Raw genomic sequence first — 144,179 nt, 5'->3', positions numbered from 1 at the left:
CAGATTTATTGTCTTAGGGGTTTTGTACTACTTGTATTTTCATAGTCTCTAGTTTGATAGCCTAAGTGTTCCAAGCAGCTTCTCCTGATCATGCTGCACACATTGGTTACCTTCAGGTCTACAAACAAGTTCCTGAGAAGAAATAACCCAATCCTTCATCCTTTATTTTCTTATTTTTCTTTTTATGGTGAGGTTAAAACACTCAAAGGATTAATATCTTTTCCGTATTTATTGCTACAAGGAATAAATTAACTTCATAATTATTTAGAAAAAGTTGCAGTAGATGCCATGTACACAAGAGGGCAGATCTGCTTCTCCTTTCACCATCGGCAGTCCCTTGTTGTACCTGGTTCCTCAGTAACTTCTGCTTTCAGCTGGGTATCTGGGGCTGGATGTCACGGGATCAGCATGGCTGCAAGGCAGGCTTTCAGTCTGAACAGACAACACCATCCGGGGATGCTCTAAAGGCCTTTTATACTGCCAGAGCAATGCCTGCGGGGGTAACAAATACACATTACAAATGTTACTTTATAAGATTGTCACTGTGGTCACTAAACCCGACTTTTTGGCTTGCAATTGATTTTTAAACCCCATCCTACCCTGTCCATCACACTCTTTACTCCATTTTCCCCTGTACAATGTTGGAAGCTCAGGTACGGCTTCCACCCCTCTGTGCTGGCTGACTATGATGATTTCATTTAAAAGCCTTTTGACAGGGAGGAAATATCCCTGACCTGAAGGCAGGCTGGGGGCTGTGTGGCTCCATCATGTTGCATGACATGGATCAGAACCCCCAGCATGGGTGGCTTGCTGTCCTCTCTGCTCTGCTACCTTGGAATATCACTTGATGCTGGCAAGATTGATTGTGGTTTAACCCCCCGAATTTAACCCCCCTGAGAGGAAAGGACAGTGTGTGTGAACCCAGAGTGTTTGCTATTCCCTGCCCAGGCTTGCTCTAGGTACCAAAATGGGGAGCAGCCACCCCAGGAGGCCCAGGGCGTAGGTCTCACTCACAGAGAAGTTTTCAAACCCCACAGAGGACAAGCGACTTCCCTAAATTCCCATAATTAATCCATGGCCAGCACTCTGCTTCCCAGGAGAGCTGGCTGCTGCCTGTTAATTCCCTGGGGGCAGACTGCACCCCTTCCTTTGGCTCATAAACCACTGCTGGCTTCTCTGGTCACCACACAGCCAGAGAAGTCCAGGCAACTTCTTCAAAACTCTCCTGAGGAATGTAAGGAACTCAGCCCAGGTGAAGGAATTATGCTCTTCTCCCATAAAGTTTTGATAACTTAATGAAACAAAAAAGCATTGTTTTATACAATGACATGAAGACACACACTGTGTGCATCAAGCGGTCTAAACCCAAAAGGAACTTAGAAATCCTAAAGAGCACCAAAAGACTTAATTTTTAGAAGAGAAAAGACACTTTCTTTCAAACATTTTTCTTTCAGCATCTAGAATCTTTTGGGGAGGGCAGAAAAGAATACAGTGTTTACCTTCCAAATGCCCTTGGAGAAAGGTGGAAGCAAGCAAGTGAACTAGCAAACCCAGGCTTTTTAAAGAGCAAAGGTCAGGACAGCTCATCTTTAAACAGGGAAACAAGGAGGGGAAAAAAGAGAACTGGCCACAGTTTATCTGGAAGCTTTCCTCTTGTGCTTTATGATATCTCCTGACATTGTCACATCCCTTCTATTTTATGTATGGGACAGAATATTGTTGTCACCAGTGTCACTTGGTAACCATCCAGCTAAAGGCCACCTGTTGGAGAACATCTTGGAGCTGAATGTCAGCTCTGAAAAATACAGGGATATAGTTAAAGCCACTCATGTCAGACAGAATTAGAGGCTTACTGGGACATTGCTGGAGGAGACCGGAACTTTCCAAGATGTTGGGTGGCTGATGATAAAATATATTTACTTTTCCATTTTAACAATCTACAAATTTTCACTTGTGGAAGGGCTGTTCCAGAATATCTCACATCAATCACAATTAGAGAAGCGCTAATCATGTTCAGGAGTTGTTAATCATGCATTAAATTAAATGAGTGACGCATGCTCTTGTACAGTGTGCTCACCAAATGGCCAGCCCATCTCAGACCCTCTTGCATGCTCTCTTTGGTATGTATGTTTAGTCTACAAATATATAATAACTTATGCTTTAATTAGATTATTGAAATGCATAAAATAAGTACCATACTTATCATCTATTAGTCATCTTGTTCCTTTTAAGAGACCTCTGCACAATCAAGACATTAATGGGGGGTACTTTAATAGTATATTCCACAGTGCTGTTGCAAAATTGTTCTAAGGACTCTCACCATTCAACAGGAAAGGAAAAAGGGGGACTGACTGTGTGAATGTGACCCTTAAAGAAGCCAGCAACAGGAGGCAATTCATCATTTATGTTAAACTTGGGTTTGCAGTACCTAGCTAGGTCAGTACAGGGAAGATCCATCAACAGATAAAGAAGTTGCATATCCAGAGGTTTTTTTAGACTACCTTAAAAATATCTCTTTTGCAATCAAGACAGCTTTGATCAAAGTGTCACTTCTTAATATTGAAGGTGGGAACATATATATATATGTGAGAGCATATATCCCTGTGCATATATAGAGAGGTGAACATAGGGAATGTAGAGACAAGTAATACAAATGAGAATATATGCAGTGTAGACAAACAAGAGAAAATACAAGTACACTGGGTGGCTGCTGGAAGAGTACCTAGGGCTATTTATCTGTCCTTCTCATCTCTCCTCAGCATTTGCTTATGTGTGCAGCTAGTGCTGTGCTAGCTGCCTCTCTGATCAGTGGTATAGCCTATCTTCTACCTGAGTCACAGACTGTCAGAGGAATTTTAATTCTACCAGGAGCAAAATATTGGCTGTGATATCAGCCAATTGCTACAGAGAGATGTCAAACTGTTTAAGATGTTAATTTATTGAGAATTTCTATTAATGCTAGCAAAAAAAGCAAGATGGCCCATTTTGACACTAATTTTGTAGAGGTCTTAAAGCCCCAAGCAAACCCCAAAAGTGTGAGAACATGCTGATTCTGTGCCAGCAGCAAACTTGCTCTGGCTATTAAGCTTGATATTAGTCATTAGCAAATTCAAAATAATGAAAGACCTTGAAAATTAAAAAAGAAACAAAGGTAGAGAATTAAATTAATACTGATCAACATGGCCTTATGGAAAATCAATCTGTTTATAAAGAAAGTCTGATTACCTTTTTTGATGAAATTACAAGTTTGTGACTTAAAGGGGCTTGACAGCATATGAAGTACTCTTAGAGTCTCCTTAACAATATCCTACCTGACACATGGGCTAGTGCTATGAATATAACACACTAAATGCCCTAAACTGTCTGTATGACAGACACCAAAAATTGTTTGCCCATGGGTACTCATAAATGGTCATTTCTAGTCAAGTCCCACAGACATTTGTATTAGAATTTGACTCTGTTTATCACTTCAAATTGAGAAGCATGCATAAGATTATTTCTAAATAATAGTAATAATAGTAATAGTAATAGTAATAGTAATAATAATAATAATAATAATAATAATAGTAATATATTCAGGTGTAGATTATTAAGCAGGACATAATGGTGAGGGAAGGATGGTGATACTGAGTGACCTCGATCACTCAAGGAAGATGGGGTCTGACATCTACCTCCAGCCTAGGGCATCCATGAGCACTTGTGGATGTATCCTCCCTCACCAAGGTGAGGTGTCACAGCCAAAACATGCTTTGATGCTGGTGCCAAGTGGTGATCAGACCTGGAAGAGCCACAGCTGGAAAAGAGCCAGCCCATCCTCTCAGACTGGGGAGCTGTATCCTCAGAAACATCAGCCCCTAACAGCAGCCTGAGAGGTGACGGCATAGAAGGAGCACCACAGTCACCCAGGGCATGTGGGATCCTGAGCATAAAATCAGAGGAGTTGTGAGATAAATTTAGCTCTGTTGTCAACCCAGATACCAGCACGTAATTCTGGTGTGCCCCTTTTTAAAGGGACTTGAAAGGCTACTGAGACTGCAGCAAAGAGCTGCCAGAATGAATTAAATGTTGGAAAAACTGCCGTGTGCTCTGATACAGGAAGAATCTGTTAATTCTTCAAAAACAAGCTGGAGGGGTGTTGAGTGCCTGGGTGTAATTTCCTGTGAGGGGCCGGAGGGAATGCTTTAATACCTGGAAGTTAAATCCAAGTGCATTCAAACCAGAAACAGGAATAGACGTTTCTGGCTGTGAGATTGTTCATTGCTGGAATAAGTTACAAAAGTAAATGCTGCATTTTCCATCATGAGCTGCCTCCGAGCTGGGGCAAGTATTTTAGTGGGAACACTTTCTTTTTTCCTTTCCTTTCTTTTTCCTTTTCTCCTTTCTCCTTTCTCCTGCCCTGCCCTCCTCACATCAGGATGGAGTGGAAGATCTGGTCCTACAAAGATTGAGCAACTCATGGCCATGCAGTCAATATCACTGCAGTATCTCCTGCTGAGTCTCTGAGACTGATGGCTAATTTAAAAAATGGACTGCATTTCTTCCTGAGTGGTGACTGCTACAGCAGCTGGAACAAGGCTGCTCACACGAGTGTTTTAGACCTGAGCACGGATGTGAGAGACAGGTGCTGCCTGGAAGAGCACCAGGAATGTGTTCAGATATCCTGGATAGCAGTTTCCAGTGCGTAACAGAGGCACATCCTATCCAGCCTCCCACTCTTACCTGTTTACTTTAGTGCTGCTGGAAGCTAAACACCCTCCTGCTTTTCTTTAGTTGCCACGTAACAGGCCCATCTATTGTCACAATCCAGCCTTGTACTAGACCAGGACATCTCCTTGGCTGTTGTTCCCTCCCCTCTATTAAATGTTAAGTTTCAAGTGACTTAGTAGACACTTTCAGGAAAAGGCAGACTTGCTTAAATACACCAAGTTCTCTGAGTAATTTTACCTATAAGTTGCAAATGTCACTCAACCCGAAGTGATTATTTTGTGTTTGCACAGTAGATTTCATGCACACCAGGGTGCATTTCAGACCTGTTGTGTTTAACTGCTAATAGGATTTGCAGCTATGTTTGTGAATTCCAGCTAACCCATTTCTTTCACTGAGCTTCAAGTTTATACACTGTGAAGGACTAAAATGAAATATTAACACCATACAGCTAAACAGAGAAAGTTTTTACATTGTCCTGGACTACATTTTTCTCCATTTTCCGTTGGAAAAATGACAAAGGCACGAGGCTAAAAAAAAACCAAACCCTTTAGCAATATGTGGGCTTTTGAAAACATTTTCTTTATTTCCAAAATACCCCAGCTCTCATATAATTTATGTGGATTATGCAATAGATTTAGAGAAGACCTTAAAATGACCCATTAATCCAAATTCAATTGGAAACTGGAATAGCTGCAGCTAATCTGTTGTCACAACAGCAGTACACAACAGTCATAGGAACAGACTGAGAAGATAATGCTGCTAGAATGTACATGTTGTCCCAGAGGATCTTCAGCCAGCTACAAACACTTTCACAGTTTTTAAAGAAATATTACAAAGATAAAAATTACACTTGAACTATTTTCTGTACCTACTTTATGTGAACCAAACCATTGCTTTTTTTTAGCATTTAAATAATAATTTCCTGCTGTATTCCTCCCCTGTTATTTTATTCCCTTAAGTGCATTTATATTTTTAGCATATCCCTTCATTCCCACATCACCTACACGTTAGGATTTGTAGCACAGAGTTTGTTTAAACCAGGAAAGGTCTGAACCCTAATTGGATCAGTTCTAAAGCAGAAAACAGGGATAAAGCTCTTATGAATTAGAAGTCTGTAGGCCTTTACCAAAGCTAATGAAGAAATATTTCTTTCTGTACTACAATAAGTTTTTTTTAATCCCTTGAATATTTGTTTGGCTCCAGAAGTATCTTCAGGTGGGAGACTACTGGAGCTTCTCCTTATGCAAAAACTGGGGGAGGAAAGTTGGGAAGCAGTCCCTCAAGCTATCCAGAACATATACAGAGCTATGTCTTTGTCCTTTCCTGGAGGATCTGTACAGCCTGCATGGCATATTTTTGGGAACACATGCAGTGGTGGCAAGAAACATGATCCGTAGTGGCCAAGAGGAGCACGTCTCTGTGCAGATGACACATGACCAGCTGAGCAATGAGCGGTGCTTGGACCAAGACAGTCTGACTGACGGACATGAAATGATGGCAACCCACAAATTATCTCTGGATGTTGGGTATGCCAGCTGGGAAAAGTGAATCTGTCTCAATACATGGATAATCCTGTGCCTGCACCAACTGCCAACTAGTCTGTTGCTGATACTTTTCCAAAGGAATTTGTTCTTAGACTCGGGCCACCTTCATCTCACTGCTCCAGGTGGGGAATATGCCTGAATGCCCTACAAACCTTCATGAGCTCCTTGCTGTCATGCTGAAGGCCTCATGTGTCTTTCTCTTTACAACTTGTGTGACCTTCTTACTGAGGCAGGGATTTCCTTGGTGCCTGAGAAAGCCCACCATGAAAAGTGCAGGGCAGCACACGAACCACCACTGTGATGGGCATGCAAACTTTGCAGCCATTACCAGGACTTTTAATGGTCATTTTCAGTGTGAGAGGATCCACTTCCCACCACATTATTTACTTGGATACAAAAGGCTAGTCTTTCTAGTCTGGTCACATGAATGCTTCTGTATTTGTTTGCTGTGTTTTTTTCTTGTTATTCATGATTTATTTAGAACCAACCCCATTCAAAGTCATAACAAAGACAGTATGTTCACTAACTCAGATTATGGGCCATTCTCCAGGGCAATAACCCAAGACTACAAAAATTCATACAATGCCTTCAAATAAGAGAAGGAAAAAACAGCAACCTCATTATCTGGCAAGCAAGATCTATGATTTTGTTGAGACTTGCTTAAAAGAAACATTATCAGATTTTGTTTTGTCTTCTCACTAAGGAATCTGTGCACAAGCATAAATTATTCAAGCTTTCAGGATTTAGGATATGACAGAGTAAAAATGTCTCTCACTGTACTCTCCATTTTCCCTTGTTCCTCCAAACAATCCTCCTGTGCTGGGGTGCCTAATGATCCACGAAATGTTGTCCTATTGATTTAATGAAGTGACTTTCTATCCCATGAAGAGATGGCTCATGTCAGAATTATGAACTGCAGAAGAGCAAGGAAGGAAAACTGCTCAGGAAACTCTCTCAGTAGAGATGAGAGACATCTGGATGCTCACAGCTCTTGAAAGCAATGAACTTCAAAAAAGAGGCCAAGGGACAGTGGCCACACTGAAAAAATAAAGATGTTTTTCCTGGAGATGTGCTGGCTGACTTGGAATTGGCCTCTCTGCAGGCCCAGGGGGATGATGCTCTCTGTTGACTGTCCAGCAGGAGCTTGGGTATGGCCTTCTGATTGTTGAAATGAGCTGTAAGATGAGGGGGAGATAAGGGAGATGTGCCTTTTGGAATGCTATAAATGTTATAAATATCTAATCCAAATCAGGTTTCTTCCAATACACTTTTTTCCTTCTCATCATCTGTAGTCAGGAATACATAAAATTGCAACTCACGGGGGTATTTCCTGCTAAATTGTCATTCTTGCTGCTACTCCTACAGTGCAACATTTCTAAACTTAACTAACTGCAGCATCTTACTTTTTTTTTTTTTTTAATATTGTTTAGATTTGTTATACTGGGGTTTTTTAAGATCAATGTAATAATCGTTTGTAGTAATTTATGGATACTGGAAGAATACTATGGGAGAGGATTGCAGTTCTTGTACTCACATGTTTATATCTCTTTTCAGACACCTTAGGAGGCAGATTATGTCATTGTAGTTTCCTCCCCCCAAAAGAAAGCTCTTTTCTAAATAATGGCAAGGATGGACAGACCCTGATTATAAGTATTTGTGGAACATTCTTCTCTAAAGCAGCTGTAGTTTTACATCAGTAACATGTAAGCCTTATTCCACATTTCCCAGGTGGATATCCTGATGTAGTGGTGTGTGTGGATGAAACAGGTTTTATTTCACAATGAGCAGCCATGGTATGGCAGGAATTTTTATGACCTCCACTCGGTTTAAAATCTTCAATCAGCTACCGTTCCTTAAATGAAATTACTGTCTAAAATTCAGTCCTACAGACCACCTGACAATCTTAAATGTATTATTGACTTATTGCTTTAGTTCTGGATTTCATGTTGACCTTTGAGTGTATTCCCTCTACTTTGTTAATTAAGGTATTAAAATGGGTATCAGAAATAGATAAGCAGAATGCCCTAATAGTACTTTTTGCTCCTCATCAGAAGACTTGGACATTCTCATCTAATTAGGTGAGGTGGTGCAGATGACTGACTGCTATGTAAACTTTGAGGAAGAAGCAAGAAGGAAAAGATAAATCAGTAAAACTAGAACAACAACAAAATAATTCAGTTGCCATGCTTTGTAACCTGAAATAAAACCTGTTAAAAGCAGGAGAAGATTAATCATATGATCTAGTAGTATAGTGAAAACATCTCTATACAGAATTTTTTCCTGATATAACATTTAAGTTACTTGCGTAGATGAAGGAAAAATTTCTGTCTCCTCCTTTATGAATTTAAAGAGAAAAGGCCAACAGCCATTTCCTCATTCTGTCCCATGACACAGCAAAGCTCTGTAGAATGATCAAAGTTTAACCATATATTGGAGTCCATGTGACCTTTTATTTTTTTTATTTTAAAAGGCTGTCAAAACCAGAGGTGACCTTTATGCTATTATCTAAAAGGTCAATGAGTAAGGGTCAAGCCATCCTTTTTCTGAAGTCAAACAGGCTGGGAATGGCACTGGTGGAAGAGAACTGCCCTTCTCCCTGGCCATGGAAGAGACTTGGGATCTGTTGACGACTGAAGAGTTCTTGACCAACACTGCCCGTTCTTCTGCCTCACCCATCTCTACCTGCACTGGAACTGCTGAGCCTTCCTTACTCAAGGACCACAAACAACCATATCAGATGAAGTACTACTCTTCTTCTTATCTCTCTTTCTCTCAACAATTGAATGACATTCCTGTCCCTGTCTGTACTTGTCTTAACCTTTGCCAGAGACAGGGAAGTCTCCCACTTCATTTTCTCTTCTGCCTGAAGACTTCCCTCCTTTCTCTCCTCACCTCACCTCTCTCCTGCACACTGTCAGAGGGATGACAGCCTTTCCTCTGGTGTGGCTGGGGCTCTCTGGGGTACCCAGCAGGGAGACACCCCTAGACAATACAGCGGGTCAGCCACAGCACAGGTGTGAACGTGGCAGAGGTGTGATCTGACCTACCCACACTCCTCTTTTTCCTCTGGACACCAGCATGCTGTCTTTTCAGATGCAACATCTAAGTGACAACACCAAAAAGGCTGTGGACATAAAACAGAGAATTACTGAGCAAATGAAGGCTGAGAAAATCCAAGGATGAAATGGAAAAGTGGGCAAGAAAAATACAGAGCTGAGAAGCCAGCAGAAAAAGTAGAAGTAAAATCCCATATCTTTACTTAGATGTGTGAAAATATTCTACTTTTATATCTGTGAAAGTGACTCAGGACTCCCTCAGAGCTGAATTTGAGGATGATGAGGCAAAATCTGGCAGACAGCCTTCCCATGCTGTTCATGGTCTTGCTCAGCACTATTTCTCTCCTCCCACACAAGAGTTTCTTTAACACATGAGATGATTCTGGGGAAAGTTTTGAAATGCCATCATAAAGGCATAAATAGGAACTTAGCTTTCAAATGCTTTTCCTATTTAAACTGAAAGAGAGGAGCCTGATAGGAAAGGTTTTTAGGCTTCTGGATGCCACAAAACTCTGGAAGAGGGAAAGCATCCTGTTGGGCACACTGTTGCAGATGTCCTTCTGTCCAGTCACACTGTGTGTGTATCACCCAACAACCTTTGAAGACTCTGATAATTTCAATATACATTGTTAGAAGGGTTAAATACAGCTCTTCTTTTTTTTTATTTTTTCCTCCATGGGAGTCATGCAAATAAGCAATTAACTAGAGCAACAAAACCCTAGAGGGATGTAGGGTTGAGGTTATCTCCTCATTAGACATCAGAGAATTGACACCAAACAAAGGAGAAGGTTTGGGTTTAGCTTAGGTATCATTTGATAATGCTGAATCTAACACAAATCCATAAACAACTACTTTTCAACTTTTTATTTGCATAGAACAGTAAGACCCTGCTCTTGTATTTAATTACTAAAAAGTCTCTGCTTCTAATAGTGTCTGGTGTACATGTTGCACCTAAACTGGCAATTTTTCAAATTTATCATCTTATAGACAGAAATCTCAATACACCTCTATTTTAGTTTGTCTGTATTTTAAATTCTCATTGTGGTCTGAAAGATATCAAGAATTTTTTCAAACAAATTTTAAAAAATCTTTATTTTTAAAAGATATTCTTTAAAAAAATTCTTGAAATTCTTTATTTTTTAAATTTTCTATTTGTCAGCTCGAAATCTGCTACCTCAGCTTTAAGAAAGAAATGTTTTGGTTTCTCTGAAGTTCTGGTCTCTGTCAGGGTTCTCAGGCACTATGGCAATACAGAAACATAACTATGAATCGAGTGCCAAAATACACAGGTGCAAAAATTGTTTGTACCAGCTGAGAGAAAACAAATGCTTCCTCCTCACTTTGCAAGCAAAATCTGATTGTATAAAAAAAAAAAAAAAAAAAAAAAAAAAAAAAAAAAAACCACAAAAAAAAAAAAAAAAAAACCAGAAACATCTATGTTATTTTTTTAAATTTTTAAAAATCTCTCCACCAAGAACCAAGGTACTTTAGAAATGTCTCTGCAATGACTGTTGAGATCTGTTTATCAGCTCTCTCACGTCCACATCCTTTCCACACACAGCAGGCTTGCTGGGCAAGTGATGCCTGTGACCTTGCAATTCTGCTGCTGCAGAGTTGTGTTCCCTGGGGAAGCAGTGGAACACGGTAGGAATCAAGCTGATGCAGGAGAACCACTGAACCACAGCTTTCATAAGGTCCTAGGGTCAAGGTTTCAATTAATTAAATTTATTGCCTCAATAAATTAAATATTCATCTTGGAACACAAATACTTATTTGGGAAAATGAATGTTACATTGGTTTTCACCAAAAACAGTTTTGAAGGAAGATTCTGGACAATTGTTGTGGTTTAGGAATGGTACTCTCCAGTTTAGTGTTCCCACTGAGACTCTCCAAACCACACTGCTGCTTGCTTGGTAACCTCCTCCTTATCCCTCTCCCCCTTTCCCTGAGATGTGCTGGAGAGGAAAATTGGAAGCACAAAAATAAAGATCATTGATTAAGGTAAGAACAATTTACTGGAAACAGCAATGAGATAAGAAAACAATGCTGATGACAGCGGGTAGAAGAAAACAGACATTATTGCTCACCACAGTAGACAAAACCCAGCTGCCCCCTCCTCCATGCCATCCCCACTGCCCCTCTGGCTCAGAGCCAGTGCTACCCCTCTGCTCCTTCTGCCATGCTGGCTTCACCAGAAGGAAACCCTTCTCCCTGGAAGACAAAGTTTCTTCTTCCCACACCTGGCAATGGTGAGGTGGCATAGAGCAACCTCCAGCTACTGGCCATGGCTCATTCCAGTTACTGCAAAAATTGAACCTGTCCTGATGGAGTCAGGAGACTAATTTAAACAAAAGCAGAGTATTGGTCTCTACAAAAGTAGAGTTTGTGGTGAAACAAGAGTCTACACAGCCACAAGATCTAAAATTGAGACAATTACTGCATGCTGCTCCCAGGTCTTAGTTGTGGTAGAGGATTACTCTGATACTTTGAGCAGAAATACCTAGAAAGAGAAAAAGGCCACATGTGGCACATGATGACCATTTATAATTTTGTTCAATGATTTGATCTTTTACATCAAACCTCACATTCTGAAAACAGAAGGCTGAGTAAGAATCCCAGATTTAATTTTTTAAAAAGACATCTTCATGTGATAGATAAAGCCAACCTGTAAGGTTAACAGCTAATCTTTCCTATCCCACACATATACAGCCTCTCCTTAACACCACAAGCCCGAGTATCAGGAGGCCATTAACACAAGCCAGAGGCACTGCTTTTAATCTCATGTTTGTTGAAATCTGCCTCATTGTTTGTCTTTTTCTTAACACTTGGCACTGGCAATGATTAACACTGCCAATATTTCCCTTGCCAGAAAAGAAGGGGTTTTTTTTTTTGTTTTTTTTCCAGTGATGCCTGGAGATACCTCCCACTCTGAGGCTGCCTTTCCTCCCTTGTCTATGGAGAGAGCAGCTAAGGAGGACAGAAATCTCATGCCCCTTTTAAGAGAGGTGTTTTCAAGATGGAAGGAAGGAAAAGTGGAAGTTTATAAATTTCTTGTGGATCTAGGGCAGTGATAAAAGAATCTCTTCTCTTTTTCACTGCTGAAACATTACTCAGAAGCTGCTGATAGCATCTCTCTGCCCCTGTTCAGACAGAGCACTGTACCACCACGGATTACCCCAAGAAATGCTGCTTGGCAAAAAGCTGTGGTCAGTTGCTTGGCTGACCTACAGTCTAATCTACGTTGGTTCAGAAAGTGAGAGCTACCAGGACAAGTCCAGTTGTGTTTTCTCAACAGTCTGTACCTGTGGGGTAAGACACCTCACACTGATGCAGTGACCTGGTTAAGTTTAGCTTTGCATGGGGAACATCTCTACCTGCTTCTCCTCCATTTTTGCTCTTCTTGTGATTTGGGGAGACCAGGAGAGGCATTTCTAGCTGGTCATTTGAGGTTGGATGTTTGCCAGCTCCTGTTCATCTTGTGAACACCACAGAAGCACCAGATCAGATTTGATAATCTGGCCTATTAATTTTTTGTTATTTTACCAGGGATAGAAGAGCACCTTCTTCACTTGTCAGCAGCTAATAGGTCATAAGTCGGCTGGTTTACCAAACATGAAAACAATTTGCTGATAGCAGGGACTAGACCCTAAAAGGAGAGAACACACACTTGGCTGGTAGCCACCTCACCAGCCCAACAAAGGAGAGATATTGGGTATCTGTAGCTCCTTTTAAGCTGTCCCAGGCATGAACTTGTTTCTGATTTTTAGGCTGTCTGTCTGCTAAGACTTTCTTGTGTATTGATAACAACTGCTCAGTGAGCCAATACTTTTAAAGAGCTGCCATCATTCACCCACACTGCCCTGCCTGAAAAATAGACATGAGGTTTTGGTAGCTCACTCCTTACCTGACTGCATCAGTGGGATCCTTCCACCAAAGACAAAGGGTGAATGATGAAAGCCAAGTAATTCTGTTGTCAACTGTCAGGCTTTAACTGTCTTAAATATGCTGCAAAGGCTTAGATTTATTCAATTTCAAATGATTGCAGTGCCAGATGCAAAAATTCCTATGTGTCCCTAATGATGTATATTCTAATTGCATATTCTTCCTTCCTTTGTATTCAGCAGCTACAAAACTTGGAAAAAAAGCCAGTAGTAGATGAAGAGAGTGTGAAAGCTATAAAGAGGTATGGAGGAGGGGTGAGAAGGCTTAGGGTGGACCAAAGGTCATTGCAACCCCTTCCTTGCTCACTGTCAGTCCTCCCCACTCTCCAACCTCACGTTTCTGCAGCCATTCCCTTGGATTTCCCTGCCACCTTTCAAGAATCTTCCTCTACTAGGATGATGCTTAAGGTGAGAAGGTAACTTGTAATGCACTGAAATGTGGCCCTCAGCTGTGATTCCCACTGGGAGCAGCCCTTGGACCTCACACTCTACAGAGCACTTTGGCAGAGGAACAGGGGTGGGGCTTGATTCTCTGAAGTTCATGGAGTTATAACAGGCACAATTATTGTCCTTATTAAGACAATGGGCTGAGTGTGGCTATTGGTGGTATTGTATTTGTGTGAAGATACATCAGACCTGCTGTAAGAACCTGAAGGTTAGGGAGTTCATTCCACTGCCCACACCTTGGCTCGTGCCCTGTGTGGTGCCCTGGGCTCCTTCATGCAGCCAAAGCAGCACAGGCCACCTTCAGCTCCTGTGCCCTCCCTCCTGCCCCACACAGGTGTCTCAGAGACCACAGGATATATTCAGTAGCTGGAAACAGCTCCCTGTGAGCAACTGACTGGAGCCCTCAAGGGCTAAGAATAATAGAATTTCTTCTAGGAATGAATAGGCTGCTCCAGAGGACAAGCAACCTAAGAGAGGTCAGATGAATTACTCTCTGGAGGTTCATGTTCTACTTCTTCGGTCACGCTCACAGGACTTAGAACTTTCTTGTATCTTGTATGAAGTGAGACAAACCCCAATTATGCTGCAGCAGTTGCAGGTTTCTTTAAGAACTTTCTTTTAGGATCAAGTCACAGAGCAAAGCTATTTACAAACCTCCATTTATTCTTTTTTTCCATACATACATTACCATTCTATTTTTGTGCTTATCTCTCACGTTACCTTTTCAAAGGCTGCCGAAATGACAGCTACTGCTGTGCCACGGCTCCTTGCCGGCACCCCACGTTTAGCCCCAGGTGGGTTTCCAGGAGCTGAAGAGGGAGCAGGCGTTGGTGTTCAGGCAAGCATATGCTTTATAGCAATGCTGAGATGCTGAGAAGCAGTAGCTGCAGTGTTGATCATATCAAGGCAGCGTTACCAGGAGACACCTCACAGCACCGCAAGCGTGCGCAGTTGGAGGCTCTTTGCCCTCTGGAAGGTGGTGGGTGTAACATTTTTCTGCTCTCTCTCACTCAGACATGAAGGATGAGCAGCTTAACAAGGTCACATTTGTTAGAGGCACGCATATTTCCATCTGCTCAGGCGGATAGCAAAGTGCCTGGCACAGAGCAAGGAGACACTCTAAAAAGGAATTGTTTCAGAGGGGAGTGTCTAGGCACAGCTAGGAAAACAGTGGTGGGTAGATACCATATGTTGAGACAGGCACACATACATTAGATCAAAGGTTCGCGTACTTACCAAGCAAAACAATAAATGCTACATTTTTTTTTCAAAATCCTTCTAGCTGTATTGCTTTCCAGGGCACCACTAGCAAAGTGGCAGAGAAGATGCATAGCCTTGGCAGTAATGAACCCCCAAAGCTGAAAGTTCACTCCTTCACTTCTAAGGCAGAACCTGCCTGCAAAACGGTTCATGGCTACTGCTGAGACTTTGCTAGACTTGAGCAAGCACTGCTTCATCTGGTGAGCCTTAGCCAGGAGATCCACAAAGATATAAAGCTAGTTTAGGTGGCAGCTTAAATTCTTTTCATGGTGGATGAATATAGAAAAAAATCTATGAGGTGAAAGGCTGAGAAAAAACTCTGAACATAATTTTTGCTAAACTCCTTTGAGATGAAAGCTATAGCTTCATTTCTTTCACACCCAGGACTCAAGGATATTCAGAGCATGGATCTTTCAAAATCTAGTATCTTACAAATATGGTATCTTGAGTCTGCCAAGATAATAGAAATGAAGATGTCCTTTAGGTTCAATTTTATAAATATTTTCTTTCTATTTGCTAAACATATTAAACAACTGACTGTAAACATATTAAACAACTGACTGTACATGCTGAAATAAGGCATGGGGGTTGCAAAGGAATAAAGAAGAGAGCAATTTCTAAAGAATAAAATTATTCTTTGCATTTTTGTCTTCAGACTTGTAGGAATATTTAGTAATTAGTAGGGAAAGGACATGAGAGTAGAGAATAAGACACAGAATTTTTCCTTTGAGGCATCACTAGGATGACTTTTATGATGACATACATCACCAATTAAAGCTTATCTTTGTATCCTCTTTTAGGTTCATTTAGGTTTAAGGCAATGGCATTATCCTCTGTTGACTTCTCAAAAATGTAGCCCTTATTTGAATACATACAATAATTTTTAACCTGCAACTATTTCTTTTCCATAGAAAGCTTCCTGCAAATTTTGCAATTTTGGAATTTTCCAAGAATTTCTGTATCAAAAATACAGACTAAGCTTACACTAACTGAGACTGCTGTCTAAATAGCAGACAACAGGGGATATTCCTGCTTTTTGGGCCAAGGTCCGTCTCTTCCCTATCTGACTCTGATGTTGATGTCTCAATGAAGAAAACCACATAGCACAAAAAGAGATGCTTGATTTTAAGACTTTGGAATTATGGCCTGTGTTACCAGAAGGGAGCCAAAGCCCACTGACATAGCCGCAGAAAGCCAGGCCCTTGGCTGAGTTCTGACTAGGAATACACCTCCACGGCTGGATGCAAGCAGAGGGGTCATGTGGTTACCTGCTAAAACTCCCCAGCCACCCTCTAGCTCCTGGGATGGATGAACAGGAGCACACTAACTGAGGGCTGAGTGAGATCCAGGTAGATAAGCAAGTCCGTCTGGTGCTAGCACTGCCACCCACACATCCTCCTGAGCCTCTGCTTCCGTGGGCACACCTGTGTTTGGGGATGGATCAGAGGATGTGAGGATCAGAGTAGTAGGCAGCTGGGCTGGAAGGTTCTCATGGGGGTGTGCATGTGTCCAGCCTGTTCCCAACAGGCTAGGGACTGCTAGGAGCCAACATATGTGCTGCAGAAGGGGTGAGAAGCAGCAACTGTGGGGGAAGCCCCATATCAGCCAAAATATTCATTTGGCTTCAGAGCCAAGAAGATAGGCCAGCACCAACTTGAATAATGCACTGTATCATCTTATCAAGGGTTTTCCTGGAAATCCTTCTCAGGCTCCCTGACAGATTTAGTTGCTGTCATTGACAGTAGGCAGGTTGCTAAAAATTGAACATTACATAAAGTTTCAGCCATTCCAAAAGCAGGATGACATTTCTAAAATTAAGAGTAAATACTGTGTGAAACATATAGCCAAAGAATTTAAGAGCTACTTAACTTGCCTTTGGCAGGTGCTAGGGTATGGATATACAGTGAGGGCACACCCTTAATACCTGGAAATGGTTCCTAAAGACAATGTTTATGTTTTACTTAGTTTAATTAATAGCTAATGACAGACACATGATGATGGATAACCACTACCTGCCTTAATCTAAGTCAGGCTTCACAGGGCTCCTCCTGGTGTGTTTGGCTCACTTGAAGAGGGCTATCAACAGCAATTCATCACCTCTGAAGCAGGGCTGATAGGAAGCAGAGAGTGTTCTCAGAAACTCAGCTCCTGAGGAGGGATGGCAAAAGTTGGCTCTGCAGGAGCAGCCCCAAGCTCTGCAGCAGCAGTCAGGAGGCATTTCAGGAGCCACAGTCCCTGCTCTCCTGGTGAGGGGCTGCTGTAAGATACAGGGCTATAGCACAGCAGAGCCTGTCTCCAGGATGAGCACGGTGAAAAGGGACCACTTTACTCTCCTGTCTTCTGAATGGGCCTGCAGGCACTTTGGGAGAACCTTCACTGTTCTGGACTCATTCTTTTGCTTCACATTTAGCATCCAGAGGTCTTGACTTTTTGACTCTTTGTAGGGCTTCTAAGGACTCAACCACAAGAACATAACTGTTCTTGTGGTCTTGATAGCCAGCTGTGCAGAAACCATGATGCCAAGCTGAATAATAATCTGGGTCCAAAATGGTGTACTTCCCTAAAATGAACTTGTCAGGATGTGAAAAGGGATAGCAATCCACTGATACCAGAAGTCCTGAAAGGCACAAAGCTGCTTCACAGCTTAATGCAGCCCTCTCATTGTTGATGCATGAAAGCATGAGATATTGAAGGAACAAATGAGGAGTACTGGAATTCATAAATTAGCTAACATAGAAATTTTTAAGGTGATAACCAATGTTCATTTATAGAGGTAGAGGCATCTCTCAATAATCAGATCATAACACTCCTTAGTAACCCTGTGTTTGCATTTGTTTAAAAAATATCTCCTGTTATATGCCTCTGTTAAAATGATGAGGGAAAGAGGAAAGACTGCATTTTTTTCTTTGGTATTCTTTATTGTCACAGTCTTCATGGTGAATATTTTTGCATGTGAATTGTTGTCTCTGTATAAGTTTATTATTAATATTGTTGCTGTTTATTTTTCCTATCTCATTGCTGTTTCCAGTAAATTGTTCTTACCTCAGGCTGTTGTCTTCAACTTTTGTGCCTCCAGTTCTCAATTCTATCCCACCACAGTGAGAAGCAGGAGGGGAAGCAGGAAGAGAGAGCATTTGTTTGAGAGAGTCTTGGTGGGGGTACTGGTTTGGGAAGTACCATTCCCAAACCATGGCACTGAACAAGAACTCTCCCAAACTGTGCTCAAAATAGTACTACTCCCCATGCACAAACTGGTTCCAATACTTTCTGTCCCTTAATCATGAGACTGAACTCTTGCTGTTACTTGAGTCTTTCAGGCAGATTTCATGCCCTCTTGTAAAGTGAAAATACACAAAGTAAAGATCATTTTAGGCCCCAAATGTAGCAGAAGGCTTCTGTTGAGCTGTCCTGTTTATTTGAGTGATTTCTCCGCCTTCCCACACTAAATAATGCTGCTCTATAGTGGAAGTTTTGGTCTCTCTGTGGTGTTAGACAAGATCTTTTTGTGGAAAAAACCACAGATATGCACCATGCTCTCTGGCCACCTCTGTTAACTCCTGTACTGGTTTTTCTCACCATCTCTTGTAAGTAGATACTTGGAAACACAGAGACTTAGCCTGAAACCTTCTGACCATGGCATCTTCCAGTGGTGAAGGAACTTTCTGTGATACCACAGACTCTCCTTCTGTGGTTACTCCAGCTAGAAGATCCTCTGCCAACCTTCCCACTTTCCCTCATAGTTTCCAATGCCGCATTCCCACTTTACTTGCACTGCTACATTTTTGGGGGGGGGAAGCACATGCTAAACCAAGCAGGGGAACAAGCTGGATTATATTATGGTTTTTTAAAGAGCATTTTGAAGTGGCTCAGTTGTCTCAGTGCAGAGCCAGGCAGAGCTGTACTCTGTAGGAGGACATAATATAAGAAAATAAAGGAAGTATAGCAATTTTACCCCTTAAGGAGTTGCAGCTGAGCCAATTACTAAAGATTAGGAGCAGGCCTGATTTTAACAGGCCACACCTGTAGCCAATAAGAAGATTGGTGGGTTGAGGGAACTGGAGTCAGTTGACTGCTGTGAGGACAAGGAAGAGTCAGTGCCCATAGGAGCTGCCTACAAGAAACATCAAGGAGGTACGAAACTCCAGCAATATGGAACCTTTGCAATGCAATGACAATAGAACTCTTGTACTATGATAACAATTAGTGACCCCGACATGATTTGGGAGAAAGGACTCAATTACTAAACTATATGACCCCTGTGGATTTGGGAAACAGGACTTGACTATATGACCCCATGGATTTGGGAATGGAAAAAGAATTAAGTATCGACCAACATGATCCTGTGGTGATTCAGCAAAGAAGACTTAAACATTAAGCAATGTGGTCCCATGGTGAGCTGGGTAGAGAACTGAAAGAGGAAAAGCAACAAAACTGAAAGAGGAAGGGGAGAATTTGCTAAAGCAACTGTAGGAACTAGAAAAAAAATAGTTCTATTATTTGGTACAATGTGTTTATTGATTGGTAAAATATATCAATTGCAGCTATTAATGTTTGTTAAATATGAGTATAAAAGATTTTGAAGATAAGTACTTTGTAAACTGAGAAAAGCTGCAAAACTGAATTAACACTCAGAAATATATATGTTCGTACTATAATATATTGTTTGAACATTTGTATAACTCTTAGTTCTAAATGAAATATATGAATGTGTCATAATGTTAATTTATTTGACCATGTCCTTCTAGAAATGCTGCATCTCTGTAATTAAAAGAAAAAGGGGGAATTGGAGGAGGATAGAGTATAAGAAAATAAAGGTAGTAGAGCAAGTAATTTTACCCCTTAAGGAGTTGTAGCTGAGCCAATTACTAGAGATTAGGAGCAGGTCTGATTTTAATGGGCCACAGCTGTAGCCAATCAGAAGAGTGTTATAAAAGAGTGGGTTGGTTGGCTGAGGGGAACTGGAGTCAGTTGGCTGCTGTGGGGATAAGGAAGAGTCAGTGCCTAGAGGAGTGGCCTACAGGAAACACCAAGGAGGTATGAAACTCTAGCAATATAGAACCCTTGCAGTATAATGACAATAGAACTCACTCAGCTGAGCCAGCTCTGTCCTGTGCTGTGGTAGCAGAGGTGGGCATCTGGGGGCCCGTGCAGGAGGAGAGTTTTGGAGAGATGGAGTGGGTTTTGCTGACAGTGGTGGAGCCATGAGGAGAGTTATCCATGGAACATGCACCACACACTGAAAAGACCAGCTAGATTTGCCACCTATGAATGCTGCTTTGTGAAGGGAAATGAACCTGTCAGTGAGCAAAAGAATGACTTTAGGAGACTGGAAAAAGGCATATTAATTGCTTCAGGAAAAAATTTCTCAAAGCCTTCCTTTCTTTTAGAAATCAAGATACATCAAATAGGAGGTGTGGCACTTGGCAATATGGTTTAGGGTTGGTTATAGTGACGTTAGGCTGATGGTTGGACTGGCTGATCTTGGAGGTCCCTTCCAGCCTTGATGATTCTGTGATTCTGCCTAATCTTGCACGAGTAAGATATGCAAGCTTTCAGGCAGCACTCTGCAGTAGTACATCATGCAAGGAGAAGGTATGAGGTTTGCCTGAGCCTGCCTATCTGAGCTGGCTTAACCCAGACATCTTTTCACACATTGGCAAGAGAGATTGTGATGTACAGCTTCGTCTAGAGCACACCCCTCTAGAAATTAGCACTGGCAGTCCATCTAACCTTCAGACTTGTCTCCGCACAAGAGGCTGAACTGACAAATGACAAAATCACATTTTTGCTGCAATTTTTAAGAGACAATTTAACCCCATCCCTTTTTCTTTGTCTGATAGTTGTGGAAAGTGACTGATCCTTCAGGAATGTTGTGGTCACTGGGAGTGCTCAGGGCTGCATTCTGCATGCAGAAAGCAGGGAAACTGAGGCAGCTAGAGTATGACAGATTTCTGTAGCCTAGGTTACAGCTACCACCTTAAGAGGCAGTATCTGTGTGCCCAAAATAAGACAGCTGTAGCCTGGTAGGTTAGACACAGGTAGCGTGTCCTGCTAGTTCTTTCATTTGTCTGTGGGGGTGAAGTTGCTCTATCATAATTTACAAATGTCATGTGTGACCTGCTATACATCTCAGGTCATCTACGCTTTGGCTCCCCATCATGTGCCTGTAGCTATTAACTCCAGTTCTAAAGTGCTGAAGAGCTGTAACAGGCATTTCTGTGACACATATGAGTGTCTGAAAGCCTGGGCCCCAAAGTTGTTCATTTTTAGGATAGACATGTTTGGCTCCTGTTCCTGAAGCGGGCACTCCTCCATCATGGTTGTGGCCATTGCAACCCAGGCTCAACTCACGCAGTTTATGTTCTCTGCTCTCCTGTACCATCCTTTAATAGAAGGCTTAAGGTGATGGAACAAGAATCATCTTCTCCAGTAGAGGAGAACTGCAAAAATATGCTGTTTATCGTACAGGAGAAGAAATTGTGAAGGCAGACCCAGCAGGGATGGCCCAGCCATAACACTTGTCCCCTGCTGGCCATGCCTTAACAGGGTTACAGAAGAGAGGCATGCAGATGGCTCCCACTGCAAGAGCCAGACCTTCACCTTGCTGTGTTGCTACAAAATGGTCTCAAGAGCTCTGGGGAGTTGGTCATTGCAGGGCTGATGGCTGGTGAAGAATGCAGACTTTTGTCCAGGATATGAAGTCTTGCATAGTATTAACTGACCATTCAGATAATGTAAAATCATATTTTAAAATCATTGAAGCATTTAGATAGAAGTGGTTTAATTTACTTCAGAATAAAATATACTGAAAAGTGACAAGAATCCCCAGTGAAACACTAAACCCTCCAGCAGAGGCCTGAGGGTTGTTAAATCATGCCCACAGCTGAAGAGGTGCTAAAGCTCCTGCTGGGGTTATAGCTTCACTCTGGAGAGCCACCTGCCTCTGGCCTGAAAGGAAAAGAGCTTTGACTGAATGTTGACAACTCAGTGGTTCCCTTCCAAATTCATCTTTCAGACCACCCTAAACTTTTACCTGAGAGTCCTCAGGCTGAATGTCAATAGCTCAAGGACAGCAAATGCCCGAGTTCTGCTGGGCAGTGGCTTCTAAATTATGAAATTGTTTTCCCTGGAACCAATTAGGTGCCTAAGGCCCTGGGTCAGAAAAATATTTAAATGTGTGGAATGCCCATTGGCTGAAACATGCCATGAGTATGCACAGTTCTTAGTGCTGAGAACAGGTTTTTTGTCTTTTCCTGGGACTGTTGGATCATGGGCTCAAAATCCAAGGTAGGGAGCTGATCCCAGAGGGGCAGTGGGATAGATAAGGATCCAGGTACTAAAAATAAAGTGGACTCCTTGACCTGTAGATAGAAAACATTTCTTCCCACACACTTGGTACTGCTTTGTTGCTGGGTGAGCCTTATGTGGGGAAAGAGGACACCACTGTCTGCAGGGACAGCAGTGAGAAGGATGCAGACGGAGGGCATCCTTGCAGAGAGCCATGGCTGCCAGTCTGGTGAGTGTGTGGCATTGTTTTCCCATTAAATCCCTATTAACTCAGTTTAAAAGGATGAGCCCAGGCAAGTGTGTGTTGTAGAGAGACTCCTCGAGATAGTTCAGGTAAGCTGTATGCTTTATAAATTCTGCTTTTAGTGTCTTTTTTTTTTAAGATTTTCCTAACTTAGCAAATAAATCACATTATTTAATATAAGTGAGATTGAGATTTGTTCAAACTAGATAATGCTTGGAAAATCTGGTTTTGATTATTATTTTTCCTCTGTACTTCAAATTATACCTGGGCTATTAATGGCAACATGGAAGTTCCTGCATAATGCAGTTTAAGCTGGGTGCTTTAAACCATTGAAACATAGAGGATCATATTCACCTTTATAGAAAGGCACTAAAGTGATAGGAAATAATATTTAAATCCTTTTTCAGACCTAAACATTTTCATTAAAATTATTATAGTATGTGTCTAAGCCAAACTAATCTTGCAAAAACTGGTTTCATGTATTCAGTACAGAGTATTTACATGGTAACAGATGAAATGAATGCATCATTTTGCTAGCTATTAAAAATACTTAATAATTCTAGTCGGAGCACTCAGCTGTAAGAGTTGTTTTCCATTTCAGTGAACTTTATTCTGTGGAGAGGAAAGAAATGATTTCTCCACATGGCTGAGCATCAGGTTTCTTTGAGCATGGAAGCAGGCTTGTAAAGGGTAGGTGTTTATGCTTGCTTGTTTCCATCTGGAGTGTTCTCTGACATGCAAATGACCTGCCAGCCGCTAGCAGGCTTTAAGCAGATCTCCTTTAAAACTCCTGCTGCAATCCCATGTCAGCTCAGACCAGCATGTGCATGGATTAGCTCTGCTTTAGCAGGCAGAGCTGTAGTTTCTTTAGTGCTGTGCTGCCACAGCTGGGTGAAAAGCACTGAGTGGCAAAACAGGAAAACTATAAGTTATTTGTGGATCATAGGCTCTTTTGCCCTTTTCCCTCTCTGAATTCAGCTCCACCAGGGATAATTTCCACTTGAAAGTTGACTTGGAGCAACACTTTCTGAAGTAGTCTTTAGAGTTTATATCTGGGAGGTTATGTCTTGTTTTCTTTAGCAGTGCTCACTGTCTAAAATAGTGAGGATGTTTAAAAAGTGAGGATGTCCCTGAACTTTCAGGTAAGCTGGATGGTGCTTTGGGCTCCATGGGCCTAAGGTGATTCACTCAGCCAAAACAGCAGACACATTTCATTTTTAAGAATTATTTCATCCCAGCAGGAGAGGTAGTTTGTGGGTAAGAACGAGCAGCCAAGAGACCAGGACAAGGCAGTATTTATCTAAGCCATCTGATAATAGTTAGCTAAAAGATGGCTGGCAGATGTCATGTTAAAACTGACCAGAGTATAATGTGGAGTGAAGAGAGAAAAGCCAAAAGGAAGAGCAGGAGGGAGAAGATTTGTGCCCATCTGGAGTTTCAGCCAGGATGGCGGAAAGACTCATTTTTGGGCAGCTACACATGTTCCTGCTTTATGGAATCTCTGAGGTACAACATGATGTACCTGGGGAGCACAGGGAGCCACTCTCAAGTACCTACACTCCAGTCACACCTGCACAGCAAATAGCACTCCTGTCGTGTCACCATTCATCTCTGCAAAAATGACTGAGTGGATGTTTTGAGGGGCAGCATTTCAGCATTTCTGAAAGGAAATATATCCATGACAGCATTGCATAGTTGAACACCAGTTTCCATAAATAATTAGGAAGGCAAATCTTTGCCTTTTATCTTTGTCACAGTGACTGGAATGCAGCTCACTGCCTTCAGTGGTTACAATTCATGCAGCACTAAAACCACAAGGTATGCTTTTTACATGCCTGATGCACACCCCTCCACCCACCAGCATTGCTCATAAATATCCTTTTTTTTCCCCCAAAGATGCCAGGACCCACTGGCAAAACCTGGACACTCACCAAGTATTTGCTTGAAATAGCAATCTGAAGTTAAAGAGAGGAGCTCTTCACAAAAGACACATCTGACATTTCCAAGGAGTGACTGGTGAACTAAAATATTTGGAAAGTGTCTGTTGTGAGCATGATGGAAGAAGGGGTTAAGAATAATATTTTGTAGGCAGGAAGAAGTTTCAGCAAGGACCTTACTCCACCAAAAAGGGAGATGCTGATAGAAGCCAATCTAAACCAGGTGCTAACATTACCATTGTTAGTAGTTTTTATAATAATACCAATAATCATAACAATAATAATAGCAATAATTAATCAATGTGAGATGGGCTGCCCACAGCAGGGAAGTGAAGATGTAATGTCATTGAGGATAAGCCCTAGACCACTCTCATTGTCTTATGTATGTATGTGAAACTTCCAAAATAACTGGTACCAACAAGAGGAATTTTGGCAATGGCCGCCAGTTTTAATGGAAAAAAAAGAAATCTTTCTTATCTTTGCATGTCTCCACCTATGGTGCCACCACTGGTTGTTCTGAGTACCTACAACACAGCTGGCCAGATGTTCTTCACCCCTTTAGCATTTACCATTACACAGGGGTTGAGAGGAAAACCTTGCAAGAGTTTTATTCCAAATCAGCCTGGCACACCATGGAAATGCACACAGCAGGGTGTTCATGGTGTCTAACCTAACCTGCCCAGGGCACCTGTGCCCCTACTTGAGCTGCCTCTGGCCACCTTCTGGAGGCCTCCACAACTGCAGAAGGACTCATGAAGTTTTATTCATGGATTGAGCTAAAGATCTGAGTCAGGAATGAGCAGAAAAGGCTGACACAGTTCAGAAAGGCTGCTGAATAAGAACAAGATAACATTTGGTCAGGACATGTGTCAGAAATTGTACGTCTGCAGCTGATCTTGCCCGGGGCAGAACATCCAGCTTTGTTTTCCTGTGAATCTGTGCTGTTCAGTGAGTCCCATGGTCAGGAGGAGGAAAGCTGGATTACTCAGAAACTGAATTTCTCAGGGAGGTGTAACAGCTTAGGGAAAAAAGATAGCGTTGGGAAAATGTGAAGAGCAGCAGAAATTTAAATTTTGAAACTTGCCTGAGGCATCACTTCTGGTAAAACCAAGCTGATACAGCAAGTAGTGGCTTGATGTGGGGTTATTCTTACATCTCTGTGATGTTCATTTTCACTAGAAGATGGTGCTAAATGAGGAGGGGAGTGTGTATTTTTTGCTACAAAATTCAATGCCTTTATGATATGACCCTCATGTGAGGCTTTGCAAACCTTGTCCTTGTGCCTGGCACAAACTGCACTGAGCAGAGCTTATGAAGTCACAGGTAAGTTTTTTGCATTCATCTCAGCTATTTGCAAGCAGAGTTGGTCTAATATTGTAAATGTAGGGCTACCAACAAGGGGAGAGATGATGAATCTGACTCCATCTTATCAGAAGGCTAATTTATTACTTTTTTATACTATATTATAATAAAGAATACTATACTAAAGAATACAGAAAGGATACTTACTGAATGTTAAAAAGATAATAATGAAAACTCATGATTCTTTCCAAAGTCCCGACACAGCTTGGCCCCGATTGGCCAAAGAGTCAAAACAACTCACACCAGAGTCCAATCAGGCAATCACCTGTGGGTAAACCACCTCCAAACATTCCACATGAGCACAACACAGGAGAAGCAAATGAGATAAGAATGTTTTCCTTTTCTCTGAGGCCTCTCTTACTGCCTTTCAGCGTCCCAAGAGAAAAACCTGAGCAAAGGAATTTTTTCAGAGAATGTGAAAGCCACACTCTAGCACAGAGCAATTTGAATGAATTAGAGGATTTATATTGCCTCTCATCACCTTATCCTCTACTGCTGTCTCTATGCCTGTGGAACTATTTTTATGGCCAGATCCTTACCTGTCCTCTTTAAAAACCTTGATGCAAGGGGTCAGATCAGTAGGCACTTCAGTCTGCAGAAGTTTATCTGCTTGTGGCATCAGTCAGTGTCTCATCTCTTAGGCTGCCACTGAAGTTGTGCCATCTAAGGTTGTTTGCTGATTGGAGAATGTAACTTAAAGGTTGGCTGTTTAAAACATGGATGGCCTGGGCCATATGGGCAGTTTGGTGACTGTTCAGAGCTTGTGCACAATTCTGCAGCCTGACCAGAAGCAGAGGGTTACTATTCAGAGACCTGCAGCATTACCAGGTAAAGTGTCTCGTATCAAAATCACTGAAACAGGGCTTTGTGTGAAACTATGCGGTGAAGGACCACTCCTGTGATGTGCAGCTCCACTGCCAATTGCAATTTCACTGCTAGAAGGGAGACAGTCCTGTCCTCCTTTCGGAGAAGAGGTTCATCTACTGTATCAGAGACATTTGCTTATGCACTGGAGAAACAGGAAAAGGGAAAGAACTATTTACTGAGCTCTGATGTTTGGCACCTGGAGAATGTGTGTATTTTCACCTGGAGTATAAGGCAGGATACTCACGCTTTTTACCACCTTACATCTGGGGCTTGATTCAGAGGCCTTGGAAAATTTTCACTGACTTCAGGGGACTTTGGATCATGTCTGAAAGCTACCCAACAGCCTGGAAGGGCAAAAAGATAAACTGACTCTTTCTGCTGGAGAGATCAAGGAAAACAGTTCAACAGAGATAATTGGGATACTGTGGCATTTAGAGAATTTTGGGGTTTTTTGTTGTTTGGTCAGATTTCAATTCCCCATAGCAACTTACAGTCTAATGCCTGGATTATTTTTGCTGTTACATTTCTCTTCCTGCTTTGCTTTGTAAGGAGGCCAGCCCTCCTTTGGCTGCAGGGCCCATCAGGCAGCTGAAATGGAGCAGCAGGAGCTCCTGCAGAGAAATAAGGTCCATGACCCGGCTGTGAGCCAGGGCTCCTAAGGGCCAGGGCAAGCAGGGAGCACTGGGGCAGGATGAGGTTGCAGAGCTGTCTCAGATGTCCCCAGAGCCACGCTGGGCACATGCTGCCATGAGGGGCAGGAGGGCGCCAGCACTGGGGCAGCAGCACGAGGCAATGGGGTGACCCCTGAGCCCACGGACTCACAGGGGAGTTACAAACCCATGGCAGACCTTGTGGCTGCCCCAGGAGCTTGTGAGCAAATCCCAGGAAAGGCAGAGCTTTGATTTGTTTTAGTCTGGGCCTGGTCCAAAGTTAGTCTTTTATAATCTGGGTTGTGTTCAAGCTGAACTGAGCTTTGCTTTTCCATTTTTGAGAAAGCCCAAAGAGCAGCCTCCCACTGTGAAAGCCCTATGAGCCAAGCTGCTGATGTGAAACAAGTCTCACATTTGTTTCCTTTCACATCTTTTCATTTAGAAGAAACACACTCTAAAAATTCTCAGAAGAGTAGGAAAATCAAGACTTTTACTTTTTAATGATTGCCTCTAGCAGCCTGCTTTATGATCTTGCTTTAGAACTGACAACACACAACTGATCTGCCTTAAAAACAAAAATGAGTTTTCACACCTTGCTACTTTTAAGATAAAATGCCTTTTAATGGCTTTTCTACTAATTAGCTGCCATGATTTCCCAATCTCTTGGTAGAGGCTCTTTTTAATGTATGTCAATATAATCAACAAGGATTACAGTCTTTTATTCAAAGTGTGTTGATAAGGGATAAGCAAACATAGTGGTGCTGCTTTCTCCCCACAAAGAGCCACCTCCAGCTGTGCCACTTCAAATATCAGATCTGCTGTGTCACCTGCCTGGGCACTGAGGATGAGGAGAGCACTTGGTAGGGCTGAAGTAGCCTGGGGGATGGAGCAGAAGGTTATTGCTAGAGCCCTGTCACAGAATTCTCTGCTGCTAAAGCACAGTGGAAAGCTCAGTGAAAATCACACAGCTCAATACAGGGGATTGATAAATCTTTCTCAGAGGTGGAGAGTATTGTCCAACTCCCACCACCTCCCTTAGAGCTCTTCAGCTTGAGTGAGGTGAAAATAAACACAATGCTGTAAAGAAAAAAGCCATCTGAGTATAAATTAAAGGGTCCAAAGCCTCCCTAGCTGTGGTTAGTCTCTAAGCACCTCTGTGATCTAGATGTTGCCAATAGTAACCCCAGGTTTTGTGCTTTCCCCCTGAGAAATGTCTTTGCTCATGCAGTATCAAGCACTGGCTGGGCTAACATCTTTACTGGTTATTGAGGGAATACACACAACATCCATAAGGAGTAACAAATCCTCTGGAACACACCCTTGGATGCCCATTTTAAAATAAACATTTACAGCCTCAGTTCTTCAGCAGTCCACAAGAGGACCAGCCTAATGCCATAGCCTCAGGATATGTCAGCTTGGATAACACTTAATGTCAGCCCCTTCTTACTCTGCAAGCTGTCTGATTATTCCTAGCTAACACAATTACCTGCATCCATATTTTCTATGCAATCTCAATAGAACACTCAGACATTTCAAACTGATAGTTTAATTAAATTATGGCAATTAGGGTTATTTAAGTTCCAGGAGTATGTGAGGCAAAGATTCTGAGGACAAACACAGCACTTGTGCTTCCAGGGAAGTGGAGAGATTCTGTTCTGTAATAATATGAAGCTTTCAGAGGATTGAATTTCATCAGCATTTGAATTCTCTAGAAATCATGCTTCTTTTTCATATTTCAAGTTGGACATTCCAAGATGGAATCCATCAAGATTACTTGTGGAAACCTGGTCTTACACATGCAAGCAGAACTGGAGATCCAGCTATTCCTCTGTGCTTAAGAAGTATTTTTTGTTTAGGTATCCTCTGTGGAGCCAGCAGTGCCAAGGCAGCATGCAGCCTGGCTGCTTTTGTGCTGCTCCATGTAACCAGCAATGCACATTTTGTGTACATGTGTATGTTTGCCCATCAGGAACATTGCTCAGCCTCACTATGGGCTGGACCCATGCACCCAGAGCTGCAGCAGCCTCACCTGCATCCTAAAGGTCATGTAATTCAGCCAAGTCTAGCACCCTGACCTTGATGGAGATCCTTGCTGAGGCACTTTTCCAGCTTTCCAGAGATAAAGACTGTGTCCCAGGAAGACTTCCTTTACAAGCCTCATTACCGACTTTCACAATGTCTCATGCAACTTGTGAAGAAGCATCAGGCTACCTCTGTCTTGTATGTTTCATAGGAGAACAGTCCACCCCTTCACTGAATTGTGGCTTATATGGAAATGGAATTATGGTGTCTTGCCAGTTACACTTAAATCACCCCTACCGCCAGACAAGCTTGAAGATAAAGTAAGGAATGAATTTATTCAGGAATCCAAAGATCAGCATTACAATCTCCTTATTTAGAGGCAGCTGTGCATAAAGAAATACAAACTTAGAGCTGCAGACAGATTATTCTGTTATCTGTTTTGTGCTGTTGAAATGCTCTCAGCATGCTTACATACCTTTCAGCTTGAAACTTGTCTTTAAGCAAGACCTGGTCCGCAGCATGTATTTCATTGAAGGGATGATTATTAAGGGGTGTGCATGTCCTTGCACACATCTTTTCTCCCCTGGGCTATTTCACTCCCACACATGCCATTGCCTGAGCTGGGAAGCATTTGTGCCTCCTGGATAGGTGGGCTATTCTACCCAGACAAAATATCTTGGTGCTTACTTTCATGCATGCTGATTGTGAAGGAGAGCTTCTCCTGAAAGGCAGAGCGAGATTCAGGCCTCCTTGTATTAATTTTTATGTAATAAAACACCAGCTAGTACATGTGAATCATCTAAAAATCATAGTAGATATACACATGTAGTTAATTAGATCTTGACTGTATTGAGACAGGAATTAATGGTAATCTAATTATTTTGGGGTGAAAATGAAATGAACGTGCTTGGCATGAACCAGGCCCATGCAATACCCCAAGATGGCATCCTCTTCCTTCAAAGGTGTCGATGTGCTGGATGAGAGACTTCTGGAAAACATTAAAACCAAAAGTAATTTATATTCCATATATCCATGTTGTGTTAACACAATTTTAGTTTTCATCTGGTCACCAAAATCCTGGATTCACATTAGCCAATGCATCAAGCAGTCCCTGTGTTTAATTTTCACATGGGACAGTGATGAAAATCCTCATTTGCAAAGTTTCAAAACTGATCTCTGATGGCAAAAGCTTTCACTTCTTTAGTGAGTACTGTAGATACCCTTGCAATGGTCACATGAACAGGTGGAATAATCTTGGGTTACTTGATGTTAACATGATCACATCTCTGTGAAAAATGGTTTTGACTTAGAAAATAACTTTTTCTTTTTTTTTTTTGCACAAGCAATGCTGGCTCAACAATGTTATACAGAATATTTGTCCTCAATATGATCCTGGCATTCCTATTTACAGAGCCACCAAGAAAATGGTGGGCAATTTGAGCTGCTGACATGTTTCAAAAGGAGCAGAACTGCTCTAGTCACACTGAAAGATGATGGAAGTCATTTTTCATCATGGCAGCAAAGGTCCCACATGAGAGAGTCTTTTCAATTCAGTCATCTAACACAACTGTGCCAGAAAGGATACTTTTAGAGCTGTATTTCTGGGGTCCCCTGGCCTTTCTCTACCACACTTTCTTCTCCTTCTCCTCTTACTCTTCATCCTGCTTCTCCTCGTCATCATCATCAATGTCGTCATCAATATCTGTCAGTATTTGATATCTGTTTTTCTTAAAATTTGATTTCCAGAAGGCAAAATTGTCTCCAGCACCCTTCCTGACACAAAAGATCAAGACCAGAGCAGGATCAGAGTCAGAGTCCTCAGGTCTGGGATCCAGTCTTACTTTAGGGTTTGTTGAAATGATATGCAGAACTGAATGATCTAAATGCATTTCAGCGTGCAAGGCAGAGAAAACAACTTCTCTTTCTTTGTACTTGTTAATCTCTCTTAGTTCTAGACTCCTCAATGCCAGGAGGTCTTTCTTTTCATATTTCTTTAGATTTGGCAACTATTGAATCTGTTCAGGCCCAAGTTAAATTTCAAATGAGAGGTGATGCCCATGGCTCATGCAGAGACTCAGAAAAACACCTTCTCAATACGGTCTAGCAAAAGAGCAGATTCTTCCTAAAACACAGAAAGTAGCATTGCTGTCTGCTGAGTAGGAGCCAAGTTTAGCATGATCACAGAACAAAGAGAGCTATGAACCTCTCATCTCTCTCTCTGCAAGGTTCTGCCCAGAATGTTTAACATTTGTGCCCAACAATTCAACGGCAGATTTGTTTACAGAAGAGTTTTCCAAGGAGTGCTTGGGTTGTGCTCAGCAGCTGCCCTTGCTGCCGTGGCTGGGCATACCTGGCGTGTCTGGGTGATTTATGGATTTCAACTGCTCCCTGCAGCCCTCCTGCCTGAGAGACTGGGGCTGCTCCAGCACGGCAAGGAGCCATGAAACAACAGCTGCCACAGATGGTCACAGCTCCTGCCCTGGTTTGTGTGGCCACAGCTCCTGCCCTGGTTTGGATGGATGCAGATCCTGCCCTGGTTTGGGTGGCCACAGCTCCTGCCCTGGTTTGTGTGGGCACAGATCCTGCCCTGGTTTGTGTGGACACAGATCCTGCCCTGGTTTGTGTGGGCACAGATCCTGCCCTGGTTTGGCACACTCTGCCAAAAGTGACGTGACACTTGTGCAGGGCTGGATAGGTGAGGAATACCACAAGGACATTTGTCAATGGCAAACAAAGAGTAATCAAGTGCTCTAGGGAAATAAGGTTAAATGGGGAGGTGAGGGGGATGAGGGGAAGGTGATAAATGACAGATGTTTTGAGGAAACATCGGTTAATCCTTGAGGGGAAAGAAGTGGTGGCAAGGAGGCAACAATTCAAAAGATTACTTTGTAGTTTTCATGGCTTGAGTGGAGAGGAGATGTTGGAAGACCACACTGCTGATACTGCAGATGTCTGGGGCAGAAGGGAAGCAGGGGAGACATGTGGTGTGCCAGCCATAACATGTAAGAGGAAAAGAGGTGGTGGAACATGGAATGAAATGCACAGAAAATTATGGTAACACTAAGGTGGTCTAGTATTACATTGGATGATGGTTTTCTGAGGTATGCATACAGGCAGCATCAAAAAAAGGTCAGCAAATTCATAGTCAGGATATGTGCAAAAAAAGAATGCAGATTTTGTATGATAAAGACTGTAATTTCACTGTCCTTCAGTCATACTGAATGTAAATGTATCTTTTTAAAGCATAAAAAGAGAGACACTGTGGGGGTTTTCCCCAAAAATTTAATATCAGAGAGCTAATTGTGCATTTTGATCAGTGTGTAAAAATGTAGCTGGTCTTGGCTGAAAAGGCCTATGTAGCAGAGACACATCATGTTTTTGCTCAGCATGATATGGTTTTGATTTCTGTGCTCCAATAACTTAATAGCTGAACATGTCTGTTAAGTCTTTCAAATTAATGCATGTCCATAGAGCTGATAATTCATCTTTGAATTGTTTTTGAAAATTCTGATCAGCCCAAATTATGTCAGAAGTAGCTAATGTTTAACTCAGGTGCCATAAAGAGCTGTCTTCCTGCTAAATGTCATGTTCTCTGTTAAATTCAACCATAAAATTAATGGCAGTTATAGAATATGTAACTTTTTCAATCCACCAGTGAAATCACTATGAGCTCTCACAAAAGACATCACTGAGACAGATGAAGCATTAATTCAATCATCTTCGGAGGTTTTGATGTCACGGAGGAGGAAATGAGTGACCGAACATAAAGAGAAAAGAAGCATTTGAGCTTTGCTGTAGTCACGTACAGGATCAGGGTAAGGGGCAGTGGCAGGTGGCAGGTTGGACATTAATCTGAGCACTTGCATCCAGGCTAATCTGGGCTCTACCCTGAAATTCTTCCCATTGTGCTAAATACCCTCAGAAGTACAGGGCAGCCCTAGGCTGCACTTCTGTCAGCAAACTCTGGCAAAGATTGAGTTACCTGTTGGTTATGTGGCCAGGGGAAGGATACATTCTGTAACAACAGCAGCTGCTCTTTGTAAACACAACTTTTTAATATCGCTGTGCTTGTTTTAAATGGCACATGATGGCCTTCAGCAGGCTAACCTGAGCTACCAGGCTCACATTTGGGCATTATCAAAAAAGGGGATTACTGCCCTACTCCACAATGTGCAGACACAATACAAGGCTTAAATGGTTTTGTGCAAGATTTTGGATTTAACATCATTTCCAGCTGCATTAAACTAGTTTTTATTTGCATGCTGCTTTGGGAAGTGCCTTTGAAGGTAGTAGAATGTCACAGAATTTTACATCTGAAGTCCTACTTTATATAGCCTAAGAACAGCTTATTGGTTGCAATGTAGTAATGGGTGCAGACAGGATGATTGTGAGGTGAAGCACCTCTATTCAATACCTTGTACCCCTCACTCAGCATGAAACTTGAGTCAGATGTGAGGAAAGAGCTATAGCGGCTAGTCTTGGGAGATTTTGTTGGGAAATGGGCTCCTGACAGAAAGATCCTTTTACTGGCTGTGGAGGTGTGGAAAAGTCTCAGTCTGCTGGGGGCTGGGGTTTTTTATGATCTCTGTGTATTTTTCAGATCTTGTTCTTGAGCAATGATCTCTCTCATAGTTTCCCCTACAAGTGGGAAACCTGAGCCCTAGGGAGCTTAATTTGATTTTTTTTCAAAGTGCCTGGCACTTGCACCATCTCTGTCTGACACTGGGACTTGCATTTACTTGCCAGGTTGGATAGCATGGATGTGGGTGTCACGTCCAAGGTCACACCATGAATTAATGCCAGACCTGGGATTATTATTATTTATTATGGGCAGGCTGGTGATTACACCTATGCTTAAGGCAATCTACAGTTTCTATTGCAAAAGTCTGCTTTTGTGTTTGTGCAGGCCAAAATAAAACTGCTTAGTGTAAAATTCCTGATCTATACAAGCAGCCTCATACTTGGAGGCAGGCAAAGCAGGCTGGGCTCTTGATTTCTTCATTTTGCTAGTGACAGTTCTGACTCCTGCTGCTGGGGTCACAGCACTGTACTTCTCTGAGATAAGAGTTACCTCAGGAGAAAATTCCTCTCTTCTAAAAGAAGTCATGAAAGAATTTTTTGCACATATACTCACTGGTGGAGTTAGGTAGAGTGGGGTAAAGGCATTAGGCACAGGGCACCAAAATTCAGGGTTACCGGGTTTGCGTATCTTGTCTGCTTCAAACTCAGGCAATCACTTGGATCCTTTTGTCACTGCAAACCACAAAAGGTTTTATTGTTGTTAAGTGAAGCCTGCTTAGCTTTTTAAGGACTTAACTGTGGTGGATTATGAGGGTAGATTTAGTTTTGGACTGAAGAAGCCTTAGCATGATCCAAAACCAGCAGCTAAAGCACACTGAACGAGTATTTCAGCCAAAATGGGAAAGGGCAGAAATGGGGCCATGAAACAGCTGCTGAGAGCAGTGGCCTTTTGTGTGCTGTGATATTTGCTTGGCATATAAGTGAAGGAGTGAAGAAGAAATTATTTCTGCTTTTCCAGCTTTGTTTGTACTCTGAAAATACATCCAGCTCTCCCTCTGGCTTAAGAGTCACCACTCAGTTTCTCTTCACTCAGGGCACTTCATTTGTCAGTGCTGTGTCATCAGGTCTGCAAAGTGAACCCTAAGACATGGGGCCATTTAGTAGGCACAGAAAGGCAGCCTGGGGACTGGGTACATCTCCCTCAGTGTGAGTGGGACACAGGATGGAGAGGGAGAGAAATGGAAACTCTTCCTAGGTTTTCCATGTAAAATTTGGTTTTAGAGATTTTGGAGAGAGTTGAGTGTCTGAATTTTCAAACTCAGGCTCATCTGCATCATTTACCCAAATGTGGCATTGTTTGCTAGGGGAAGAACTCCTGCCTGTGCTCTGAGCTCTGACAGCCACCAGGCCCAAGGGGTACAAGCTGTGGAGACTGGGTATGGGACAGAGCACACACCTCAAGCACTTGGGATCAGAAACAGCAGGAAATTCACAGAAAGAAAAGAGAAAGAAATGCATCAAGGTCATTAAATATAATTTGCTTCTGTCTCAGAGACTTCCCAACCCAAAACCTGTGGGAATTCAGAAAACTGTTCTGGGATATATATATTCACAAGCACAAACTACTGGCTAGGAGCAAGAAAAGAGGCTAGGTCAACTTAATCTCACCCAACAGAGTGAGTCAGCAGCAAGAGATAGGCACCTCCAGTCCCCATAGAAAGCACACAGACAACTGGCTTACACCAGATGCCAGCTTTTGATGGCAAAACCTGTGAGAGGTGAAATGCTGATGAGTTCATCTGTGTAAAACACACAGGTCATAGGGCTCTGAGTGCTTCAACCTGCTCTCAAGCCTGAGTATATCTTTGCAGCAATGACATCTTCTTGGAGCTTCAGCTCAAAACACAGAGCAGAAGGGGAAATCATGCAGAGAGGAGGCCCTTGGAAATCATCCTGCTTTGCTCTTCATACAAAAGCACCTACATCTCACCTGTGCTCCACAGTCTGGGCACAACAGTGGCAATGAGGACAGCTGCCCACCAGGAGGGAGGTGGGGCTGGGATCCTCCAGGTATTCCCCAGGTGTGGGGAGGGCTGAGTGTGGAGTTTTATGTGCAGGTGTCTAATTTGGAGGGCACTGGTGTGACCTGTGGCTGTGAAGGGCTAGAAGAAGCCAGCAGGCTGATGTCTTGCTAGCACAGCCAAATCCCCTGCTCATACCAGCAAATGCTAATCCCATCTTTCTCTCTGTGAGAACCTAACTTTGAAGGGTTGGCAAAATATTGACTACCAGCACAATGTCCACAGGTGCCCTCTTTCCCTCTGGCTCTGCTGCTAAGTTTCTGGCAGTCAATATCACATGTACAGAGCTCACATTTAAATCCCCCAAATTAGATTAAAGGCTCAACAACATCATAACACAGTTTTAATCACTGTACTACCTACCATGAACACAAATGTCAGAACAGCAAGGACAGATTCCCATGAATATCTGTTAGTAGAGTTCTTTTAGTAAACACACTACCAGTGCAAGCTGGTTAGATTTTGGTTTGTTTAACCTATCCTGAAAATTTATGTTCTTCTTGGATGCCCACATTTCTGGCATCTTCTGTGACTTGCAGAGAATGGCAGGGCAAATCCTGATTGCAAGGGATTAGCGGCAAAACCTCTAACCTCACTGCAATGGATAGCTAGTGGCACCTTGGTATGGTTTCCAAGGGAGCTGTGCTTTACAGCTTGCAGCATTTCCTTTCCATTTCTGAATCACATTTGGACTCAATGATCTTAAAGATCTTTTCCAACCTAAATGATTCTGTGATTGTAAAGCAGCTCTTATTGTACATACACATCTCATTGCCTTGGATTAGGACTGGTTGAAATTTTTTCTTTGTTTCCTGCCTGTGCCTCAGTCATGGAAGCAGCAGGGCTGGCTCTGGGGAAATGACAAGGGGATCTGTGCCAAGCAAAGCCACCACTGCTGTGGGGTAGAGAGCCTCAGCCCCCATCCCTTTTCAAAAAGGCTATGTCTCTGCTTCTGACAGCATCCACAGGAATACCTCTCCTGTGAGCCTGCCACCCTTCTGTGCCTTGGAAATGCTGGTTCCCGAAATGTGGGGGCATTCCCCTCCCTGCCTGTCTGAAGGAAGTGGCTCAGCCCTTACCTGCTGCCAGGAGCACAAGATCAAGGCCTGACACAATGATGATGATTTAGCTTTCTGGCAGCATCTTTTTCAAGGAGTCCTTTCCCTGCTGAGGGTCCTTGAGAGTAAAGTGACACCCAAAATGAAACTGGGACAGTTTAACCAGCAGGACAATGTGGGATAACCAGATTTAGAGAACATTTGTTCTTATCAGAGAGAAAACCAGTAAAGTTTGCACTAGCAGATCTGTAGTCCACCTTCTCAAATTTTTAGATTAAAGTGTTCTGGAAGGCAACATTTACCCTAAGCTGTCCCTGGTTGCTGGATGTGAATACCAGATCCAAAAATATTCTCCAGTCAGACTGACACCTGGGGATTAGAGATGTCATTAGTGCCCAGAACATCCTGGACTGGGGCAGGGGACAACCATCATTTACCCAGGTTGTTTCTTCGACATCGGCCACACCTTTGAATCATGCAAACAAAAAATTTGGCTAACATGAAAAGGTTGAGGCTTTCCAGAGCTGTCAAAACATATGTCTTAACTTTCCCCTTTTTGCTGCTTAAACAGCTTTTCATAACTGTTTACTGTTCTGGGAAATGTGAAAGGGCTGTTTACATGGTAGCTAAAGAAATATGAGGCAAAAGGCCACTAGATCTAGGATGAACAATACTTTCCCCGGGAGTTCTGTGGTATATTTCTCTTATCTCCCTAACCCAAGTCTCCAGGCCATGATCCTCACCCATGGTGCTTGGAAGCTAGGCATTTCTGCAGGGATAAAAGGAGATGTGTGAAAGTTATTTTCTGCCAGAGGCTTGAATCAGGCTTTCAAATCATATTGCTTGGCAGAGGGTGAGGACATGCTGTTGCGAGCTTTTTAATGGTAGGATGAATGCCTCAAATGCCCACTTCTCATTGGTTTGGAGTTAAAACCATAAAACTTGACTGGGCTCCATGTCAAGCCATAAATCAGTTTGTCATGCCAAAAAGCCTGGCACACAGTTTGTGTCAGCATCCAGCCTCTGCAGCTTGACCTACACTTGTTGTCCAAACTGCTCAGAGACGAGCTGGGAGGTGACACTCTCTCCTAAGGACTATTGCTCAATCAGGGCTCTGAAGGCAAGAGGGAGAAGCAGGAGATGAAGGGAATGAAGTGTTCTTCAGGACTGTGGAAGTAATAAATAAATCAGCAAAGGAGTTGAATCCCTCATCAAGTACTGCTGCTTCAGCTAGGGGAAGGAACAACCTGCAACCTCAGTTCAACAGCACAGCACTTCTTCAGACGAGTATGTTGCTGTAGAGAGTCTTTTGCCTGCACAAAGAGTCTGCCTGATGTGATTTCTTCACCACACCATCTTACAGAGGGCTTTTCCTTTTCCTCCCCTTGAAACAGTTCAACTCTGTACCAAGGACCATGTCTCTGCTACACCCTTCTCTGTAGAAGTACATTGAAATGCAGAGATGGATCCAATATTGGCAAGGAGGTAAGCAGGCTATAACCCCACCTCTACACTGAGCCTTGCTTGGATAGGCTTTCCTCCCCAGCCAACAAGATTGTCCCCATGGGAGTTACTAGAAGAGCTTTTTCCCACCTCAAATATCTTTTTTTTTTTTTTATGTACCAGTGTTCCCTTCACCCAGCACCACACTTACCTTGCAGCAGGAAGGGTACAACAAGCCCTGAGCAGAAATTTCACCCCTGAGCTACAGTCCTGTTGCCAGCACAGACTTACTTTGTGATCTCAGGCTCATCTCTAAAGCTGCTGTCCTTTGTAGTGAGGTGGCACTTCCTGAACGAGGAGGTGCAGGGCAAAACTAAGGCAGGACACAAGATACAAACTACCCTGCAACAGGGCTGCACACCTGGGGTGGACAGACGGATGGATGAAGGAGTGTTGGAGTTTGTAACATCCACAGAGCAGTCAGCACTTCTTAAGCTGTTTCTGTCAATCCCAAAGGCCTGACAAATAATCTGATTGATAAATTAGGGTTGCTCATATCTCAGACAAAATACTGAGCCCTGAAATATCACCATCTCCTCAGGGTGCCTTGCAGCACCTCCTGAAGGCACTCCCAAATGCAGCAAAGCGATGGGCTGGCACTGCTCAAGAGCACAACAGCCCTCTCCATCAGGGCCTCATGCAGCTCTAGCTGTGATGCCTTAAAAGGCTGGTGAGCACAGAGATGCTGCAGTCCTTATCTCCTGCCCATGGCTGCTGCTTTGGAGATTTATATTTATAGCTCACCCGCAGCACGGATGCCCAACTGTCTAATTATGAAACACACAGTTTGGGCAATCCAATAAAGAGGCAAGGCTGTCCTGTCCTCTCTCCTTCACAGACTCATGAGCAGAGGCAGCACTGGGCTGCAGCAAGGTAAGATAGTGCCTGGTTTTGATTTTCACCGTCTTTTGAGCCCTTTTCTCCTTTCCACCTGTAATTTTCCATCACTTCTCACTCAGGGCTCTGTGTTGACCTCTTGAGGGAGCACTGCTTTCTCAGGGGAAGAGTGGGCTTTAAGCTGTTTGTTCCTCTCTTGCTGCCAGGGCACACAGAGTCTCTCTTTGTATTCCCAGCCTGCTGTTGGGAACCAGGTGCTAACTAACAGCTGCTCTTTAGTTTCTTCTCTAATAATACACTGCCATGTTTTCATGTTCTCAAGGAACACAACTATATCTAACTATAGACACTTCCCTGGTTTGTATAGCAAACTGAATTGCTTCAGGCAGAAAGCTTTTCATTAGTTTTTGGAGGCTTTTCCCCCTCTATCAGCATTTTCTTCTTTATGTTGCATGTTTGGAAAATGAATAGATAGCGGGGGAAAAAAAGTGGCCAGGCAGAAGGAACATTTTACTTCTTTTTCCCCTTTCAGACCATTTTCTAGTGGCCATGAAAGAAAAAAAGGAAAATTGCAGATGATGCTTGCTGATTTCATGTTTTAAACAATTACTTGCTATGGATTACAGCAGCTGAGGGAAAAGGAAAAAGAAAGCAAAACACTGAATCATAACTGTGTGTCAAAGAGGAATTCATCAAAACTAGCCTGTAAAATAGTAGTAGCAATAACTGCCAAATGCCAATTATCAGGATATTGTTGTATTAAATTACTTATAACCTCATCTCACGAGAGCATTAATTTTCAAATGAAGCCAATAAAAGAACGCCTCTTAGGAAAAATAAGATTATTTGTGCATGGCCATACATTTGTTTGCATGCATTTACAGATACATTTTTATTATAAATATTTTTATAACCTTATAAGCTTTTAAATCCAAGGATCACAAAATATGACACAAAGGTAAGAAATACTAATTTACTTTTAGCCTAAGAGCTAAAGCTGTCACACATTGCACTAGAGTTTGTTTACTATTCCATTATTCAAGAAGTTAAATGAAAGAAAGGTTTTTTTCAGATGCTGAGTGCTTCATGGGCTTTGACAGGATCTCAGGTCCATGTACCCTGAGGAGCAGGACTCCTTACACCTGAGCCAAAGCCAGTGCTTGTAGGAAAGGACAGCCCACTTCAAAGTGCTTGGGGTTGAGGTCAGAGCCTAGGTGAGGATTTCAAAGGCAGGAGATCAGATGATTACTTGGTCTAAAGCTGCTGTACATGCACTGACTGAAGATGAGAGGTGGTGCTCACATTGGTGCGGCACTTTGGTCCGGTCCCAGGGCTGTCCTGGGCGAAACGCAGCCCTGGGGCTGTGCCCAGGCCATTACACACCCATGGCCTCTGAAATCAAGTGAATACATCCAAACACATCCGAGGGATAGGATTTGCTCTTAGGCCTTGCCCAGGAGGGAGAGCCCTCTGTGTCTGGTCAGCAGACCAGTGCAGGCAAGTGAATCTCAGTGCCTGGAAGCACCCTGGTGTCCTATTTGATTTATGAGTAAATCATACATGCCCCCGTGTATCCACCCTCACCTGTGACAGGCACTCACTGCCATGGTTGATGTCCTCAGGTAATGTCACGTCTGGCTTAGCTTTCCAGGTTGTGCTGGTGTGGGCTGTGACAGTCAGTGTAGATAGTGCTGAGACAACATGCTTAGGGAGAAGTTTTCTCTAACTTTCATGTCAAGAACAGCACATAACTTAAGTGGAAGAATAAAATAATGTAAAATACCAAATTATCTGCACATGCACTTTTCTTGGAGCTTACTCTCCCCATGTGGATGCCTTGGAAGGCTCCAGACACTGCAGCCAGCACCTCACATGTTTCCCTGTTCCCAGCCATAACCATCTGCCCATGGTCTGGTCAGATCTGCACAGAGCTCCATCTTCTGCTCCCCAGCACTGGGGAGATGAGCTTCCTGTTACCTGGAGCCCAAAGGCAGCATGTCCCACCAGAGATTGCAGTGTTTTAGAGGGACACCAGTGGGACATGACAGCTGCCTTCGCTCATCTGGTTACTGCAAGATCTTGCTATTAAGCTAAACAGATGTGCTTCCACGGTAAATTGTGCAGTAAAGAAATCGTGTACAAAACTAATATTTTTTAATAGTCTCACTTCTCACATGCTAGAAACTCTCATGTCCTCAAATTCTTTGCCTATCTTCTTAACCTCAGGCTAAAACAATAAAAATGAGAAAATCGTCCTGGCTGGGCACTAAGTGTTAAAATATTGCAGCCACTGGTATATTGACAGTGTTCCCTTTCAAAAACAAGAAACAGAAGCAGCATTCCAATCATGTACAGCAAAGCATTAGCTTTTTAAAAAAACTCTGTTGGCCAAAAGTCTTTAGCTAGAACAAAATACAGGAGCATACATACTAATGCTGTGATCTTTCACAGGATTTGAATGTAAAAGTGAAATTAAAAAAAAAGGCCCAAAGCCTGTTTCCAAAGTGAGGCCATTCTAAAGGCAATCTCCAACAATAATACTTTGTTCTTACCTAGCATTTAAAAATATGATTAATGGATGAATAACTTTACTTTTTCCCTTGCAAACAGCAAGCCATCAGAACAAGGCAGATCATTGACTGCAGCTGGCAAGAGGCTGAGAGGGGGCAGCCTCATTCAAACACTTCTTTAATACAGAAAATGTAAAAGGCTATTTTACAAAGAAGAAAACCAGAGAAGGAAGTGGATGTGAATACTGACTTGGGGGTGAAATCCTGGCCCCACAGATGTCAATGGGAGTTCTCTCAGATGCATCCACAGATTATTTGAACAAAACCCAGATCTCTTTTTTTCTTTTCATTCTGATTTTAAGAGTACCTAACTTGTGTACAAAATTGCATTTGCATGTTTTTCCTCACCATTTTTCCTTTTTTGTATGTTATCTAACCAAACCACAGACACTCTGACACAGTTGTTTTTCAGTGAGATGAATTATTACTGACTGCAATATTTTATCTTTGGCTTTATATCACAGTGAGTACAGTTTCGTGCTAATAAATCTCAGGCTGTTTCAGCAATATTCATCATCTAACACTGATCAGCTTTGAGAAGCATAGGTCATATTGCACAGTCCTAGCTTTTCCAAAAGCAGATGGAGAAATTTTGCCTGGTTTTGCTCAACTCCCTCTGACAAACAGAGGGAGGACTACCACAGATATTTCAAAGGGATCCATCACCTTCAGAAAACTCAAAAAGTTTCTGCTGCAGGTTGGTTTACTGGCTACTGTTAAAACATGCTTACCAAGAATTAGTGACACTGAAAGAGCTAGAAGAAAAAATATTTTCCCCTCAAATTCACTTCATATTTTCAATAATATTATTTATGAACCCATTTGTGCAGGTTCTCTTTTATAATATTCTTTCTTTTTCCTACAGTGTCTGTGGAACTCCCATATCACAACAAATTGGTGTAAAACTCTCCTTTAAAAAGGGAAATAAGTGCTTTGTCATGAGAATAAAATGGGCACAGAAGTGGGGACAGAAGCTGTCTCACACACTACATAAACAGAGCTAGTGGGCTTTCAGGTCAGCATATTCCCTGTCAAGCTGAACAGATTTTCACCAAGGTCTTCCTAGAAATTTGCATGCTTTCTGTAAGAGGGAAGCACTGACAGCATTGACTAGTGCTCCTTTTGGTAGTCTGTGCTAGGGAAGCAAAGCCCAACATACCTAGAAATTACCATATGAAAACAGAAATACCTGCAAGCCATAGATGCCATCACACAGAAGCCCACTATTCTGTTATTTATCTCATTTTTTAAATGCTTGGTATCCTAATTCCCCATGCATGGTTTCCATTGCAACGCACCTCCCTGCCTCCAGCACTGAGTATAGAAGGCAGCAGGCCACTCAGGGGCTTAGAACACTAATTATAATACAGAGAGAGATACAGCATGGCACTTTTGGTACAGAACAACGACAGAGGGGAAGTTCTCAGAGCAAACTCTGTTGTACTTTTCAGCTCCAGCGCATGAGCCCCAGACAGGAATTTGTGTGAGCATAGGTTAAATGTTGCCATTATATTGCAAGAGTTCTGTACCTTCTCAGTGCTTCTTGTAGGCATCCCCTCCAGGCACTGACTCTTCCTTGTCCTCACAGGAGCCAACTGACTCCAGTTCCCACCAATCCACTCTTTTATAACACTCTTCTTATTATCGGCTACAGCTGTGGCCTGTTAAAGTCAGGCCTGCTCCTAATCTTTAATATTTAACCCAGGTGCAACTCTTTAAGGGGTAAGATTACTTTCTATACTACCTTTATTTACTCATATTCTATCCCCCTACAGACAGGTTCTTCAGGGACACACAGATGGGCAGTGCTCAGTCATGCATTTACATTGCAGCAACCCAGCCAGGACTCACTGGACTTTATGGTTAGACATTAAGGATAAGCAAAAAGACAAGCATTAGGGATAATGACTGCTTCATAATGTGAGTTCTGACTCCTCTCTAATGATTCATAGAAATTGCTTATCTTCCAGCAAGAGACACTTCATCTTCAAGACAAGCCATTGGTACAAGTTTTTCTTTCGTTTTACTCACAACATTTGAATTTCACTCACATTAAGACAGCAACTCCACTAGACAGCCATGGGAATATAAACTTGGTATAAACTTGGCAGGAACAAACACAATCCATATTGCTATCAGGCTCACAATGGATGGTATATTTTTTCAGCTCTGTGTGAAGTGGTAGACATGAAATTCACATCAGCAACCAAAGGTTTACTTTAATCCTATTATTTAAAGGGCCTGAGCACTTATAGGGTTCAAAGCAAGCAGAGGCCTAAGAAGATCAACAGCAAGGACTCTACTTCAAAGTGCACAATCTAAGCTCATGTACTCAATCATAATATATGTCTGAGCCTACAAATCAGACCCTCTCAGTTTATCTGTAGTATATACAAACAGTAGCTGAGAGGAAAAATAATTGTTGCCATACAGAAGGATCTTTCTACAAAACAAGACGTCCCCAGTCATGGTCAGAATGGAGAGAGTGACTGTTTCTACTTACATCAAAATATTATGAGTCTGAAGTAATTTGGGAAGTGATTTGCAACTGTATGCTTCTTTTGAATATTAGGCAAGCTGAAGGGTTTGAGGAATGATAGGGCAACAGATAACCAGTCCTTGAGCAAGACATGACTGTAACAAAAGAGGCAAAATGATCTCTTTTTTTTTTTGCTCCTGTGTAAGGAACTTGTAAGTTCCATTGTAAGGAACTTGGAGAGCTTCCTGCAGCAGAATGCTTCCTTATGGGCATCGTCAGAGGATCTATTTCAAGCTGAAGTGTCTGTAGAAGAGGTATGGAGCAAATAAGCAAAATTAATAGGAAGAAAATTTTAGAACCAGATGGTGTTCATCCAACAGATTTAAAGGGACTGAAGGATGAATTAGCTGAAATAAAAATAATAGTCTGTGGCCTCTTATTTAAAACAGATGTAGAACTGAGCACCTGAATGTATCCAGTACAGCATCAGCCTTTTCAAATTCTTCCAAGAGAAAATGGGAGAAATAGAGCCTGGTAAGGCTGACAAATTTAGTAGAAATCACTACTAGGGTAGAGAAGATGGGTAAATATGATACATTAGGAGAAATTCAATATACCTTGGTAAGGAGAAATCATGTTCTTCAAATCCATCAGGTTCCCGTAAGATGATAAACAGCATGGAGATAGAGGAGATCTTTGGTTAACAGCATCTGCCTATTTGTCATTTTCCATGTATTCAATAAGGGCTCTGACCACAAAACCTTAAAAATACCTAAGCAGTAATAGGATAAGAGGGGAGATATTTGCATGTATGGCATAAAATGAATTGAAAGATAGGTTTTACAGTAAAGAGATTAATAGGACATTATTAGTGGGAATTCTTCTAAGACTGAGAAACCAGATGAGAAAAAAGGATCTTAGGCAAAAAGATGAGTGGCCACTAGAACAGCATCTCATACTGAATGTAGATGAGCATAAAACAGAGAACATGGTGGGGAAATAGAACTTTAGCTATAAAGTAATGGTTCTGAAATGTTTAGCTGGGTGTGAAATGTAGAGATTATATAGGTTTACAAAAAAACTCCAAAAATAACAGAACACATGCAGCCAAAAAGCAAACTGAATGTTAAAGTTTTGGCCACATCACCTGAAAAACTAAATTGTCATGTTGAAAAAGTTTGAGGGGGAATGATAAAACACGAGAAGTGCCTTTTATACAGACTGAACAGGAAGACTGGGGCTCCCTGTCCTAGGAGACATGGCTGAGGGGAGATATGATAAAGATTGACAAAGACATGAACAGCCTGTAGCATATGAATAAAGATAAAGTTTCTCATTATATTTCCAAAGGTAAGACCTAGGAGGCCTCTGATGAAACTAGTAGGTAATATGTTCAAAATTAACACAAGGAAGATGGTTCTTCAGCTACACAGAGTAGAGCTACCTACTCATCAACTTTGATCTTAGCCTGCTGGAAACTGTGAATTTCCTTTCAGGCAATCAGGAGGGAACTGCAAGTTCATGAAAGTGATATTCAGTATGAACACTGCCTCCAGGTTAAGAAATCCCCAAGCCAAAAGTTGCTGGAGGCTGGCAGAGTATTATGAAGAGATATCATTACATTCTTTTCTCACTTTCTTCCCAAGATATTTCCCAAGAGCAGCATAACAAATTGGAGGAACCCTTCTTTCAGTGATTCTCATATTGCTATGGTGTGATCTGAATAACTACAAATGACAAGTTCTCCTGACACTATTCATCCTCTACAGGCACGAATGTTAGACTGAAAACTTCAGTCTAAACCTTCCTTCCTTTCCTTCCTTTCCTTCCTTTCCTTCCTTCCTCCCTCCCTCCCTCCCTCCCTCCCTCCCTCCCTCCCTCTTTGGAGCTTGTGGCTCCCTACTGTTAATCCTTAAAGGCAAATTAGGCAGAGATCTGCCAGGGATGACTTGGGCATTGTCACTTCTGCCTTGGAAATTAGTTAGGTAAGCTCTTAAGGTGTCTGCCAGCTGCTCAGTTTTTCAAACCTGTCTTTGCTCAGAAGTTCCTGAGGCCTCTGGCTGTCTGATAAAGGGAAATGGTAGTCTCAAATGTTGCTGTTGGTTATTTCCAGAGGGTGATAACAGTGTAGGGTGATCAGGAGTGCAGGCAGAAAAAGTGCTAAGGGGAGCAGAAGCAGATTAGACAGAAGTAAGGTTTTGGAGCAGAAGCCATGAGCAGCGGAGCAGTGGGGGGAGAAAGACTTTGAAGGGGGATTTTGCCTAAAAATGCTGAGGTGTGCTGCTGGGAGCACCACAGGTAATGGGAGCTATTTTTTACAGAATAGCAGGTCTCTGGTGCTCTCAGACACACAGAGTCATTAATTTCTTGGAACAACCACAGTGTGTTTTTTTCATGCATCTAGAATTGGGAAAGATAAATCATGATGATATGAAAATTAATAAATCCTAAATTAAAGGGTAGTATTTGCCAGCTCAGAAGACCAGCAATTACTGCAACCTCTGTAGTAATTTGACATCCCAGATTCCATCTGCAGGGAAACCCAAAAGGCTCTTCCCATCAGTCATATTCAGGCCCCACATGGCAGTCAAGTTGAATCCAAAGGAAAGAAGCAAGAGCTCCTCTGCACAGGTCCCTGCACTATTATCATTTAGAGTCATATGAAGACCCCTCACCTGTTGTTGAAGTGATCTCTCTATCCCAAAGCACTTCTGCAAACATGCCACCAAGGTCTCTACCCTTGGCTACAGATGAACAAACTGCGGAGCTGAGGGGTTTAGTGAACACTTAGAAGCCAAAGAAATGTGAAGATAGCAAAGACCAAAATGTTTCACTATAGTTTCCTTAAAAGTAAAGGCACCATCTGTCCCTTTGTGAGGGAAGAGAATGAGAAAGAATGCTAGAGAAAGTAGGGAAAAGACTGAATTCCATAAGAATTCTTGTCTTCCACTCGCTTTGTTGCAGATCTTCGTTATTTCTTCATGCAGTTCACAGCCTGGTGAGGGCAGCTCAGCGTGGCTGCCCCACATGGTACAGGCAGCTACTGCCTGGGGAGTTGTTTGATGGGCTGCCCTTATCCTGCAAGGGCCTGTGTGGCTTCTTTTTAATCCACGAGGTCCTGGGATGGATTTTCTGACAATGCTGTTTGTCCAGTGAATGATCTGTCAGTCCTGTAACACGGTGCCTCAGCTTTCCAAGCTTTTGGAAACTCATCTGTCAACAAGGGGGATTTTCCTTAGCGGATACCATTCCTTTAAGCCCTGGGTTGATTCTTGAAGCTTTCTCTGGTGTTCTGTCTGCTTCTTCAAGCACCACTACACTTCTCCTCTGTGATCAAGTTATGTTCCTCTGCATATCAGTGATAAAAGCTGTTTGTACTCAGCTGGGAGAGAGGAAAGCAGCAGAAAAAGGGACACAGCTGTCTTTCTGTTTGGGTCATCCATTGAAAGCCTTCTCCTACATCTCAATTTTCCACAGAGAGAAGGGTATGGGAGCAATTACAGAAAGTGACAGAACACAGGTGCCTCACTGCCATATTTACTTTGGGACATCTCTTTCAGGAGTTAGATTTTTCTGAATGAAACCGGGTCTAACTGGCTCAAAAGTCCTGTCTAACTTAAAAAAAATTAATGAAATCTTTGTCAAAACTGACCATAATAGTCTAAAATGCTTTCGTCTCTACGTCAGACCCTGCAATCACAGAGACACACTTGTATTTGAGTCTCATAGCATCTTATCATCCTTCTAAAGATAACTTTTCCTATGAAAAACAGAAGTTCTTTGATGCTATTGAACCACGGCACCTTTCTCTAAATTACTGAAGAAAATTGTTTAACTCTGCATGTGAAAACTATAAAGTATTAAGAAAGTAAACATGAAACTTTTTGGGTTTTTTTACATATTAGATTGGAGTTTCTAATCACTAAAGTTTCCTCATTGATTTAGGCTAAACATCAATAGTAGAAGTCTTACATCACCCAAAAGCAGACAGACTTTCTCTATCTGCCTTGGCTGGGGTGGTTTTAATGGGTTGTCCAAACATGTCTGTAATTCCCTCATGAGAATCTGTGAAACTCTGATACTTCTTACCTGATGTGTCTTTCTACTTGAGGTTCGAGTCTCCTAGGGGAACAAAGGAAGATCAGAATATTGCACAAAATCTTGACTTGGAAACTGAATTGGGAAAGAAAATACGTGCTGAAAATATCTTTTTATCCTTTGCAAATTCCTCATGTTCTTAGAGAAAATACATATCTGTGAGCATTTTATGAGTATGAAATTTCAGGAAGATTTAATATTGCCTAGCTGTTATTTTAGGTTTAATGAACTAAAATGCAGCCTCTGCACTAGTCTGCACTCCTTCCTAAGTCTTAGTGCCAAAAATAGCAGCTCTCCTAAATGCACCCTCTCATATTCAATTGAAGCTTGTGTTACACAGATTCAAGCATCAAAAAGGGGATTAGTTGAATTCTGATAAAGGATCTTAACAGTTTCCAGGATAAATTGGTGGAGTAAAGAATCAGCCAGTAGCTTAGCCATTTTCAAACCTAAAAGTGTGTATTTTCCCCTCCCCTGCTCTCTCAGAGACATTATACTTCTCATGTCTCAAACTGGGGGAAATAAAAATATTCCACTTCCAGCCGTCTCTTTCCACTACTTTTCTTTGATCATTCTTTTCAGCCAGAAAAGGAGATAAGTGCTGAAATTATAGTTATTCCAGCATCAATAATAACAACCAGTAGCTGAAGTGTGACTTACGAAAGCTTAGTAAAATCATTGAGAAATCCTGCTATGAAAATGGTACTATTTCCACCTTTTTTACCTATATGGAAGTACAGCATTCTACATGTAGAATTAACCTGTTAAACACACAAACCACTGAAGAACAAACAATATATGCTATGCAAATGCTATACCCATGAGGAAAATATAAACCATAGGATAAATTTCTAAATCACTCTGCAGTATTTGCATTTCCACTCTTGGTTTAGGACCCCTATTGGAAGCACTGCCCCTGTTTTCATTGCCATGACTCCTCTGAAGCCTTGAAGATGTCTGATCTCTGCTGAGTTCTTCAGAGAACCAATGAACTAAAAATAAAATATAAAATATACCTATTGAAAAAGAAGAAGTGGGTTACATAATAAATTTGTTAGTGAAAGGGCCTGTGCCCTCTCCTCCCCATCTCTCTGAAAATTAATGAAATTTGTGGCTCTCCCACCCACTCATACCTGCTGAATTTGAGTCTGGTGGGAAAGAGGCTGGGAAGGGCTACCGATCACTGATGGATATTTACTTGCCAGATAAATGTGGAGTGAGTGGTCCTGAAAGGGGGTAAGGGGTCTGAATTCCCTGTACCTTCCCTAGTAGTGTGTGATGGAGTGCATACACCTCATCCTGGGATAAGGGGAGGTGCTGCCTGATCACCTTCCCCATCCCTTTCACAGCCCCACACAGTCGTGATGTGGCTGCTGAGTGTCCAGTCCCATAGTGAGCCCACAAACCAATGGGTTTTAAATCAGCAGAGGCTCTTCTGCCTTCAAGGAGTCAGAGGTGTTATATTAAAATATGCAAAAATTCCCCAATCTTCCTTAAGTCAACCCAGACCTGCAACAGATAAACTAAATCATTTCAGCTGGAGCCAGTATTTTTTAAACTTATAATGGTGAGAAACACTTGTCTTGTATGACCACAGGGATCATCGAAAAATCTCTGTCAGACTTGCTGCAGTAGCTGTCAATGGACAGATGGGGAACAAAGAATATCATGGAAATTGAAAAAATCAACACATTCAGAATATTTCATTTGTTTTGAAAAGTTTGCAATCAAATAGCCCAATTCTAATTACCTTGAAGGCCTTTTTCCTTTTTTATGTACACTACTAAATCAGAGCTGAGGTAAGAACAGTAAGTAAGGTGGAAATAAATTATTATTGTTACCACTGTGCAATAGTTTAAACTAAAAGAGAGAAACTATTACTCCTATTATATTTATGCTCTAGCTAGTCCTTGGTAAATTTCCTAGCAACTTACACATGAGTTTGGCTGTCCTGAGCTTTATATTTACAGACAGTGAAGCTAACAAACAGAGAGATGAAATGTCTCCAAGGACATCCAGGAACTCACTGATGGGGCTGGAAACCCAACAAGGAGCTCTCCCAAGATAGAGGTGCAGCTCATGGGTTCAATGAAAAATTTTCACTCCCTGGTTTAATTCATTTTACACCGCCACTGCAAATTCAAGGGAAGAGCCAGGGACTCCCCATGTGGCTGGGGAGTGCAGCAGCTTTGATTTAAATCAGATTTAATTGCCATGGCATCCTTAATCCTGTATGCCCGTTTTCAGCCCTCCAGGGCATGATGCCTCAATGGCAAAGGGTGAATCAACTGACAAACAGATCATTGCTGGTCATCAAAATAACTCACATCTTTTGATAGAAGAGCTAGGAATGGCCCTTTCCCACCATTTTAAAACCATTGCTTTCCTAGATTTGGAGTAACACTGAGGCCAACGAACACATTTCACCCCCATTCCAAATCTGACTACATCTGGGTGCATAAGAGGACTGCAAGTACAGGGCAGGGTTCTGGCACAAGTTTCTTTAGCAGGAGAAACTGTGATCTAACCCATGTACACATCTACACCACTGCTCAGGCAAAAGCCAGAACCCGGTACCCAAAACTGGACTGCCTGGCATCTTCTGCATGCAAAACAACAGCAAGGCTCGCTCGGGACAATGGGCTTTACATATTTATCCTCCTGGTTTCCCTTAAGGTTGAAAGCATTCATATTAAAGCACCTCTATTTGGCAAGCACCTGTCACTACTGAAGAATTACCCTGCAATTCCTCCCCAGCCTACCCCTCAAGCTGCAGAGAGCAGCTCTCCCATGTGCTTCTGATCCAAATTCTTCCCTCTGGGAGGTTTCCCAGGACCCTCATTGTTTTGATTGGCAGAATGTGTCTCTGCTAGAGTGGTTGGTAAATGAAATTGGATTTTGTAGCAGAAAAAGTAGTTCCTGATATAGTAGGATTAATAGTTCCCCCTCTTCTTACCATGTGCACGCTGGCAAGGCTCTCGACTGGGTACTGAGCATGTGCTGAGACAATCTGTTCCTTTGGCTTTCTCTTAGAAAAAGATGGTTGGTTCTGCTTTCACTGATTTCCCCTGCTTTTGTTAGTTTTCCTCCTGATTATGGGGAAGCTTGGCAAGAAAGAAGGGTGGAGAGAAATTAGACTGGGGTCTGAATGCTCATAAAGAAATGCCTGCACACGTGGTCTTTGTAGAGATGTGCACCTCTCCACAAAGAAGAGAGACAGGTTGTTTCATTCTTCTTGGGCAAGACACTCAGCAGGCAAAATGACCAAAGCAAACAAAGCCTCATACCAGTTTTAACCAAGGACTTTATTATCTCGGCCAGGTGAAGAGCCTTGCAAATATTGGGGCTTGAGTTGCTGTAAAACCTCTCCTTGTGCAAAGAGCGAGCTCTCGGATTTAGCAAAGCCACGTTATTAATAAGCATCAGGGTTTTAGAGAAACAAAGGCTGGAGGAGGGGAGAGGGAGCCTTATTTTAGGAAGGGGGCCAAGAAAGACAAGATGTTTAGGAGGGGGAACTATTGACACCCTTGGAATAGAGAAAGTGTCGAATGCCAGCTGCAGAGCGCCTCAAAGAATGAGAGTCTCCGATGCTTTTGTCTCCTTATATGGTAAAATGATAGCGAGGGGTTTCACTGGGCTGGGGAAGGCAGCAGCCTCCTTCCACACTGGCTGACTGCAGAGCTGCGCTCGGCGGAGCCGCTCTTTGCAGGCAGTGGAGCCCCAGCTGGCTGCACAGCTCCGGCTGCGGGCAGGCCAGGGCGCGCTTGGCGCTCTCGTTAATGGATGTGACCCCCTGTCCCCGGTCCAGGAGGTGGCATTAACTGCCCGCTGCTGCTCTGTAAGTAAATATCCCTTTTTTCCCCTTCCCCCCCACTACCCACAGAACACATCTTTGGAGGTGTCGCTTTAAACAAAGGGTGCAGAGAGGAGTAGAGGGTTGTTTGGTATCCCCGTGGGTTATTGGGGAAGGATGCGAGGAGAGAGATTGCCGGTCCCCCTTTCTCCCGAGTGCACGGGCAGGGGTGTGAAGAGGACAAAAAGACAAATTTCTTATCGCAGCAATTACTGCTGCACGTCCGTCAGCAAAGTGACACATCAGCGAGCTGATGAGGCACCGGGTCTTTTCATGTGTAACTATTTTTAATGACTGCATTGTGCTGCGTGTGTAACCCGCCGGGGAGGTGATAAAAAGTCGAAGATGGGGTCTTAGATTCCTTACACCTCCGTGCGCTCCTGCTGCCGGCTCAACAAAGGAGCATTTTGGTACTGTAGCAAGAGCAGATGCACATGAAACAAGGGTAGCCTCTCCTCTTTGCAGGCAAAGAGCGTGGATAGATTGTGTAGGGGAAAAACAGGGAGTCATCAGCATTATATTTCTTCTTTTTATGTGGACAGAATAAATCAGAATACAAATCCCAATTATTAGCTCTGCATTCCTTCTTTTTGTGCTTCTTTCTGTGTGCATGTATGTGCAGCAACAATAACCCAGTCCTTACTGTATGCTAACGTGGATTTCTCTGTGTATGTAATAAAGGAAATACTAACTTTTGTCTGCATTGATGGCTGTTCCAAACTTTTTACTTCCCCCAAGGGATAGGGCTTTTATTTAGTTGACCAAATACATGCATATTCCAGCTTTGCTCTGTATGGAGACACACAGCTTTGCTGAGTACAGCAAATGTCATAAAAAGATAGATACCAGCAAGTCAGTCTGTAATTGCCACTCCCCTGACTCCAATCTAGAGGTATATTAACTAAGATTGCTAACTGACATTGAGATTGCCAGGGTCAGTAGCTGTAACATTTATTGATGGTTATGTGTATTTATATGTTGTCTTGAATAGGAATTGTTCTAAAAGGGACCAACATCTATCTGTTGGTCCCATCTATGTTATTAGATAGACAAATTCATTAAATGCGAAAGAATGCTTCAATTATGGTTGTCTCTGGGTTTCTGCTGTGAACCCTGTTTTCATCAGTTCATAAATTTATTGGACTCCCAGCTTTCTGGACAAAACCTTCTGTGTCTTTTATCAGCCAGATGGTAAACTTGAACATGATTGCTTCAGGCATTTGGATATGGAAGGCAAAAAAAACCAAAAACCACCAAAAAACCCTGTGTGTTTATTTATTTTACAAAATTTAGGTCTGTTTTGTGCACTTGTAGACATAAATGGGCAAGGATGGATTCTAAAGGATTCTATTGCTTTTTTCAATAAAACCTCACCCATTCCTGGTGACATATGGAGAAATTTTTTTAAAAGGATATAAGTTGCTGTATTGAAAACTCAGTTCCTGACACAGGATTACTATCAAAAATTTACTATCTGTAATTTTTCTATCAAAATCTGATCAGAGAACCAATAAAACTGTCTTTTACCCCAGCCATAGGGTAAAATGATCTCCGGCTTGTGAACCATCATGTGGTTGAGGTGAGTGGGGCAGCTGAAAAGACATAAAATGATGTTGTTGAGGAATCAAATTTGTAAAAGTTACCTTAGGTTCCCACCTGACATCTACATCTAACTAGCACACCTGAGGCTAGGGGGTGAACCACTTCTTGTGGTCTTTTGAAAAAGCCCAAGATGGCAAAAGTCCTGGGATAAAATATAGATAATTTTGGTTCTCGCCATTTTGCCAAATGTGCTCCCACAGAAAGTGCTACATATACAAGCATCAAATAGTCACTTCCATGTGGTTTGGATTTACAGGAAAATACTATTAGTTTTTCTGAAATCACTGTTATCTCCCAGCAGTGGCTATATTGTGTCAGATATTGTTTGTCCATGCGAAGTTCCTACCACACAGAGCATGTAATGGTGATTCCCAGCTGAAGAACTCGGGAACAAATAATGATCTGTTTCCCACTCCTTAGAAAAGTCCAGGGACAGCACTTTCCCTGAAATCACATCCTTCCTGTCCATACAGGAATCAGCTCTAACAGATGGCACACCTTGCATTAGAAAAGAGATCAGATAACTCCTTTGATCACACACAACACAGTCTGCCAGGATTCCATCATGCTTTGAATCCAAAAAAAAGAAAACAACCTCAAAACATTGGGGACAAAGTACAACTCCTATAGTTGTAAGGGTTAATGACAATTTCTGCTGTACTGCACTGCAAATTCAAGCTTTCATTCCAAAAGAAAGGGATGAGGCGGGCTGCAATGACCTATATTCACCAGAGACCCCTGGCTTGGTTCTCCAGGGCATTGAGCTCTGAGCCTCAGCAATGTGTTACCTTCTGGTGTCCTCACCTCCCTGCCTTGCCTCATCTCACAGGGGCCAGGATATTCAGAGTTAAGGGAAGATCAGGTAAGTGTTAACACCACCAGCCACAAGCAATTCCTGTTGCTGCTGGCCAGCATCCTTGCAGCCTTTCAGGGTCCTCAGGGACCAGGAACATTCAGGTTCTAAGTCTCATCCATGTTTCTCTGATGGGTAAATCTGTCCTGATCATCTCTGGACAAACTCTGAATGGTGTAGTGTTGTAGGCAATCATCTTCCCTCACTTGGGTACTGCTTCAGAGACTGGGGGAATCTCATCATTTGCATTTTTAGACTGATTAATTCTAATGGTGTAGTTGTAATATTTAATTTACATATGCACAGTTATTTGTGATGCAGATTCACCACAAGTGAGAGTGTGAAATGGCAGGGTAATGACAGGTTTCATGAAAATAAATCTTGGATACATTGACAGCCACTGAAGCATTAACATTTCAACAATATTAATTAGCTATATATAGATAGAATTTGATTATAAACCAGTAGAGCCTTCTCCTAAGGATGAACATCAATATACTCATGCCAAGTGATAAAGTTAATTTTGCTCCTTTTCACATACCCTTCCATATTATACTGGATTATATCAACTAGGATGCTGAATGGTTACTGTACATATAATAATATGCCATAAGAGGAAGGCAGGCAAGGTCTGCTTTTTCAGTGTTATGCTCACTGACATAAGCACATTCACCATTCCCTTTCACAAAAAAATTCTGAATTTAAAGTTTCAAACATATCAACCACTGCAGAGAAAGTTCTACGGTATTGCTCTGATGGTGTGAGTTAGTTCTAGACCTTCAGCAAGCATAAGTGTAAGGGCTCAAAACCCACCACTGTTTCTTCACTTCATCTTGCATAATAAAAGTAGCAAATTGCATAAAGCCATGAAATACCTGCAATCATTCACACAGATGTGTTTGTCATTGCTCTGAAGCACCCTTGAGATTTAGAGCAGAAGTGTCTTCAGAGACCAGGATCTTGCCTTTGATGAATTCCACCTTTCCCTACTATCCCATGCTACATGAATCTACTCCATAGTGGATTCAACATCTTCCTTCTTCAGCTGGAAATAATCCTGCCCACAAAAACATTGCCTATGTCCATATCATCAGGCTCTCTATGTCTTTGTGCTTTCTTCTGTGCCTCTCACACACCACAGGTGCTTTGGTTCAACCTTAGTAGATGTTCTCTCTGCTCTCTATGTCCAGTTTTGCTCTCAATGTCCAGGCTGGACTGGACTGGACACAGTCTTCAGCCACAACCCCCCCAAACTGGGGAGTTTTCACACAGGTGCAATCGGTCTGGTTTGCTAGGATGTGCCCAGCTGCAGGGGTGCCCCAAGGTTTATGTAGCCTCCTTTGTCACATTTTGGAAGGCCAGGGGCATTCTGGCTGGGCAGGGAAGTGTGGGTACCTCACAGCCCCGAGGCATTCCGTGCCACAGCAGATTTATCCAGCAGCTGTAAGATGTGCATTGACTGATCCCCCAAACCAGACACGAGGGGGCTTTTTGGTCTTACCTCAGTAAACAGAACCCGAGCCGTGCTGATAGAGGACAGGACAAAAACCAAAGCATTCTTCTTCCGCGGAATTATCCCAATTTTTCTTCTATCCTTTCTTTAAAGAGGGAAACAGAGGCCATTTGGGACATTGTTCTGGTTTTGTGTCTTGGGTAGTAGTAAGGAGGATTTAAAAAACACAGAAAAATTTTGCAACAAGAGTGCATGGTAGCACATGGCATTTCTGGGTATTTTTGTCTTGAAGTCTAATTTCTCTGAGATTAGCAGTGCTCCTGACAGTAAGAGAAAGCAATCCTTTTCTGGAAAAACAAACCTTTGTTGGAGTTTAGTGTCTGCAGACATTTAGCTTATACACTATTTTTGCAGCATAGTGCCAGAAATAATAAAAAGGTTTATTAATCTTTTACTGTTTTTCTCCACTATAATTTTCTGTTATCTGCTTAAATGCTGTTATTAGAAATATATTTTTTATGCTTAAGCAGGATCAAGTACTTGACCTTTCCTCTGAACAAGCATTTGCTTATTTTGCAAGAGAAAGAAGGAGGACAGCAATTTCAAAAGGCTTTAAAATAGAAAATAAAAGCAAGCCTTTCCACTTGAACTGTGCCCCTCCTTGCTGTGGCAGATTTAAGTCATGTTCCATGTTATTTCAACATTCTTCTTTTGTAACTGAATTATGTGCAGGAATATGGGTGAGAGCATGAACCCTCCAGTCATTTCAATATCAGCCTGAGATAACCACAGAGCAAACTCTGTGGGGTACAATTTCAAAGTGTCAGTGCTCAGTTCTTCTGTGGCATTTGTAGATATTACTACTGGCTCTTGCTCTACCACTGCTGGAGTGGCTCTAGACTGGAACAGATCTTTGTTGATTGCCAAATACAATAAACCACACAGGAACCACAAGCGGAGAGTTCCTTCTCCACTGCTGTAACTGGGATTACTTTAGCCAGATGCATGAGGAGCCTTGCCACACAAGAAACATTTTCTATTTCATTTTTTAAAACTTATTATTTATGTTCTGCTAAGGAATACAACCTTACCCAGCACACTATCCACTTTCCAGTTCATGGCAGGCTGACTGTGCAATCCAGACAGGAACCAGGTATGCTTTGGTTATCTGCATATGCTAATGCAGTCTGTCTGGTCAGAAAATTGCACTACAGAGATTTTAAAAAACTCTAAAAAAGAGATCAGAATGTTATACCAAACACAAAATAAGTCAGCCATTTCCAAGAAAGGTGAATCCTTGGAAAACTCCAAATGTAATTTTGAAGAATATTGCAAGGTAACTTTATTAAAAATGAAACTTTTTTTTCTTTAGATAGCTTTTAAAATTTAGCATCTAAAGGCATGACTGGGATATTTTACTTGGGGTCATTTTTTTTTATTATTACTATTATTTTCAAATATTAAACCAATTTTCCTGGGTTTTGATGAAGAGAAAATGGTCATTCCTTATTTTTCTAAAGTAAGTTAAAAAAAATAAAATTAGGTGTCCCTCTTTTCCCCTTGCATGGCCTTATGGTCTGGCTTGGAAAGATGTTTAGGTGTTCCAAGAGTGTTTTCCTGTTGCTGCAACAAGATGATAGATAATGAATGTGGTAAGAGCAGCTAAGTTGCAAGGAAAAAAATCACCTCTTGCCAGAAAGACCAGCATAGTTTGAACTGTCAGTTCATGGTTGTAAATAAATCTTTTCATTTTAGCCTTTGGAGCATTAACATAAATTGTTTCCAAATGCTCCAAACCTGCATGTCTCATGTCACTGGAGTTGCCAGACACAAATCTTCTTTCCTCAGGGGAAGAGAAATAAACAGATAGAAAATTATCCATGTGTACTGTTCTTCTGGAAAAATAGTCAGGTGGGAGAGATGCCTGCACATCTTGGAGGAAGAGCTTTTGTTTCCTGTGCAGGTGTCTAACACAGCATACTGATCCAGGGGCACGGGGAGAGAAAGCCCCAGCACTGCTCAGCTAATTCAGCCAGCAGCAAGCCCCCCTTTGGCATCCACAGGGGCTTCATTCTCTGTCTCCAGATGCTGTTACAGAAAGAGATCAGAACTTCACTGAATAAACTAAACAACTCCTACATGGTTTAGATAGTTCCCCTTGGCCTCTTTCTTGTGTGTGTGCAAATGCATCTCTCAGTGCTCATCACCTCCTAGGAAAAGTTGAAATAAGAGATAGAACAGCATTTATTAGGTTTGCAGACATAGCTGAAGAGGCAGGCAAGGTCTGTTTTTTCAGTAGTCAGTAGTGTCATGGGATGGGGGAACACTGGATAATTTCTTAATGACATGATGAGCCCTAATATTTATGCAGTAATATGACAACTTCAGGAATTGCTGCCAGTAAAATGAGACTGAGCCAACAGGGAAAGAAGAGGAAAGAAGCATAGATTTTGAATCAGTCTACTAACTTTTTGTTAATTTTTCTGCCAATTCTTTCTTCCTGTGAGACAGAGTGTGGGTAGTACTAACATTTGGCATAAGCTGTAGCTTCTCTTTTGGGCAGGCAACAGAAAGCTCTTTTTCTTTTGGAGATGTGCTTGCTATGTCTGATGCTGTGGGAGGGAGACTGAATGGCAGAAAAAATCAATTTCTTCATCATGATTATGTTGAGAGCAATCTGAAGAAGCATAAGTATAGAATGACTACAGTAATAAAATCTAAATATCTTTAACCACAAGGAGCTGTAATAATGATGAGCCTCTGTCCCACAAGTCTTTATGGTATCAAACACAAGAAAAATAGATCAATGGCAAGGAGGTTGAATTGCAATTTGTGTCCATCCACAGCTGTGCAAGTCTCCTGTTTTGGTTTTTTCCCCTTAAAGTCTAAAACAGTGCATAAAGCCTGCACTAAGCTAAACATGAAGGGATTTTATATAACAGGAATTAATGGACTGGCAATGTAAAGGACCATGTGTACAAAGTGACAGGCAAAATACTGCTCAGTATGATTTCACATTCCTTGATTGTAAGACAACAGTGAAATTATTTGTTTGAAATTCCTTCTAGTATTTAGTAGATAGGACCCATTATTTCCTCACACTTAATTCTCTCTGGAGCAGAAAAAACTCTGTAAAATATGCTCAAAATAGCACATAGTAGATCATGAGATTCAGTCCAAGACCTGGATTTAAAAAGCCTGGAATTTTGGGATGCTTCAACCTTAATTCCAGTTTACTGAATGAAAGCACATGAACCTGAATTCCTAACTTTGAGAGATATTGGATCCAAAAATGGTCCCAGATGCAATAAAAGATTCACATAACTAAAGTCAAAATGCAGATCTCGTCTTTCAGTTTCCAAAATCTCTAGAGTTGTTCCTCAAATCTCATCCAGATCTGTCCCTGCATTGTCTTCATAGAGCAGAGTTCATCCCTAAATCTGTTTGAGATGTAGAAATGAGGACTGCCTCTCCCTGCTCAGGGTGAGGGTGACAATCCCCTGGAACAATCTTGGAGCACATTTAACAAAACTAGATCTCTTTCAGGATTGCAGGCTATGCCCAGGTATTTTCTGAAATAGTGGCAGCAACTATTAAATAATTGCTGAATTATTTTGAATTGTTGAATTATTACATTATTATATGAATTATTAAATATATCTATTACATTATGCTTACCTCTGCTCCAGTGAAATGCACCCAGAAGAAAATACAGCACTCAAGAGGGAAAGTCCTGTGACCAAGAGACAGGAATGCCCACTTCTAAGGGAACAGTCCTTCTTCCAGTCACAAAGCACTTCTATATTTTACATTTAGCAGCTTTGGATGAAATGGTATAAACCTGTAAAGGAATTACACTTTATAGTTTTTGTTTTTACACATCAAGACTGCAGAGAAATGTTTCACTCTGCAGTATCACACTTCTACTTTTAAATCTGGGTTAGAAAGAAATAATTCTGAAGAAGGGTGACAAATGCAAGTTCATAAGTGGTTTCTGCTCACATTTTAATTTAGCAATAATGCGCATTAAATGGGCAACAAAATCCTATCATTTGGAAAAAAATACCTAATATAGTCAGGTGAAAAGTACAGATTTCTGTCCTAAATACAGACCATTTTAACAAAAGCTATCACTCCTCTCAGACTTAGTCATACATCTACACATATAACTCTGTGTACATTGGCCCAACTGCATTTTGCTGAGGTTACTCCAGAAGGAAATTAAGTCCTGACTAGTTCTTTCCTGGGAAAGTCCAAACCTGTTATGTAGGTTAGGGGTGTAAACAGGCTCAAAACAAAGACGAAAATCCATTATCATCTATTAAATGTTCCAGTAAAGACTGCAGGTGTACTTAACTTGCTGGAAGTAATGGGAATGTTCCTATGTATTGTCCCTGTGTATTGTCCCTATTCTCCTGCATTATACTTCCATTGCTAGCTGCTGCTGCTGGAAATGGGCTGCAGGGGAGCTTTGGTGGTCATTGCACTTCTCTCTCCAGCACATCTTCTTACTTTCTGTCTTCTTATCAGTCCTATGAGCCTCTCTGCTCCTTAAGGACAAAGAGCACCCTACATACTCCCAGTTCCCCTCCGGGATAAGAAAGTTAATTAGTTCCTAGATCATTTTGAAGGCCAAAGCAGTTGCCCTGCTAGTCTTGCAGTGTCAGAAGCACAGAAGACCAGCTTCCAGGATTTGTGCTTCCTCCAGGCACATTTTGGGGCTTGCTAGTTTGTCTCTCTTCTTTAGTAGTTACTTGGAATTCATAAGACTTTCCAGCAGTGGAGACATCACTTACCTACTTCACACATGTAAAAGCACTCACCCATCAGTCTGGGGTAGTCACTACAAAATTCAGCAGTGGATTGGCCATTTAAAAAAAAAAAACATTGTCCATTCAGACAGTCCTAAAACCTTAATCATATCCCAGCTAGACAGAATGAAAGATAATAGTAAAAACTGAAATCCTTGGGGAGAACTCAGGATTTCAAAATGCCCTATGGGTGGCTCCCACTGCCAGAGGGAGAGGACAAACTCCAGAAATCAGCAACCTGTGCCAAGAACACTAAGCAAGTAACATTTTGTTTAAAACTGAGAGCTGAAGTTGGCAAAAGGACTGCAGATGCTGTAAATGTCACTTGTGCATGAAAGACAGAGGTAGCCACTTAAGCTATTAGTACTCAAAACATTTAAGGATTTATGGATCAGATGTGCCTTAAAGAGGAGGTGCAGCCTGTCAGGCAGTTAAGATCATGCAGTCCAGGTGGCATGTGCTTTCTGCTTGGGAAATTCCCTTTCCTAAGCTGACAGCTATGCCTCGCTCCAGCTGTACCCTCCAGATTTCAGGTGCAACACATGCTGCAAGCCTCAGGTTAAGAAAGAAGGTGATGACTAATGAAACCCAAAATAAATTGTCCCAGATAATAAATATTCATCAAAGGTACTTGTGTCATCTTTGCTTGTATGTGCATCCAGAAAATGATAGAGACATAACAAGACTTGAGGAGCAAACACCAATTGTGCCTAATTCAGACAAGCTGAAACATCATATACAGTTTCTTCTACTTGATTTTTCCCTTCCATAATATTTTTTTACATTTGTCTGAGCCACAACACCCGGGAGCCAGCTCCCATTTGTGTCCCAATACACTTCAGCTATTGGATAACTTCTTCAGGTGCATCAGAGGAGAATCAGATACACAGTCACTGATCGTACACCTTCCACCCCCATAGTCCCATGCACGAGCAGAGATGGAGGGTTGGTGTCTGCCTTGAGATGGAGGGAGGGTGGGAGAATGATTGCCAGACACTGGCCTAGTGAGAATGCAGAGAAGGAAGGTGCAGAAGCACATAGCTGTGGTGCCTGATAGTCTGTGCATGACTCAAGCCTACTAGCAATGTAAACCTTTCTCTTGCCTTATGTAGGAGATGTTGCTTCTAAAGGAAGATTAGCTGGCTCATCCCCTTAATGGACTTGACTCCCTCCATCCCCTAGAGAAACACCTTCTTATTGCAGACCTATACGTCAAATTCCATTCACAAATCCCACAAGAATTCTTCACACTCAGGGTTTAATCCTTCCTCTCATGTCTAGCCCTAGGTCTGGCCAAAGATGGATCAACAGATGGCTAACTTAGATGGGCTGCACTGCCAAATTTATAGCCCAGTTTTTTCCTATTGTGTTCATTTATTTGACTGAAAGTCAGACTAAAATTGAGGTACAATGTGAAAAACAAGAATTGATAAACCTTTCTTGGGGGATGGGGTCAAGTGTAGCTCAGTCTGACGTGTGCCTGTTCCTGTCTTTGTGGCAGGATAGCTGGACTCCAGACACCAACATGACTGAACGCTTTGATTGCCACTACTGCAAAGAGTCTCTGTTTGGTAAGAAGTACATCCTGAAGGAGGACAGCCCCTTCTGTGTGAAATGTTATGAAAATCTTTATTCCAACACCTGTGAGGAATGCAAAAAACCTATTGGCGCTGACTGCAAGGTATGTCAGATTTGTGTCTTGTTACAGAAACCTTGACAGAGCAGCCTGGGTACAGAGCTCTGAGATCTGGAAGGATCCAGCCTAACAGCTACACAGGGGCTTCTTTTGGTGGGAGAGCATGTTTTCTGGACCCCTTTATCTGTTTTGTATCATTTCACTTGGCAAACCCTTCTTTAGCCAGCATGGTAATAGAAATGCACTCCTGTAAAGCACAGAATGGTCTGATGCTCTGATGTAAGAAATTCTCTTTAATTTATTGGGTGACCCTTTCCTCAGAACCTCAGCTGGGTTCTGAAAGGGTGACAGAAGCTGGTTGTGCCTACTTTTGGGTCAGAGGGAGCTAAGGCACTGCTGGCTTTGCTGTGACCACACTCCTGTGGTCATCAAGAGACACACTCTCAAGCAAAGGTGCTAACTTGGAGGTCACAGAAATCCAGCTAATGCTGACACAAGTAATAAATCAGATAGACTTAGAAAAATTAACCTTTTAAACACAGAATGATGATAGTGGAGTCTAATTAAAGAATGGGATGGACAGAGCAGAGGCCTTGCTTGCTTGAGTTATGCACTGCTACAAGACATGGAAACACCTGCCTGGTACAGATCAGTTATGACCGCTTGTATTTCTTTTAAATTAATTTAAAAAACTGGAGTTCATGCCAGTTTCAGCCTGCCTGCATGAGGACAGAGGAGCCATCCAGTGAAGTGCCTGTTACACAGCTACCAACAGACTTCATCTGATGTGCCTCCTCCTTGCATAAAACTGGCCTGTTCAAAGTTGGGCAAGATTTTCACTGACAGAGCAAGATTGCAGTAGAAATGCAATTTGTATTGCATGCCCATAGAATTTTTCACTGACCCAAGGAGATCTGATTTTTGACTTCCCATTGCTGATGATCCATGCCTCTACAAAGATAAACTAATTCCCATTAGTGATACTACCACCCAATCACTAGTTCAGAGATATAAAAATATGTGCTTACTCAGATTGGAAAAAATAAATGTCTCATACCTTCCAAATTGATCTACAACACCCTATTGGCAAATCAGTAGGAAAGTCCCTTTCAGAAGCCTTAAAAAGGTAAAAATTTTTCACCACCAAGACAGGGAACTGGCAATAATCTGTAAGAAGGTATAAAATTGCCAGCTTTCCTACAGCTCATAAATATTCAAGTTAGAGATGAGATACAGCTGGCCTGGCCTGACCTGAAAAAGCAAAATATTCCTGCCCCATTCCAGAATGTGCTTTTGTTTTAAGGTCTCTATCTAATCCCCTGAGAAGATATTTCCATGTGTTGATAGTCAAAAATTTAAAAACTTGGACCAGCTTCAACAAATCTTGGTCAAAGTATTCAGGAATTAATCAGGCTGAACTTTTCAACCCAGATTTATGTATTTAGGGAGTGTGGGTGTTATCCGATATACTGCTTTTCTTTACTTTTAAGTGAAGCACACTCTAATAACAGATAGAAAAAAAAAAAAGCCCCAACTGTCTGCAATCTAAGAACATTTTAACTATGTAAAAACTATGTGGAAAACACAACTAAGAGATAGTAAATAAAGATTTCTTAAAGAGCTATAAAATGTGTCAGAAGCAAACATGTCCTTTTGTTGTTTCCATGACTGCTGTTTGTGCCTGTTCATGCTGTAGTTTTTGAAGCTGTTGAGCAATTTTAGCAGATTCTGATAGATGGATAAAAGTTGAAACGTAAATTCCTGCAAGTTTTCTGAAAAAACTTGTGTTTGGGTAGAAAAAGGGATCCTATGAATGTTCTCACTGAGAAGCAAACTAAAGTTGTTTTTCAGTGACAGTAATAGACACTAGAGAACACATTTGAGAGAGCCCTTAAAAGTGCCTCAGCCACAAGGTAAGTTTCAGATGAAGTGTGTGCACTGTGAGCATAATTCAGCCATTAAACAGTCACAAAAAATCAGGTTTCTCCTCATTAAACTGTATGAATATGTAGGTATATAAATAAAAAAATACACATACACACACCTATATATATGCAATTTTACATAAATCTTTTTACACATACTTTTTCATCTGAACAAGGAAGATAAATTGCACTATCTTTGGGAATGAAACCAGTGTGTTTACTACATGGACGAAATTGACTCCAATTTGTTTGTATGCTCGACATAACCTAAAACTGTAAAATTTGGAATAAAAAATATAATGGAGTGACAGTGTCATGAGAAAAGTTCACATCCAGGCCTCTGCATCTGGCAGCCGTGTCCACACCTACAACCACATTACAACCTGCAAAGTACCACAAAGTTCTCACGTCAGATTTTCCTTCAGAAGTCCCTTCTTGGCCACCATTATTTCTTTTCACTAAGAAAAGCTACACTGAGAACCAGATACTCTTAACTTCCTTCTTCCCCATCCTCCCAATTACAATCAAGCCTCCTATAACTGACAGGGTTACACCAAAGAGAAAGCACAGGTGCTGAAAAGAGGACACAGTACTCAAATTCTGACAGCACTGGACTCTGAGAGGATGAAATTGATGCTGAACTTTCACATTGTGTATTGGCTATAGCACAGAGAGGCCACAAGACAACAATGCTGTAGAGAAACTTTCCTTGAATTCAAGTCAGGGGAGAAATTTCTTCACTATCTTTCTAGTTTTTCAGGTAGTTTATGGGTAACTGAGTAATAACTAATTTGTTCCTTGTTTTAAAAGAACAAGTCTTTGCCACCAGAAAATCCCAGAATGACAACATATGTCTGAATGCCACCTTTGGGCATAAGCCATTTCATTAACTGTAAACACTTGTAGCTGATGCTTACAAAACTTCCACAGGCAAATTAAAAGCTTCATGTACTGACTGGTAGGAGGCACCAGCAGGCAGCATGAAAATACAGGGTCGTTTCTCTCACACCTATTACACATTATCCATATGCCAACAGGTTACAGGAGAAATTTACTTTCCTAGGAAAAAATTGTCATTTTAATGGCTAAGTCCCTGGTGAATGCTCACCACACCTACAGTTTCATGCTTATTTCTGGAAATCCACACATCTTGCACCCATTTGCTTAACTGCTGAAGGGTTACTTTTGGTTGACTTTGGCTTTTTTAATACTTTCCTTGCAGATCCTATGATATGGAGACCTTGCAAATACAGGAAATACCTTCAGTAATCCTGTGTTTAATGCAGTCCACAAGCTGGCCTTGCCAAGCAGAAGGGGGTGAAAACTCTCTCTGTGAAACGTGCAAATTAAATTATGAGTGGATTGTGAGATACAGCTACTGTGTCAGCACACGGGCCAAAAATGCCTCAAAAGGGTCATCCTCACACATAAACCAAACAAGAAATAAGACCTCCAGTAATGAGAATCAGAAAAGAGAAAAAATAATTTTTCTTGTTTTTAATATTTAAACCCTGTTCCAACATGCCACACTTTTTCAGCTCATTATTGAATCTCAGGCTAGTTTTTGTGAGGTGAAATGGTAAAAGAGGTGGATACCTTAATATCTTCTCACACATGTAAGGGGCTGAGTACAGCACAATATCACTTGTTTTTTACCTTTTCTCAACATACTTTTATAGATATGTGCCAGTCTAACATACTTAAGTGTTTTACAGGGTATGTGTAGCTAAAATCTGCACAGCATTTAGTTGGCATAGCCCATTTCCTACATTCAGCCTTCTGAAAAGACCATTGAGGTAAAAAAAGCCATGAACAACATATACAGTTACTGTTCTGGCAATAAACTCTCTAATCTCCTTCTTCCTACTGGGTCCCTGTTGACACCCAGAGAAGCTGAAACCCTGTTGTTCAAGAGAAATGGTGCTGAATAATGGCTTCAGTTTGCTTAGACTTAAAAAGCCTGAGGAGAAGACAATAAAAATGCAGGGTATGAGGAGCCCAAGCTTAACCCAGTTAACTGGTAACCCTAGTCTAAGGAGATCTTCTGGGTTTTTTTTAAAAAAATACATTTTCCTAAGTCAAATGCAGTCCCACCCTAGAGGCCAAATAAACCATGCTGGAGCAAAACTATACAGATCTGTGGAGAAGCTGTAAAACTTGATCTTGCCAATGTTAACAGTTACCTTGTCAAAGTTTTCTTTGTTGTTGTCATAATGAAAATAAGTGAAAATACAACAGAAATTAGTTCTATATCACTTGCACCTTCTGCTGGAACAGATTTATTTGGGTTACAATCAGCTAGCATAAACTAGAATTCATATGCCTAAACTAAATCTGATGTTCTTTCAGCTTAACAGAGGAGCAGCCTGACAGTCAGAAAGCTTTCAGTCAGTTTTTGCACATGCTTTTCCAGTGTAGAATTTGCTCCAGATCAATACATCCACAGCTTATGAACAAGTCAAAGGCTCCAGTAAAATATACAACATGCTGAAATAGACCAAACCTCCTTTTCAGTGACCTAAGAACACTCATGATGCATAAATGGTTTCATCAGTACCTTGGACTTGCTTGCTTTCAGATGTGACAGATTCTGAGAGAGAAAGGAATATCCATTTCATCAGTCTAATATTCTACTGTCAAAGTCAGACATCTTAGACTCTCTCTACATTCAATGTGGAGTTATAGTAATCCAGAGAAGGTAAAGATTATTCAATCCACTTTTTATCTGGAGTACTTTTTGTTTAGTTTTTCTTCATTACTTCATGATGATGAAATACCTGCTACTGTCACCCACCCAGCTACTGCCTATAAAATCTTGCCATCATAACTGACTCAGGGATCAAATCTTTCATCTTTGACACCTAATCTTTGTTTTCATCACTCCTCTTCTAAAAGGCATGCATCATCTGCAGGGTATCATTTCACTGACAAAATAAGCATACGTCACCGCATGAATTTTGGATATTAAAAAATTGCTTGCTGAAAATTGCAAAACCAGGAAATGACAAGTAACAAGGAAAAATAATTGAATACATCACATTACAAGAGAGAGAGAAGATCAGATCTCTTGTTCTACTTTCTAAAAGTCAAATTTCGTTATTTTGGAAAGCACTGCATATTGTATTTTTCTGTTAAAATATAATATGAGACCAGATTTAGGCTATTGGACATCTCCCAAAGAGAAGAAAAAAATGTAAGTAACTTCCAAAGAAAATTTGTTTTCATTTGCTATTAGAAAAGATTAAAATATTACAGTCAGAAATTTGTATTGTTTCAAAAGGATTTAGCTGAAATGAATAGATGAGCTGAATAAACAACTCTCTGAAAGATGTAAAGTGGAAGTCTAAGACATTCTACCACAGAGTGCAATCTCAGAGATGAAAATTGTTACTCACAATGATCCAAAAAAATTAGGTGAGTGGCACAGATGTCCATACAGAAATGTTTAATTGCATAGTCAAATTTTGACACAAATTACTAAAGTTTAACAAGCTACCACATATCACCTGAGCTAGATGAAATTGTTTCAGCGTTTCCAGCTAGATGTTTATGAGAACAAGGCTCCCAAAGACAAACTGTTATTTGAGGTTAATCTAAATCTGTGGTATCTTGCTCTGGTTTAAGATTGCATGTTTGGAGTTACTGTGACTGTACTGACTGACATGGTACAGCTTATGCCAGATAAGTATGAACCCTTTGTGATGCTTCACACAACTGCAAAATTGGAATTCATTATTCTACCACTCGCTCTTCTTCTTCAGTTAATCTAACTAGTTTAGTGTCTGCAATAAATACAGAGTAGATCTTGGGCTAGAACTTGAGAATTCATTTCAGCTGAACTTCAGCTGAACTCCCTATTCATGGCAATTCTATCCTTTCACAATCCCAACCCAAACCAGAGCCTCTATATTTTGGGGCAGACACCATTTCTTGTATTCAAGCTCTATTTTGTTTGAAGTCCAAAGACACTCTTCAAGTGTTACATGTACAGGCCACCTTAATTTAAATTTTAAAAAAGCACAATCCACTGGTTTAGGTCACAATTTTGAGAAGTACTGTTTCTTTTAAATAATCAAAGGAACCACTGTGAAGAGTATTTTAAATACTAACATGCCCACACTAATCCCTTGGCCAGTACTCTGGATCACGGGATGCAGGTACAATGTGGTCTTGTATCTTTCAGTACAATCCACATCTGAAATATAGGTAAACCAAATCACAAGAGCCAGTAAAAATTTGTGGTAGCAGAAAAAACCCCAGACAGATCAGACTCATTCACTCTTGGTGTAAATCTGCCAAAAAATACCAGAATGCAATTGGGAAAAAATACTTCTGTTCAGGAGTAAATATCTATGAAATTAACTAGAAATCAGCAATAGATAAGGGAAATAGGGGAAGTCTATCATACCTATTGGATAACAAGTTTTAATCCAACTCAAAAGCTGGGCTTTATTCTCAAAGGAAATACCTAAGTGAAATTAGCTGCTCCTCTGTCACAAACCAAAAGGGTTACCTTGAACTGAGAAAGGGTTGATAGTTGTCATGAGCTGCTCTTGGTTATCACAGCAAAATAAGTTCACCTTTGTCAGAACATTTTGTTTTCCTCAAAGCAGCCCCAGGTCCTGGCTGGAGTTCAGATTTGGATATGTTTGCATTCTCTGAGCTTCCAGTTGTGCAAACCATTCATTCCACTTACTCTGTGGTTTTGGATTTCTGCAGGATCTGTCTTATAAGGACCGCCACTGGCATGAAACCTGCTTCCACTGCTTCCAGTGCAAGAATTCCTTGGTGGACAAACCTTTTGCTGCAAAAGAGGAACATCTACTTTGTACTGACTGCTACTCCAATGAGTACTCTTCCAAATGTAATGAGTGCAAGAAGACTATTATGCCAGGTTAGGATGCTCACTTTTTGGACTAAATAGCAAGCCCAAACTCAGCAATATTTGTGAGAAATGTCTCTCCTTGACTATCTCTACTAGGTCATGCTGAACTCTGTAAAAACCTGGTGATGGTGCATTCTAGTCCACTTCCATGACCAGAACATGCAATGTACATAGTGGCTCATGGAAGAACTTTCATTCACGTGAAAATTTTGTCTAATTACTCAAAATTTAGCTTCTCTCAGACAGATGAAAAATTGATCAAAGTGCCTCTGAGGTCTTTCTTGAGCACAAAGATATGAAGGAACAGGAAAGAGCTATTTTTATTTTGACCTGAAGCATGAGGTTATAGTATTAGATTGCTAAAACCTGTTGTTCTTACAAAAATACTATAGCATTCTGTGATGATTTGAGGGCCTTAATGTTGAAGTGCTATCAGTGCAGGATTAAAATATTAAAAGGCAGTTTGAAGAATCCTTGTACAGACTCCATAATGATTACTAGTTACTTTGTCAGCTGGTTCTGACATTGGTAATCTCAGATACAAAAGAGAAAACCACAATATTTTGCTCCTCAGGAGTAAAAATGAAGACTTGATGATGAAATAGAACAATATTTAAAAGGAGACAACCCTATCTATTCCAAGTTTAAACATCCCCTACTATTCTATGTGCACCCGTTTTGCTGACACAGAAATAAAAACTGACATGTTTGGGAATAGCCAGTGCTAGTTTTAAAGCTGGAAGTCTATGACCCAGGAAGTCCATTCCCATCCCAGAAAGCTGGTTGTGTCCTGGGCTGCATCTAACATAAGAAGAACACGGAACTGTTGGAGGAGGTCTGGAGGAGGGCCACAAAGAGGGCTGAAACACTCTGCTTATAAAGACAGGCTGGGGCAGCTGGCATTGTTCAGCCTGGAGAAGGCTCTGGGGAAAACTGTTTGCAGCCTTTCAGTACTGAAAGGGGACCTGTAACAAACCTGTAACAAAGATGGGGACAAACTTTTTAGCAGGGCCTGTTGCAATAGAACAAAGTGTAACTTTTTTAAAGTAAGAGAGAGTTGATTTAGATTAGTATAAGGAATAAGTTTTCTACAATGAAGGGCTGAGGTAAAACACTGAAACAGGTTGCCCAGAGAGGTCCAGCCACACCATCCTCAGCCTATAACGCTGCAGGGGGTTATTGTGGCCAAAATGCAGGACTCAGCACTTGGACTTATTAAATTTCCTTTTATTGAACTCTGCCCATCCATCCAACCATTCCAGGTTTCTCTGCAGAGCCCTCCCACCTTCCAACAGATCAACACATGATCCCAGCTTGGTGTTTTCTGCAAATTTACTAATGAAAGACTCAATCCCCTCATCCATGTCATCAATAAAAATATTGAACAGAGCTGGCCCCAGCACAGACCCCTGAGGGACACCACTGGTGACTGGCCCCAGCTGGATGCAGCACCATTCACCATCACCCTCTGGGCCCGGCCATGCAGCCAGTTCTGAACCCAGCAAAGAGTGCTCCTGTCTGAGCCATGGAAGCTTTACCATGAGGTGCCCATTTAAGTGATTACAAGCTTGTTCTTTCAGTCCTTCCGCAAACCCAACTCATACTGACTTCAGTCTAGTAGCTAACAAAACTGGGCTCTCCTCTCTTTGAGTTTCAATGACAACACCATCCCGAAGAGAGCACAGCTGCAAATGTAAAAATAAAGTTCTAGTCTATTAAAAAAAATCCACATCTTCTTTCTCCAGATTATTATTCTTTCATTGCTCCTTGACATGATATTGGAAGTTACCAGCATAGAGAGGGCATAATTTTTAGAAGGTGTCTGTTAATAAAATGGAACAAAAATATTCAAGAATTTAAGCATCAGAAAGATTATTAACAGTTCACTTACTACTGATGCAAGTTAATTTAAAAGAGCAAAAAAACCCACCAAATAAATCCTGTCTCAGCAGAATTTAATGAGATCATAAAAGAAGAAAAATATGCAACTAGTAAACAAAGATGAATTAATGCTTGAGAAGGGGGAAATTGTTAAACCCTGCAATAATAGAGGCACAGAGAATTGTCATCAAAGGCATTAATGTGGTTCTTTTTCATTAGCCAACTCAATCAGCTTGTCAGTCTTCCAAGTATTTGACTTGATATTTGCTGTTACAGGCTCCAAGAGTCATGCAGAACTGTAGGAAAAACATGTGTTTGTTTACCCTTCTGGCCAGTATCAAATATTCTGACTCAAACTGGTACATAGAAATCATACCATGTGCAAATAAATTTATCTATATAATGGGGCATCTTCAACTTCCTGGAGGGGCTCAGAGTCCATCTGCCATACAGTGGACTGAATCTGCAAAGAACACTATCTGAACCCTAAAACTTTGTTCTAGAGAAGTGCATTTATTTCCTAACTACCATTCCACTTTTCTGCTTTCCAATAAAAGGATTGTTTAAATTCCACATTTCAACCATATTTTCAATTCAACCGAAAACAGAGAGAAAACTTTTTCTTACTGGAAGTTTCAAGAGACAGAAAAACGTTTAGGATAGGTTCTGTTGAGCTGGAAACAATTGTGAACTTATAATACACCTCAATGAGAACAAGAAAAAGGCTCCTGAGCAGATATGAAAGAATCCTTTATCTCAGACAGAGACTGTACTTCTTTGGGAAATGGAGGCACGGTGCTTGCCAGGAATTGCATGCCTCATCCTTGACAGTGTTCAAAGCCAGGTTGGATCAGGCCCTGAGAACCTGGTCTAGTGAGAGGTGTCCCTGTCCATGGCAGGGAGTTTAAAACTAGATGATCTTTAAGGTGTATTTCAGCCCTAATCATTCAATGAGTCTGTAATTAACCAGGTACCTTGCTGCTATTTGAGAAAGATGCAAAACAGATGTGGAATGAATGAAGTCAGTCTTTAATGAGGAATGGCTCCACTTAGCACTAACAGCAACTTATATTGATGTCCGTCCAATTCCCTTGAGTCTTCCTGTGCATTGGAATTCATTATTTGCCTAATAAGACCACAAAAAGCTGTTCTAGGCTGCAGCTATTTGCAAAAAACATTTCTCTTCGTTGCAGGAGAAGAGATCTCCAAAAACCCCAAGTGGTACCAAATACCATGCAAAGCTGGTAGGAACATTAAATAGCCTCTAGCTCAGAGCTGCAATGCTTCTGGACTGACAGACAGGAAAGACAGAGCTACAAACTGCATCTATCTCATCCAGAAGCTCACGTGGTGCTCTGCTCTCCTTACAGGTACTCGGAAGATGGAATACAAGGGCAACAGCTGGCACGAGACCTGCTTTATCTGCTACCGCTGCCAGCAGCCTATTGGGACAAAGAGCTTCATCCCTAAGGACAATCAAAACTTTTGTGTCCCCTGCTATGAAAAGCAGTTTGCCATGCAATGTGTCCAGTGCAAGAAGGTAGTGCAAGTTTTGCTTATGTGACACCTAAGAGATTGAAGTCCTTCCCATTTTATATCCAAGTAGGCAGAATATCTCATTTTTGGATGTGTAAAAAGATTAAGAATTAACTGGTTTTAAGAGATTATATAATTTCAGTTCTACTTACTTGTAAGAGGAAACTCCCTGACAAAAGTCTTGAGAAGCAGAAAGTAAATACTTCATCTAAAATATGAAATAAACCGGTCTTTCCCAATGAAAGGAAGTTGAAACACATCAGGTAATTCCTCCACTATGAAGAAAGGGGCAGGCGAAGGAACAGTGAAGAGTCAAACTCTGGTAAATGCATATGAAAAGCAACATACAGAGAGTAGCTTGAAAAACTGAGTACAACTGAGAGTGAGATTTTACAATATATGCAGAATAAAGTACTTTTAGCATGGGGCTTCTTTTTATAAATAAGGAAATTACAATAAAGCACTTGCATGATTTTCTCAAGGTCAACTCCAAGCAAAATTATAATCTTACTGTTGCTAAACCTTCTCCTCCTCCCGCTCACAAAAATCTCATCAACCTTCCTCTTTGCCAAATAGAAATACAAACTTGCCACTCTTAAGAAAACACTTTCTTGTCTTGTTTTTTTCCCTAAAACAGGCTATCACCACAGGAGGCGTTACCTACCGGGAGCAACCATGGCATAAGGAGTGCTTCGTGTGCACTGCGTGCAAGAAGCAGCTGTCTGGACAGCGCTTCACCTCCAGGGATGAGTTTGCATACTGCTTGAGCTGCTTCTGCAACCTCTATGCCAAAAAGTGTGCTGGATGCACAAACCCAATCAGTGGTAGGTCTCTCATGGCTGTTTTGTGTGTTGAGATGCTACTAAATGCAAAACTAAACAAAAAAGTCTGACCTGGTACAAGAGATGCCCAACTAAATCTTTTCATGAAGCTTCAGCTAGTCATTTTTGAGGTTAAGCAAAAGACAATGACTACTAAGAGACGTTTTTCTCTTTTTTTTTTCTTTTGTATAACTTCAATACATCCGATGATAACTGCCATAGCCTCAAACCCTGGAATGCTTTTTTACTAATCTGCTTCTTTTCCTGAGGCATTCTTCCTTCAGAGCTATGAATCAAGTTATGACACATGACAGACTTCTTTTTTAATTATCTAAAATGCACCTCTATAAAACATAAATTAACATACTCAGGTGCCATAAAACATTCTGTAAAAGATTACCAGAAATCTGTTCAGAGTCAGGTGCTTTGCTTTTCTTCTGCTGCACGTTGCAGGGCCATTTCATGGAAGCTCATTTCTGCCATTATCACTAGGGATAACAGCCTTGCTCATTAACTTTGCTGAAAGCAACAGAAGTATTTGAGGATGAAAATGTTAGTCACTATAGAATAAGGATGGCAAAATTAGCACAGCAATAAACAGATTTGCCACAATGTCATTTTTTCACTGCTGTATGTCAGATCTCCATGTCAGTCTGCATGACCTGATGGCTGACCTGCCATTGTTTTCTTGTAACAGAACAATTTTGCTTTTCAAACAGGACTCGGAGGAACCAAGTACATCTCTTTTGAAGAACGGCAGTGGCATAATGATTGCTTTAACTGTAAGAAGTGCTCCCTTTCATTGGTGGGTCGTGGCTTCCTCACAGAAAGGGATGACATCCTTTGCCCTGAATGTGGAAAGGATATTTAAAGCTCATACTAAGGTGTGAGGAAGAAGGGAGGAAAGCCGTGCTTGCAATATAAAGTCTGAAACACATGGAAGTTCAGAGCTAGCTTTGCCACTCTGTGTCTCACTGTATTATTAACATTTCTTAACCTTTTTCTTTATACTCTCCAAATCTGGAGGGAAAATAGCTTCAGAATCTCTAATAGCAGTGTTGGTGTTTAAGATTTCTACCAATAACAAAAACTAATGCAAAACCCATGATGTAAAACTATTTGACTGTTTTTGACATAACTTACCATTTTTAAGATTTTTTTTTTCCTAAAAAATATTCCAGTTACAATTGATGCAGTTCAAGGATAACAATGGCCACACACAATACATTAACAGGTGGATATCCAGGGTGAAGCCTTCTGCCCACTGAAATTAATGGCAAAGGACATTCAATTCCAATAGGGCTGGTGTGAACCCGGTGTTCTTGAGCTATGTGACAAGTGTGTGCTGTCAAGTCTGTAGAAAGACTGCAAAAGTAGAGCGTGTTTCAATGTACATGGATTTGTGACATGCCATAAAAAGATAATGATGAAACAGTGGAAGTGGGAGTGCTTCATGACAGGTACATATTTTATTGCATGTCTAGGTGATCATTGTGTGAAGTACAAGTTCTGATCGACAGTGTCAGTACTACAGTTAGTTGACATTACACTGCACATTGTATTTTTCAAAATAAAACTGTTTAAAACAAAACTGTGATTGTGGCTTAATTGTCTTTACATAATATTTACAAAAATGCTTTCACATTCTGAAGAAACACAATGCATACAAACACAGTCCTTTTTGCACCCAATTTTTGGGAGTGTGAAGTTTAGACAATTCTCAGAAGGGTCCTGCTGTACAACAGTCTTTTACTAATTGAAGTCAGTGGGAAAACTACCAGCAAAAATAAACAAGTGTGTGAAAACACTCACTGTACTGACTGCAGCTGATAAAAACGTGTTCATAGGCTCTAAACTCAAGCCCAAAATATTTTTCTTCTCAGCAAGTAAGAAGGTCAAGACAACTCAAAAGACATCCATCTATCTTTGCAAAAGTCAGAAGTTTAACTTCTATAGTAGGGCCTACTTTAATTTTGTTCTCTATTGGGACACATAATACTCTTTGTTGTAGCATAATTTCTGCTATGTTTGCCACAGCAGCAACTGTCAGCAACAGCACACTGGCGGGACAGTAACATCAAAAGGTAATAATACAAAGGAAGATAAACCTTTTCCCAAAGCAAACTGCAAGAAATATGGCCATGTTATGCAATGCACAGTCCCGGTACACCTTCCAGATGGAATTCATTTGTGTTCAGAAAAAGGAGAAAAGAAATATGTCACACCTCCAACAGGAATCTTCAAATGTGAAATTAATATTTAGGAGTATACTTACTATGTGTGCTACTGGGTAGGGAAAGTTTTCTCCTTGAGTTTGTCTCTTAGTACCAAGTGCAAAGTGCTCACAGGTCATTCCCCTCTCATTAATTCAACCATCTAAATAGATGTAGCAGATCAGATTTAGTTTATTGCACACCATTTGAAGAACTTGGCTGGCTGACATTTTTGAAGTGCACACTGTGCTAATCAGAACTCAGTGAATGATTAAATTCTATTCCTCGGTGATTTAATTCTATGATGAAAGCTGTAGCAATAGCCACAAAAATCCTTCTTTATCCACACCTCTGAAAGGAGGGCAAACACCTCACTCTCTCCTCAGGGGTCTGCCAATCCCCAGCACACTGCAGCTCTGCTCTAGTGCTTTGCTGAGAGAAGAAAGATTCCTTTGAGCTAAAGGGGTAGTGCCCCTGTACTTGGCACTGATGAGAAGCCACATCTTGAGTCATGTGCTCAGTTTTAGGCCCCTCACTACAAGCAGGAGAGAGGTGCTGGAGTGTGTCCAGAGAAGGGCAGTGGAGCTGAAGGGCAATGGAAGGGGCTGAAGCTGGGAGTTGCCTAGCCTAAAGAAGGCTGAGGTGAGACCTTCCTGCTCTATACAACTGCCTGAAAGGAGATCATAGCAAGGTGGGGCTTGGCCTCTTCTCTCAGTCAGCTGTGATAAGACAAGAAGAAACAGCCTCCAATTTTGACAACGGAAGTTCAGGCCATGTATTAGGAAAATTTTCTTGACTGGATGTGGTAAAGCAGTGGAACAGGCTCCCAGGGAATGGTGGAGTCACCCACCATGCCTGGAAGTGTTCAAAAAACACAGACATGATGCTCTGTGATCCAACTTAGTGTGCATGTGGAATTCAAGTGCAGGTTGGACTTGATGACCTTGGAAGTTTTTCCCTAACTTGATGATTCTAAGAAGGCAATAGGAGCAGCACAGCTTGCACCTTGCCTCCCAGGTGCTACAACAGGTAGCAAAATGGCCCCAGCTTTGGGGAAAGGCAGGTGAAACATGCAAGGCTGGAAAGCATCCCAGCCTGGAAACAGGACTGCTACCACGCAAGAGCAGCATGATGCTATTATTCCAGTGCAGTTCTGCATATACCAACACACACATGCTCCTAGCAACTGGAACTACACAAAATACATCCTAGACTCTAAACCACTGACAGGAAGCCAGCCACAAAACAGAATTCCCGTCAGACTGTTACACAAGTGCAAAAACCAGCACTTCATGCGATACTAACTGCTGCTACTGTTGCAAAGCAGCTACTGACCCTTTTACTCTTAAAATGCTGATTACATCAAGTCCACTGAAATATAACTGTATAAAATGGATAAGCTTAATTACATCACAAAAACAAGGCACTGTTTCGTTTGCTTTTAATTTATTTAAATAGGATAAGGCTACTTAAAAGACAAGTCTTTACATAAAAAAATGTACATTACGTTAAAGTTTGCTGTACTCAAGTACAAAAACTGCACAAATGTTTAGTAAAAGGGAGAGAGCACACCATTTCAAAACACACATTCTTACCATTTTACAGCATTCAAGAGGTGCCTTTTACGTCATAACAGTGAATGGAGAACTTCTGTAAAGTAAAGAACTAAGCTACACTTTTTGGTTTCAATATAAACCAATGTTAAAAATGTAAACAAGCTTTCAGACCACCACCAAACTTCTTTTACTGGGTTAACTAAGTGGATTCAGAAGTTGATTCTTTTTGTTTTACCAAGTCTGGAAGCATTCTTATTATTCTTATTTGCCATTCGTATCTAAAACTGATCTAAACTGGCTTCACCCTGAGCCATTGAGTTTTAATAAAAATGTTTCCATCAACTTAATTGGATTTTTGCCCTGTGAGGCACTACCAATAATCCAGATGAAACACCAAATTTCACAGAAAACCAAAATCCATCTTAAATTATCACAGGAAGGGAAAACAGGTTTGTGGGTTTTTTCCTAGAGTGCAATTACATGTGTTAATGCTCTCAAGGTACTTCTGTCTTCCTATCCACATCCCTCTTCAACAATCTGTCGGCTGAAAAAGCACTGGCCTGTATTCCATTGGTTTTTCCCCAATATTTTATAAATAAGCATGATTGTAACCAGGAAAACAATCAAATTTCCTACACTGGCACATTTTTACACTTATGCATGTAAAAAATATGCCTGTGTACTTAAGAGAACGTGGCACTAATCCATTCACTACTTCATCTCGAAGTTTCATATCACGTATTTCCATCTGTGCATTCCATATCAAGAGAAACTTCAATTTGAAGTAATGCTGTTAAAATAGTTCATCTCTTATTACCAACCTAACTTGCACTGCAAATTCCACACTCCTGTGCAACAAAAAGGAAAAAAAATTCTGCAGACTATCTTATCAGCAGAATGGTAAGTTTTCTCACCTAAATTAATTGCCTTTTTAAAGCCAAGAAGGCTCTAGGGATCACTCTAAATTTCAACAGCTATTTTAATATTTAATCAGATGTGGAATAAAACTGAATCTTAGTGAAACAATGTGCGAATCACAGTGACACTGAGGAGATGAACTATAATAATCTTGAAAACTAAGAGTGGAGGGTTTAGTATTGTGTAATATCACCGCCTTTTAAAGAAGTAATTAACTACTTGGTGTACAAGAGTGGATACTTTTAAGGTGACTGGTGATAGTGACTCCAGCTTTACAACAGGGAGTTGTTAAACTTGTTAAAACTTCACAGCAATCTGAATCTCTGTAAGTCTGTAAATTTTAAAATAATTTTATTTCAACTGTTTAAATATGACCTATCTATTTGAAAATATGGAAGTAATATTTATGTTTTGAGCACCATTAGCTACTTCATGGCCATGTAACATGCTGGATTTTCTTCTTTGCTTCTGAAGGCTTTAGGTCATTCTGGAATACAAGAAAATATATAATTATTCTTAGAGATACTGTGCAAACAGGAGTCAGTCATTGATCTGGCATATTTCAATCTGGTACTATTGCAGTGTTCAGCTACAGGCCACTACAACAGCTTTCTATTGCCATCTTGTGGAGAAAGCTAAATATTACAGAATTTCTCTGGTGAAGATAAAAACAGAGCCAATGAATTTAACTACCTGCAAATCATACATGTGTTTTGGTTTTCAGCCACCTACAATTAAATATTCTTAAATACTCAAAAATTTCTTTCAGTTATGCAGCTTAGAAACAGGTACATACTGGAGTTTCAAAAAATACTTGTGAAGTTATTTCAGGTTGTCTTCTTAAAATGCTTGTTGAAATGGAATTGTGTAAGGAAAATTCCCCAAATACACAACTAGAAAACCAATTTACTTTGGTCAAATAGTAAAAAACCTTAAAAAAAGAAAAAGAAAATTTGGTTTTCCTTTGTAATAACCTGGATAAAAAGAAGATAAATAATTGCCAAAGCCTCAGATGAACTCATCTTTCAAGTCCCCCTGCCCAAAGAAACCTGTAAAAATCAAGAAAACCTAAAGCAAAGAAACACCAGATGAAGTAGTAAAATAGCTCCCTTTCATCATCTAAAGTAATAATAAAAAATAAATTCTGAGAAATTAGAGCTTTAAAGGCTCACATAAGCAGAGGAAATACAGGTATATGAGTTTTCAAGAATATACTGCAACATGCTGGTTCAGGGAGCACAATCTAGAGATCACTCTTTTCTTTAAAAGACTTTCAGTGTTAGTTTATTTACAGGTTGAAAAGGCTGAAAGGTTTAAGGGAATTAGACCCAAAGATAATAGGGACAGTTCTGTGCTATTCATTAATTTTTTCTTGAACATCACGGAACAGTCGCTTGGAGACACAGTTGCCTTTAGTGTCATCACACTAAAAATATATCAGGCTTTACAGCTATCTGCCAAGTAAACTGATTCTTCCTGACAGCATCACTTTCTATTCAATAGCACATTTAAATTAAATGCAAAGAAGCTATGAGGGGTATACTAAACAAGCTTCAAAAGCTCTGTAGGCTCAGATCTGACCAATACTTGGAAGAGTTCTAAATACTGAAAGAAGTTAGTAATACTGGTAGTAGGAAACTACCTACACCTCTCAAGCATAAATTCCATTCAGAGCCTCAGCCATGATTCTTTTAAAAGCTGCTAAAGCTGTCTTTCACAACAGCCATGGGTTTTGGTACTCATGTTTAACAGAAGTCTGATGGAATGTACCAAGCCATGCAGCAGAATATTACCTGCATTCTTTCATTAAAGGACTTAAAAAAAATATGTTAATATTTTTATATATTATTATTAATAATATAAATGTTTTATTGCATCTCATGAGGCAATATTGAGAAAACAAAGTTCAGTGTCATGTCTTAGGAAAATGCTAATCAATGTAACTGCACACTGTATATCTAAAGCTCCCCCTGCAGTTCAACTGAGAATAGATATTTCCATTTCTTCCTTTGAAGCCCAGATTTAATCCTGATATTCCTGTATTCCAGCGGAAATGTGAAAACTCCTTCATTTGTATCATGAAGGAATACAACACAAGTGTTAAGACCTATGTCTGTATCGTGGCATGTTTTTAAGGGATAGCCCATTGCTCCATACTTCCCAAACTAGCTACCCTTTACTAATACTCACTGTTTCTAAATACTCTACTGTAGGGGGATAGAATATAAGGAAATATAGTGTAGAGAGTAATCTCACCCCTAAGGAGTTGCAGCTGGGCCAATTATCAAAGATTAGGAACAGGCCTGACTTTAACAGGCCACAGCTGTAACCAATGAGAAGAAGAGTGCTATAAAAGAGTGGGGTGGCTGGTTGAGAAGGGAACTGGAGTCGGTTGGCTACTTTGTGAAAAGAGAGAGTCAGTGTTCTGAGGAGCTGCCCATGAAACACCAAGAAGGTATGAAACCTTTGCAATAAGAAGACAGCAGTATGGAACCCCTGCAATAACATGACAACACTCTATTAATACTCCAAAATAAAATCATTCTGAAAACTCTTGCAAGGCTCTAACTTTGGCTCCTTTAAATCTCAATTTTACAAAAGAAAGCTGCAAAACAAGATACTGCACAAACGTACCGGCGAATCAGATTCCTCTTTTGGAACAGACCTCTTTAACTTCACAACAGTAGTTCCTGCTATTGGAGACAAAGGGTAAACCTTCAGGCCAGTCAACACACTGCTGTCAGTCTTTGAAACATTGTTCTGCTGAGCCTCATTATTCCTTATTCCCAGCTTAGCGTCCTCTGACAAACTGGAGGCAGACAGGTACGTGGAGGCATTGGAAGGAACGGATAATCTCCTCACGGTGTTGGTGGTGCTGCCAGCGGGAGGAGGCTTCAGGCGATCGGCAGCTCCGTTCTCCGTCTTTTTCACCTTTATGCTTGTACTTGTTGAATTGCCGTCAAACACAATCAATGGCCGCTTCCTTAAACCTTCCACCGTTGTAACACTGAAAATGCAAATCACAAAATTCACAGAAAACGTAGGTTAGATGATCAAAAAATAGCACATCCATGACATGAGTAATTAAAATTAATTTTATCCTACCTGAAGAAAACATATATCCCAAAATACTAATATTAAACTCTGAGATGTCCAAACTTAAATAAAAATAAATATACTTATATACACTTACATACACTTAAATAAAAATAAAAAGCGATAAAAGTTACTTCCAAAATATAAAGGCACAGGGGGCTGCGTGAGGACCAGTGCTCCTCAGCAAGAAGAATTGCACGAGCAACTGTCTAAGCAGACAATTATAGCTGTACAACCAAAGGCACTATGCTTCTACCACTGCAGTTACTCTAGAGTAACTACAGAGATAGTAAGTGTGAAGTATTTCAAAAGATGAGTATTTAGGGAAGGGTGCACTGCCTTTACCTGCAGGAACAGCATCTCATATTCTGATACTTCTGAATTTCCCTGTTCCTACTCTTATTCAAAATCATAATGTTAAGGTAAATCCAAAAGATTGTTAGCTAAGGAATAAAAATACTAAGCAAAAAACCCACACCTTTTTAAAATAAGTCTCCTTTGAATAGGAACCTTAAGTGGATTTAATGACATTTTTTTAATAGTTTGTGCCTTTGAACCTATGTGTAGTCAGAGCAGGCCAGTTCAGTAATCACTGATTCATTAAAAGGAATATTATCAAGCTAATATCGAAACAGCATTATCAGAAAATATCTTGACTGAGAAAAAAATAAAGTACAAAGTCAACATAACTCACACTATATGAATTCAGAGTTTTAAAAATGCAATGCTTAAGAATGACACAGTGTTTGGAAAGTGCAGATTTAAGAAATAAAAAACCCAAACCACCATTAAGAGATATAATACTCCTGTTTAAAAACTTCAATTTTCAGTTTTGATAAAAAGATCTTTTGCACCTATTTCAGCACACTAAGAGTTTCCCACCCAAATACTAACCTCATGCTTCCATCCTCAAGTCCACAGATGTAAACAAACTGAGGTACTCTAACTTCTTATGCACAAGGAAAATAAATTTGACAAGACAGCTCGGTGTTTTAGCCACTGCGACAATGTAACAATATCCAAAAGCTGTACTAGCTTCAGTAATCAGGCAAAGATTAAACAAAATGCATTGTCCTAAATTGTCCAAGTCTGGCCCAATAAAGCTAAATTACCTTTTCTTCTCACTTTTCAAGTCATTTTTCTGTCTTTTCTTTTCCATCATTCTCCCCCATCTACTTTTTGGCAAGTCACGCTGAGGCAGGGGAATGGCATGCTGAATATAGAGATCAGTGAGCCCATCTTTGTCCATCTTTACATCATTTTCACCTAATATATTTTTCTGTGGGGAACAGAAAAAAAGAGTTGTTATTTTTATGACAAATTCAACATTCAACCATCTGAGTGGCATAATTTCTTATTTCAAAATCCACTGTAAAGTATTGTATTGGGCCAGAGTTCCAGAAGTAAAGGGGTGGCTGGGACGATAAGTTTGGAGAGGGCACGATCTGCTCAGTGCCCAAAACAGCCTGGTCTCCTCCCTTCCTACTGTCAAATTCCTTCATTTTCTGGAAGGAATCTGCCTGGATCACACTCAGCCTGTCCCTTCAGTGAGGCAATGGGAAACACAAGATGTTTTGGTCAGTGCATAGTGGTTTCTTTTTCCACCACCTGCAACTGCATTTCTCCACATGTCTCCTCATATGCCTCTTCCCCGTGTGTCCTTTGGAGTCTCCTGCCCCCAGTCTCTGCCACTCTTTAAGTGCATTTGAGCACAGGTGCCATGAGCAACTCTGCTACAAATTCAGGGGTGTGATGGGCTGCTTTCTTCAACAGTGAGAGACACAGACCCAGCTGTGACCAGCACTGGGCAGTCATTCACCTTTGCCAACACAGGTCAACCCTGTAGCCTCTATCTACCCAAAATACTGCAAGTTTTCCCAAGGAAAACAGCAGCCAAAAAGGGGAAGAGTTATGACAGTCATACTGTTGGTGGCTGATGTTTTCATGCACTCTTAAACACGCTTCCCTGAACCCAACTACAATACCAGAGCTCTTTTTCACATGTCTAGAAAACAGACAACTAGAATGTAATGCAAGTCGAACTTTTGGATGTAGAACTGCATTATTTTTACCAATTCCCCAAGAATAATGGAGATAAGTTTCATCCCAAGATGAGGAAGAACTTCCTTACAGTAAAGATGGCAGAGCACTGGAACATGCTCCCCAGTGAGGTTGGACTCTCCCTCTCTGGAGACATTCAAAACCCACCTGGATGTGTTCCTGTGTCACCTGCTCTAGGTGACCCTCCCTTGGCAGGGGTTTGGACAAGATGATCTCCAGAGGTCCCTTCCAACCCTAACTATTCTGTGATTCTAGGAACTACCAATTATAACACCAGTTTTCTTTCTAATTGTGTATTGGGTTGTGAACATTTCTTGGTACCTCATGCTAAATTTATGGGGTGTGAAAACGACTCCACTAACATCCTACAAATTGAGGTCATTGAGAGCAGGTCAAGCCTCTGCCACTACTGATTCTGGCAACATTTCATGACTTCTGATGTTGGCCTGAAACCTGTCCATATAGGCTGCATGGACAAAAGCATATGAAAATTCTTTCAGCTTATCCAAAACCCTGAAACTTCAATTACTATTGTTTCATGCACCTGAAATTTTCAGCCAAGGCAGTAACTAGTATTCCAAACACCAAATAAACCTTTTTATTTGGTCCTAAACTGTTTATAACCCACTTTCAAACTCAACTATCAAGTATCAATATTTATGGATTAAAGCATTAGCTTGATTGATTACATAGGCTGCATTTCTTTAATTCATAGAACTGTTAGGGTTGGAAGGGAGCTCCGGAGATGATCTGATCCAACCAACCTGCTCAGGCAGGGTCACCTAGAGCAGGACACACTGGTTATGGACGTGGCAACTTTAACAGTGTAAACTCATCCTTCCACAGCCACTTTACTGTATGCAGACACTGTCACAATTTGGGAAAATTGCTTTTGAGCACCCTCGGTGTTCAAGCACAGCCCCTTTGCAAACACGGAGACATCTCCCGCGCCAGAGGCTCCTCTCCGCGAGTTCATGGTGTCCAGAGCACCGACTTGGTGCCTGCTCTTCCCTGAGCGCCGTGACTCTCTTCGCCCCGCCTCAGGGGCCGCCGCTCCGCCCGGCCCGGCTCCCCGGACGCACCTGCTCCAGGGTGAGCCGCAGGAATTCCTCCGAGAGCAGCTCCGGATGCAGCAACAGCAGCTCCGACTCCGAACGCCCAGACCCGCACTCCTCCTCGCCACCGCCGCCGCCCGCCCGGGCTCTTCCCTGCGCCGCCATCTTCTTCCCCCGGCGGCCCCTTCCCGGCCCCCACAATCCCGCGCGCGGAGGGAAACGCGTCTCCAGAGCAGCCGCGCGCCCCGGTGGCGTCACGGCCGGAGCGGGGCCGGAGCGGGGCAGCGGCGGGGAGGGACGGCGGGGCCGGGGGTGCGCCCTGCCGGGACGGCGCCGCTCCGCGGGGCAAACATACAGAATCCCACAGAATGACAGAATATCCTGAGTTGGAAGAGGCCCACAAGGATCAATGTAGTGCCGTTCCTGGCCCTACACAGGACAGCCCCAAGTATTACACCCCGTGTCTTAGAGTGTTTTCCAAATGCTTGAACTCTGTCAGGCTTGGTGCTGGGACCACTTCCCTGGGGAGCCTGTTCAGTGCCTGACCACCCTTTGGTGAGGAACCTTTTTCTAATATCCAACTTAAGCCTCCCCTGATATGGCTTCAAACCATTCTCTTGGGTCCTGTCACTGGTCTCCAGAGAGAAGGGATCAGTGCCTGCCCCTCATGAGGAGCCTCTAGAACCATGATAAGCTCTTTTTTCAGTCTCCTCCAGGCTGAACAGACCAAGTGTCCTCAGCCACTCCTCACGCGGCTTCTCCTCAAGGCCCTTCACCTTTGTAGCCCTACTTTGGATGCTTTCCAATAGCTTTATGTCTTTTTTTATATTGTGGCACCCAGAACTGTCTGCAGCACTCGAGGTGAGGCCACCCCAGCTCCGAGCAGAGCAGGACAATCCCCTCCCTTGCCCAGCTGGCCATGCTGTGCCTGATGCCCCTCAGGACAGGGCTGGCCCTCCTGGCTGCCAGGGCACTGCTGGCTCATGTTCAACTTGTCACTGACCCTTGGGTCCCTTTCCATGGCACTGCTCTCCAGCCTCTTGTTTCCCAGTCTCTCTATACATCCAGGGTTGTCCCATCCCAGGTGCAGAATCCAGCACTCGCCCTTGTTAAACATCATACAGCTAGTGATTACACAGCACTGGTTTGTCTGGGTTTCTCTTCGAGGCCTCTCTGCCCTTGAGGGAGTTAGGTGTTGCTGATAAGGTGAAGTCACCCCCCAGCTGATAGCATGGAACTAACCGGGAGAATATCTGTTTTATTGTCATTCTGTCAGCACACTGTAGTATGAATGCTTTGTGCTGCTGCATGCCGGATCTTTGCTATGGAGTTAAACCCGATCTCCATCCTGCCCATACTTGTGACACCCACTGGTTAATGCTGCTTGATAAGCAACAACAAAAGTTGCTTTGTAGTTCCAAACTACAAAAGCTGCCTGCCCGTTGAAGTCTGTTCCCCCACTTACATGTTTAAAAGCTGAACAGAGAATTACAAATGGTTACATGTGTAAATAACCGTGTAGTTTTTACAACATAAAATTACAAGGTAATTTGAAGTACTTGAGGCATTTTACAGAATTGCAAGGCACAGGCAACAATGTAACACAATAAAAGTACATCCACGTGGAAGGAGTTGAAGATACATTACTATGTATGTCACTTTAGAGCCTTCATGTATGCAGCGCTTCAAAAGGCATAAATTCGAATTTTCAGTATTTAAAAATCATTTAAGTGTACAAGTAAGTAGTAACATTAAATGATATGGCTTCCTCAAAAGTGTCTTCTGGCCGTATATACAATTTGTTCCCTTGTGCTTTTTCTCTTCAGGGAAGCGGCATCCAAGGGGAAGCATGGGCTGGGTGCCAGGGCTGCCCAAAGCCCAACTTTACACTTCTGTGCCCAGCAGGCACACAGCTATAGACTATTCTATTTTCATTTTCTCATTCATTTCTCACTTCAGCCAATTATGTTGCAAAATCAACTGAACTCAAGTTATCTTGTGAATGAATATAGCTTTTAGGGTGAATGTTCAGCCTGGATTTGGTGCTTATTTCAATGAATGAAATTACTTTCTTGTAAACTGCATGGATCATCTCCCTCTTCCTAAAGTACCTTGTAAGTTCTGCCTCACAGAAACATATCCTTGCTAACTGAATTAGTTGTGCTGATCAAGACTTTTACCCTGTGATTTTCTTATGTTACTATTTACTTTGTAGGCATTTGTACCCAAAATTATAGATCCTCTTTGACTAACCAAAGCATGTCCTCTCACAATAAAGTTCTGAAAGAGATGAAATGCAAACAGTCTGATAAAAATATAATCCTTCTTTTCCAATTGCTGTAAAAATAATAGAATTTTAATGAGCTATATTGTTTTCATACACTTGTTGAGTGATCCTATTACATTTCATAGTAGAGTTATTTTTTGTATTTTTTTGTTAATGCAATAGAGTAATTTTAAATAAATGATACCAGGTATTATTTTCTATTATTTTTCTTTTTAAGATTTTACAATTAGAAAAAAAAAATGCTTTACATCTGTTCTGATCCTTGTTCTTTACTTTGTTCATTAGGTGAATGTGTTGTCCCAAAATAGCTTCTTTCACTCAGTGAGCAAGAGGCCAATCCACACAGAGAATTGAGATATTTGAATTATTTACAGTTCTGCGCAGAAAGAGGTGCTGGGCAGCAAATACTTACCATTTATGTATGTTAGCAAACAAAGGCATTAATGTTCATTGGCTACAAATTACATAATTCTTTCATTAATTAATCTTCTATTGGTCAATGATTCCCTCACTTCTCATGCTGATTAGCTTGCACAGTCTTCCTGTTCTCTTGAGCTGATGGGTTTCTTGGGCCATAAGTCAGTGATTGTAGCTCTTGCCCCACCAGAATTACCTTTTACCCAGTCAGATCTGATTCCAGCAGAGTTGATGAGCAGGCTTTGTTAGTTTCTTCCTTATCTTGGGAATTTTGCCAAATGTATTTGTGGCCCTCAAAGTCTGCATTCTTTGTGTCCACTATCAGGAGCACACCCTTCTCGACAAGCTGTGTTAACCTCCTCCTAGGTTACTGAGGCATGTCAAGCCCTAAACTTTAATAGCGCAATTCTACAGATAAGTAATTTATCTTTTTAACATTTAATAGTTGAGAGTTACATGTTTATTTATTTATATAAATAATAGTAGTAGTATAAGTCTCTTATAATATATGAGACTTATATAATATATAAAATACTATATACAAACAGCGTTATTGTAAGTCTCATAATAGATACTAGACTTTTACTATTATTAAATCAAATTTGAGTGAGGGCACTTTCTGGGAACCTGAAAAAAGCATCTCCCACATATATATGTGTGTGTGTGTGTGTTTGTGTATCTATTTGGCTTTGGACTCTCTTGTGTATCTATTTTAAATATATATACAAATAAATATATGCATATAAATATTAGGATAGATAGATAGATAGATAGATAGATAGATAGATAGATAGATAGATAGATAGATAGATAGATAGATAGATAGATAGATAGATAGATAGATAGATATAAAAAATAAGTGCATTAGTCTCGTCTCCCGGCTGCCGGGTTGCGGAGCTCCCCGGGGCGCCCCGTGCGCTCCCGGCCGGTGCAGCCCGGCTCTCCCGCACGTGACCGGACGCGCCTCCCGCCGCTGCCCGTGCCCGGTGACGCGGCCGGGGCGGGGCCGGCGCCTCACCGGAAGCGGCGCGTCCCCCCCGCCCGCCGCCGGCGGATCGCAGCGCGCCCCGAGGCGGCCCCGGCCGCCGGCACCGCACCGCGAGGCCCCGGAGCGGCGGGCCCGGCTCCGCTGTGCGCCGGCAGGTGCTGCGGGAGGGCGGCGGGAGAGGCCCCGTGTGCGGGTGCGGGAGGCGGGCGCGCCGGGGCCGGCCGGCGGCGGGCCTGGCTGCCCGCGGTGTGTGAGGGCACGGGCGGCGCGTCCCTGCCCTCCCGGGCTCCGCGGCTCCCAAGAGTTGTACCACAGGGTAATCGGAGCCCGCGCACGGTGCAGGAGCGCGGGCTGTGAGGGAGCCGAGCGCAGGTGAGGGAGGCAGGGTGTTGCTCTCCGAGGCAGGGAGGGCGCAATGTAATGCAAGGTTATTGCTTAACTGGAGCGGGGGAGAGCTGCTTCCCTCTTCTTGCAGGAAATGAGTGCGTGCGGGGTGATTATTGCGCTTAAAAATCAGTGCCTACTAGACTGATAATTTTCTTGACTGTTGCTTTATTTTTCTCTGACAGGAAAACATCCCCATTATCTTGTTTTTCGGGCTTCTTACATCTAAATGTAGTATAAGAAATACTATCTGTAACTATGGGGTGGCCTCTTGCACTTCAAAGGAACAGCATGTTCTGTAGAACCTGTTCCTTTACAATGCTCACTGGCCCCTAAGGTTTCATTAACGAGAACAAAAGAAATGCTAAAAAAGAGGTTATGTCCAGGTCATGCATGTTGGCACTGTTTGTTCCTAAAAGCTTTTTCTCACATCTTTTTTTATTCTAGAACAGATGTTTTCATTTCTTTCTTACCAGACTTATGAAGTACTATGGATTTTTTGTTCTTTCTGTTCAAGAGTGATGTATCTGTTAAGATTTCTTTCATACTTTTAATTCGCATCAACTTTGATTTGGGAAATTCTTTTTGACTTTTTAACACATATTGGTCAGGAGTAGAATTCTGCATTTCTCTCAGTGGCACATATTCCCATTTTTACTTTGGGCTGCAGGAGCATACTGAGTCCTTAGCAGCTTCAGGTATGGAAGCTGCCTGACCTCTGCAGACAGTAGTTTATCACTTCAGGCTACAAACAGGCTCTTAAGAACTGTCGGGGTTGTTTTGGCAGTCAACGTTTGGACAGTCCTCTTTAACTTAAAATTCTGTGTTTCTTTTGATCATGTTGGAGAATAAGGTGGTTGTGTTGCCAGACTTGCATTGTCATTTTACCCTCAGCTATTTCTCTAGTGCTTCCTAGGTTTGTTTGGTTGTTTGGTTTTTTTGTTGAAGATCGTAACACTAATTTGCACTCCAGCTGAAGATAGAACTTGAAAATGTCATGGAAGCCCAAACTAAAATCTTTTTAACTTCTGATAAAAACCCAAAAAATGAACTATGAAGTATTTGGCACTAACACTTACTACTGTATCTTGGGAGTATGGTTTGCTTCTAGTTTTATGTAATTTTATGTAATCTTAGTTTTATGTAATTTTATTTCATGATTACCTGCAAGTTGTGTACCTTATCTTTTCTAACTCAGTTACAGAAAATTTGATCATAGTTTTTAGTGTTCTCTTGCAAAAACAAAGGGTTTTGTTAGATGTAGTAACTGGAAACTAAATTTGTTTTGTCTGTGTTTAGTTTCAATTTGGTTTACAGGACCAGTTTGTTGATGTTGGTTTCTCTGTTGGTCCACAGAGATTTCATTTGATGTTTTGCATCTCCACTGTACATGTGGAGCAGAAGTGATTGTGTGTGTTTGAGATGTTTAGTGTTGTGCCTGCGTTGGCTAAGTGAGCATTACAGACCAGTCATGACAAATTAAAAAGATTAAACAAGGCCAGCAGTTTCTCATTTGCTCTTCTTTGGAGTGTTGAGCACAGCTGTCTGCTGGCTTCTTACAAAAATAACACAAGTCTGGAGTATAATAAAATTGCATGGATTGTTTTTAAAACAGTATTATCTGCTTCATAAATTGCTTCTGTCCCTTGACAGTGCTTGATTGGAGAGGGGTAGGTATAGTTTGTAGAATAAATATTAAAAGTGCTGTTTAGCACTCAAAAACCGGCTTTTGGAATTATTATGGTGGTGGAAAACAGAAACACTCTGAATTTCTGTGATGCTGCTTCTTGAGCTTAATGAATGACCCAAACCAACAACTTTTATTATGAGTTGTATGATACCTTGTGTAAGTTATTCTTGAACTGGCTTGGAAAGTATGTATTTCTGATTGCTGGAGACTAAGGAATGTAAAATATGTGTTAAAATGTGATATTTTGTGAAGGGGCTGTGTATTAATAGGCCTACAGTGGAGTGTGAAGCAATATGACATGTTAAATAGTAGCACTAAATTTCCTAAGAGGCCTTGCAGCCTCTCAGGAAATCTAAGACCTGAAGCTTGTCTGTTTTCATGTACAGGTGGTAGAAACCTGTGCATGACAGGTTTATTAGTAACTAAGTACTGGCAATAACCTCCTGTAGTGCCAGTGTCTGAGAGAGCCAATAACATGCTGGTTACTTGTGGAGAAAGCATCACTTCAGAATATCTGGGTGCTGTTGTGAATCTGTTTCAGAACAGGTTAGAAGTAGAAGCATACAATTTGATTAATTTCTGTTATTAATGTGCTTGCTCTGGCTTCTGTAGTTGGGTTAGAAGTAGAGTATAGACTATTAAAAATGCAGTAGTTAAGTTTTTGTATAAGTGGATGTGAAATTGCTTTCTCTGATATCTGATTCTACATGCAGAGGTAAACAGTAGTGTTTTTTTCTCTTTAATTAGATCACCCAGAAGACACAATGAGCGTTAAAGCTTTCAAGCTCGTTTCTGCTGTTGAGCGGGAGATGTTAATGGGAGACAAAAACTACATCAACATCGAGTGCATTGAGTGTTGTGGGAAGAACCTCTATATTGGAACCAATGACTGCTTTATCTATCACTTCCTGTTGGATGAAAAGGTATCCACAGCTGGAAAAATAACTTTTGCTGCCACCAAGCAACTACACAAATACCTGGGTTTGAAGAAGCCTGTGAGCGAGTTGAAAGCAGCCTCTGCCCTCACAAGACTGCTTGTGCTCTGTGACAACACGATAACACTAGTGAACATGATCAGCTTGGAACCTGTCCCCACTGGTGCTAGGATCAAAGGAGCTGTGACATTCACCCTGAATGAAAACCCTGTGAGTGGGGATCCTTTCTGCGTTGAAGTTTGCATTATCTCGGTCAAGCGCCGGACCATTCAAATGTTCATGGTGTTTGAAGACAGAGTCCAGATAGTGAAGGAAGTGTTTACTCCAGAGCAACCCTGTGCTGTGGCTGTAGATGGTTACTACTTATGCCTTGCCCTTACTACACAGTATATAATTTTGAATTACAATACTGGCGTCTCCCAGGACCTATTTCCTTATTGCAGTGATGAGAAACGGCCAATTGTGAAAAGAATAGGCAGACAAGAGTTTCTGTTGGCTGGCCCTGGAGGCCTAGGTGAGACTAAGGATTTTAATTTTTTGCAATTTTTATAACTTCTCTTTATTTCTCTGAATTTCTGAAGCAAAGCTTTAGAAATCAAGTGTTATGCATAATAATGATGATTTCCTTCACAGGTCTATATTGGAACACTGAGATAAAAGGGAGATGGTAAATTTTTGATACTTAGTACTATTATAACTGTAGAATAATATTATAACTGTAAAAAACCACTCTAAGTGGTTTTTTATTAATGCACAAAATTTTATTATTATTTTTATTTTCATTATGTGTTTTATTTTAATCAAAGCTTCATTTCATTGTACCTTGCAGTCCCTAGCAAAAACAAATTGTTGAGTACCAAGTGAAGTTTCAGAGATTGATAGAAAGTCTGTAGTGACTAGAGGGTTTGTTGAGGGTTGGTGGGTTTGTGAATGTTGCTACAAAATTGTTCAGTTAGTGTAGATGAATTAATTTTTTCCTCAGTTGCTATTCAGAAGAGCTCTTATGAAGTCCATTTTATAGATTTTAATACATTCACAAGAAGGTATGTCGTGCTACAGTATTAGTAAGAACCTTTAGTGGAAGTAAGTTGCATCCTACCTCCTATAATAGTAAACACTCTCCTAACTGTAGGTGTTATCAGATACTACCCAGTTTTTATGCTCTCATTTGCTTTATATTTTTAGTAGTATTTTTCAGCTCTGTGTTAGCAGAAAATGATAGTTTAAGTATTGCAAAACCAAAGTTAAATCATGTGAAATCATGCTCTTATCTAAGAGCTGACTGTAAGGACTACTGTAATCTATCTAAATGGGCAATATGCTGTGAAGTCAGTAATCTTGAGCTTTTTTTGGAAAAGCTGCAATATCCCAGAGCTGACATACCACAGGCAGAATGCTGTCATGCTGTTTGCCATATGACTCTCCTTTCAGGAGACACTGTTTATGTATTTTCCCTGAAACATTAGGAATAGCCTGGCACAAAGTTCACAGCTATTTAGGTTCTTAATTTGGGGTTTGGTTTTTTAATATACATTCCAAAGAAAATCAAGTGTGCAATATAAATTCCAAAGAAAATCATTGCTTGTATTGAAGTTTTGCTTTGTGACCAGAATGCAAGATGTACATCAACTCACCAGCTTTTCTCTAAAGAAGTAGACTCAGTAGAATTTGAATTTATGTTAATTAAAGATGTTCCAAGATGAACTTGGGTTTTTTTTTCAGATACAGTGCTTTTCTAAGTCATTTTGGCTGCCCACTTGCTATTAAAGCTCTTAGTTCTTTTAAATATGGATCTGCAGTTTTGGACATTAACTGTTTTAGTAGTGCTAGGGAAGTTAAAATTTGTCAATTAGCTGATTTTCTGAGAAGATTCCATTATTTCTTTAATTTTTAAAATTATTTAGGCATGTCAAAACAGATTCTGTTCAAGTAATTTATCTTTTTTTTTGTCTTTAAGAATATAATTTGAAAAGCATAATTGTATTTAGTTAAGAATCAGAATTTTATTTAGTGTGACTTGCTTTTGTCTACTGTACTGTAAGAAAGATGCATGAACAGAAGATGACTTATAAAGTACAACATCCTTGTGTAAGTAGAATGTCAGGTATGGGAGATGTTAAGCAAGTGCACTTGTGCTGCTGTAAACCACATGCTATAAACCACTCTTTTCCTCATGATGTGGGCAAAGTCTTTCTTGAACTGCCTCAGAGACCTTTTAGAGTATTTGCTATCAACTGCATAGTTTTTCCTTGCTTAATTCACCTTTTTTTTTTTTTATCTCCTGTTCTCTATTCCCTCCCCAGTGATGTTTTGACTAAGTATTATCCATCTTGCTGTTCCTCCTTGGTACAATTCCTAGTGTGTTTAACACTTGTCTCTTTGAAGTTATGAAGATGGTTGGGCACCTTTTTAGTAGATAAGCATTGTGTATCTTGGTATCTCAGGTGGGCCTCTGCTGTGGAATGCATGGACTTGCAAAGGCTTGATGTAAATCTTCAGCTCCAATTTTGTTTGCTTTCATATGTCTCATTGATCATGGCGTGCTGGTTTGGCACTTGGTAGAGCATCTGTGCTAAGTTCAACCTCTTTTACAGAGATGGAGATATCCTGCCTTAATGTATTTGCTTTAGAGTGTTTGAAGTGACACTTATTTGTATTAATTTTCTTTGGAGTTAAGACTGGAATTTAGATTAGCAAAAAGCAAGTGCTTAAAATGATAATCAATGTAGAACATCTCTGAGTTTATTGTGTATGTAACCTTTTTCTTTATCTGTACACTGGATTTTAAAATGGTTGTTAGAATTGTTCATAGCAGATCCTTAGCCGTTTGGCACTTTGTTGTCTTTACTTGCAGTTAGTATTTAGCTCTTTCTTTCAAAAGTGGGAAGAACTTCATTTTTGGTGCTTCTTCTTTCTGTCCAGTAATTAGTTAATTTACTGTTGAAAATCAGTCCTTTGTGATATGTATGAAACTGCTTACCAAAATTCAGTTTTCTAGTTTGTGGAACTCTTGTTGCATGTTTTTATCAGATTTCCTATTGTACAGAGGCTTTAAGTGTTTAAAATTACAGTGGACACTTCTTGATATTGGCACAGGGTATGCTTCCCAGCACCAGCTGGAGCAACTGCCCAGAAGGTCTGAGGTGGTGACTCAGGCTGAGCTCGCAGTGGAGGGTGCAGCTCCTCACACCCTGAGCTGAGCAGAGTGTCTCCTGCCTCATGCTGAGACTGCACCAGGGAAAAATATTGGCCTTGCCTCTATGTGTGCTTGGCTGAGGATTTCTGTTGCCAAGTGAATGAGATGCAGTGGGAGGTCAGCTGAGTACATGGCACCAGAGATGGCAGAAAGGAAATTGAATCTTCTCCAGGACACAGGCTTGAGGCTTGAACCTCCAGCTGTACAGAGGGGAAGGACTGGCTGGGTCTCTGCTGTTCTGTGATGGCTGACGCAGGAAACTCATGACTTCTGATAATGGGAAGAGCTCTCCTTCTCTGCTTGCTGATCTACATCCATATAATACACTCAGTGCTTACAGTAGCAGATGAAAAGCAGGAAGTTCTGTCCAACAAGTCATCTAAGCCTGTACAATGCAGTAGCACCAGGAGGAATTAGCAAATAATAGTGGGAAACTCCCTTATATTGGAGATGGGAGTTTTCTCATCAACCCTGCCGCTAAGGAAACATCTTGGGGAGGAGTACATGGATTGTGTAGACCACTAATGGATTGTACAGTTTGTGGTGATGAGTTTTGTCTTTTAGGACTATGGATCCCTATTTAAGGAAGAGATGGGATCCACCTGGTCAAGTGAGGCAAAAGTGTTTTTATCATCTTGACTGAGCAACACGGTGAGTTGGATTTAGGTTAGGCTGTGTTGGCAAACAAATCAGTGCAAGGTGGTGTGATGAGAGACTTCATAAGCAGCAAACAGAGCTGAAGAAGTTTTGTTTCAGGCATATGCAGAGGAAGAAGTCTTTACAGAACATTGTGGTAGTGGAAGCTCTCTAACTTTTTCTGGGAAATCAGCACAGCTGTGTTTTAACAGCTGAAATGGGAGTTAACCTTCTAAAGGGGCAGCACAGCAGCAGACAAGGAGGCCAGGAGTTTTCCAGAGTGCACTGATAGTGACCAAGGAGATGATGAAGGGGTGTGCTCTGTTGAACATCAGTGTGTTATCAGCATTGTTCTACTCAGTCCAAAACACCAGCTGCTAAGAAAATTAACTCTATCCAAAATCAGGGCAGAGGCTAATGTCCATCTGGCATTGACTGTGCTGAACACCATGAAGGGCAACAAAAAGAGCTTCTACAAGCATATCAGCAGCCCAGGAAGGCTAGTGGAAGCCCACTGTTAAATGGGGTGGAGCACCTGAATCTAAAGGGCATGGAAAACACTGAGGAGCTTAATGCCTTCTTTATGTCAGTCTACTGGTATGACCTTCTTTCAGGAATCATCAGCCCTAAGGAACAGTGGGAAAATTTGTTCTCAGCAGAGGAGGATCAGGTTATGGACAGTCAAATCCATGGGACCTGATGGGATGTTCTCATGAATGCTTGAGGGTGATGGTCAATGTCATTTTGAGGCCAATTTTTTATCTTTGAAAGATCATGATGATCAGAGGATGTTCCTCAGAACTGGAAGAAAACAGATGTTTTCACTGCTGCCTTAGGTGATCAAGAGAAAGGAAGCAGGGAAGTGCAGCCAGCCCTACCCTGATCCCTCGGGAAGGGGATCTGAGAAAATCCTGGAGGCTGTTTCCAAATATACAAAGAGCAAGAATGTGATTTGAAGTAATCCATGTGGATTTAAAAAGGGAAAATTACCTGGCCAGACTGTCTTCTGTGATTAGAGGCCGGCTTGGCGAATGAGGGGAGCTGTGATCCTGTGAAGTTCAGAGAGGCTTTGACGCTCTCTGCCATGACATCCTTTGCAGACAAAGAGATGAAGAATGAGCTGGAGAAACAGCTGAGGTGGATTGAAAGCTCAGCTGAAAGATTTATTGTCAGCAGTGCAGAGGGCAGGTGGGGGCCAGCCTCTGGTCCTGTACCCCAGGGGGCCAATGTGAGGTCAGTACTAACATCATTTTAACAACATGGCTGGTAGGAATGGGCGCACCTTCAACAGTTTGCTGATGATACAAAATATTTCTGTTACTCTTGGTGCTGAAAACTGTAGCTTTGTTTCAGGTAACTCTTGTAATCTGTGGGTAGCCTATGCAGTTTTAATATGGAATTGATTCCCAGCCTCGTCTGGTTTCATCAGATGCATTCCTGTACTATGAAGACTGTGGTTCCTGGTTGTAGTTATGTTTATTGTTATCCTTACGTGAGAGCTGGATGAAGACAGAAAATGCATCATTCTGCCTCAGAAGCTCTAGCTATTGAAGGCAGAGGGATGTAGAGAGACATTGGATGGAATGCATGCCTTTTCACTTCCATAAAAGATTTTTAAAATTACCTAAAAAAGATATTTTTTATTTAAAAAAAATATGGGTTTTATAATTATTTGTGTTTGAACATCACAGAAATAGAAAAGCCTAAGAATTAGTCTTTCAAATGTATAAGCCTTAAGTTTACAACTGGTTAGCATGTATTTAGTACAGGTTTTCTCCCATGTTTGGAAGTGGGATTATATCATGGAATAACAACTGAAAGCCTTTAAAACTGGACAGTACATTTTGCCTGACATAAAATTTTACTGCTGAGTCATAAGAATATCAAGATCTGTAGAGTAAATTAAGAATTATATGTTGCAACTTAGAAATTTTCTGTAAGGTGCTCTGGTTGAAAAGCTGATCATTGTAGTGAAAAAGAACCCTTAGTCAAGGGGAAATGGCTGATCATTTGAAAGCCACTGTAAGGGATCCAAAAGCTTAGTCTCTATAATGTAGTTCTGTAAAAGTTTACATTCTTCTGTTTTGTTTTCTCTGTTTTACTTTTTTTTTTCATTCATTCCGTGAAGGTCCTTGTACCCAGCTCGCCTTGCCTCATTATCCTCTGTTTGGAAGAGATTTTGTAAATTGAATAACATAATCTTTTAATCTCTTCTGTTCTTTAGAGCTCAGACTTATTCTGCCAGCTGTCAAATGGCTCACTGCTGCCAAAGATCAATTTTCATGGGCATGTCTTTTTAATGGCCTGAGAATTCTTGGTTTAAGGGATATGAATTCATATTTAGAACAGAAGTTTATACTGTGCTGGTAAATATTTATGGAACTGGGCCTGAAAATTTTGACTGAAATTTCTCTTCAATTGATGTCTCAGAATTGGGAAATAGCTATATGAATAGAACCAGTGGCATGTGGTTCTAAAGCAATTTAAAATTTAAAAGTTTATTAAGCTTGGAGAAGAATGGAGGACAGAATAGGCATGAGGCAAAGTTTTTTCATCGTGAAAAAGCACCCTGCAATTTCACTGAAGCTTTAATCTGATTATTCTGAAGACAGCATAGGAGTTATCACTGTAATAACAGAAAGTCCTTACTTTGTGCTGCTTTATAAACAGCCTCTGCATTTTTTCAAATGATTGAAAATGCAGATACTTCACAGGAAGTGACTCACCCCAAGGAGCTGGGCCCTTGTTCTCTGAGAAGGTTGGCTGTAGCAAAAGTGAAAAAGTGTAAGTAAACAATTGTGTCCACTAAAATGCTCTGTAGTCATTGGACACTACAAGAACAAGCACATCTGCATTGCCAGATAGGTCAGGTGGTGCAAGTCTGCAGCTCCTGCTAAGGCAAGATTCTTTGAAAGCTGGGTCTCAACAAGTGTTACTGTTCTGGTATGAATTTAAACTGCATGACATAATTCCTTTAAGAAAGCTCTTAAACTTAGTAAACTTGAATAATTCTTGCTAGTTTGTTTCAGTATTCATCTCTTATCTGTTTTTGACATTGTCTCTTCCTGTGCTGAAGAAGAATGAAAAAAAAAAATTGAACTGAATTAACCAACATCTCTGTCAGGGAGGTGTGATATGTTGTCATCATGCTGCCTTGATACTGCACCTGCTCTGAGACTTTCCATGGCTGTACCTTGGAACCCTGCTTTGTGTTGGGAAGACAACAGTCTTCAATCCTCAACTAGCATGAGCCTCAGGCTTTGTTTTTCCCTTTTTTAGGCATGTTTGCTACTGTAGATGGGATTTCACAGCGCGCCCCGGTGCACTGGTCAGAGAACGTGATTGGGGCAGCTTTGTGCTTTCCCTACGTGGTTGCTCTCGATGATGAGTTCATTACGGTGCACAGCATGCTGGACCAGCAGCAAAAGCAAACCCTGCCCTTTAAAGAAGGTCACATTCTACAGGACTTTGAAGGTATTAAAAAAGACACTTTGTTGCATCAATAATTCTGGAACAACCACTGAAGTCACTTCGGTTTGTTTTTTAAACAAAGTATATAAGAAGTGTGTTGACTGTTGAAACTTTTGTTGCAAGTGCTTTCCTCATTAGATTCTTTGCAGACTTCAGTAATTCAAAATTCCACCCTTCTAATAAAATGTATGCTCATTAAATATGCTTTTATTGTCAACTTAATTGGGTAGGAGTCTATGGAGTTAGAGCTTTTTCTTGTAACTTGGTTATTTCTTTCAAAGGAGCAATGTTAATTTAATGCTACAACTCAGTAATTGTGATCTACAGGTATTTCTCCATTGATTATCCTGACAAAATTCTTACATATTAGAAAGGAATACAAAAGAAAAATAATTTTTAAAATATCTGTGTAAGAGGTTTTAAATTAGGTCTTTCATGTAGAATTGGTAACTGAAAAAATGCAAAATTTTCTATTGATCTGTTCTTCAATTGAGAACTCTTAAGTGTGGAATATACTATGCTACTAATTTTTTCTTCTAGAAAATCTACAAACTCTAGCACTGTGAACTGTATATTTCTTGCTAGATTTGATGTATGGCTTAAAATTTTCAAATATAAGCCTGGGGAAATACCTGTCAGTTAAAAGTTCCTACTCTCTGGAATCTGGACAATAATTTCAGTGGCCTTAGCAGCTTAGTTCATCATGAGTGACTCTAGCCAATTTCTCTTACTTTGAGTGGAACAATATCTGCTGTAACTAAATAAATTTACCAATATCTCTCTAATTCTGAGGTAGAATTCATTGGTGAACCATACTATCGAGTAAATGTGGTAGCAGAAAAGGTCACTTTTGGGACTTTAACCCTGTTTAAGTTCTTACATCTTAAACTGTGTATTTTAAAGCTTATTTCTGAAATTGCTTTTTCCTGTAGAGGCTGTAAATTGAATATATCTGTTTGTTCTGTCCAGGAAAGGTGATTGTTGCTACTAACAAGGGTGTGTACATCTTGGTGCCACTACCTTTGGAAAAACAGATTCAGGATCTTTTAGCTAGCCAAAGAGTGGAAGAAGCCCTTGTTCTAGCAAAAGGAGCTCGAAGGAATATTCCAAAAGAGAAATTTCAGGTTTGTCTTTCCTTTAATTTTCATGAAAACAGAAATTTCACAGTGGGGTCTTGTATTCCATTGGTCAAGTGGTTGGAGAATGTACAAAGGAATTTACGTTGTAGAGAAGTTGTAATACCTTTTATGATTTCAGCCTGAGGAAATAAGTATTCTGCTAAATTGTTTGTACTTGTAGAAGCTGTGACTCTGGCAGGGTTGAATGCTGTTGTTCTTCTGAGATTTTGTTGATTTTTTTCAACTGTGTAACTTGAGAGAATTGAAAACAAAGCAAAACCAGAAATCTAGTGGCAGAAAATCCAATGAATGCTTCTTTGGTACTAGATTCAGTTATTATTTGCTATTGCTGATTAAAAATGTATTTTTTAGTTCAAATAAATATTTTGAAATTTTACTTTTTTTATTGAAGATTTTCACCATATCCTAAACTCCACAGTAGCACTAAACTTTAAAGTTAGGTGATGGGAAATCTTAAGCAAATGCATCTTACTTCCAGGCTCTTACAAATAGTGCCTGTACTGCTGTGTAACTCAGATTAAAAGGTTTTTGTCTTAAACTGTTTGATTGCAGTGTTGATTAAAGATTTGTACTCATTCCCTTCTACCCCTGATTTATATTGCCATACATATTCTACTATTATTTTCTTCTATTTAGAGACTTGTAAAAAGCAGCTTGACATCTCATGGAGTAGGTGAATGAATATTTGACTTAGTTTCTTTCCTATTGTAAAAGCAAAATTGATCTGTAACCTGTATAACATCTGTGGTTTTCCTTTTTTAATATACTTTGGAGCATTTTGTTGCCTTTAAAACAGTTGTGTTACTTTTGGTTTGTTTAGAAAGGTGTATATGACTCTGGAAGATACAGGATTGCAATGGTTCAAAACTATTCTGGCTGTCAGGATCTTTTTTGTTTTTTAAATTTGAAGAAGCTTCTAATTCCTTTTCATTTTAGTTTCAGTCAAGGCCCAAAAGGCAATCATTAAATGAAACTTGTATCAGCTTTCATTTTGATCCTTAACTCCTCTCTTAAATGAGTAACTGGGAGACTGCTGGAACTAAAAAGCTCATTGAGAAAAATGTTCCCATCCTTTTGTGAAGGTCCAACTACCTGAAAGTACTTGAAGCTTAAAAGTATTTAGGCAGCTACAGAGTTCAGTTTCCAGCATGTTTTGCTTTGCATCTTCATTTCCTACTTTTCCCTTCCAATCTATTTAAAGAAGCAAACAAAAATCTTGCTGTGAGGGCAGGATGCACAATCTAATCAATGTCTTCTATGTGTGATGACCTATGATTTTCCAATTATTTCTTTACAGTTCGTGTAGTTTTAGTGTGGGAATGACTTTCTGTGTTTTGCCACTGGATGAACTGCAATTCATTATCTAAAATACATTATATAGACTCTCATTCCTCCTAAGTTTTCTTGCATTAAGGATTTTTCAGCCTTTGAATATGTTACTTTCTTTTCACAAGTATCTTAAGCATGCAGGATTGGTCTTCCTGAAATTAGTTTCCTAGAATATTGCAAGTTCTTTCTAATTTAGTGTGCTTTTAAGGGTATTCGCTTATTTTAAATCAGTGCTACAACTGAAAAACAGAAAACATAGTTCTTGCAAGCAAAACAGCTGTTCTGTTTCTGGGGTGTATTTGCAAATTTATATTAATCAATTATCAAATTCTTGAATTGATGGAGTTTCCCACTGACTCCTACTAAAATGACTCAGTTTGGCCTAGTTATTGAGACATTACTCAATAAAAAAAAAACAGACAGTTTTTCAGAGCTTGTCTGTAGCTGGAAATGCAACATATTGAGTTTGCTTTCCAAGGGGACTCTGATACCTGATACTGTCATTACAGGTTTGTTACAGGCACATCAGTCTTTCTTTGATGTAGTCTTGTGTAACAGAAGTCTGATGGACCTCAACCAAATTGCACACCTTACATATGTTTTTGCAACATTTTTTTGACATATTTTTACTGACCACACAGCACTCATTTCTAACTCCTTTTTGAGAGCTATTCTAAGATAGCTATAATATCTATTAGAAAATTGATATTTTGTAGTAGGTATCTTCTGGTATCTGTTTGCAGGCATTACTGAATCCTGAGTAGCTGACACTTCCAAGGCCTTCTTTTGCCATTTTGTACAAGCAGTAGGATTGGAGTGCCTAGGGTTGGCATTAAGGCACTTGATCCAGCCACTATAATCTATCCATACATGATAGTGATTATTATTGTGTGGTTCATGAAGTACAGTGTTCTCTTTGTCACATGATGCAGTTTTCAATGGCTGATGCCATCTTATGTGTCCCTTGAACCCAGGGCACTGCAGGGCAGATCTTGAGGACATGGGAGTTTTTCCCTGCAGTTCAGTATTTTGTCACTGCATGCATACATGGGTATGCTCTCCCTCTGTATAACAGCATAAACATATATCTATATATGCTGGTAATGCAGAATGAAGGTGGAATAGCAGCAATGAAGTCCTGTACTCTCAGAATGATTTGTACAGTCAATATTTAGTTATTGAAAAGTAGCAGATCTTCTTAGAAGCTCTAGCCTGTTATTTGACTTGTAGTTCCCTCAGACTGCAAATTTAGCTCTGCTGTAACAGATGAAAATTTCTTTGTTTTTGAGCATCAAGAATTCCTGCTAGGTAAAAAATGCTAAGCAAAGATGCTCCAAGGAGATGGATATCTCTGCTGGATATAATTTTTGATAGAATACAAAGGCCTTTCTACCATGCTACCATGAAATAACTGAATACTACTTATTAATTTTTCAGGACAGCTGACGTTTGCAGAATTCATGGTTGATGGTAGTGAAGACCTTGGTTAGATTGACACACATCTTGCATAGGTATCTCTCTCTTTTTTTTTCTTCCTAATTCTTTTTAGTTTTAAAAACATATTAACTCCACCCAAATCTTTTTTGTTTTAAAAACATATTAACTACACCCAAATCTGACCAAAAGACAAAGTGGCTTTCTAGAAAAATTCCTTTGGACAATGTAGTAATTGTAATTGGTAATTTTGACCATTTTAGAAAGGATTTTTTTAACAATTGAGAGAATTAAGACTTCACTACAGCAATCACAGCTTCAGCAGTCATGTCTTTTTCCTATTGCTTTTCCAGATGTTAGTTAATACAGAACTCATATCGTGTTTTTGTAGCTACTGTTTTTTATGTGAATTTAGTCAACAGTGCAGAATTTCCCTAAAGAATTGCAAGTCCTATAGGGGTTCTTCAGAAATTATAAAGGACTAAACAGTGTGTTGAATTTTGACTGGGTGTAGCTTAGTACCTTTTTAAAAAGAGCCTGTTCCAGATCTGACAAAATGATCTGGAAGAACTGAAGTTTTTTCTGTCATAAACAGAGTTTAACTCTGTGTGTTTGACATGTAGGGTCTAGCCTATTTTTAAAAATCTGGGAGAAAGGAATATTGGATTTTCCATAATCTGCTCTGTTTTCCTCCATAATCTTTACCCTAGGACATCTTAACATCTAGTGTTTATATTGTCAGCTAAAAATCTACCTGGGTACTGCCTATCTAATCATTGCATCTTAAATAAGTTCAGAAAGTGTCTGTCTGTAGATATTCTACAATTTTTTGTTGCATGTCTTTAAGGGAGAATTGAAGATATTTCAACATTTAAGTGAAAGTGAACTTCATCAGTTCAAATTTAAAACTGGTTCCTTCAGCCTATAGTTAGATTATCAATGAACTCTCTTCCATTTTTTGTCAAAAAGGTGCTGTACAGATTAAACTCTGCAATTCAAGCGGTGCTTTCAGTGAAATTTACTCAAACTTTATTACAAAATCATAATCAACTAAATATGTAAATTTTAGTGATCACTCTATTGCAAAAATTGAAAATAGGTTTGTGGGGGGAAAAATGCCAGCCTTTCTACTTTTGATACTGGTCAGTGGAGTGAGAAGTCTTTCCCTGGAAAGTCAGGCTGGATTTTAACATTTTTCTGCTGCCATGAGATGCAAATATTTGCAGAATTTAATCCTTCAGCAGTGTCATTAGGAAGGTGACCAGGTAGGTATTCATTGGTTCACAGATTACTGTGTATTGGTGTAATAACACTGTCAGAAATCCAAAATATTCTGGATATTTTATGAGTCAATCCCCTAAAGAAGTTTTACTTTGTAGCTAATTAAATTCTCTTTTAACTTTAGTTAACTCTATTTTAATCATTACATTGAGTGTAAAGCATTAGTTAATATAAAGATGTCATTAAGTATTTGTTTAATTTTATATTGTTGTATTTGTCTGGAAAACTGTGCCTGATAACATTACTCTCTGTTTCCCCTTTTCTCCTATACATTGGGGAGGCAAGAAAAGGCCCACAATCTTACAAAGATTTTAGAGACTTGCTAAGAACAGAGATTATGTATTTCCATTAGGCAAACCATTAGTAAAGCATGCACAGACTTAGTGGAGTGAAGCCAAGCTTTTCTATTGGTAAATCCATAACCTTTAATCAAGTTGAAAAATCATCAGAGTATCAGTCCACTGTACTTGAGGCCTGGTGCTCTTCAGCAATTCCTTCCTGGAATATGTTCCTATTGTATTGTAGTTTCTCTGGGCAGTTTTATTGAAAATGGTTTTTTTAAGCCTTGTATTAGTACCAGCCTTCATGTACAGTGTACATGTACAAACATTAGAAAGCTGTGTATTTGTGAGTAAATTGAAGGGAAAAACTGAAGACATGAGAAGGTAGCTGGGTGTATTTGCCAAAGTACCAGTGTTGTTGTGAAGGGGAGTGCTCTGCAGAGCACAGTTTAGGTTCCTTGCTTTTAGTACTTCTCTTTTGCTGTTGGAAATATTCTGAGCACAAGGATTTCATTTAATCTTGTAATTGGTAGTTGTTGACCCATCAGATTTAATAACTACCTATCATTTAAAGTAGTTTTCATGTTCTCTTTCTACTGACCTTCATTTAAACATTCTTTTGTCTAGGTGTGACCTTAACAGTAAAGTTTAATAACAAATAACTTTCCATATTATGGTTTACTTGGTCTTTAACCATATTTTTATGGTACATTGCATAATGTTCTGCATATTGGATAGGCTGAGCTGTTTTGGAAGAATTTTTTATTAAAAAAAATCAAAGTAGCAAAACTGGCAGAAAGTCAAAAATATGGCCATCAGCTGGGGATGAACATGTAAGAATTGCCTGCAGTTTTGCACCAGAGAGATGAGACAGGAAAGAAGTGGCTGTATGTGGTCAAGTGGGACCATCTTTATTTTTTGCACTTACTGAATTGTGGGAAACTTCAAAGATAACTATTGGCTTTTATGTTTTCAATCACCTCAAAAAACTTGAGGCAAGTCAGTGTGATGTTAGATAAGTCATTGTTTGAACAAGAAAACTTAAACTTGCTGTTTGTTGACTTTGCTTTTAGTAAGTACTCATGAGCAGTGTTGTGTTCACACACGTTTGTGTGAACACAACTGAGTCAGGACAGCAGATTCTATATATTCAGGTAGATAATTTAAAATGTAGAGGATCAAGGTTTATTTTGCTTGTGACTTGTCAGATGTGGCTGAAGATGGTTTGTTTGGTGTTTTTTGGCAGGTAGCTATTGCAGTAGTAACTAACACTACATAAATACAAATATAATAAACCTTTTTTCCCCCTCCTTCTTTTTTATAGGTAATGTACAAACGAATCCTGCAGCAAGCAGGTTTTATACAGTTTGCACAGCTTCAGTTCCTTGAAGCAAAAGAACTCTTCAGGTAATTGTGTGACAAGAAATTTTTTTATTTCCCTTCTTTAAATAAGGAGTTAGTGTTTTTGGTTTGAAAAACTTAGTTCCTTGAATGTTTTTCAATGTAGATGTGAGTTCAATGTAATAAAATGATGTTAAGAATAGAATAACATTGAAAAAATGTTTTAGCTGAAGAGTTAATGCAACTGATTTATTTTGGGATGATAACACATAGTAGCACTAAGAATTTGAGTATGGAGTATATTTGTATAATATATATTTGTATGTATGGAGATTTTTTTACTTTATGTCCATGAAGGTCAAGGCTTTATCACTGAGTCTGTGCTGTGATTTACAGCATGAACATTGCTTTGTTCTTTTTTTTAATACTTTTAACAAAAGGTATAACTTAAACATTAGTTACAATTTAAATATTATTGACACAATTGCACTATTTTTTATGAGGATGTTGGTACCGAATTTTTTTTAGCACTTATTCTGCTATACCTTTTACAGAAGACAGATTTGTTCTTGAAGTCTGTAGTAACCTTGTCAATATAGCCATTTCAGCAGTCACTTGTTTATAAATTGACCTTGATATTCCACTTTCATTCAGAAAATGCTGCTTGTTTTCTTTATTCTATCTGATAATTTCATTTCTGCTAGCCATGCCTCATTCTGTGATGCAGCGCTGCTGTGGTTAGTGGAATGCATGCTGACCACATAAAATAACTCTCATTGTTATTTGCTGAAATTCACTTTAAATAAGTTTAGAGTCTATGGAATAGGATTAAGGTTAGACAATTTTCAGTATACCGTAAGCATATTTACAGTGTAGGAAAAAAGTTGTCCTTGGATTTAAGGAAATGCATTGAGGAAAGTAAAGCTTTGAGGAGTGTTGCTGTTGGTGAGGGACTTTGCCATTTCACTTCCTGCTCACCTGTATGGTGAGAGACACTGGGCTTGGATGAGCAGTGTACACTGAGTGAAGATGAGGGAATGACAGGAAAGGCCTGAACAGCATTTAGAGACAATTTGTTCTGGCCACAACCACTTCCTCTATCACCTAGTAACTGTTGCCATTAGCGAGAAACTTGCAGTCTTTCTCCACCCTTATCTTTCAGACACTTGTGTATCTGACCTCTGGGTTGTGTATCTGAAGCAGAAGTACAAGCAGTGCATAGTTAAGAATATTTTAAGAGCAGTGAAATGAGGGAAATGTATCCTTTCAGGTGTTCTACCACCTTGTGGAAGGAGCCAGGATTGCTTGTGCATCCTCCATCCAACTATCAGTCCCTCTGACAATTAAGCTTTAATGAATAGAATTGTGGGAGCTCCTCTGCAGAAACAAACATGTTTCATGAGAAAATGTGCTGTCCAGCCACAAATTTTGCAGCTCAGGTAGCATCCCAGGGTGTTCCCTTCCTCTAAAAGCTGCAACTCCAAAGCAGAACAACAGTTTTGCTGATGAATGAATTGCTGATGTCTGCTCAGGGAAGAAGGCCAAAAAAGTTTCTGTGCCTTTCTTCTGTCCAGCCATACATAAGCTAAGCAGAGTATTTTGGTGATTCTGAACAAACTTGCTATGGTAATCAGGTTCCTTGATTTTCAGCCCTGGTAGGTACACTGAGTTAGAGTAACAGCTGCATGTGCCCTGATACAGTCTCAATCAATCTTGTTCATTTTAAACTTACTGATGCTCACAGGCAAAATGGGAAAGATAGTGGCAGTCTATGAAAGCACTTCCTCCCATCCCAGTGTGTTGCTCTGCAAATGTTTCAACCTTGTCTTAGAAATCACTTCAATCTTCATGTCAAAGGGAAACTTGGTACCTACCTGAGGAAGAAGGGTGTTAATAGTGAAACAGGATAGCAGCAGTACCTCAGAGATCTTGGTGTGATATGTGGGCCTGCTTCTGGCTAAATATGATGTGAGATTGTCTCACTACTTGGAAAATACTTGACAGTTACAGCTTAGCAGGGGGAATTATATTGGCTTAAAGGTCTTCATTTTCTTGCATTATTACCCTTCTTGGACAACCTTGTCAAGAAACAGTTCTATCTTATGCATAAATTCATAATTCTTAAAGACTGGAACTTTTAATAGGAATAATTTGCCAAGTTCTTCCTAGTTAATGCTGATGCTTGTGAATACTGAAGAAGGTTGACAAAAAGGAAGAATGTGGTAGCTTTATTCAAACTCAAATAGTTCAACATAAGGGAGATAATTTTCTTCAGCTGGATTCATTAGCCTTAAAACTGAGTGAGAAGTAACAGTAGGGCTTCTTTGGTCTGATAAATTCTGTTATAAGCAATAACAGAATTGTGATTGTATTACATAGTTGTGATTTATAGTTATGATATTTCATGTTGTTATCATTAGGGTTATACCAAACAGTGCCTTATAGGTCATTTGCTGAATTTTCCATGCCTTACAGCTACTGTGTTTGGTAGCTGTCATAGGGAAACCAGTTCTCTTCAGTGTTTACTGGTTACATACTGCTTGCCTTCTGACCCACTGGATACTGGAATTTTTCTAAACTTTACTCTTTTTAACAAATAAAAATGTTCACTCTTTGCACAGTGAGAAATACTGGAAGGCCTATAGAGAGAATTTAGGTATAAGTCTCTCCTTCACTAAAAAGGTTAAAAAAATTGCTGGTACTTGTACCTGGAGAAATAAAAAGTAGGAATTATGTGGGTTTTGCATCTTAAATGTGATTCAAGAATATAAGCTTCCAATACAGCCAGTGGGATTTAGGTAAAACAGTTACTGCTGTAGGCTTCTATGGCATCTCTGATACCTATAGATATAAGGGTCTGAATTTAGGCCTAAGTTTCCTGAAAACTTATAGATTCTTCTTGTTGCATTGTTTATATATATAAAGCCCAAAGAGAATTAATGCAGAATTGCTCAAAGGGAAGTTGCCTCACAACATTGATGTCTCAGGAGTTTGTTTTCTACTGTGTGATCTCTGTTTTGCTGAGCCTGAAATGCTAGAAGCTGAAGGCTCAGATGTGTTTTTCTAAAGAGAGGAGATCCTTTGTAACTGTTCTAAAAGAGTTTTGTCCAGATGTGATGGAAAGATCCACAAGACATCCACTAATCCCAGAAGCTATAAGCCTTGAGCTGAATGTTAGCCATTTGTGCAGGTGGAGTCATTGTTTAATATTTGGTATTTTTCTGAAGAAGCTTGTGGACAATGTAGTGCTTTTAGAGAGGCTGCTTGATTGCTGCTTGCCACTGCTGTGGGGAGAACAAAACTGTACAGCTAAACTTGAGTCAGACCTGCTGAGAGAACCACAGGTGCTTCACAGCCCAGGCTCTGGACTAGCCAAAGGTTAAAGTAGATTCTCCTTCTGGAAACAGATCTTCATTGAGGCCAGAATCTGTGAAGTCAGAGGTAAGGCAGATGACTACTTCCTTATCTAGGAAAACTTGGGTGGTAAAATGAAAGGACTCAGAAGCTACTGTAGAAGTTGGAAAATGTTTTGAAACTTACTAAAAGTGGCATATCAAATATGACATTTTTTAACATCATCTTTTTCAATAGTCATAGTCTCCAACTCAAGCTTAGGGCCATCTCCAAATACTTGACAGCATAGCTAGCAAGGGAATCGATGTTTATATTTGAATTTCTCCAGATTTAAGACTCCTTTTTTCTGCACAAATTTTGAGCAGCCTGTGGATGTTATTCAAGTTATGGGTTGACTTTTGTTCTAAAATCAGGGAAGATTTGTTTGGATTGGAGGGGAAAAAAATCTTTCTTCAAATAAGGATTCATTTTCTAGTGTAGTGAATCTCATATAATATATTTAATCTCAGGACTTGAAATTTCAGAGTAGTTGCAGTAGCTAAAACTGCAGTTAGTTTACTGTGATAAGTTCCTACTGAAAACTCAAATATTCTTGGAACCATCAGGCCATGCCACTGTCAGAACTTGCTACTTCTGGGTTATTCTGCCTCTTATCATAGTGTAGATCTAAGAATTTCAAAGCCAAATCCCAAAAGAAGGATTAAAAGAGATTTCAACTGCAGAAATCTCTGAAGTAGACCTGAATGCTTTACCCTGTGTTAGAGGTGGGTCTTTCTAGTGTGGAGGTGGGCTTTAGGCAGTAGGAGTTCTCCATAAGAATTGGGAAAACCTGGTGTTCAAACCTCTCTTCAAGGGAGGGCTGCCCAGTTTTGTCTGTTGTGGTTCTTCTCTATTGTCAGTGTTGCTACTCCTGTGCTTTGCAGTCACTAGGTTCTAGAAGAGAGGATGCTGCTGTTCAATTTGCTGTTGCTATTTTCTCCCAGAATTTCCTTCTTCTGGTATAGATTTTTGTAGCCAAGGGACTGTATTAACTTGAAAGCGAAGTTCTAAATGGGGATTGTCATGGTGATGGCTCCTACTAGTTCATATTTCCTGGATGGTTTTGGAATTGTGTCTCTGGCCAGAAGTGAACAATGCAGGACATGCCTGTAGTGGAGGGATGAGCCCATTTATGATGATCTTTCACACTTTATTGCCTGTAGAAATCTGCTGCTATTCTAATTCTGTGTTATCATTTGTTTCTTTTTGGAATTCATTCCAATCAGAGTTGTGAAGAGAAAGTCTTCACAACAAAAGAAAGAGAGTTGGCTGATCACCAGGTAGATAAGAATTATTTTTAAAAAGTTCTATTTGCAGCAAAATAACTAAACAGGGCTTATTTTACAGAACTGTCAATGTTAATTTTTTCAGCAACAGCAATTTCCTGCACTTCAGTAATGTTAATTTTTAAGCTTGAATTCTGAATAAAAACTTTGACAGTGAGATAATATATTATAAAATATCGTGATATTCTATAATATCAGGATATTTGCTTGCTGCTCTTCTAAAGCAAGGTCTGGAAAGAGGGTTCACTCTAGCTGTGAAAATTAGGGATTATTTGCCATGTGGGGAAAAAAAAATTCTTCTGTCGCAACATGCGTTCTTTAAAAGCTTGAGGAATTTCAATCTAGGCTGAAAGAAAAATGTTTTGTGTGGCATATCTATGTTACAACTTGCTGCTGAAGAAAAGTGTAGGATGCCCTTCACACCTGAAATGGAAAAGCCACTCCAGAGGAGCCCCCATAGATGTACACCCAAGGCCTCTGCCTGTACAACAGACTTGTTGGTTAAATGGATGCATAATCAGTATCTGTGGTTTGCTTACAGAATCTCTGTGAGAGCCAAGTGAGGAATCTGGTGCTTTTTGGGATTGGGGAAAATGTTTTCATCATGCATACACTTGTTCTGAGAGCTTTAGTTTTGTCTAGGAAGCTGCTGTTTTCTCCAGAATTACACTGACACAGTCTTTGTGGCTTGCCTGAAAGGGTTCACTTTTGCTTTTTTTTTTTCTCTGCCAATAGAAGACTAGCTCCCATAGCATATGGATGAAGTCTAGGGCAGTCCTGGGACTGCTGTAGGGCTGTTCAGCTGATTTTTGTATATGCCAGGGAACAGCTATGAAAGCTTAAAAGCAAAAGGCTGGCCAGTCTCTGAATTCTCAGAGCTTTCAATGTCTAGAGGAGGAAGAAGAAAATTTGGACAGCCTAGCTAAACTAACTAACAAGCAAAAGCAGGAGCAAAAAGCAAAAGCAGCACTATGTCCTGTGCCATCTGTGTCCCACCGACTGTGGGGAAATGAGCAGGCTGATAACAAAACAAATCTTTGATTTTTCAGAGCCAGTCTTGAAGGTACAGAACATAACATCCAGCATAAACAGAACAGACCACTGGGGATACAAGCATCATAATGTCACCCTAGGGCATTTTTATCCTGGTTTAGGGCAAATTTGGGAGAAAACCTCCAAAGGGGACCCCTCCAGAAAGCAAACCCACATGGCCCCTCCCCTAAAGATACAGCAAAAAATATTCCAGAAACTGCCTACATGCTAGTGTCCTGACTAAGCATATGTGAGCACACATTTTTTTTGTGCCTATGTATACTTTTTCTTTCTTTTTGCTTCATCTAGTTTGACACTGTAATTGCAGAAGCGGCCAGCTTGATGTCCGGGAGCTGATCTCTCTGTACCCCTTCCTGTTGCCTACTTCCTCTTCATTTATCCGGTCTCATCCCCCTCTGCACGAGTACGCCGACCTCAACCAGCTGACCCAAGGGGACCAGGAGAAGATGACAAAATGCAAACGGTTCCTCATGAGTTACTTGAATGAAATCCGCAGCACTGAGGTTGCAAATGGCTACAAGGAAGATATTGACACTGCTCTACTCAAACTGTATGCAGAGGCAAATCATGAGAGCCTGCTGGATCTCCTAGTTTCAGAGAACTTCTGTCTCTTAACAGATAGTGCTGCCTGGCTGGAAAAACACAAAAAGTAAGTGGATTTTTTTATTATTTTACCTTCTAGACCAGAGGGAAAATTGCCTTAGATGCTCTTGGCTTATTGAACAATATGTTTGAGTACTTGTAGTTCCTTTGCTTACACTTGTCCAAAAGACAATTCAGTCTGAATTAACATTGTTAGCATTTAAAAATATTGGTGAAAAGCTATTACTTGACAGTCTAAGGTAAAGGATATGCATTGTCTTATCCTGGTAAATGCAGAATTCTCCATGAAAGTTTCTGTATCCAACACAAAGAACTTGTACAAGTTTCGGAGAAAAAAGTTAAATGTTTGCCCTTGAGATATTGGGAGAGTGGAATGGCTGCAGTAGTTCTACACAGACAGAATGAAAAGATGCCCTAAAGGATGCACTACCTTAGGTAAAAGCTTTTAACCTCTTAGTGGCTTTAAAATTGTAGTTGCTTGTTTTGGGAAAGAGCTCTTACTTCTGAATTGCAAGCTTTCTATGTTCAACTGATTGACCAGAAAGAGGTTCCTTAAGATGACTGCAAATGACTTCAAACCGGAAATGCCAGCAGGCAGAGAATGAATCATTAAGCAGGAAACATTAGATAGTAAATGTGTAAAATACAAACTCCAACCTTAGGTGATATGTCTATTTTGGCTTTCATTTCTTTAGCTTTGAACTGTCTGGTGCAGTAGTAGCAACTATAGTGGTGAGGAAGAGTCTTTAATTGTGGTTATATTTGGGGTGATTTCATTTATTTCAGGTGTTTTGTTAAAACCTTTTGGTAAGTGCTGTTTGCAAGGCATACCTTTGCAGGTGTGAATTGAATGAATTCATGCATTCATTCATTCATTGAATGAATTTGCACTGTACAAAGTTCTTCTTTGTCTGACCTGACTCCATACCACAGTAAAGAAAAACGTTTCTAACAGTAAAACAGAATTTAAATAAACACATAATAAAATATGATTTAATAACAACTGATGAACTATTGGAGAAATAGTTCTTGGAGGTGTGTGTAATGTCTGTACATAAAATTGACAGAATGACATTGGGCACATACTTGGTGTAATTTGGATGGGGTATAGTAACTACAAACTGTCTTGGGGACAGGAATGATGGAGACACCCTTTTAGGGCAGGACTTCTCTCCTTTGATTCATAAAAACAGCCTACAGAATCTTGTTGAAGTATAGACAAGGCCATGTACATGACATTGAAAGCCATTATTTGTTGTCCTCTGTGCTAATAATCCATAATGAAATTAGTGGGAAAGTTCTAGCAATTTTAATATTATCTTCTGTTTCTTTACAGGTATTTTGCACTTGGTCTCCTGTATCACTACAACGGTCAGGATGCTGCAGCACTTCAGGTTAGAATAAAGCTTTTACTGTCACCTGAAAGCCATTCCAAAATACTATTTTAGCTCTGAGATAAAAATCTGAGGTCTTAATTTATCTGTTTGAAAAGTTGTGATGTGTGTTTATAAGAAACTTATGCTAAGATTTCCTTGAATAAAATAATATGTTGGATGTGAAAAGTCTGAAGAGCTTACTGAAGTTGACAGCTACTTAGATGCTTGTATGATCTTGTTAAAGCAAAACTGTACATACCAGATCATATGTTTATACTCCTAAAAGATGGACAAAAGTGCTAAAATAACCAAGAAATCACTTTAAAAGATAATTGTGGGACTTAAGCAGCGTGCCCTGTGCTGATTAATCTGTATACACACAGAAACACAGCATTGTATTCTTGTGGCAGACATTGACAGCAGCTGAGGGTTTATTTGCTTACCTGGTGAGGAAGAGTGAACACATTCTGCAAGATATGTGGGTTTCAGATGGGTTAGTAATCCCTTTGGGGACCTTCCGTCTGATGTCTAATACTAGCAGCGGCCTGTACACTGCAGACTAAATAATTTTCTTCTTGCTATCTGCAAAATTCCATCCAGGGAAATTAGAATCTTCATGTGTCTCAGACAATATCCAATATCTTAAGTTTGCCTTATTGTGCAGCTTTTTGAGCACATTAAACACAGTAACCCAATCAAATGCATTCAGGTCAGTTATATGAATAGTAATAATGGCCTAAAAAGAAAACAGGTAAGGGCAACAAAAACACATTTGTCATGTGCAAGAAATCTTGGAATTTCAAAAAACAAGGTTTATTGCTAAACTGGTCTGCTAGGTGTAGCACATTTTAATTCCAGTTATAATGTATATAAACATAATATCACATGGTACTTGTCATTCTTCAGTCAAAACAAAAGAAAAACAGAAAAACAGTTTTTCTTCTAAATTGCTTGTATAATTTGCTTTTTAACTTGCACACACAGAACACATGAAAAGTATACCATGTGTTGGAAAAAGGGACTTTTGATAAAAGCTTTCTTTACAATTAGTGTACCTCCTTTAATCACTCTCATAATGAGCCCACATGATATGGGGTCTGAGTTGGGTGAATATACCAGATGCAAGAGAAGGGTGTGGTGGCAAAAGTGAGTGAATAGCAATGTTCCTTGCAATTGGTGTTCTTGTCAACTCTTTCTAATTTGACAAGACTTGGACTTTAAGCCTTTTAATAGCTGACATAAATTTTGAGCACTTTAATCTGTGTGTTTTTGTTGCAGTTATGGGTGAAAATAGTTGATGGAGACATTCAAGATTCTACACGTTCAGATCTCTATGACTACATAGTAGACTTCCTTACATTCTGCTCAGACCAAGAGCTAGTGTGGAAGTACTCTGAATGGATTTTACAAAAAAATGAAGAGGTTTGTGCTTGATACACTTTTAACAGAATATCAGTATTTCCCTGGAGTGGTGTGTGAATTTTCTTTAATGTTGGTTTTTCTTGATAGCTGATTGGACCTTGTGCAGAATATTTAATGCCAGTTAAATAGTGATCATCAGAGAAACTTGGAGGTTTCTCTGTTCATCCAAGTCCCTCTATTAGCAAATGTAGTGCTAATTGCCTCTTCTTATTCTGAAAACAAAGTTTAGGGCATGAAAAATACAGCATGTCTTCTTCATATTGTGTTTTCTTCATATTGAGTAAGATAATTTTCAAATCTTAAAATAAATAAATAACCTGCGGGTCAGCTGTTGCTGCTGCCTGTTATTTTAAAGAGGATGGGTGGTATCTGTGTATACCAGGACATGGAATAAATAGCCTCCATTCAAGAAAAGATTTCATTGCTAGAAGAATTAACTTAATCTGCCAAAATAAAAAAAAAGTGTGATGTTTGGTGATGTATCAGACGTTCTGTGCTGTTGGAACTCATCACTGCCTGATTTATATCAATTTAAGCATAGCTATTTTGTGCAGTGGCACATTTCTAAGCTTTTGGTTTGGTAATTACAGAAGTCTTTTGCTCTGTCTATATCATGATGTGAAAAGATGTGGCTTAGAACATTCTGGTCTAATTTGAGCTATCCTACTACAAAGGCTGAAGTCTCTTGTTCTGTTGTGCAAATCCATTCAGTATTTTTTGTGGATGTTGTGCCCAAGCCAAGGTTTATAGTCTGGACAGTGTATACACTGCAAAATGAGATATGCAGATAGGAGCGAGGGAGAACAAGATAAGCACAGGGTAGTGTAATCCTGTGGTGCTGAGCAAGGTTTTGTGTTTATCTTCCTGAACAATGTATTAACAATAGTGCTATTCCTTTTTCATTTTAAATATTTATTTAATTTTAAAAATAGTTGCCATTGAGTTCCTAAATGCAATAAACTCTTTCTAGGTTGGTGTACAGATTTTCACTAAAAGGCCTTTGGAAGAACAGGAGAAAAACAACATTAATCCAGATGATATCATCAGTTGCCTTAACAAATATCCTAAAGCACATGTCAAATATCTAGAACACCTAGTACTGGAAAGAAAAATACAGGTGAGTTCTGTGAGAATGCTGAAAGTAGGTATAGGATTCAGAAAGCAGATTATGATCAACAAGGCGGAGAATAGGCAATGTCTGGAAGAAATAGGTGTAATATGAAGTCTTTCAAGTGTACTTAGAGTAGGGTAGGAGTATTTTCAAGATTAAAGTAAAAGATGAGGAGTGGATACCTTCAGTATTTGGAATTTTTCAGTGCTTGTGATAGCAAAACAATTGCTTATGTCCCCTCAGACTTAAGGGGTTACATCTGATTATTGCATCCTTCACTATTTCACTCACTTGATGAGGCTCAAATCTTCTTCTGGTAAGATCACAGAAAATGATCAGCAACAGGTTGATCCTACTGCACTGTGGCAGCAATATATTAAAATTACTGATTCAGTGTTTTACAAATGAGAATGTTTTATTCTGTCTTTCTAGAGTGATTTGAACAATTAACAATCAAATTAAATCATGCATCCCTCACTAGGATTCCAAACAACTCTTGATGCTGAATGCCCAAAAGAAGCATTCACAAGTCCTAAGTGACAGTGTATTACACTTTTGGGGGCTTTAGCTCAATACAAAAGCAGCCAAATGTTGTATTTGGATATGAAACATTTTAAGCACAGCAGAAGTTCTCTAACTCAGAAATAAAGCAAGGAAATGAGCACTGAAAAACTCTGCAGAGCTGATGGTCAGTGCATTAAATTCACATTCTTCAAAAGCACATCAGATCAGTGGTTTTCCCTTATTGGGGTTGCAGGTGTGTTGCACCATGACTGATGAATGTACTTGTCTCTGATGTCATGGATATTTCCAAACAAACTTTTTGAGTTAAACACAGTGCCTTGTAAAATATTTGTGAAAATATTTTACAATTAAATCTACCTGCTAGTAAAAGCTGGGTTATAAATCAATTTGGTCTTTAAAAACTACTAGATTATTGTGAATGATTTAGTGAGAATGTTTAAAGCAGTCAAATCATCAGCTTGTTTTGATGAATATTGGATTGTGGATAACAGAAAAAGCACTGTGCCTTCAGAGTGCTTTTCTATCTCTGGTGGCTTTGTCAGATTTTATTGCAGAAATAGAAAAGGTCAAAGAACATACCTGAATATGAGGAATCCTGTATTTACAGTGTATTTACAGTGTAGTTTGTGAGGCTGCTCTGAATTAAATTATCTCTCTGGACAAAAAACTTTGTAATTAATTCAAATTAAATTAGTTAAAACACGTTTGTATGTAATTAAGTAAATATTCATCACTGTTATTGCTGGGACCGAGATTTGTAAACTGAGCTAACATTGTTCTATTCATCTGTAGAAAGAGAAGTACCATACTCATCTAGCTGTCTTGTACTTGGAGGCAATACTTCAGCTAAAATCTGTGACCACAGATAATTGCAAAGAAACAACTGAGCTGCTGTTGAAACTTCGCAGTCTGCTTCAGAAATCTGATCTTTATAGAATTCGCTTTATTTTAGGTAGGTTGCATGTTGTCTGTTGTAAATGCTGTATGTCATTCCCAGCTGGACACAAAATCATAGTACTTTCAAGGATAGAAAACTAAAAGATCTGAGGTTTCTCTGTGTTTTTATTTGATAGGCTGTATTTCTAACAAACACAGGTTAATTTAGAAAGCATGTGTGTTGGCATTGTCCTAGATTTCTATAGCTCCTATGGTATGTTTGCTGCTGCACCAGAGACAAAATACCAACTGGACAGAACAAATATCTGCAGTACAATTTTCTTAATAGTCACCTTCTTATATCTGCAGTACAATTTTCTTAACAGTCACCTTCTTATAAATGGTGAGCGTGGAACTTTTGCATGATGTGACATGGCAACCTTTTACAAATGAAAGACCTGCAACTTCATTTTTGAAGCAGCTTGCTTCTAGTGAATGGAAGTGAAACTTTAAGGAATTTAATTGCCAAGGACTTGTTACCCATAACCCTGAAACTCACTCTGGGGTTCATGTTAAATAAAAATATGAGCATCTTTTAAGGTGAAAAGTGCAACGTGCATGTTACTGTTGGTATAAGGCGAGCAACAGTTGAGCTAAATATTTTCCTTGGTCAGTGCTTATAATGGTTAATCTTTAATGTTTTATCCACTGGAATGCAAACATACAATACAATTAAGCAAGCCAAGTGTTTAAATCTTCTCTGGTAAGGAGGATTATGGCTGAGAAATGAGGGAATAGTGGATGAAAGGGAAGTGGCTTGTTATTGAACTGAAAGGTGTGAAATAATTTTTTGAAATTCAGTGGGAAAAAATCCAGTGTAAGTGGAAATAAAAATTGCAACATTTATTGGAGTAGCAACTAAAATAATTTACCAAAGTTTAATGTTTCCTTGCCTTTTCAGGCAGCAAAATGTTATGTGATGGATACTGTACAAATGGAGCACAGTCATTGAAAATCTTGGTTTTTTTCATCTTTTAGTCAGTTTTTAAACAAATTCTTCCAGCCAAGAGTTACAAAATGGATTATTCTCTTGAAATCCATGTGCTTCAAAATAATAGATTTCTTACGTGACAATACTTACATTACATGAAAGTGAGATCAGTGCAAGCTAGTGTGTTCCTTCCTGATAATCAGAAATTTTGGTGAGAAAAAACATTGTATTTCCATGCATTTTACACATTGTATTTTCCATGTATAGGCCTATGCCAAATCTTTATCACTTTTACAATAATTAGATTATTTTCTACTTTATTTTGAAATGCCAGATGAACTTGCCATTCTACCTGCCTATTCCTGACACTTAAACTTTAAACTGGACTAAGGGTTTGCAGTGTCCTTTTCTTAATGGGAAGTACTATTGGATTTTTATTGTCTTTTATGGAGTTTATTCTGTGATCTCCTATAATATTGGGAGAAGCAGAGGTCAAAAATATTGCAGCTTCATCTTACAGTTTATTGTACACGGTAGCAGTGTCTGCTAGAATTGAAAAGGTGTCAATGACCATGGTTGATCACCTGTTATTAAGTAATTTCTTTGTCCCATATTTTGTGGTGCTCTTTTGTTAGAGCTGTTTCCATGCATCTGAGCATTCCTGTGCTTACGAGCATCTGCCTTCTCTACAATTGCACTGGGCTGGGAGAGGGAGCGCTTGTCTCCTCCACTGAGCAAATATTGCCTTGTTTCTCATTTAACAGACAAAATCCAGGGCACAGACCTTCATATGGAGAGTGCAATTTTATATGGGAAACTAGAAGAGCACGAGAAGGCTTTGCATATCCTTGTCCATGAGTTGAAGGACTTCCATGCTGCTGAGGAGTACTGTGTGTGGAACTCTGAGGGCAGAGACTCGCAGTACAGGCGGAGGCTGTTCCACCTGCTGCTGTCGGTGTATCTGACGCCGGGCGCCTCGGACTGCGCGCTCGTCATGGCCGCCGTGGATCTCCTCAATAACCACGCCGCGGAATTCGACGCGGGCCTGGTTTTGCAGGTGGTGCCTGACAGCTGGTCAGTGCAGCTCCTCTCCCCGTTCCTGGCTGGGGCAGTGAGGCAAAGCATTCACACAAAAAGAATGACTCAGGTGGCACTTGGGTTAGCACAAGCTGAAAACTTAATCTACAAGCACGAGAAGGTAGGTTACTGGGGTGTTTTTAAATAAAAGCATTTTGGAACTTTACAGTTGAGTCCTTTGATATACAGTTATCAAAAGCAGTTTGAAGAATTAGTACAAAAGCTGTCTTTATGTCTTTGGCATTTATTAGTTTTGGTTTTTTTTTTTGCCATGACTACTAGATTCAAAATTAATTGTATGTTTTCTCTGTAAAACAAAAGGGAAAGTAGGGCCCTTGGAACAGGAATAACCTTGGTGAGCTTCAGGGATGAATATGAAGTGTGTCTGGGATTTGCAGATTAACAAAGTTCTTGCAGAAACTTTAACAAGTGTCAGTTAGCATTTCTTTCACTAAGAGGGATTGTCAGAATTTCCAGTTCAATTTTTTACAGTGTTATCTGTCAAAATTTGTTTTAAAAAATTATCCAGCACTTAGTATTAATTGAAGCTTATTAGTAGATTTTGTTAATGGTAAATTCAGTTGTAAAGCTTTCTTCTATTCCTAGTTAGGCCAGTGTTGCTTAGAGTTCACAGCAGATTCTTAAAATTGTTTTTGTTTTATCCATTTGGTATAGTTGCAATTATGCTCCATCATTTCCCTTCCTTTCTTGTTAGATTCACATTTGGAATTTTTCCCCCCTCTCTTTTAGGTTAAGCAAAAAGGAGCCCCGATTCTTCTTTCAGACAAAAAGGTTTGTCAGGTGTGCCAAAATCCTTTCTGCGAGCCTGTGTTTGTCAGATACCCCAATGGGAGCATGGCCCACACGCACTGTGCTGCAAACAGACATCTCAATTCCAATGTGACTCCTCACTCTCCCAGCTCCAGCAATCAGACTTGAAATATTCCCACAGTTCCCATGACTTGTACCCCATTGAAAGTGGGCTGGAAAGAAAAAAGTGCAGCTACTTTATGTATAAATCAAAGTGGACAGCTAGTTTTTGGGTTAATGGGAAGACTTCCAGTAAATATAAAATACTGCTACTTCTTTTTGATTCCTAATGAATGTAGATAGAAAATTCACTACCACACATGGAGAGGTGCAAATATGGGCTCTTCTGTGAATAGGAGTAAACACTTAAGGGAAAAGGAGCCTTTTCTTCACAGTGAGGATGAATGTTACGGAGTGAAGGCAAACAGTCATTTTAAGAATTGTCACTTTGCACTGACTGTGGTGTTGATAAATTTGTGGAGGGGAAGATGACATTTATTGGAGTTGGAATTCTTGAAGAGTGATGGGACAAGATTGGCATTGTGCAGCTTACTATGAAGACAGAGATGTGCATCGATTTTAGTGCTTGCTGCAGCATGTCTTCTTTTGGGCTGGATTATCTTCCACAGGATCACATTCTCAACTTCAATTTTTTTGCTCTACAAAATGTTGGCTTTTGATGCACTTTTTAGTACCTCCCTCCCATCCACCTTCTATATGGGATTTAAATGTAAGCACTGTTCTGTTAGGTTTCTGCTCCTGCAGGTACTGTAATGTACTAAGTGGAAACCAATAACCTCAATCACACAGATGAGCTTGGAAGAAAAAAGAAAGAAAGTTTGTCTGGTCAGACTGTAGTCACTTTTATATGGGGAAAGAGGCCCTGACTTTAATACTGATTTATTTATTAATATGCAAATATGCTGTACATACAGTTGAATAAATTGATCTTATAATTCTAGCATTTCTTTGGAGGATTAAGATGTAGCTGATACATAAATGTACAGATGATGTGCTAAGTGTTTGCTATAACATAACTTAGGCAGGTTGGAACTCCACAAAAATAGGTTTTAGTGCTTATGGATGACTTTGTGCAATCAAAACCACAGAGAGAAGGTATAAAATTGTAAGAAATCTACAAAAGTGCACTACAGGGGTAGTGGGTTTTTATATTCTACTAAATATTCTGTGAACTAAAATTTTTCAAATAACACAAACCCTTTACTTAACTGCCCTCATATGTATTCACATTGCTATTTAACAATTTTAAAGTGGATTTAAAAGATGTGGCTTCCCCCAAGATAGGTTAAAAAATGACAACTTTAAATAAACTTAAGTACTGCAAACTGAAAGCATTTCTTTGAATTCTGTAAAGCTCTAATAAATACCAGGCCTACTGACCCCCATGCAGCTGAGTCAGAATGGCTGCTCCCTATTTCAGAATTTCAAAGCAGTGGAGGCTTTCAGCAAAATGGAGCATCTGCTTGGTTCTTTCTAGAATCACAGAATAAGCTGAGTTGGAAGGGATGCAATGGGATCATGGAGTCCAGGTCCTGGCCCCACACAGGACACCTGGAGTCACACCATGTCCCTCAGGGTTGTCCTGATGCAGCCTCCTTGTACAGAAAGGCTGGCTTAGGAAGCTGCTTGCCACCTCCAGTGCTGCCTCCAAGAAGGGGCAGCCAGACCTCATCCAGGGGAAGAAGATGATCTCTTCTCACAGAAACAGGCACTGGTTTGGGGTGAAAAGGACCTTAAAGATCATCTATTCCATAGGCAGTGATACCTTCCACTAGACCAGGTTCTTCAAAGCCTCATCCAGCCTGGCCTTGCACGCTTCCAAGGATGAGTTGTCCACAACTTCCCTGAGCAACCTGTGCCTGAGCCTCACCACCCTCACAGTAAAGAATTTCTTGCTGATATCTGATCTAAATTTGCCCTCCTTCAGCTTAAGGCCATTCCCCTTTGCCCGATCACTCCATGTATCTGTACGGAGTCCCTCTTCAGCTCCCTTGCTGCCTCCCTTCGGGTTCTGGAAGGTGCTGTATGGTCTTCCAAGAGCTTCTCTCGGGCTGAACAGCCCCAGCTCTCAGCCTGTGATCATCACTGAGGCCTTACTCTCAACTCCTTCCAACAGTTCAACATCTTCCTTGTATTGTGGGTCCCAGAGCTGTGCTCGAGGTGTGGAGTATTTTGCTTTAAAGCAAAAAGCCTTTGAATCTTTCTCCTAATTTTGAAATTAGGAAAGTATAACAGTTGGGCTGAGTTTTATTTATTTTTGAATGCGTCAGTAAGGAATTTTGTAGTGCTTTGTACTAAGACATGCAAGTCACATTTAGTGAGAGGCACTTCAAAAGAAGTCAGGTGGGCATTTCTGACTCGGTTCTGGCATGAGTGATTCTGCTGTGGCACTGCTACAAGCAGAGTCTCTATCTTGTAGTCATGGCTTTTGAACATTGTGTATACAACTGGCAGTAATGGTATAGAAAAATTTGTAGTTCCCTGTCCCCAAAATACTTGCTGAAAAGAGTGGAAATGATTTTTACAAAGACCCTACAAACCTTTTGTGGACACTAGCATGCATTTCTAAGAAATACTTTCTTTTGCTGCCAGCATCCTAAGAATTCTGGGTTTTTTCTGTTTACTAAGGAGGTACTAAAACAGACTCCTCTCCATGATTTAGAGTCATTTTAGCCACTTAGTAGTGATAAGTTCCTGCTGCAATGGAATAAAAATCATACCATTCCAGACCTCAGGAAAGTTCTCAGTTGCTATTACAAGAAAATGTCTATAAAAGATTAAATAATTCTTTATTAATAGTCAATATCTTTTTGCAGATATGTACTTTGGCTAAAATGCAGCAAAACCAATAATTGTACGTACAGAACAAATGCAGAAATCAGAATAATTAAACCCAGCATTTTTGCAATCAAAAGTGTGATTAATATTAAAGTTGGGGGCATGTATTTCTTTGAAACCCAGTCTCCCGAAAATGTGGACTGGAAAAATTGCTACATTGTTACCTGTTGCTTTGTTAAATTTTATACTAGAACTCATTTGAGTGAATTAACGTGGAAATCCCATGGTAGCTAAAGGAAAAAGCAAAGAAAGCCAGTGTGGGGCTGAGGCAGAGCAAGAGCTCAGCAGGGAGGTGGCAGGTGGACAATGCTCTTCCTGTGTGTGTCCAGCACGTGAGCAACTGGGAATATTCCCAACCACAGGAGATGTCAGCCCACATCAGAGTGCTGTGTGGTGCTCTGGGCTTTGTCACCAGGAAATTTATGAGAGGTCTGCATTCAAATTTCCTTAGGTGGGACAACTGAACACCCCTTGGGTAAGAGAGCTTCATCTGGGGAACCTGAGTACAATCCTTTTGTTTTGGCACTGTCAGTTTGGTGATTCTTGGTTTATGTACTTTGACATTCTGGGCCAGCATTGCCACTCAGGTAAGTTATGGCTGCAGCAGCACAGAGGGAGTGAGCAGGGAAGGAACCAGATTTGGGTATTAATTACTGACTACATTTGTGAAGGAGGAGAGGCAGGAAAGAGGAATATTTCTCTGATCATTCTTCTAGCTTGGAAACAAATGCTTTTTGGGAGTTAAAGCTTGATGTGATCTTTTTATCTCCAGCTAGGGAATGTGGAATCTGAGACCTGCCATTGGGGAATGGAGATTCTGCCAGAATATTTATCCTTAATTTAGCTGTTGTAAAATTATTTGAAATTCATCTCCCTCACTTTTTCCAATGAGTCTCCTCCCACTTTGTATGCATCAAAACCAAAACAGTAGTGCAGATTTTTTTAATGTGACACTGTGACTGTGATTCAGGACATAATAAATGAGATTACTCTCTCACACTGATGCCTCTGCAGATATCAAGACATATTTTTCTAACATGGAACCTTCAGTTACTGAAATATTGCAGCTCTGACTTTTTTTCAGCCATTCACTGCTACAGATGATGGTACATACAAAAAGCACTTAAACTTTCCTCTACACTTTCATATCTCCACACTTCCTCGTGTAAAAATTACCTATGATGTGTGTATGTGCAGTTTTTCTCTCTTTCAGTCAATAAGAGGAAAAATCCTAATAAAAAAAAATGCTCAGAATCTGGCATTCTGCTCAAAATAAGATTCATGGCTGTATATTTGTATATTCATGAGAAAGAATTCAGTTACATCTTCATTTCTTTTGTGTTAGTGGATAAGTTGTCACATTGAGATCAGTATTCCTGTAATATTGTCGAAGGCAGGGGAAAAGGAGCCTTTGGGGTTTGTTACACAGAGCACACCAGGGATTGCTATGAACTTGTTCAGGCAGCCCATCCCGAGCTGGCTCAGGTGTGCACAGGAGTCCAGGTTACAGTGAGAACTTCTCTCTTTGCTCCCCTTGCTCCCAGTCCCCAGAAACTTTCCAGCCTTTGTTACCTGATTAATGTCACTCTGCTAGCACTTAACTGACAGGGGAACAAATCTTGAGAGGGCTGGGGGACTCCTGAGCAGTTCTATCTTCAGTAAAATGTCACTTTATTACTCAGCCCCATGAAGCCCTACTGATGTGAGCTGTGGAAAGGTGGTGGTAGGGATGGAGTGTGTTTTCTGAGAACTTTATTACATGTTTAAACACACAAGCATTATCCTGACTGCTGAGTCTTTATAACAACATCCATTCTTCACAGGACTCCTATCCTGAATGACATTAAAAATATTTTGTTTTAAACAGTTCTATCAAGAAGTAATTTTTTATTTTATAACTCTTCCTGGTTTGCTGCAGTCTCTATTCAGCATGGCTCTAAGTGTTTTATTAACATCCTGCTGTTCAGAACAGGCAGCAGCTAATACATTTTCATTGTGAGCTCTCTTCCTATTGCCTATATTAGCTAATTAATTTTTCTCTTGCTGTACAACACTTTGGGGCTTATGCCTTGTGAACACTGGTATTTAAATGTGCTGCTACTTTGTAAGGAAAAAGAAGAAAAGTTAATAACATTCTGTAATGTATGATTGATTTCTAAATTGAAGTTCCCCTGCAGTAAATTTGTTCAGATGGAAGTTTGTACCATTAAGGCTTTTGGACTTAGTGGTTATAATGGTGAACATACACAGCAGTATGTGGAATGTACAAATGTATAAATATGTCAATTTTTAATAAAATAAAATCTTTTAATTACATTTGTCATAGATTCTTAGATACACAAACCCTGGAATGTGAGTGTCCACGTGAAGGGAGAAGATTACCTATTGATGAATAGAGGATTCATTGGGGTGACTGACAGAGGGGTCAGATCCCTGACACATGGAAGCGAGGCTGGTGCTTACATACTCTGCAGAAGGCAGAGGTGCTGGTGTGCCTCATCTTCCTCCTCACTGCTCTGGACTAATGGCCCAGGCTTCAGGCCCAAGGACCAGCTGCTGCCCAGTGCCACCACAGTGGCACTGTAGGACAGGGAAGCCCCAGGAAAGGAGGGATGTAAGGGCTGGTAAAGAGTCTGTGGTAAGCCAAGGAAGCTGGTGTGATCCCTAAGGGGAGTGAGAGGGGAATGCAAAGGAGAAGTGCAGAAAAGGAGTGTTCAGGGCATGCAGGTGTGCCTGGTTCAGCTGCTCTCCAGCCCCACTCTGCCACGCAGCACAGGCACTGGCAAGGCTGCAGGCATCCCCTGGATGCTGAGGGCAGGTTGTGTGCACAGCTTAACTGGGGATCCAGAGGGGCTAAAATTCAACACAGCTTCGGGGAAGGGGTCTTGCTTTGAAATTCAGATCTGGAATCCCTTGGCAACATTTCTACAGCCCTATCAGGTAAAGTTTGTTCCTTTGGCTGAAGTGGAGGCTGTGGGAACATTGGTGGGTGCTCAGGGTGCTCTTACAGAGGGTGTTTGGGATGCAAATATTGAGTGTAGCATGATACTGGAAGGAAAGAAAAACTAACACAACAAGCATGACTTTATTAGCTCAGCCAGCAGGAAGACACTCTGGAGAGCCCTGGTTTGCATTGCCCCATCCATCCATCCATCCATCCATGGAAAGGTAACTCAGAAAGCATTAAGCCCCAAACCCAGTCATGACTCCAGGCCTGTGGGGTTTCAGCTAGTTTTGCCTCTAGAGAGTGGTTAGGAAATGGTCCATGCTAATCATCCAGATGGCAACTCCTTCCAAGACAAATAATCAATAGAGTAGAGCTGAGCTTAGGCAGAAACGAGTCCCAAAGGTCCAGTTCACTGCAACAACTGTAGCTGCAGGACAGCACAGGGTCAAAGAGGCCAGGGCTGCCAGAAGAAAGCTGATGGCTGAACACATGGCAGGTTTTCAGTAGATAACAAGGCTGATTACAGTGCCTCAAAATCCAATAGCAGTCATGAACATCATTACCAATGCCTATAATTGCCAATAACCCCCTGAAGACATTGTCCCATGACCACCTTGTCAATATGGTATTTGCATTGACTGGGGCCTGACCAGCCCAGTGCAAGTGAAATCCTAGAAAAATCTAGGCTGGTTGGGTTCTTTGGAAATGGTGTTGTCCAAGCCAAACTTCATGCAGGGTCATCCTGTGTCAGGTTACCTGTCTTGTTTTAAACCAGTGTTGACAACCTTGAAACCAGATTGGCAGGGGTCCAAGTGTCTTCTTGGCACATCTTTGCCAGAGCCATGTGTTGTTTAAACATCCAAAATACTCTCTGTTAAAGAAAAGAAAAAAGCCAGAAGGTACATTTGTCTTGAATAAATAGTTTAGTTTGTTTTGTGGTTTGGTTTTTTGGGTTTTTTGTTTTTTGCTTTTTGTTTTTTTTATTGTTCATGTTGTTTTGTTGTTGTTTTTGATCTTTGTTTTGTTTTGCTTTTGTTTTTTTCAAATATTACAGAAAGACTAAATAAGCAGGGAATTTCTAAAAATTAGCAAGTTACTGGTGACAGCTTCAAGATTATGTACTTTGTGCCTCTCTAACCTGGAAAAGTATATTCAAATAAAATGCAAGTTCTTTATATCTGTTTGAAAGTCACAGACAGTAGGCAAAGAGGTTTCAATCCCTTTAGTCCCTCTAACATACAAGGTTACTCTGCAGTGTCACGCCAGAAAGCTCTCAGAGTGTGACAGAAGTAGGGGTTTTCTACTTGAATCACAAGCAGTCGAAGATGGGGAGGGAGGAGTACAGGATGGATTTGTATCTGCTTTTTTAAAAGATGTCATTCACTGGGGATTTGTATTTGCAAAGCAAAAGAAGGTTTTCATTCCTGTCCTTTTTTGATCCATCTTTAGGTTTTAACTTGTCATATCTCATTTCAAAGCATCTCTGTGGCCTTTTGTGACATGCTGGTTTGTCAAGCAGAAGTTTTAGTGTTCCTGCTTCAAAACCTTGCTGAAATCTCTTGTTCTGGGTAGCAGCCACTCAGTACATCCAGTCCAGATACTCCAGTCAGTGTGTCAGGAGTACTTCTCCTCACAGTGCTGGCTCTGTAGTGTGAATGGCCATACAGCTGTGCTGGTGTCATGGTTTAACCCCAACCAGCAGCCAAGCCCCACACAGCCCTGTGTGAGCCCTGCTCACCAGTAACACAAACATCTCTATGTTACCAACCCCGTGTTCAACACAAACACAAAGCGCAGACCCAAACCAGACACTGTGAAAAATATCAACTCTATCCCATCCAAAACCAGCACAGATGGTCAAAACTAAAAACTACAAACCAAAGAAATCTCAATCCCAGAGGAGGGAGGAGTCTCTTGTTAAGCTGCTGTTAATTATCAATGCCTCAATACCCTACACTTTTGCTTTTCCCATCTGCCTGATATCAAATCACAAGAGTGTGCAGTGTTTCATACAAATAATCACTTCTGCTGATAACTTTCCTCCCTGTGGACAGGAAAAGGAGAAGATTTTCTTGATTGAAGCCATGCCATGACAAGATTTGAAGGCAGCTGAAGAGAAGACCTGACAGGGCCTTTCTTCAAAGCAAGTGCCCTTAAAAGCACCAAGTGGGCTCTGACTGCAAAAGCCAGGCCTCATGAAATCAAGAACCAGCACAATTTTAAAATGGAAAAAGCTCAGGAGTTGAGCAGGGAGAAAGTTTTTAGAGGTTTGCAAGCATATTCCCCATCTCATGTCTTGTCAAGTCAGGTTTTGACTTGTGTCAAAGCAGAACAAACATCAATGACTTCCTAAATTGCAGAGCTCCTTCCACCCAGCCCCTTCTCACTGCCTTGGAATGAGCCACACTCCTCCAGCTCTCAGGGGCTGCCAGGCTGCTCTGTCCCCAGGCTCCTGTGGGTCCCTGCCACCTTTCCTTGCTTGACCACACCTTGCTCTGTGTCCTCCCTGCTGCAGAGCTGTGTGGCTCCTGAGGCAGTGCAGGCTGGGCCCTGCCTGTATCAACTGCACACACTTTGATATTAGGCTTTAGTCAAATGCTAGAAGATAAAAATGAGGGAAAACTAAACAGAGATTCCTGACTTTATTAAACATGTTGCATTCCTGACTTTATTAATGTTGCATTAAATAAAAGCAAAGCTGTGTTCTAAGACAACATATCATGGTCTCTTAACTTGGTATCAATATCTTTTTGTGTTGAAATATTTTCATACACTTTCATACATCCACGAAGTCTCATATTTCATAAACCCATTAAGTCTCTATGATGAAATGTTGTCTTTAATGATTTTACTAAGGAAGCAATATCTAATACATTGACTTGCTGTTTTAATGCCAAAAAGAGTCCTGCCACATTCTCTGCAGTCCAGCTCTGCAGAGCTCTGAGGAAGCCAAGGGGACAGCCCTGCTGCCTGTGGACTTGCATCATACAATAAACAGCAAGTCTCTTTGGTGGGGGTAGGCTGGGGGACGTGGAGGAAAAGATGAGCCCTGTCCATATTTATTCATCATGTCTTATATGGGTACTCGAGTGCTGCATAACCCAGCACCTAAGGTTGTGTGCTACCTGCAGCATCAGGTGAGATCCATCCCAGAAAACTCATAAAATGCCTTGTTCAGGAAGACCCAGCAATGAAAATAATGAAAAACCCTGCAGCTTCGATATGCTTATTTTATGTATCACTACCTGCCATAGTTTTACACAACTGTCCTCCTGCTGTCAGAATGCTCTGATATACCAAGTTTCTTCCTGTTCTTTGTAAGATTTAAGGGAGAGAAAACTGCACCCAAGGTAGAAAATGGCCTCATTTCTCCTTGAATACTGCCATGCCTTACCTGTGAAGTGATAGTGGTGGTTCTAAAACTGTGCTCTCAATGATTGTACTTTCCAGTAGGTGAAATAACCACAATGTAGAGAGAGTAGGCAGCACCAGCTCATGTGTGAGTTCTCACCAGTATAACCAGTCCTGGCCAGTACAACCAGTCCTGGGCAGTATAACCAATCCTCTCCAGCATAACTTTGCTCCCAGCAGATGCTGGCTGTTGTGGAGGGAGAGAAGCAGCTCCAGCACTGTGGTGGGCACAAAAGTGAGATGCAAACATGCCAAGCTGTGCAGCAAAACCAGCTGGTTCCAAGGCTGTTCTTTACTCCTCCTTTTCCAATGGAGGATGTTTTGAGCCAGGCCCAGCAGCAGGTGGGAGGCTGGGCACCCAGAAGGAGACACCTACAGCACCCACACTGCTCTTCCTGAAGTGCAGGGGCAAAGAGATGCATCAGAGATGGGTACCTACTTTATTGCCATGCACCCTACAGAAGAAAAATAACAATATTATATATAAAAAAAAGAAATATTGTCTCGCAGCATTCAGCTGATCTGGTGATGTCCCAGACAATGACTCGTGCACTTGAGCTGTTTCCTCCACCAAATGACCCAGCCTGGCCTTAGGAGCAGCATGTGCTGATGGCACCAGTGAAGGTCACCAAGCAAATCCACACAGTAAAAAAGACTGGCAGCTTTATCTTTCACAGCATAAGGAGCCAAATACCACGCAGAGGCAATGTTTATTCAGGCCATGCTTGTCACTCTCTGTGGATTCAAACCAGAAAATTTAAAACCTGAATACATGCCCCAAAAGATGAGTACATTTTTCCTCTCATATAATCATGGAAAATAAATTTCCAGCCTTAACTGGAAAAGAGCTCTAATACTGTGGAGTTATGCTGGCAAGAAGTCCCTCTTCTTGCTCCCTGCTCCTTGCCCTAGTACCCTTTTGGGCATTTCTATTCCATTTGCTGTCTCCATGACCATATTTTAAAGTGTGTGGTCCTGTAATAATGCAAGTTCCATTCCTGCACAGCCAACACACAAAGCTGATTAATTCAGCCTGTCTGAAATTATGCACACTGCAACAATATAGTGTTTCACCTCTTAAATAGTGTTTTAGAAAAAGGTCACACTACATTCTCCAATCAACAGTACTTTAGTAACTCTGAAAAAAACTCCATGCCCACAGAAAATGTCAGGGGTCTCATCCAAGTGCCCTGAGCTTACAAGCCTGAGTTTAAAAGTTAACTAGTACCTGAACAGTTGTCAGTGCTTTAAGTAGTTACATTTATTATTTAAGGTTCAGCACAATTCAAGTTGTTTTTTACTAAGAGAATAGAGGAGAACAACCACAACAGAGGAAAAGGAAAAGGAAAGGGAAGGGAAGGGAAGGGAAGGGAAGGGAAGGGAAGGGAAGGGAAGGGAAGGGAAGGGAAGGGAAGGGAAGGGAAGGGAAGGGAAGGGAAGGGAAGGGAAGGGAAGGGAAGGGAAGGGAAGGGAAGGGAAGGGAAGGGAAGGGAAGGGAAGGGAAGGGAAGGGAAGGGAAGGGAAGGGAAGGGAAGGGAAGGGAAGGGAAGGGAAGGGAAGGGAAGGGAAGGGAAGGGAAGGGAAGGGAAGAAAAGAAAAGAAAAGAAAAGAAAAGAAAAGAAAAGAAAAGAAAAGAAAAGAAAAGAAAAGAAAAGAAAAGAAAAGAAAAGAAAAGAAAAGAAAAGGCAGGGGAAAAATAAGGTTCCCTCGGCGCCCACTCAGTTTTTGGGACTACCTTCCATACTGGAGGCACACACCTATGGCACCAGGGCATGGAGGATGGTGGTCCAAAGAGCCAAGTGAAATCTCTCCCCTCTTTGTCTCCTCTCTTCCCCTTGGCTCATCCCATCTGCAAGCCTTGGGCTGCACTCTCAAACACAGTGGTCCTCTCGTCACCCTGAGCTCTCTGTGCTGGTGGCTGGGAAGGGACAGGGACCATACCTGACTCATGATGTTTTTGTGCACAGCCACAGCATCACTGTCTCAGTGAGATGACAAAGTTATTATAACAAGCAGATTCACTAGAAAAGTGACTTATTTACAACTTTAAAATATATACAAAAAGGACAATAACAAGCCTACTTAGTGATCATGAAACAGATTTAATGCCATTTAATTACTGCACCTGTATGAAAAGGCAGAAGGAAAAATATAATTAAACTCCAGAATTAGAAAGAACAGGAAAAACAGTCTAATAATAGCTACTTCACCAATAAACATAAAGGTTATAAGTGGAATCCCCAGAATTTCAAAGTCAAAATATATTTGTAAAAGTGAAAAGGTTAGAAGGCAGAAAAATAATAATCAGGCAGCAAAAGGTAAATAATCCATTAATCATGCACATCTGCCGAAGCGACTGAGCGAGCAGGATGCGGGAGCTGCGGGGCGGGATGCTCGGGCCGCGGAGCAGCGGGGGCGGGGCCGGCAGCACCCAGCGCGTACAGCGCACCCAGCGCATCCAGCGCATCCAGCACACACAGTGCATGCAGAGCATCCAGCACACACAGTGCATGCAGAGCATCCAGCACACACAGTGCATGCAGAGCATCCAGCACACCCAGCGCATCCAGCGCATCCAGCACACACAGTGCATGCAGAGCATCCAGCACACACAGCGCATCCAGCGCATCCAGCACACACAGTGCATCCAGCGCATCCAGCACACACAGTGCATGCAGAGATCCAGCACACACAGTGCATGCAGAGCATCCAGCACACACAGCGCATCCAGCGCATCCAGCACACACAGTGCATCCAGCGCATCCAGCACACACAGTGCATGCAGAGCATCCAGCACACACAGTGCATCCAGCGCATCCAGCACACACAGTGCATGCAGAGCATCCAGCACACACAGTGCATGCAGAGCATCCAGCACACACAGTGCATCCAGCGCATCCAGCACACACAGCGCATCCAGCACACACAGTGCATGCAGAGCATCCAGCACACACAGTGCATGCAGAGCATCCAGCACACACAGTGCATCCAGCGCATCCAGCACACACAGTGCATCCAGCGCACCCAGCGCATCCAGCGCATCCAGCACACACAGCGCATCCAGCACACACAGTGCATCCAGCGCATCCAGCGCATCCAGCGCATCCAGCGCATCCAGCGCATCCAGCACACACAGCGCATCCAGTGCATCCAGCACACACAGCGCATCCAGCACACACAGCGCATCCAGAGCATCCAGCACACACAGCGCATCCAGCGCATCCAGCACACACAGCGCATCCAGCGCATCCAGCACACACAGCGCATCCAGCACACACAGCGCATCCAGCGCATCCAGCACACACAGCGCATCCAGCGCATCCAGCACACACAGCGCATCCAGCGCATCCAGCACACACAGCGCATCCTGAGCATCCAGCACACACAGCGCATCCAGCGCATCCAGCACACACAGCGCATCCAGCGCATCCAGCACACACAGCGCATCCAGCGCATCCAGCACACACAGTGCATGCAGAGCATCCAGCACGCACAGCTCATCCAGCGCATCCAGCACACACAGCGCATCCAGCGCATCCAGCACACACAGTGCATCCAGGGCATCCCGCACACCCAGCTCACCCAGCGCGCCCAGCGCACCCAGCGCGTACAGCGCATCCAGCGCATCCAGAGCCACCCAGCGCACCCAGCGCATCCCAGCGCTCCCAGCACTCCCAGCATACCCAGGGCATCCCGCGCCCCCAGCGCACCCAGCATATCCAGCGCCCCCAGCGCATCCCGCGCTCCCAGCGCATCCCGCTCTCCCAGAGCATTCTGCACATCCAGCGCACCCAGCACACTCCACTCAGCACACCAGCGCTCCCAGCGCACCCAGCCCATCCAGAGCATCCCGCGCATCCAGCGCATCCCAGCGCACTCAGCGCCCCCAGCCCGGCTCCGGCAGCACCGCCTGCCAGCGGGAGAGAAGCAGAGCCATCAGAAGCAGGCGTTAGGAGCGGCTCCCGTGGGAATTGCTGTGCTTACAGGGGAGAAGCACATGGTAAGAGGCAAAACTCAGCGGGCTGCGGCTGGACAGATGCCTGTGGAAAATCACGAGTGATGCAATGGAGAAGGCTGTAGGCAAAGGAGTGTTAGCTATCCTTTAACCACAGCTTCACTCTGCCACTCACCCCCTTCAGCCTCCTTCCTGCAAAAACAATTTCTGTCATGCATGAAAAAGAAGGGTGTTGTCTTTTCACTGAGGGTGGCAGCTTGCTGCATTTCCTTTGGACACATTGGGGTTTTGGTCTGTAAAACCCATTAATGTCCCGTGACACCCTGTGCAGAATGGTGCCAATGGGCAAATCCTTTCAGAACCATGAAGGAAAACAGACTCCACGCTGCTTCATGCCTCATTGTCTGGCCCCACAGCACAGGGATGGGCACCAAAATGAAGCTCACACACACGTCACTTCCCACATCTGGGAACAGCTGCTGCCCTGGTACCCACATTACTGCATCCCTGAGCAGACCTCCAGGGTTATGTGTTTGTTGAGGGTTCTATTGAGATGTGAGATGTCTGTTGAAATGAAAGCCACTTTATCTTACTCTGCTTTGAAGCAGGAGGTGTTCTAATGTGGTGTATCTTTTGGTCACCCTTCCCTGGTGTCACTCCTGAAGCAGTGCTGAGGTTGTGAAGGAACATTTGTTCCCTGGTCACTTGAATAACTCCATGCCTTGGCCCAAGGTATGGAATTGCTGTGATGCTCATTTTGCTTTGTGCTGGGGTGCTTTCCCTGGCAGCCCAACCAACTGTGACACACCCTGCTCTGAGGAAGTTTGCAGATCACGTGTTTCACTTTTGGATGTCAGAAGGGATGAGATACCACCACAAGCAGGAACCTACTGATGGAGCAGGGCAGGAAAAAATGTTGCCAAAAAGGATAGTCTTGAACAAGGATTGAAAGCAGGTAATTCCTGTAAGATCTTGCTCACTAGGCCTTAGTGAATAATGCCTTTGCATGAATTAGAGCACACTTACAAAAAATTCTTCCTTGTGCCCATTTTTGGTCCAAACTCACAGTAAGAAGGCTGATCCTTTCACAGAATTGCAATGCTGAGGTGCACAGAGGACCCTCTTTAGCAAAGCTTACTTACATGGAAAAGCATTATGATTTTACAGTGCTTTGATAACCACCATGGAGATTTTTCTTAGAGAAAGGCAAAGATCTGGACTTGGGAAGCAAAGGTCTTTGGTGCAAGAGCACACTTTGGCAAGTTGTTTTTTTCCTGCAGAAAATAGCTCCTTTGAGTACTCTAAGCAATGCACAATAAAATATTTTTCATCAAAATTCTCTGGACTCTTGAAACGTTAAAAATGTGAAGCTGAGTTTCATGCAAGTTATTTGGCTGAAAATGTGCACAGGGAGCCATTGGGAACCATTTGAAGGAACATTTTGAGCTTAGAGTATAAAATAAACAAAGAGGAAATGGGTTTGTTTCTTGAGGAAGAAGGAATTTAGTAGTTGTCCTGTAATTCTAACTGTACACACGAGCTCCTGGACAGAACCACTCCACTGCAAGAACCCATGCCAGGCTACTCAAAGGCCCACAGAAATATATTTAATTTTTTTTAAATAAACTTTTAAAAAAATACTTTAAAGTCCAAGCTTTTTGGTGTTTGGACTAAGAAGCCTGAAAGTGTATCAAATTAATTGATGACTGCTAATTTAGATCCCTCTACTAGCACAAAGACATATCTGTTCTCAGTCTAGCTCCTGGATATTCTCCCTATCAATGCTTAAGGCAAATCTTATTATTGAATTGAAAGCTGAAAAGAAGCTTCATTTTTATCTAACAAATTAAAAAACAATATGTAACCAGGAGGTACCTCAATTTATCTACATTTCACCTTCAGTTGCAAGCAAGTGTTAATTAAACAGCCACCTTAATTCAGATGATATTAGAGAAATGATTTAGAAAAAAATAGTTCCGATGATTTAGAACAAAGAAGCTTTCCTAATTCAAGGAATTGATGTAGAAACTGTAATAAATAAATTAATTTTAAAAAAGCAAGCCCACTACCTTGAAAGTAAGATTGATTTTCCTCTGTTTTAGCATTGCTTTACTAAGCTGGTCCTCCTTTCCAGAGAGGTGGTTATTGGAGGATATTGTTAATTAATAGTTTAAAAAGATTTTAAATTGAAGATTCAAAATTTAGAAAATCCATAATCTACTCAAAATACAGCTAGATCATGGAGACCTCAGAAACAGCTATGCTAAAAATGCCATTGTTACAAAGCCAAAGGGAAACATTTGATGCTCCCCTCTGCTGTAGGGTGGCAAAGCTGCTACAGTGACATGGCAAAAAGGGGCTGATAAACTGCAACAGCTGTGGTTTTCCTGCAACCTTCAGATGGCAGCTTCACACACTGCTCCTGGGCTGGAAGCAGCAAAGTAGGACAGCGTGCATTTGATGTGCATGTGTGTTCCCCTTCTCACCAAATTAATAGAAAAATATGTGCTGAACCAATGTAAGAGCAGATTCTGCTCTTCACTGAAAAATTCATTCAAATAGAAGAAAGCTCAACACAAGCAAAGCAACATGGAGAAATATTTTTTTTCCATTTTCAAAAACTTGGAAGATCACTTGTCATAGACAGTTCATATGATTAATATCAGTGTAGCAGAAACTTGTTACTAGTACTCAACCACTACCATTTTATATTTAACAATAATTCCTAAGCCTACTTCTCTACCTGTGAAAACACAGCAAGTCTCTTCTTGTAGCTCTGGTAACCTCTTCTGGATCCATGAACTTTGCCCACTTCCCCATTACTTCTCCCCAGGTCCTTTGCCTCTGATGCAAATAATTCCCAGTGGAAGATGCCCTATGAACAAAACCAGCTTTTAATCCCTGAATAAAGGCCCATGCAAATGAGATGCTCAGCTAAATAAATCCAACCAGTAAAATAATGTTGTGGAAACAGACACCCATAACCTGCCTTTGCTTTTACCCACCACTTGTCAGACATGATCACAACAATAGCAAATTAACTTTAGGGGAAAAATCACCCTGACAGGGCAAAGATACTTGGGCAATATTCAAAAGAACCACTTAACCTTTTGGAACTAAAAGCTTCCTGCAATAATGACACATTAGTCATTAACTCAATATGTGCTTTGTTAAATATTAGACAAGAGCTCACATTAGCTCTCACATATACTCAGCAACAAAGAGCCATCTGTGCTGACTACAATCTCCAGGATGGGAAGTGTGCTGTGAATGGCACTCCAGCCTAGTAAAACTCTGTACTGGGGAAAGTACACAGCAGCCAGTACAGCAGGGGAAAGGTGATCCAGAAAGGAGAATAATCCTCTTCATGAGGCTTCACTCACTCCTCAGTGTCCTGATCCTGTGCAAGCACAGAGGAGAACTGAAATAAAGGAGCTGCATGCAGCTGCTGGGCAAGCAAGGAAAAAGCCCTGCCCAGAGCAGGGCCCTGCCTGTGACAGCCCCAGGGCTTCCCCAACAGGCTGCATCACCTCATTCCTTACACTGGCAGCTGCCATCCACCAGGTCACTGGATGGCACAAGCATCATACCAGAGGCAGGGCTTGCACGTGTCCCTGAGGCACTGATTTCCCCTGAAGCTGGGGTGAAAAAGGGGAAGAGAATGATAACTTTAAAATATTTGCCCAGTTAAGTACGTGGACAAAAAGGCTGCATGAAGGGGGGACCTATATATAAAGTGTTTTGAGTTCCTCCCCAAGTACAGGAAAAAAGGAAGAGTAGATTTACTGTCAGTCAAAAATTAATTTTTGTCTTCTTGTGTTCAGTGCAGAAAATTGTTGTGTACCCTCCTTACCCGCTGGCTCTCACTGCCTTAGCCCTCCTGGCTCCCCAGCCACCTTGACTGATGTGCACTTCTCAGTTGGTAGATAAACTCAGCTGTGCTTCAGATCTTCTCCTGTGCTTGACATGAGGTAAAAAACATCCTGACAGACCTCTGCTGGTCACCTGATGTTAGCCCAAAGCACATTAGTGGGTCCTCAAACAAAAGTCCTTCAAAATGCCGAGGTCTGACTTTCATTTACTATACGATTAAAAAAAAATTCAAGATGAGCTCCTGAGCTATGAAACACCTCATTTCTTTGTTTTAAACATGTGTATATGTATATATATATATATATATATACACACACACACACACACATATATATATATATATATATAATATTGCTCGTGTTTAAATAAGAAATATTAGTTTTCTGTGCTTCAACAGCCTGAATTTTTCTTCTTGCTCCACAGGAACTCAAGAAGTGCTTTAGACAGCTTCTGACCAAGACACAGTACAAGTGTTATCTTGTTTAGCTTTAATGATATTGCTCTGGGCAAGGTCAAGTTATAAGTAATAATATCTGAAAGGTTTCAGGCCTCCTGGGAATCCTTCCTGTAAAGATCACTAGAGCAGAGTTTCAACAGGAACAGTAAAAAAAATATGTAGCAAGAGAAAAAATGTTCCACAGAATAAATTTATATTTTCAATAATTTCTAAGACTTTAGAGTCAGAGGAATGTTTTTACAATTTCTACTGATCCCTCCACAGAAGGCTTCTCAACAGCACTTGAAAACTCAGAGGATTCTTCAACTTTACAAGTTCCTGATTTGTGCCATATATCCAAACAAAGTAATTCTTATTTGAACAACTCAGTTAAGTTTCTGGAAGTGAACTAAGTTCATTTAGTGAGATTTACAACTGAATCCCTCTACTGTGAGCCATGATCTCTGTATTTTTAGGGTTTCTGTGTGAGTTAGTTGCTCCCTTCTTTCCGAGGACAGAAACAAGCTCTGCTGAATCTTGGAAAGTCTACAGAAACTTTGCAGTTGCAGGCCATAGAAGTTTTCAGCTGGTGTCTTGTCCTTCTGCTGGAAGATGTCAGACAGAAACACACATGTTAAAAACAATTGAAAAACAGCAAGAGATCTGCTGCAATTTGTCCTGTATTTGTTACTACAAAGATTTCTCTCAGCTACTTCTCTATAATATCTTGCCAGACACAGTGAAGAACTGAAGAACACATTGAATGCCAAAACATAAGCTGAACAGTTCTTGTCACAGTACATTATGATATGATGATAGTGCTTTTTCTGAATTGTTCCATTAGAAAAGCTATTCTAAGGCAGAAAAATCTGTGGTTAGCAGTCAAAATATTAGGAAGAATTCTTAGTAAATGACACCTTTAAAAGTCTACTAGAATAGCTATAGAGATTGCACACATATGGGAAAAAAAAAAAAAAAACAAAACCAAACAGTACCTGGGTTTGACTGAAAGATTCAATTTATGTTAGTGCTGTATAGCTGAACAGGAAAATATATACTTTTTAGAAATATTTATGGATTTAGACAATAATATACAGGGTTAAAGGTAACTAATAAATTGAATCTGTAACTGAGGATACATGTTTATGAGAAATACAAGCAGGCCCCAGCCTGATAATGAGAAGCTGTGGAAACAGCACTCCAACTTCAGTCATAGCCTGGAACCAGGACCTGAGACAAATGTTTTACTCTACATTACAAATGAGCACAGTCAATTTAAAAAACTCACAGTACCTCATGCCCATGAGGGGTTATTTGGGTTATGGTGACTGGTTTTACAGATGCACAAGTCTCTGCTCCCTATTACCATAGCACCTGGCATTAAATTCAGAATCACAAATACAGAAGTTCAGAAGCAGAGAAAAATCAAGTCCCAAAACATTTCTCTACTACCTGCAGATAATCTCTCCTTTCTGGAGAAAGAAAAGCAAAGCTGTCCTGAGAGCCAGAACAAGATGTTTCTTGCTTGGAGAGGTACTGCAGGGTTGGATGCCAGGGAATCTACAGACACCATCCCTCTCCATCATTAATCCCTTGCAAGCTCTCATGGGACACTGCCAGGCTCAGGGTTAAGGTCTGGTCAGGAGCTTCAAGCGTGTGAAACACTGAGATTTGGAGACTGAACAGGGGGCTGTCATGGCAGAGCACTGTCCCTCCTCTGTGGGATGTTTCTGGTCAGCCAGTGGGGCTGGTGCCCTACCATTGACCCTCTTCATTCAGGGTATTTCAAGTGAGAGGAATGAATCAACCAGAATTAATTCTGGTTATTACTTAGGGTCTGGGTATTTTCCCCATTGAACAAACCAGCACCCCGTGTATGTGTGAATTGATTATGGTGTAAATGTTGTATCTCAAATCTATAGTTACATAGACTATATCTTAACTATAGTCATGTTATATTTGTAGTGAATTGTGTTGAATTGCTTTGAAAATGTTGAAGTACTCAATGATTAAGAGCTGCTGCAACCTTATCTTTGCACCCATATCCTTGGCATACTTTTGCATTCCTAGCTTCCATGTAAATCATTCCAAATTGCTTCTAACTTTATCATCCTGTGGATGCTTTAAATTGTCCAATAAGTAACAGAGTGAACCTTGCAATCAAAATTTGTAAGTCATATTTTCTCAAATTCATATAAACACTGCTTTTGCCAATACCTTTGACAGTGTTTCTTTAAGTGGCCAAATCATTCAGTCATGACAAAAATTCACTGCAGTAAACTCAAACAGGCCTAGAGAAGGATTCCAAGCAAGACTTTCCACAGCTTTGCAATGAGTTTGCTGCTCATTTCTGAGCTGCTCAGAGGTTGTTACCAGCCCCAGCTGCCCCAATGGGGACCTGTCTCCCTTCCCTGCACTGACACTTTCAGGAAACCTGGCCAGGACCGTACCCAGGGAACTCTGCTGGCCAGCTCCAGCACCCTGGGGCTTGGTGGGGACTCCCACAGGGTCTACTGAAGGAAAGCTTCTCTATGTACATAACTACATATGGGGCACGGGACATTTGGAAAGGATTTTCATCTACTTTGAGACATTCCTGCTAGCCCTCAAATCTTAAAAAGGTTTCAACTTTGGCTTAAATATGCACTATGTATTTTATCAATGCATGTACAACACATATTTTTTATTTGCATATATATATATATATATATACGCATATGCGCCTATATGTAACTATAGAATTGTCATTACAAATGACTGAGTCCTAGAGAGGAGCAAACTAGGCATCGTGGGGATGTCTCATATAAGTGTAACAAAGTTTTTCCACATTTGGGGAGGGGGAAAAGCGGGAGAGGAGAGGGAAGGAAAAGAGAAACTGCATGGTAACATTTTTGTTTGGGGGGATTGAAGGCATTTAAGGGACCTTTACAAAAATCACATATAAGAGACCTCTCGTTCATCTTGCAAATAGTACAAGAGCTTGCAGGAAATGATAATTATCTCCTACTACCACTTGCTGGTACACTATAAAATATTCTTTTAAAATATCTAATGCGTTGAGGTGTGTCAAGTAGCTTTTTCACCACATGATGTGTGATAAACAGGATATCTCTCGTAATCAGAAATCTAAAGCACGCGGGATGTAAAGTTTAAAAGAGCAGTGTTTTTCCTTAAATGAATGTAATCAATGTGCTTATTAGTTTGCTGCAGCAGAAGGAGGGAGTGGGTGGGTGTTTCAGAGTTGGCACATGTCTATTTGGCAACAGTGAATAGCCTGAGTGTTTATAGAGAGAGCTCTGTGGAATCCCTAGATTCTGCAGATTTTCTTACCAATTTCGTCTCAGATAATTAAGGATTTTAAATAATAAAAGAAAAAGTTAAAGAGGAAGTATGAGCTCCAGCTGGATCAAATAAAAAATAATAAAAAAGAAAGAAGGGTGTTTAAATTCTCAATATTGCCTTAAAACTAAAAATCAGCACTAAGGCACAATTTGGCTCTTAAAAGTAACTATGGAAAACTGGCACCTGCTTCCTCAACAGATCTCCTCCCTGGGTGTATCCAGAGATATATCTTCTTAAAGCAGTGATTTTAAAAAGTTTCTACAGCTGTTGGACCTGCAAGACACAACCCATAAATGGGACAGGATTGAGCTACAGATGTCCTGGTCCATACCTGGCTGAACCTCATCACTTCACTGACACTGCAAGCAACAACCCCAATGTCTCGAAATCCCACCCTCCCCTGCAAGTAAGGATAAAACGTTACAGCAACCCTAAAATGAAAAAAAAAGTAAGTTTGCATAAATGCAGGTGAGTTGCTCTCTGGTCATGCCAGGGAATAACTGTGGCAGACCCCAGCTGGACAAAGCTTCTCTTTCCTGCCTGAGGAGCAGGACAGCTGAGGCTCAGGCACAGCATCGCCTGTGAGAGGAAACTTCTCACTGCAACAAACTGGCCATGGTGTTAGTGCCTCTTTCATGCACACCACAGACAACTCAGGCACCAGTGCTGACATCAGGGAGGAGGGGAAGACACAGAGAAAGGATCTAATTCAGTTTTGAGGAATGATACACCACCACCCCCCCAAGCAGTGGTCATTCATGGCGTCTCCAACATTGCTAAGGGCAGCAGAAACAAAAGGTCTGACCTGGCCTCCTGCCCCACCTTTCCTCCTTTCTGTAGCTCAGCCTCTCATCCTAGAAGCACAATTCTCCTACATCTACAGCTCCAAAAAGCCATAGGCCAGTTTTGAGCACCAGCTAAAAGCTGTGTAGCCATTTAATGTTCAATAAGTTTTAAAAGCCAGCTGAACTGAGAACCTCCTTGGGGGTCTTGTGTCAGACTTGGAGCAGGTGAGGAGGTTGTGCTTCTCTTCTCTGAGAGCAGCACCTCTGGTGTCATCAGACACCATGAGGGCTGCAGCAGAAGCTGCAGGCTGCCTGAGAGTAGCCATGAGGATGGACAGACAGGGCCAGGGTGACTGACATTAGCATGCTCGTATCTGGATTCTCCTCTGAAAGCTTGGACACTGCAATGAGCCAAACAGATCTCCTGGGCCATTGCCTCTGTTCAGGCATCACCAGATGCCTGCAGCCCGTGGTCAGGCATTAAGCAATTTCTCCACAGTCACATACAAGCTCTGGAAAGGAGCAGGAGCTGAACAAAGTGCTTGCCCAGCATCATAACAACTTCCTAACTGCAACTTTATTCTGAATTGTTCTAGTCCTTATAGCTAAGACATGACCATAGCAGAGTTGTCAAATTAGCTCAAGGAATAATTTATTTATTTAAATCAGAAAGAATTACATATCTTCCCTAGTTCTAATAGATATAAGTGTGCAATACCTGGATGCAAATGTGGGTTCATGTATACATCTATACAATACACTGATCAAACATTACTTTATTATCAGGTGTAACATCGGGTTGATCACAATCTGTTTCCTGCTTCTACTCTGACTAAAAGAGATTGATACTCTTGGACAATTTAATATTTTGCCAGTTAAATTAAGAGCTAAGCCATACCAGCAGTAACTCAAAATAGGGAAAAGCCTGTATATTGTAAAGATGTATCTCATTTTGTCCAGTCAGTGACTAAATGAATTAGATTATATTCAATAAAACAAAATATATTTCTTAAAATGCATACCTACTGGGTGCACTTTGCCCTTTTTTCTTTTTCAAATTTAATGTTCAAAAGTTACACTGAGCCACTAAACCATACAACACCAAGGCTATGTGTAATCTTAATTCACACATCACAGGTCTGTGCCAGACCCCCACAAGAGCGGCTCCTGCTATCGTGAAGGCAGCTCATTCTCAAACATTGGTATCCTCCTCTTTCCCCCAAAAAGAAAGATCCTGTGTTTTTATACCCTCTCCAAGAGCCATGCTCATGCACTGGTATCAGACCCAATGTCCCAAGCCAGTTTAAAAGCAATCTCTGTTTTAAAGCCATTGCACTGAGCCCTCCCTGCCTTAGAGGCATCCTCCTTCCTGGGGAAATGCTCTCAGGGATCCTGCAAGGCTTGCAGCTCTCTCAAGGCATTCAGTGCTCAATGCCACATCAAAATGGGTGGTCACAGCTCCAGAGGCTTTGCCAGCTTCCAGAGCCTCACCAGACTCTTCTGATCAACAGCTGCAGAGCATGGAGGAGCCTCTTGGCTCAAGATATTTCTATCTGGTGTTTGCAGAGGGAGGAGGGACAAACCTCCACCTCATTCACTCTCCAGTGAACTGGAAAATCTGAACGAGTGCAGCCCATAAACCACACTGTGCCACAGACATTGATAGGAATTCACCAGAGGGTTCTTAAATCCTTAAAAATGTAAGGACCTGGTGTAAGGGTTTCCACTGACTTCAGATCAGGTTCTGAGTGTAGCACACAGTGGGATATTACCCTTAGGCAAGTCCACAACAACACTCATCTGGAAGAGTCAGGGTGAGGAAAGAGGCGTTGAGCATCCTGAGCTGTGGGGTACATCCAAAGCCCCATCCCATGTCCGTTCTCAGCACACACAGCAACTGGATTGAAACCATTTTAAATCCTATCCTTCAAAGCATTTTCCCAACTATTCAGCTTTGCAGTGACCATTTTCTCATAAGATTTTGATTACCTCTACCATTTCCATGACCATCTATTATAAATAATGGCCATGCACATAAGTGTGTAGGTGAAGCACATTAATTTTGATACTGCTCTGTGATGGGGGCATGTGAAGCTGCTTCTTTGGAAAGGTCCCTCCTCCCCTCCTATTTTGATTTTTCTGCTTCTATACTTGATGACTAGCAATAAAAATGGGTAAGCAAAGATCCAAGGGAAATGAAACTACATCTGCAGAACATTCAGAGCCAAAATACACAAGGTGGATAATTTGCATGCTGTATGTAAAAAGTAGTTATGCAGCTTTCTTCCTACTCTTTACATCTCCATAAAACATAATAATAGATTTCTAATTATACATCCAAATAATAGGCAAGCTGCAAGATGCTGGGAGAAAATTAGAAAGGGGGAAAGAAACTAACCAAAGGTACAGATGTAACGAGGGTAGTGACATTTCTATAAAGACGCTTTAATGGTTGTTAAGTAGTCATTTTGAAACAGAAAAATTTTAAGTGTCCTAATAGGAGTTTTCATTTTCAAACAATTTGCTGTGCAGTTAAGTGATGTCAGACTACAAGCTGCAATCTACTACAATGACCAAAGAAGAGCTGTTTTCACACCCATCACCATATATAAT

General features: G+C 40.9%; 3 protein-coding genes across 8 annotated transcripts; 2 read left to right on the top strand and 1 right to left on the bottom strand.

Moving 5' to 3' along the window:
- Positions 1-39,171: 39,171 nt before the first annotated feature.
- On the top strand, positions 39,172-75,303 carry FHL2 (four and a half LIM domains 2). Of its 5 annotated transcripts, none has more exons than XM_058825007.1 (6): positions 39,172-39,360; positions 62,545-62,724; positions 69,324-69,498; positions 72,741-72,910; positions 73,544-73,730; positions 74,447-75,303. In XM_058825007.1, exons 2-6 carry the CDS (start codon positions 62,569-62,571, stop codon positions 74,596-74,598), a joined length of 840 nt encoding a protein of 279 aa, XP_058680990.1. In that variant the 5' UTR covers positions 39,172-39,360; positions 62,545-62,568; the 3' UTR covers positions 74,599-75,303. The 5 variants fall into 5 exon arrangements, with proteins under 5 accessions (XP_058680990.1, XP_058680992.1, XP_058680989.1 ...); XM_058825009.1 differs by having other exon boundaries at positions 39,249-39,360; positions 62,550-62,724; XM_058825006.1 differs by lacking the exon at positions 39,172-39,360 and adding an exon at positions 52,163-52,309.
- A 2,076-nt stretch (positions 75,304-77,379) lies between these two features.
- On the bottom strand, positions 77,380-84,804 carry C2H2orf49 (chromosome 2 C2orf49 homolog). The gene is made up of 4 exons (XM_058799891.1): positions 84,654-84,804; positions 82,623-82,789; positions 81,049-81,421; positions 77,380-78,901 (listed from the first exon to the last, which is right to left on the bottom strand). The coding sequence occupies exons 1-4, from the start codon at positions 84,789-84,791 to the stop codon at positions 78,845-78,847; spliced, it is 735 nt and encodes a 244-aa protein (XP_058655874.1). The 5' UTR covers positions 84,792-84,804; the 3' UTR covers positions 77,380-78,844.
- A 3,681-nt stretch (positions 84,805-88,485) lies between these two features.
- TGFBRAP1 (transforming growth factor beta receptor associated protein 1) lies at positions 88,486-127,942 on the top strand. 2 transcript variants are annotated; one of them, XM_058824770.1, is made up of 13 exons: positions 88,486-88,690; positions 91,140-91,841; positions 98,439-98,633; positions 99,600-99,754; positions 105,419-105,501; positions 111,475-111,816; positions 113,107-113,164; positions 114,425-114,568; positions 115,539-115,685; positions 116,997-117,156; positions 118,836-119,269; positions 119,899-119,940; positions 127,819-127,942. In XM_058824770.1, exons 2-13 carry the CDS (start codon positions 91,157-91,159, stop codon positions 127,855-127,857), a joined length of 2,484 nt encoding a protein of 827 aa, XP_058680753.1. In that variant the 5' UTR covers positions 88,486-88,690; positions 91,140-91,156; the 3' UTR covers positions 127,858-127,942. The 2 variants fall into 2 exon arrangements, with proteins under 2 accessions (XP_058680753.1, XP_058680752.1); XM_058824769.1 differs by lacking the exon at positions 127,819-127,942 and having other exon boundaries at positions 119,899-120,922.
- Positions 127,943-144,179: the final 16,237 nt, after the last annotated feature.

The sequence above is a fragment of the Ammospiza caudacuta genome, chromosome 2 (genome assembly GCF_027887145.1).
Source record: "Ammospiza caudacuta isolate bAmmCau1 chromosome 2, bAmmCau1.pri, whole genome shotgun sequence".
In the NCBI taxonomy this organism is placed as follows: Eukaryota; Metazoa; Chordata; class Aves; order Passeriformes; family Passerellidae; genus Ammospiza; species Ammospiza caudacuta.
The sequence above is the reverse complement of the archived record's forward strand: the minus strand, read 5'-3'. Positions and strand labels throughout refer to the sequence as shown.

What these genes read in the sequence shown, in the direction of transcription:
- TGFBRAP1 (XM_058824769.1), top strand. Translation starts at nt 91,157, where the DNA reads ATGAGCGTTAAAGCTTTCAAGCTCGTTTCTGCTGTTGAGCGGGAGATG. An exon ending in TACTGGAAAGAAAAATACAG is followed by an intron (nt 115,686 to 116,996) that starts GTGAGTTCTGTG and finishes ATTCATCTGTAG; the next exon opens with AAAGAGAAGTACCATACTCA. An exon ending in TAGAATTCGCTTTATTTTAG is followed by an intron (nt 117,157 to 118,835) that starts GTAGGTTGCATG and finishes CTCATTTAACAG; the next exon opens with ACAAAATCCAGGGCACAGAC.
- C2H2orf49 (XM_058799891.1), bottom strand. Translation starts at nt 84,791, where the DNA reads ATGGCGGCGCAGGGAAGAGCCCGGGCGGGCGGCGGCGGTGGCGAGGAG. An exon ending in TGCGGCTCACCCTGGAGCAG is followed by an intron (nt 82,790 to 84,653) that starts GTGCGTCCGGGG and finishes TGTTCCCCACAG; the next exon opens with AAAAATATATTAGGTGAAAA. An exon ending in AAGAGGAATCTGATTCGCCG is followed by an intron (nt 78,902 to 81,048) that starts GTACGTTTGTGC and finishes CTTGTATTCCAG; the next exon opens with AATGACCTAAAGCCTTCAGA.
- FHL2 (XM_058825007.1), top strand. Translation starts at nt 62,569, where the DNA reads ATGACTGAACGCTTTGATTGCCACTACTGCAAAGAGTCTCTGTTTGGT. An exon ending in CAAGAAGACTATTATGCCAG is followed by an intron (nt 69,499 to 72,740) that starts GTTAGGATGCTC and finishes CTCTCCTTACAG; the next exon opens with GTACTCGGAAGATGGAATAC. An exon ending in ATGCACAAACCCAATCAGTG is followed by an intron (nt 73,731 to 74,446) that starts GTAGGTCTCTCA and finishes CTTTTCAAACAG; the next exon opens with GACTCGGAGGAACCAAGTAC.